The following is a 144,179-nucleotide window of genomic DNA, read 5'->3' on the forward strand; positions in this document are numbered from 1 at the left end:
GATTCTCATGCTCTTTCTTTAAATTTTATTTACAGCGTGGTAACAGGCCCTTCCGGCCCAACGAGTCCGCGCCGCCTGTTTTAAACCCAAATTAACCTACCCGCACATCTTTTGGAATGTGGGAGGAAACCGGAGCACCAGGAGGAAACCCACGCAGACACGGGAGAATGTACAAACTCCTTACAGACAGCGACGGGAATCGAACCCCGATCGCTGGCGCTGCAATAGCGCCGCTACCATGCCGCCCCTCTATTACTCAATGCCCTGTGTTATTTTTACGTCCACCTGAGGATGCAGTTTAATATCCCATCAGAAAGTTTATGCCACTGATAGTGCAGAGCACCCTGAATACTGCACTGAAGTGCTAGATTCAAGGGTCTGGAGTGATGCTTGTAAGCACAAACCTGTGGTTACTACTGAGTCAAAGTTATGATAAGCAGCAAATAAAGATATGGAGAATATTAAATATTTTGACAAATAATAAAACAAGCACAATCTGCAAAATCCACCAGGTGGGGACCAGACCACTCAAAATTCTTTTTGAACATCTTTTCAGGTATCATCTTGGTTTCTCCATGAGATAATTAACAAATTAACAAAAACAAATTGATGAAAAAATGTTAAAACTGATATGGGTATTTGAGCAGAGCTCCCACTGGAGGCTTGTGCTTCTCTGAGAAGGAAGTTGGAGTTCATGGGTTTCCTGGTCCTCCCACAACAACTAGAAGATAAATAGCCCTAACTACATCATGTAGAGTTTACTAAAAGTTGCCTCCTCCTCAGTAAACTACTGAGAACTGATTTCTCAAAACAACACTTTTGGGAGCACTGACAATAATTCAATTTTCTTGTATATAAGCATTAAAAACTTTCCTGAACTAACACTGTTAAGATGCATCTTCAGTGTCACATTTATTTAGCAAATGCAGCAGATAACTTGTAACAAATGGAAAAATTGACAAATGGTTGGAAGAATTTTATGCACACTTTCCAGTGCTCCAACTACCTGGAACAAAATAAATAAAATAAACTTGAGAATTTTGGAAGGCATGTACTGCTTTAAAACAGTTTTCTAAACAAAAGTTTTAATATCACAGTGTAATGAGTACAAACATTAGGTAATAAGTAAAAGGACCAGGGGACAGGATTACAGGAGACCAATGTTGCTTAATAGTATTGATTAGCACTGGTGCAATGGGTTAAATTGCCTCCATTATACTATAATTTCTAATTCAGAATGCAATTATAGAGGAATCTGTAAAGTTAATATTCAAATTAATTTCTTCAGGATTTTCTTTTACTTACCCAATAAAATCATCTTCCTAAGTTGAAGGACAACGAGAGTAAGAGACCCAGCGGTACAACTGAGATACTAGTCACTGTGGTATATTTGGTAAGCAAATATATTTATCCAGCTGCAGAGTGAAATATTTCTGTTTTTCCTGGAACAAATCAAGAACACTTAATTTAAGGAGTCTCTTTTAAATTTCTCTCCAAATCCTTTCAGAGTAACATGCTCTATCCTCAAGAACAGAGTATTTCCTGACACAATATGAGATTCACTCCTAATATACACAAATATAAAACATTTATTTTGCTTTTAATCACAAAGTCACAAATACAGTCTATTATCTGGCCAGAAGCAGTGTGAACATGTTTACCATTTTGCTTGAAAAATACTCGACAATACCCAGCATTCTAACAATTTGGATTGCATATTCACATTGGAGCTTAACTGTTACCACAAAACTTAATACAATACAATTCCCTTACCCTACTTTGCAAAAGAAAATCCAAAATGTGACTCATTTCACTTTGTTCTGTTTTACTCATTTATTACAGACATTCATAAGATTTTATTTGCTTAAGGTTCTGATTCCAATCTTTTAAACAATCAAAATGATAGTGACTGGAGGATTACTTTACATCTTGACCACATTTTTCATTTCTAAAGCAGCCTCTGGTACATAAATTTGAAAACACTTTGCATTTTATGACTGCATTGCTGTTGCTAGAAATATGGTTACTCTATTTACAAATTGTCACCCTAAACTACAGAAGTGATCTCTGAGCTTTATTGAGGTGAAAGGATGGTAGTTACAAGTCTATCCCATGTGGTATGAATTTGAGACAATGAATTTGAAGTATCGCAGTTTACCAAAATTTTGATATCAAGATATTAACACTATATATAAACCTTGTGGCATTATAGAGCGTGGTTTAAATGTTACTCATTTTACATAGTTTCATAATGTAACTCCCAATATGAGATCTGAAGGATTTTTAACCATCAACTTCAATGGACACATTCGACAATGGACGCATCAATTGCTGAATGATCTTTGTTAAGTCGAACTTAGTGCAAGAACAATGCAATTCAGGCACAAAACCTTGAAATAGTTCTAAATCATTAATTAAAAATAAATTCAATGTTACAAAATAAACTGTCCGACTACTTCTAAACATGTGCCACCATTAACTACATATTTAGAGTTGGAAGAGAAATGTAGAGTGTGTTTAGAAGTCCCCAAGTATCCACAGCAGATGCTTTCAAAGTGCAATTAAATGAATTGTCACAATAACAGAGAATTTCTTTTATTTTCCTCTGAAGAACACAATTGAATAACATATTTTATCATTAATTTCACGATCACACAGTGGTTGTGCAAATTGCTGTCCAGTGATCCTTCCTGAAATTCTGGCTGGCATTTAGAACTTTCCCTGGTGTTCAAAAGCACATGGTGGTAGTTTAACTTGTTACTGCCCTGTGCACATATTGAGAGTTTAAGGGATCTGTGCCATAGCGGGCATATTATACCAATGGACAGAACATAACATGATCAACACAAGAGGGAAATGCAGGACAAGCTTGACAGTTGAACTTTGAAGAAATTGTATAAACTTTGCTTATATTCCTTTGAATACAGTAAATTGAGGTGTTATCTGATCAAGGGATTTAAACAGTTAAAAAAGGTTTGATGGGGTAGATATAGTCAAACTATCTCATTGAATGGGCAAATGAAGAACAAAAGAACTAGGCTATTGAGGGAGGAAGTTGTGAAACATTTATTCCCCCCTCAAAGGGTAGTAGACATCTGGAATCCTCTTTCCCAAAAGGCTGTGAATATTGGGATAATTGGAGCTTTTAAGACCAAGATCAATAGACTTCTGCTCGTTAGGGGAGTTGAACGTCATAGGAATGGGCAGTGTAGTGGAGTTCAGGTCGAGAACAAACCATGATCTTACTGAATGATGGAGCACACATGAAGGGCCTTATATAGCCTATTCATGCTCTTATTTTATGGTCTCAGGAATATGGACATGGTAGTTTAAACAGAGCTGAGATGGAATTCCACCAAATTACAACTAAATGGTAAAGTGAGGCATGCTTGAATGGTGAAAAGCCTGATCCTATTCCTATGAAAATGAAGAAACTTGCTTGCATTTAACATTACAAGGTAACATATAGCAGTAATAAACTGTGAAACTTCCAGGAACAGAAATTAGACTATCCCACTTTATGGGACTATAGCAAAAACAGTAGCTACCTTCTGAAGATTTCTTAATAAAAATGAACATTAAACTTGCATTTCTGGTTTAACTTTGTGATGGACATTACTCTCACTTCCAACTACCGATTTCTTGCAGGTCAGCATGAGGAGTAATAACATTGGAAGATGCCAGAGGCTACAGAAGAAAAGTTTGCGAGCACTGCTGCGGCTGGAGTCCCTGTAAAACCGATAGCCGAGGTAGCTGATATACAAATTGATTGGGAGTGAAATGAGGGGGAAATTCCATGTAGTAACACCAAATACAGAACAGAGTGTTGATAGTCCAATGAGACCAAGGCAGTGGCGGAATGCCACCCGTTTACAGAGTGCCGGGTGTGTGACGGACATCATGCGGTAGCCACCTCGTGAGTAATCTTCCCTAAGGTTCCAGCTTAAAGCATTGAAATGTGGAAACTGCCAGGAGTACAGAATGCCACCCAATAACAAGGCACCTAAACAAAGAGAAAGGGAGATGTCTAAGATTTGAAACATGAAGTAAATCCATTTTTCTTTCCCCAAATTATTGAATTCCTAGAAAAATATCTTATACATTTCAAGATTTCAAGAGCTGATGTGAAACATTTTCCCATCAGTTCTTGGAGGTTCAAGACCTTCTAAATATGACAAAATCAGTTTTGGTTATTCTTTTGCACATTATAATCCCCAGTTACACATTGTTTTGCCACTAACAATGCATAACATCTACTTAAAATCAAGCAAAACAAAAGCTGAATTAAATGGAGCACTTAAAATAACTCTCAAGTGAATATAGAGTAAATGCTTAAACCTTTTGATTTACAACATTAAACATCGACTGTCCATTTTCCTCCACAGATGCTGCCTGACTTGCTGAATTCCTCCGATATCTTGTTTATTGCTAGGAACAACCGTACTAATTTATTGATACAACATTTTTGTCTACCTGACTCTCAAAGTTATATATCCTAGCCAAATGTATCATGCAGAAGGGCTACTGTAATATCTCCATGGATGCTGCCTGAGCTGCTGAGTTCCTCCAGCATCTTGTTGTTTTTTCATCTAGATCACAACATCTGCAGTCCTTTGTTTCTCTACTTGTACCCCTAGGTCTCTCTGGTCTACAACACTCTCCAGGACCTTGTCATTTACTGTGCAAGTCCTGCCCTGGTTTAATTTCCCAAAATGCATCTTATTACACTTGTCTGAGATAAATTCCCTCTATCATTCCTTTGCCCACTTTCCCAGTTGACCTAGATCCTATTGCATCCTCCTTCACTGTCCACCACACCACCAATTTTGGAATCATTCGCAAACTCTCAAATCATATTATTTACATTCTCATCCAAATCACTAATATATAAGTTTTCCCCCTATATATTGGTCTTCCCCTTTTCCTATCTTCAGTCCTGAAGAAGGGTCCTGACCCAAAACGTTGACCGCCTGCTTTTCTCTACAGATGCTGCCTGACCTGCTGAATTCCTCCAGTATCTTGTGGTTTTTTTCACCATAGGGGTACAAGCTCCCCTATAGTGATAGTTCCCCGAAAGTGGCAACACAGGTAGACAAAGTGGTGAAGAAGGTATATGGCACACTTGCCTTCATTGGACGGGGCACTGAGTACAAGAGTTGGAATGTCACATTACAACTGTGTAGGATGTTGGTGAGAGTGCTCCTGGAATATTCTGGTCACTAGCCTATAAGAAGGATGTAATTAAGCTAGAGAGGATGCTGAAAAGATTCATAAGAATATTGCTAGGACTGGAGGGCTTGAGTTATGAGGAGAGACTAGACAGGCTGGGACTGTTTCTCCTGGAGCAAAGGAGGCTGAGGGGTGACCTTACAGGAGGTTTATAAAATCATGAGGGGCCTAGATAAGGTGGATGGTCACAGTCTTTTGCCCAGGGTAGGGGAGTTGAAAACTAGATAGTATGGGTTTAAGGTTAGATTTTTTAAAAATCTGAAAAAAATCTAAAGAAAGATTTAAAGGGGACCTGAGGGGCAAGATTTTCCACACACAGGGTGTTAGGTATATGGAACAAGCTTCCAGAGGAAGTGGTAGAAGTGGGTGCAATTACAACATTTAAAAGACATTTGGACAGGTTCATGGATAGGAAAGGTTTAGAGGGATATGTGCCAAGTACAGGCAATTGAGACTAGCTCTGGAAGACATCTTGATCAGCATGGACGAGTTGTCCCTGTTTCCAGAGACCAATTTCACATTAGATCAATGTCATGTCAGATTTAATCTACTTAAGATGTCACAATTACTAATAAATGACTCAGAATGTGATTAAAAATGCGTACTGTTTCAATTTGTTTCTGAAATTCATTTTGCAAAAGCAAGATATTAACTATATTATTGATGCAAAAAAGAGAAAAGAGCCAAGGGCATTGTAAAGCACAGTTATATCAGTTACACACAGTGCACAAATTTGTACTCATGTCTACTTGGAGCAAGCTAAACATTGATTTGGGCCTTACAAAGTAATCCTGAAGTTAAGACATGGAATTGTTTTTATTTTAGTGAGGGGGAGAAAATCAAATGCAAATTTATTTTTGATTGAAAAGATCTTTGGGCAAGCACTGGGAGAAGACATAATTAACCTGTAGGCTAGGGACTTGTGAGCAATGTGGAATAGAAACTCCAGTTAAGACTGCCTTTACAAGCTCTGTCCTCACTCTGCCGTGACCAAGAACAGGTTTGGGAGGTGTCAAATTGACTGGCAACTGCCATATGTGGTCTTTTTCAAGTTTACAGAATCCTTTGACTCTATTAACCCAGAGGGACTGTCGAGAATCCTTTTCAAGTTTGGCTGATCCCAGAAGTTCATCTACATTCTATGTTTGCTACTTGTAAGCTGTGAGCCTGACCAAAAGACGCTCTGTAGACCCAAACCCATGCAGATTGTGACACTGTTCTAACTTTCCTTTCGATTTTCCTTGCCTCACTATTGCATCCGATCTCCAAAAGGCTTCCCATTGGAGTGAAGCTAATGTCCACTTCCACTCCAACCTCAGTCACTGAGCTGTAGTACATAGACATCACAAGTGTTTGTGCACACTTGGAGATGGAGCGCCATCATTGCTAATTAGCTCACTTAAGTGTATGAGAGAGTGGGCCTTAAACAAAACATGTAAAACAAAGATCCTTTATCAAACTGCCCCTGTGCACAACATTGCCCTTCCCCTGATAATAAAGGATAGGACTCCAAAAAACATGGATCACTCTCTATTTCTCAGGAGACACCTCTCATCAGAAGCAGACGATGATAAAATGCACCATTGCCTCTAGTGGGCAAGCACAGCCTTTGGCTGTCAGAGGAAAAGCATGTTCAAAGATCAGGACCTCAAACCCAGCACAACAGCTTATGGTCTACCAGGCAGCAGTGATCCCCGTCTTCCAGTACAAGAGGCAGCTCTGGAGAGGTACCTCAACCTTATTCACCCTCTGCATTTGAAGGATTTAGTGGGGACAAGTAAATCCCATGTCAACATCCCCAGCAGTGGGGCTCAGATCACATTCAATCAGATACATTGGTGGACCATACTGTTTGCATACGTGACCTAAGATTCCCCAAAAAAGGCATTCATCTCTGAACTTGGACCTGGCAAGAGATACCAGGTCAAAATGCTTCATGGATGTTCTCAAATCTTCCTTGCTAATGCGTAATATCTTCACCAAATCATGGGAAGTACTGGCCTTCAACTTCTCAAAATTATTGCCTATTCAGAAGACAGTGTGAAACTCGTTCCTTTGTCAGTACATGTGGAAGAAGAGCAAAAGTAGTGGAAGGCTTGTACTGCCTCCCTTACTAATCGCCCATCTGCCACGTCAAGCATCTCTGCCTCACTTGTGGCAGCATCTAAGGATTCCACACTGGCCTCATTAGCCACCACAGAACCCACAGTACTAGAATGGAAGCAAGTCATCTTTGACTCCAAGGGAGTACACAGAAAGAGAAGAGGGGTGGGGTGGTACAAATAAAGCGCAAAGCAGATCACCTGGCAAGGTTATTAAGCAAGAATGAACAGAAAATTTAATGATAAGTTTTTAAAAATATATATTTTACTTTGGTTTGTGTTACTTAAGAATACGAATGGGAGGTCCTCATAAGGCAGAAACATTGTCACAAACATTGGACATTCACAAAATAAGGGTACACATTTAAGAGATATAAACTGTTGGTTTGCACAATTTCAAAAATACTTTTATGCCAAACATATCCTCAGCATCAATAGTTTAATCATGTTTTGCAGACAATGTAAAGACATATAATAAAATAAATCTAATTTTTTTTAGCAAAATATAGGACTCCTCCTAACATACTGAAATGATCCAACTTTATAAAACCTTAGTCAAACCTCAGCTGTGTACAGTTCTGGTCACCAAGGTATCAGAAGGATATGATGGTGCTACAGAGGGTACAGAGGAGATTCACCAGGATGTTGCCTGGGATACAGCAGTTCAGTTATGAGGAGAGAATGGAGAAGCTGAGTCTTTTTTTCCCCTGGAGTGGAAGAGGGGACATGACTGAGGTATAACATTATGAGGGGTACAGACGGGACAGACTGTGGGAAACTTTTCCTCATATGAAAGGTAGATAAAACTAGAGGACATAGGTTTAGAGCAAGGGGGAAGAGATTTAGAGGTGACATGAGGGGGACGTTCTTCACCCAAAGAGTGGTAAGTACTTGGAATGCACTGCCTGAGAGAGTGGTTGAAGCTGAATTACTGACAGCATTTAATAAGGGTCTAGATGAACACTTGAATTAGTGGGTGATGTGGTTCATACGGAAGGGTGACCACTGGTTGGAGTGGACGAGTGGGCTGAATGGCCTGTTTCCATGCTGTACAATTCTATGATTCTATTAATAACAGTTGAAACAACTGACGGCAGAAAATACAATGAGCAATTACAGAGAACTCTGAACTGAGGAAGAATTTGTTATCATCATTGTGATGATAATTTTCCCCACAGGAAGATAAAAATGATAGTCTGTAATTACTCTTTGACTATCTTTTTTACGGTTCACAGCATGGAAGTGACAGAATGCACAAGAATCATTAGCCCTGTTTATATTAACAGATGGAATGAGTATCTGATCAATGAGGTTGACCAATCTTGAAACTGCCCTGTTTATATTCGTGTCTCAAAGCAGGGAAGCTCTGATGACAGATTACGAGTTACATATGCTAGGTTCGCTTGGAAGTATGTGAGAGACACAATATGTCAGCATTCAGCGAGCTTCACTCTTCCCAGGTAGCTCTAAGGCCATTATAGTGTGGCCACAAGTGGTAGCAGTTTATTTAACACTTATTCTGATGTCAAAATATGACAAAACGCAGGGAAGGAAAATGCTAATGGTTCCACAAATGCAATTATATGCTCTGTGCATAGTGTTGAATTGGGGTGGAATGAGCTGAAATTTAACCTTGATGTTAAACAATTTACATCTGCTGAAATAATTTTGATTTTACTTCATCACATTAATTGCATTCGATTACAAGTACCCATTCAAACATATTTTCTGAATGTTATCTTGGAGTCCATGTCCTTATATTGCATTTACTGTAATGTGTTGGTGGTTTGAATGGAATCACAATTTATTTACACTTGCTGCTGGGGAATCTTGCCTTGCTAAGATCTAGAGATACAAAAATAGACAATTCCACTCAAATCTGCCTTTGCCTTTTAAATAGCATTCTGGCAGAGATCACAATATGTGTAAGAAATTAATTTGTTTAAAACTCCGTTTTGAACTCACCTTCCAACAAATACTGAAGCTTGAATATGCCTGCCAGTAACTAACGGTATGACTGGGCAGAAGCTCCTTCATCAATCCACTTTAGGCAAAGCAATGTTGAAGTGGAAACTTTCAACGACTGAAAACTGCAGCAGCTTTGTGTATCATTACTATCTGGGATAAAACATTGGTCACTGGAATACTGGTGATCTGAGGCCACCAAGGATGCATCGTGTCAAGGGCTCTTCTACTGTGCCACCACCCACTATGAGAAAATCTCTTTATCTGATGAACAATTAATGATAAGAGCCATCATGTGTCCACTGGGACAGGGTTAGATCAGCTCTGGGTGGTTTGTGCATTTGTTATAAGCCTTTAAATTGTGCTTCTCTGGATTCAGTTTAGCAATAACGTAACATTTAACAACAGGCATGTCAAGTGTATTCTATGATTTGAATTTGCGCCAGGGAAATATTCATTCATCTGAATGGCTGCAGACATTGTTTATCTCCAATTAAACCTTTGTGCCGGAAAGAGTTAGGTTTAGAAATAATCATGGGATGAACATACACTGAACTATCACTTTGATCCTCACAGGAACAGAGGCCCAATGACATCCGGCATAAACAACCAAATGCAAACTAATTGGTTTAAATTATAAAACTGTCGGCTGTTTAACATACAGTAAACAACTGAACAGTACAGCAATGCTAATGTGAACAGTGATGGTGGTTCTGTTTCATGAGAGGCAGCTACTTTGGAAATATGGTTAAATCAGTTTGAACTAAGTGTTTAACAGAATATAGTTTATATTACTGAAATAAACATACATCCGCAAGAAGAAAGCCAGTCAGCTATTTGTTATTCACCTATCCAGAGTGATCCTACAAGAAGTTCCTCCGCCATATCATCTAATTTGATTCAATTCATCTTTCAATCAACTTGCAGGTGAAGAAAAACTTCCTGATACAAGATCTAGTTATTTAATACTAAATTATGCAACATTGTTAAGGTAGTTCTACCTGCTGTGAACTAATGAACAGTCATGTTAGGTTACGGGAGATTTTTTTTCCTCCAAACTGCTCATCTTAAGATCATGATTGATATTTACAATTGATATAGAAGATGAGTTTTTACAAAAATCAAACTTACTATATGGTCAATTATTCTTCCCTGAGAACTTTTGGAAGACAGGCTGTGAGAACCTACCTGCACTGATGCTGCCAGTTGCTGCCGTCCAGCCCATGACCGGAGGAATAGCACCCACCACAGAGCCTACCCAAGTATTCAGAATACTCAACCGTTTCATTGGCGTGTAGCAGCATGTGTAGAGGAAAATGTTAAAGGCACCCAATGCTCCAGTTAATGGGTTAACTCCAAGTGCCAATACTGCGATACCAGGCAGACTGCAGGCGAATGCGAAGGACACTGCGTGGAGAGGACTAGGGGTTTAAAAGAAAACACATGGATCAGCAAGCTGGATATGCAATACTCAGATATTCAGAAAAAAAAGACATTGCTATGCTACAACTTAATTGTTTAAGATTTCGGTGACGCACGACTGCTGGCAATACAGAATAAACCAGAAAAGTTGCCACGTTTCTTTATCTCCCTACCCATCCCTCTGCCATCCCATGCCACAAGACATTTGTGTCAGTTGCTGGTGTCTGGTCTGTGATTATGAATCTGCTACACTATTTAAATTCAAGCTATTTTTTAGGCAAGTATTAACTTCCTTGTTCAAGGGTGGGTATGACGGTAATGCAATGAATTAACAAATAAGTATTTCTTCTTCTGCAAACCGACTGCATTAAAACCAATTAATTGTAAGGAACTGTACAAGTTTTCCTTTCAATCTTCTGAAATTAAGTACAGCACTTATTTATCAGCTCAAATCTGCAAGAACTTCTGGAAAATAATGGGAGGATGTTTCACTAAGGCTATTAATGACCTGTCTAGACATGACAAACATTGCTCTTTGTGAGGCTGACTGAATACTCAACAATGATTAAATGAACTGTAGATTCCTCACAAATGGTGATAATCATTACACATCATGCTTGTTTGTTTATCCAACATTCAGTAATTTTCAGCAGGATATACTCAAATCATACTTACAACTCCAAGACAATAAACAGTTATATTGTCTTGTAGAAATATAATTTTAAATTCCACTGTTTATTTTTATTGAACTAAAACAAGCAACTGCAAGGAATCTGTGGCATCTTTCCTGATGTCTTGAGGTTTACTAAGCTGAGCCAAATAGACAAGATTAGTTCCGAAGTCAGCTGATTTCAGCTGCCCGATTTCAATCTTCTTCAATTCTCAAACCTGAACTACATGAGGTTCTGCTTCATTTGCAGTTTGTGCAAAACCAATAGGTGCCAGGGATTCATTCTGGTTTTGAATCTGCAGCCCAAAGAGACCCTGATCTGCTTTGTAGCAATACTAAAATTTATGACTTGATATACTTTTATTACTTTTCTGGATGATGGATCTTATAACACATGAAGTAATACCTAAAAAAATGTAAAAGTTGGAGTTATAGTATATACTCCAGTTCTGAGGAGTAGGTGATGCCTGTGTGTAATTTTTTTTAATGTTGGGTGGCTGTTGCATCCTGGCTACCAGCCAATCTTGAAAGTGTGAGGTCTTGGTCCAATGACAAGGAGGTCCAAGTAGACAGGAGGCCAGGTTCTGCTGCACATTGGTCTGTCTCCTAAGTATGGGGTAATGAACAAAATAAAATGGGATTTATGATCTAGCTTTTCGATATAAACTAGGCTGATTTGTACCTATCTTGTAACTACCCATTACATAATGAAGAAATTCATCTTTCACACAAAGGAAGGAAAACCCAATATTACCTCAACAGATAAAAAATATGACATATTATCTAGAAATGATCAGTTTCAAACTCAAAGTACCCTTCGGGGATTCTAAGCTTACATTCACATACTGTCCAAACTCAGCAGTACAAATCAGCACTATTCATTGCAAAACAGATTATATTGTTAATTGTTAAAAAACTTTCAGTTGTTCAATCTTACAATGAAGCTAGATGAAATGGAGTGTGGGATTATTTCAACAAAGAAACAAGGGAATGTAGACCTCTTTGAGGTAAAAATTGATGATGGTATTTTTTTACATAGGGTTCTTGGGGGCGGATGTTGTTGCTTCACAACTAGATAGCACAAACAGGTTCTGGTGCACAGCTAGGCGTCACGACCTATCCATTATCCTGAATCTAATCAGGAATACTCCGGAGTTTCACCAACCTGTCAAATGAGGATTGCAAGCAACTTAAAGCAAATGAAGAAAGGGTACAGAATGGTGCAATGATAGAGATGATGATTTAGGGCGGCCACTTATGCTTTATTATGGCTGGGGATGTGGCGGGGGGGGGGGGGGGGGGGTGGTGGTTATTAACTTTTAAGCCAGGAAATTGGAATTAAGTTACATTTCAACTCACTTAAAAAGTGATTTCTAGACCTGTAAGCTCTTTACAGCATGGCTTACTGCATTGCAGTCATTTTAAAGTCTGCTTTTTCAAAAGCTTTTGTACTTTAGTGTGAGGTTTGGATTCTAGATTATGTAATATTAAAACACTGTGAAAGATCTGCCTATAGCAAAATAAAACAATAACATTCAAACAGTTGTTTTTAGTGATGCTCTGAAAGAACGCCAGTGGGATGGAATAATAAATAGAAATTCAATCTCGGGTAAAATTTGCTAAGTACTCCCAAGAGGCTGCATGATCAGAGTTGGAGAACAGGGAACTTATTTACTCTTTTGTCTGGGGTCTGATGTGCAACACTGATGGATGGGGAATGGAAATGAAAGTTTAGAAGTTAAGCATTTTGAAAAGCTCACTGAATTTTAAATCACGTCTTTTATTTGTTAGACCTGAAGTCAAGGCAAATGCGAGGCTCAAGGTTAACTCTTGGAAAATAATTGTTCTGCCAAATCATTGAGGGAATTCTATTTTTGTATGTAACCTGAAAAATCAATTTCATACATTTATAGGACAGTTCAAAAAAATGGCCTTCTGAGTTTCAATTCTCAATCAACATTTATTGACAAATTCCAATGGTCTACCAAACTCCTATAAAATGCACATATTCCACCAAAGGGAATATGAACTGCTGTTACTGGAATAATTTGTTGAGTCCTGCTTGTGTAATTGACTCTCAAAGTAATGTGAAATTATATTTTTTAGCTAGTTCTCAAATGTCTATTTTTAAATGCCCTTCATTCCATCTGGGGTGATGGTCACTGAGAATGCCACCCATACATGGTGAGCACCAACAATATAGATTATGATATTAATGTACAAAAGTGGTTAACATTTTCTAAAAACAACAGCTGAGAGAAAAAGCGTAACAAAGCCAAGGACCAGAATGGTTAACTGAATGTTTCACTCCTCACAAATTCTATACCAAAGAACCTTCAGGACTCAGCAGTGCCATTTCCAAAGTGGAAACCAGATTGAACCATAGAACAATACAGCACAATACAGGCCCTTCGGCCCACCATGTTGTGCCGACCTTCAAACCACACCTAAGACTATCTAACCCCTTCCTCCCACATATCCCTCTACCTTAAATTCCTCCATATGCTTATCTAACAATCTGTTGAACTTGATCAACGTATCAGACTCCACCACCACCACCCCAGGCAGCGCAGTCCATGCACCAACCACTCTCTGGGTGAAAAACCTCCCTCTGATATCTCCTTTGAACTTCCCACCCATTACCTTAAAGCCATGCCCTCTTGTATTGAGCATTGGTGCCCTGGGAAAGAGGCGCTGCCTGTCCACTCTATCTATTCCTCTTAATATTTTGTATACCTTTATCATGTCTGTCTGTAAGGAGTTTGTACGTTCTCCCGTGTCTGTGTAGGTTTCCTCCAGGTGCTCCGGTTTCCTCCCACACTCGAAAGACGTACGGGTAGGTTAATTTGGGTTTAAAATGGGCAACTCGTTGGGCTGGAAGGGCCTGTTACCAGGCTGTAAATAAAAAAAAAGTCTCCCCTCATCCTCCTTCTCTCCAATGAGTAAAGCCCTAGCTCCTTTTGTCTCTCCTCATAATCCATACTCTCTAATCCAGGCAGCATCCTGGTAAATCTCCTCTGCACCCTCTCCAACGCCTCCACATCCTTCCTATAATGAGGCAACCAGAACTGGACACAGTACTCTAAGTGTGGTCTAACCAGAGTTTTGTAGAGCTGCATCATTACTTCGCGGCTCTTAAACTTGAACCCACGACTTATGAAAGCTAACATCCCATAAGCTTTCTTAACTACCCTATCCACCTGTGAGGTGACTTTCAGTGATCTGTGGATATGAACCCCAGATCCCTCTGCTCCTCCACACTGCCCAGAATCCTGCCATTTACCTTGTACTCCACCTTGGAGTTTGTCCTTCCAAAGTGTACCACCTCACACTTCTCCAGATTGAACTCCATCTACCACTCGTCAGCCCAGCTCTGCATCTTATCAATATCCCTCTATAAGCTTCGACAGCCCTCCACATTATCCACACCACCACTGATCTTTGTGTCATCTGCAAACTTGCTAACCCACTCTTCCACCCCCTCATCTAAGTCATTAATAAATATCACAAAAAATGGAGGTCCCAGAACTGATCCCTATGGGACACCACTAGTCACAGCCCTCCAATCCGAATGCACTCCCTCCACCACAGCCCTCTGCTTTCTACAGGCAAGCCAATTCTGAATCCACCCGGCCAAGCCTCCCTGGATCCCTTGGCCTCTGACCTTCTGAAGAAGCCTACCATGCGGAACCTTGTCAAACGCCTTACTAAAATCCATGTAGACCACATCTACTACACTACCCTCATCAATCTTCCTGGTCACCTCCTCAAAGAACCCCATCAGGCTTGTGAGGCATGATCTTCCCTTCACAAAGCCATGCTGGCTGTCCCTAATCAGTCCATGATTCTCTAAATGCTCATAGATCATATCCCCTAGAATCCTTTCTAACAGCTTACCCACCACAGACATAGGGCTCACTGGTCTGTAATTCCCTGGATTATCCCTACTACCTTTTTTGAATAAGGGGACAACATTTGCCACCCTCCAATCCTCCGGTACCATCCCCGTGGACAACGAGGCCTCAAAGATCCTAGCCAACGGTTCAGCAATCTCCTCCCTCGCCTCACGAAGCAGCCTGGGGAATATTCCGTCAGGCCCCGGGGATTTATCTGTCCTATATTTTCTAACAGCTCCAACACATCCTCTCTCTTGATATCTACATTCTCTAGAACATTACCCTTATCAACACTGTCCTCAGCGTCATCAAGGCCCCTCTCCTTGGTGAATACTGAAGAGAAGTATTCATTGAGAACCTCATCCACTTCCACAGCTTCCAGGTACATCTTCCCACCTTTGTCTTTAAATCATACCTAATTTTACTCTAGCCATCCTTCTGCTCTTCACGTATGAGAAAAAAGCCTTGGGATTCTACTTAACCCTACGCACCAAAGCCTTTTCATGTCCCCTTCTCGCTCTCCTCAGCCCTTTCTTAAGTTCCTTCCTTGCTACTCTATATTCCTCATGAGCCCTATCTGATCCTTGCTGCTTACATCTTATGTATGCTGCCTTCTTCTTCCTAACTAGTTGTTCCACCTCTCGTCACCCATGGTTCCTTCACCCTGCCATTCCCTCTCTGCCTCACTGGGACAAGTTTATCCCTAACATCCTGCAAGAGATCCCTGAACACCGACCACATCTCCATAGTACATTTCCCTTCAAAAATGTCATCCCAATTTACACTCTCAAGTTCTTGCCTTATAGCCTCATTATTTGCCTTTCCCCAATTAAATATCTTCCGGTCCTCTTTGCACTTATCCCTGTCCATGACAATTCTAAAGGTTATTGAGCAGTGGCTGCTGTCCCCCAAATGCTCACCCACCGAGAGATCTGTCACCTGACCCGGTTCATTACCTAAAATTAGATCTAATATGGCATCCCCTCTCGTCAGCCTGTCAACATATTGTGACAGGAATCCATCCTGGACACACTTAACCAACTCTGCCCTGTCTAAACCTTTGGCACTAAGCAGGTGCTAATCAATATTTGGGAAGTTGAAGTCTCCCACGATAATAACCCTGTTATTTTTGCATCTTTCCAAAATCTGCCTCCCAATCTGCTCCTCAGTATCCCTACTGCTACCGGGGCGCCTACAGAATACTCCCAGTAGAGTAACCGCTCCTTTCTTGTTCCTAACTTCTACCCGTATTGACTCTAGAGAGGATCCTTCTACATTATTCACCCTTTCTGAAGCTGTAATAGTGTCCCTGACCAGTATCATCACTCCTCCTCCTCTTCTCCCCTCCCCATCCCTTTTAAAACACTGAAAACCAGGAATATTCAATATCCATTCCTGCCCTGGTGTCAGCCATGTCTCTGTTATAGCCACAATATCGTAGTCCCATGTACTTATCCAAGCTCTCAGTTCATCTCCCTTATTCCTGATGCTTCTCGCATTTAAGTAAATGCACTTTAGCCCATCCACCTTACTACTTTTATAGCCTGTACTCTGCTTCTCCTTCCTCAAAGCCTCTCTACCTGTTAGATCTGACTTTTCCCCATACCCTTCTTCCTCTGACCTAATCCTCCGGTTCCCATCCTCCTCGCAAACTAGTTTAAACCCTCCCGAACCACCCTAGCAAACCTTGCTGCAAGGATATTGTCCCCCCTCAGGTTTGGGTGTAACCCGTCCTCTCTGGACAGGTCCCACCTTCCCCAGAAGAGATCCCAATGATCCAAAAATCTAAACCCTAAACTCTCCTCAGAAAAATCTCCTCAAAGAACTCTTGTAACAGGCATGAATGCTATTTTGGCTTTCTACTTAATACTTCATGCAAACATAATAGCAACTCATACAGAATCAAGGTGAAACTGACGTGTCAGAATAAACATTAATATGATGGACATATGAATAAAATGCCATAAAAAGGAATGTGCCATTTCACTACATTCAGTCTTCATGGCTGTGGAATAGGATTCAATTTGAAACTGGAGGAAGTGTTTGCAGAAAACAAGAATAAACATTACTTTTAACAGCTTCATAAATCATATTTTTTTAATTAATAAGGCTAAACTGTCCCCTTCAATAAATCATTCTCAAGCATCGAAACACTGGGTTTTGAAATGTTGCCTTATGGGAATAGATAATAAGCACATTTATAGAAGATTGTAAAATAATTTATTCATTTTGATTTTGCGATGACTATTTTCCAAGGTACTACACACGTTACCTAATAGGAAAATTAATTAAATGACATATTCTGCACTTCTGAGGCCTTCGTGTCATCCCTAAACTGTGCTGACCAGAAATGTACATGATGCTCAAGATATACTGAACCAGTATTTTATAGAGTCAACATAACTTCCTTGCTTCTGAACTTCACACTTTTAGTTGTAAAATCCCAACTCCCCTACTCCTTTATGACCAATTTTTCAATCTCCCCTGCCACCTTCAAGAAATGTAGACATACTCTAGTTCTCTCTGTTCATGCATTCACTTTAGAATTAAATCCTTTAAGATCATAATGCTTCTCCTTTTCCCCTTACTCCTACTAAAATGGATCATTTTTCTGCATCAAACTTGACCTGTCTCATATCCATCTATTGTACTTGCAGCAAAAACATTTATAGAATAGATGATACTGGAAACAAAATGAAACAATATACCTGGCATGTAATTAATTACATCCATCAATTCCACCAACCCGTTTCATCCCTTTGAATTCTACCATCCTCCGCATCAACGTTTACTAGATTTCCAAGTTTTGAAATTCTGCCCTGTACACTCAAGCCCAAGTCATTAATCTATGTTTTGAGAAAAACAGTAATCCAACTACTGATCTCTGGGGAGCACCATTGCAATGCTTTCTTCCATCTTGAAAAACAACCTTCAATCTAAGCAGTCTCATCCTCAGTCAAAGACAGTGCCAATAACTACGTACTGAATAATATACTAATGGCTGTTCTCCAAATAAGTCAGCAAACTTTAATTAAGTAAAAACTCTAGAAATGTGTGTTAATTTTTTGGACATTTTAAGATGTATTTATTCCAGAAATATAGCTCTGATGCAAAATGATTTTAATTTAAATTTATATCAATGCTCAAGTTCTATGATGCAAATTTGGAATTAGTGCCTGAATTGTCTCTCAGTGATCTCATCCTACTTCACTGTGGTGTCAAATGAAGGTTGTTATCAAAATAATGCAAAGGCACTCTTAAACTGAATTAGTTTTAGGATTTAACTTCTATCAAGTACTTAATGAGCTCTGCTGAAGAAAACACAGGATTAATATTAGGTTCTAGCAAACGTGTGGATAAAAATATGGATTCAGTCTTTTGCAATTGCTAAATTGAGCTGTGTTGAAAAGGCAATACAGAAACCTGAGGGACAGCAAAGGAGAGGAAAGGAGAGAAAAGGGAATTGTGAGCCAATTCCATCCCGCACTTGTATTTCCGTCTCAAGTAGTGCAACAAAAAAGTATTTCCAAAATTTCAGACACAGGAAATAAAACTTTCTTTTGCTGCCTTACAAATGGTGAACTGAAGTGCTGGGAGAAAGGGTTACATTATTTACAATATTTTAAGAAAAAGTAATCAACAAGAAGAGCTGATCTTCCGAAACATTAACCTAAATCAACAGTTTGGTTGAATTGTAATTGTTGCAAAAACATTTATAGAGTAAATGGTACTAGAAACAAAACCAAAAAAAATTTTTATCTTGCATAAAAACTACCGTCAATAAAGGCAAAGGCTATTTTTTAAAAATACAATTGCGAGAACTTTTAGGGTGTAATGCTAAAAAGAGATTAACGTGCTAGCCTCTGTGTATTTTTATAATGGTGTACAAGTGGAATTAACCTGACCTGTATTATGGTCTATATCCAATGGAACTAAAGTAGAAAGGATAAAACTGATGGCCACTAGTTTGGATATGATGGGTTCAGTAATGGTTTTGTTACTTAGTACTGTGCATGGAAAATGTAAGATAATGATGAGGATGAAAATGACATGTTTCAAGAGATTTATTAGTGTGTAATGGCAGGGTGAAACTGACAGTTTCAGATGTGTATTGAATCAGAAAGGAAGGACAATGCTGATAGGTTTAATTTGTATAGTAGTGGAGAGTCATTCATCTTCTTCAAGTGTGGGAAGCAAAGTGTTTGCCTTAACAAGTCAGCTAAGAAATTTGTTACTTTGGAGAAATTTAATGTCTATTTTTTTCCCTTTGGTTCCAGAGACCCACTGTTGCAAGCCCAATATGTACAAGATCTAATGCTCTATAAGAATATCTCTCCCAAGTGTTCAGAATCCTTACCTGTTGTGAATGCAACTTGAGAGCTTCAATTCCAGACTTAAGAATTTAACTAGTTTGATCCTGATCTTTTGTTAAGTACGTCGGGGTCTGAGACCTGAGGTAGGTGCCTCGTACCCACAATAACACAGGCCATTTCAGTTTCAGACATTTTAAGCAAACGTTTGATGAGAAAGGGCAATAGGGGGTGGCATTTAATCCTATTTTTTTAATATATTTTTACACAATACCTAAAACATGTATCCTCTGAAATAACTTTATCCTGTGTGTTCCTACATAACCACACATTAACCTCTGACACCAAAACGGCCTGAAAATTGTTATACTTCCAGATGTTTTCTGAGCACTCATTACTTGGTACTTCTTTACTTTTCCCAGTTAAGTAACTTAAAAAAAATAAACATTCAAAGAACTTCCTTGCGAAACTGAAGAACAAACACTTAATATGTTATTTTGACAGCCTGCAAGAAAATCAATAGGATGCTCACAAATAAGCTGAACACGTGTATGTATTCTATCAAAAGTGTAATTACTCATGTGACATTGGAAAGAAAATTGCAATGTTAAGCAAGATAGGAAGTACTTATTTTGACAGATATTGCAAAGGTGCAGTTAGAATCAAGACTATTGCATTTCAAGGATTAATGACTGTGTAAATCTTTAATTAAACATTTTAATGCACTGAACAAGTTTCAGTTGCCAAACATAAAACACACACAAACTTTTAAATATTGCATTTAGAAAATTAAGATTTGGAATTGCTGCCATGAATTATAACTGTCTGCCTGATTTTGGAATTTAACATAAGCATGTGTTGAATGGTATATTAGTAAGAAAAGCACAGTGGTATAGTTCCACAGAATTAACTCAGCATGACCTCTGAAAGAAGAAGAGTGCAGGACTAGAGACAGCTCCATTAGGAGTCCATCTTTCTTCTCAGCTCCTCAGCAAAAGCAGATGGAGCCTTCATTTAGCAAATTGCACCATGACTCCAAGTTTACAGATGAGCATCTGGGATGCTTCCTCACTCAGTGTGACGTATAACACAGTCAAATCTATCAAGTGTTCAAGCTTGCAATTAATGAATGGGAAATCTGCACTGTACACCTCTGGATGCATCTCTCCTCCCCCACCCCTCCAACAGCCTCAGGAAAAAGAAAATGAAAGAATGCCTTGAACTGTGAAGGGTCAATAGCATGCGTGCAAGATTAATATATAAGAATCCGAGGTCCTGAGCGCACTGGAATTTTACATCATGATGCTTTAAGTTTTATATCTTTGAGACAGAAGCACAATAGTAAGACATAGTAAAACATTACACAGTATTCTGTTCATTATTGAAATCAAAATCACAATGCACATTCAATGGATGTACAAGAAGAATCTGTACTTAATCATTTAATCCTTTCATCTGAATATCTACTGTCATTTCAGTGATTTTTAACAATATAGGCCAGTTTGTATTTTAACAGAAGAATGGCATTTCATAAACTATTTCATTGATTGTTTCTTCCCTTTAATGGCAGAGACTTGAAACTAATACTTTAAATGGCTCTGTGGGGAATAAGTAACTTTAGAAATACCATGTGCAGCACAATACGTGAATATACAGCAGGAGGTTTATGTTCCCATTAGTAGCATTTTTTCCAAATCTATTGCCAAAAAAAATCATCCTTGGCTAATAACATCAAAGCGCTGTATAGTATTGGAGGCATGTTATACTTTTGCCTCAAAAACTTAGGTCCATTGAAGTCAATATAAGTAAGTTTGGGAGGCACAATATAATACACCCCTGCTACAATATAGCAAGTTTAGCAATGTCAGTCAGAGATGAATTTCTGGGTAAATATCCTTTGATGACATTACCCAAGAAAGATCTTATCTAGTTTTTGAATGTTTTTCAGTACCCAAGCATTTTTGGGTGTGGAGGGAAAGAGTTCTAAATTTCTGCTATCACTTTGAAGGAAACAATTTCACCTTTACATGGTCCAGCAGTAATTTTATTATTTTCCCTTGTTCTGGAATCCTCACTATAGGATACAGTTTCTCTGGATTGATTCCACTGAATCAATTTAGTTTAAGCATCTCAGTTAGACCCCACCCTCTCACCTTTCTAAACTCAAGGGAATACAAGCCAAGTCCATATAATTTGTCTTCAAAATCAAATCCTTTAAACTTTGATATTATTGTGGTCAATCTCTGCATTATTAGTGTTTGCAATGTACAATGCCTTAATCTGAACAAAAATTATCCATAGGCAATCCAACCAAAACTCTGTACAAATGGAGAATAGCTTACTCTCTTTTGTATTCGACCACTTTCAGATATAGGCCAACTACTTTTCTGATTAGTTTTTGTGCCTGCAGGGTAGCATTTAGTGACCTGTGTTCACAGACAGCTAAATCTCTTTGCTCTTTTACAGCTCCTAATTTCTCATCACTCACAAAATATTTTGAACAGCTACTATTAGAGCAGAGAACTTTAACATCAGAAGATATTTCATTATGTAGAATTACATGGAATTGCTGAACCCAATGGTATGAGGAGGTTGTTCAGAGTTAGCTGAAGCAATCTTGTATTTTTCCACTTCCATGCTATTTGCCATAGTTGCAATGAATCAGCATGAAAGAGAGACCAAAGCTCCCGTCTTCCTAGTTTGCATTCCATATTATCACACTGTACAGTTGAGACATGGACCAACAGACATTTCCAAATCTATATATCCTGAAAAAAACTGCTGAAATTATTAAAAGTAACAAACACAGTGAAGAGAGACCAACCTAATCTGCCCTCTGACAAGGGGTCGATTTTTTGTCCTGTTCATGTTCGAGTCAAAGGGCACCTCAAAAAACTGCAAGAAATTACAAAACAGTGTTAGGTATTTAGGTCAGAGTATAATTCCTATGAAGTCATTTTGCATCTTATATAATAGATTAAAATGTCTGAAAACATCAATTTTCAAAGCATAGTAATTTAAACCTGAAACTATGCAGAATAATAGAATACAGAGTAACATCTTCATAACACAGAAAGTTTTTTCAGAAGTTAAGCCCCTGACAAACTATGGGAACTTTTCTATTGATTTTCAATTCGAAGACCACAAGAAATCCAAAATTCTTATTTGATTTTACACTTTTCAGCAATACATGAATATCATACCAAGGAAAATAATGTGACTTACACATTCCCTTCTCCATCAAACACCCCATAAGTTACCACTTGCTAGTGTTCCCAAGATGGACCAATAGAGGGTCTAGTGGATTTGAGTTGGATTCATGATGGCATAAAACATTACCCATTACCTTCAGTACAACTCAAGCAAGATATATAATAGCAAAGTTCCTCTAAGGAAAGAGAGCCACACAGAAACACAAGTCTGAAAAGACATTCTCCCTTGGTAAAGATCAAGACTGATGATATTTTGTCCATGGTGCTACACCTGTATGGATAGTTAGGGAAGAAATTCAATCTCATCACCCCCAACTTCTGCTGTACACTAATCCCCTCACCTCAGAAAATACTATATTGATGTAAAATCAATCAAACTTGATGGAAATAACTGTCTTTCATAAAATAAGTAAATGTCAGTTCACAATTGGGCAGGGAGACAAATAAACAGGACTACATCAAATTCTAAAAATGCATGAAGAAGACAACCTTTTGCAAGGTTGGTACAGTTATTTTGTAATTTGAACAGTCCAACTGAATCACTGCAACAGAAATTCCCATGACATAGTGAAATAGGACACAGTTGAGAGTTTCTGAATTAAATGAACACTTGGAGAAAAACTAGATTTCAGCATGGTTAAGGCTGGTTTTATAACATGAACCACCTATGACTGTACCATCTGGCCAACAAGTCCCATTCAATAAAATTATCAGTGCAAATGTAAAGCTTCTGAAATTTGCTAAGATTACTGACCATTCCAGCAAGATTACTCTCAGACTGAAGGCAGCTGTAAAAGACATGTGCATGGGTGCTGGTTCAATAGAAAGGTAAGTTCTCTTATTATGAATTCTTTCTAAGGACCAGCAGAGGTACAATGGACTGAAAGCCACCTTCAGCACTTTACATTCTATAAAATTCAGTATGCATTTTTTTGCCATCGTTCATTTTGATGAGCACAAGAAAATCCACCAAATACAATTTCTTAAATAGCGCAAGCAGACAAAAATGGAATAGATCTGCTTTCCAAACTGAAACCATATACTACTTGGCTTTGGCTGCACTTAACTTTCATACTGTCCTTTCAAGACCTCAGTGGGGTTTACAAAATGCATAGCTTACCACCAGTACTGTATAGGTTTTAAAGGAATCCGGAAAGGCAGGCTAAACTCTAGCTCCAGGCAAACCCAACTGGGTCATGGTAATTGTATATTTGATAATTTCATATTATTTATCTCTTATTGCTCTTAATGTTTAGTTGAAGTGAAGTGAGATGCTCATTAACCAATGTAATTTAATAGTGATTCCATGTGCATATTCAAGTTGGTTCTGGTCAAAGAGTATTTTCTGAATACCAGCTTTCTCGGAGGTTTTAGAAGTCTATTTTCTTGCTTGAATTAACATCTTGCAGTCACACTTGCACACTATTTGAAGGACACGTGGACATACATACAATATATCCAAACACTGCTTGAAACAGCTGGTTTACTACTTCAAAGTTCAAATATTAAAGGAAATTCCCCCACAAGAAAGGCACACATTTTGACAGCTGATCTAGTACAATGGCATAAAACAGACTTAAGAGCTGCTATGCTGTGTAGTTTTTTTGTAACTGACCCAGAACAGTGTACAATTGCTGATTGGGTTGCAGCTATTTGACTGATGCCAGGTGCAAATCTACAGAGCATTTGTTTTAGCCCATGGTACAAGTCACACGTCTGGCTTTCTTTGCCCTGTTTATGCCAGACAGCTAATGAATCAAAGTAGTTCCAGTGTAAACTGTTTTGGGTACAGCTAGAACAGAATTTTGTTTGTTTGAAGCCTCATTCACCGAGGAGGACTTTGAAGGTATCTTTCTAACTATGTAATCCTTCATGTTAGTATTACCAGCAGTTGTTTCTTCTTCCAATATCTCAATGTATTTTAAACTCATTCATTCTACATCTGAGTGTTCACTTCCACAAATAGCCAGGTATTGGTTGAGGGTGTGTATGATAAAGAACTGATCTCAATAAGGAAGGAAATGAGACCAAAAAGTTAACAAGGCACTCAAAAACTGACATTCCTTTGACATAAAAGATCAAAAATTAGAAGGAATTTTGCCCAAATAAATCCAGCAGGAAAGCCTCCACTGACAATAATTTCATAAGGACAAGAGTTTTCAGCATACAGTAATGCCATTGTGGCTAAATTACTGGATTAATAACCCAGAGGCTTGCACTAACATTTGGTGTACAGCAGAGTGTCAATGGAGAACAAAACGGTTTAAGTATTACAGTTTCTTTTGGATATCCTGCCAATTTATTTATACAAATGAAAGAATAAATGCAGAGGAAGGTCATCTTGAAATCTTTGCATATAAATAAATGTGATTATAAAAGATAAAATTTCTTCTAACATGTTGCTCTATTACATGTCAATATGCAGATATACTCAATGCCAATGAACCTTGATTTAATAGTTAACAACTGTTCTGCTCTATTTAAACAGGGAGAAGTGAAACATAAAAGCACTTTAGTGGAGAGCCTCAACAAAAACATACTAACATTTAAATGAAGAGAATAGGGCTATCATTAGATAATGAAGGGCATTTCACCTATTTTCCTGAAGAACAAATCTGATCATCTGCAGAAAAACACAATTTTAATTCTAAGGGTGTCAGAAAAACTTAACAAAATTTAATTTACAAAATTTAAATTACAAAATTTGATCAGTTCCCAAAATTATATAGCTGTACTTAATAATATTATTTTGAACGACTACAATGAGGATATATAGAGGAACAGGTGCATTGGGAGAGGGAAATTCAAGACATGAAGTGTGTGATAAGAAAACTGAAAACTTAAGTCAACAGAGAATTAATAAGCAGTGTCACCAAATGGGACCATGCAAGTTTTGTACTGTCTTCCTTATCTTCTAATCATCAGCTGCTTTTCCCTAATGTTAGACAACAGCAGAACAATATTAATAGTGCCTTGAAAGCCAGTTGTCTGCCCATACACTTTGCTGATGATAAGAACTCAGTATGAAATGATGATTTTGGTCTTTCAATATGAGCACGGAGCAAGAATTATGGTAATCATCCAGCTCTGATAAGACAAAATAAAGATTCTAATGAAAATAAAATCAAAGAATCAAGTGAAAATGGTCTCACTAAGGGCAAATCAAAAAGTTACAAACTGCATAAACAGGATTGATTTGGACTTGCAAAACACTTTTGGGTACATTTACATAATGAAAGCGCTACATGAATGAAAACTGTCTGTGGCACCATGCATACAAAAAGCAGTAACACTTTGTCACAAGCATCTGCTGCTTGGCAAATAAATTATAATTTCAGAATAGCACAAACTTGCAATTACCCTTCCGTCAAAATGTTTACTTTAAATAGTACATCCCATACTTGTGAAAACATCCTAACTTCTTTTGCCTTTAAGTACATTTCTCTTTAATCTTATACAAAAAAGTGTGCTGGACTTTAATTCACATTGTTGATTATTGATAGTTTGTACAGAGAAGTCACATAAATTGATAGTTTGTACAGATTAATTTTTCAAATGCCTACATTTAATATTCTAGATCTGACTGAATGGTAGGACTCATCTGAGTCAAAAAATCTGGAGTTTGGGCCAAATGGAGACATTTGGGTACCTAATCCAGGCTGACATTTCACAGCAGTGCTGAGGTGTGCTTTACTGTTTCAGATGCCGATAATGGTTTTTTGAAGAGATGTTAAATTGATTATTTACCCTCTCAAGTGGATGAAAAGTGGCAAAAAATTTTCATTAGCAGCAAGATGCCATTTAATGTTATGAAGTTGTTTAAGGTTCTATATAAATGTTTTCTGTCCTTACCAGGAGAAAAAGAGCTTTCTTTCAGGGGGAAGTAAAAGTACTATCTTGGGAGTACTAAACTAGTCTAAACAAATAGCAAGGAACTTTGTTGAATAGATAAAATATTACAAGTAGATGGACAACGTGTACAATTCAAAAACCAGTAAAAATAAATCTTCCCCTGCAGTATGTCTATAGCCTCGGTTTTATATATATAAAAAAAACTAATAAAAGTCCCTATGACTTTGTACCTGTGAGGTATGATTGCATGCACATTTCTCTGAATGATATCATGCACAGAAAATAATGCTTTGATTGAGCTGTGCACTACTGCACCACTATAAAACTTTACAATGCATTAGTAAATAATGAATCAAATTGATGACCAGATTGCTGGAGACAGTAGCTATTAATCTATTGTACAAACTGGCTTTCACATCAGAAGCCCTCTGTGATGTCATCTATATGAGAGACAACTTGGTTCCATTAACAGTAAATGTACAGCACTTAAGACTGTATTATGTGGGCAATAGAAGAGGAGTAAGATATTTGTAAGCAGTATCTTTTAATATGTTCCTAACCTTGGATAAATCAGTCATTACTTCTGCAATCAAATCTACTGTCTAATCCCTTATCTTGGTTGATAAATTGTGCCTCATGCATTTTCTGCATTATTTGGTTTCACTGCTTCAAACAATAAAAAAGTTCACCATGAATTTTTTCAAGATTAGGCAGTCTAAAGCAGAAGTAAGGCATTAAATCTCTGACTACAACTTCAGTGAAACACATGCTGGAAAGCTTAATGACAGATAATCATCTACTACATTTATTGAAAAGAAAATAAGGTAAAATATTGTATCTACTTCTGGCTGCTTGCTGACAAACTAATTTTAATGACTATTTAAAAATATCGCCAGTTGAAAATAAAATGCATGTAGATGCACTTCCAGCCAGTTGCAAAGATTTTGTTATGCAAGTAAATTATTTTGTCTCTTTGCTGTATTTCTTTCCATCTAGCTACCTCTACTATTCTGGGCACCTAGTTCCTCAAATTCACAGCGTCAAGAAGCATTAATCCAATTCATCTACTCACAATGAGATTGACTTTTGGCCTTGTCTAAAATGAGTGAAGTGTCAAACAATTTATTACAACTAAGTTTATCCATCTTCTGGTAAACCCAAGAGAGACCCTCGGTCCCAAAAGAAAACACTTCCATTTTCCTCAAGTATTTCCTGATGGATTAGGGTTTGAATCCTGATTTTCCACTGAAATGTGTTCATCTTAGTTTCTCCAAAACATTAGAGTCTGCACTGTTCAATGGGGACCTGAATAATGCACAAAACTTCACCTTGGGAGAAGCCAATACTCTGATAATTTTCCAAATTTTAGTTGATCACCACAAAGACCTACAAGGCTGTGAATGATTCCTTTAACCACTTGATTAAGTACCAAGTAGATTCTATGACACTCATGCACTCCAAATCTATGCATTACCCTTCATTTGTAATTTCCAATATTCTGTTTCCTTGTCCTTCCATGGAAATCCCATCTCTATTTTGGGAAGCTAGGTTTCTTCTGTGATACAAAAGAGTATTTTAAAGTATCTACACTCTCCTGGTCACTTGCTATCAGGTCAGGGATCTGCTTTATGATTTCCCTGAGCACTTCTAAAAGCCACTTGTCTATGCTTAGTACAGAATTTTAGCCTATTTTTAAAATACTAAGTTTTAAAATGTTATCAATGACATTAAGAATGGTCATTAATATACAATTATCAGATATGTAGTTGCAGAATTGACATTTTACTTTGATTGTGGTTCGTGAATGCATTAATGAAACCATTAATCTCTTGCACCTTGATTCTGCTGCTTCTCCAGTTTCACCAGATACAATAACACTGAACGTGGCATCAATGACATGCAAGGAAATAATTTTCTAGTCTATTCTGTCTATCCCACAGACTTGTAATACTTTGTGAACCTTAATATATACATTCCTCACCCTACTCTTGACCTCTGAGAGAAATAAAAAATTAGATTAAAAAACCCAGGCCACTTTGTGGGGTCAGAGGAGATATCCAGAAACTTCCACAGCTCAATTATTCCCTGCACAGCAGCTCTCTGTTCTTCTTTTATCCCAGGTCAACTGAGTGTGTTTCATGATCTGCACTCCAATCTTGCAGGTTACTCTGAAGTATGACCTGAGAGCAATACTCAACACTCTTCACTGTAATAGTCATCTTCCCAACCATTAGCCAAATGAATGTGGAATTCAGCTAACTGACTATTCCAGTTATCAATATAATCTAAGCTCATGGTCCCAGTTTTCTTAAACAATGCGGTGCAAACACTGGGTAATTAATCAAATGACAATAATGCATACTTTATTACAATATTTTTTTTGTTTTGATTTATGTTCTCTCTCAGAGTACTTCAACATCCTTTGCCAAAGTCACAAATTATATCTTTTAAGAATGCTGCAAATGGTTCATCATAGCTTTAGATAAGGCCAGCCCCCTTTAATGCCTCCACTATGCTGTTTAGATTAGTGGGACTGTCCTTGCTTGGTTCTGCTCTTACCAAACATACAACCTTTGATTAATGGGCATACTGTGTGCCAGCACAGTCTTTGGCTGCCTGAGGAAAAGAATGTTTGTAGATCAAGATCTCAAATCTGCCATAAAGCTTATGGGCCACCTCTGTCCACCTGGTAATCTCTTGCCATAACTGAGTTCAAAATAGACTATTCGTTTTGGGAGTCTGGTCTTGGGCATATGAATAATATGCCCTAACGGAGTTGACTGAGTGTAATTAGGACTTCAATGACGGGAACTGAGGTCTTAATTACACTCATTCTGTTCCATACTGATCCGTGGTTTGAATTCATTCATAACACAATCAAAAAATCTAACCAATAATAAATGGTCCCCAACTACCTATCATGTCTCATAAGAGGCTGTGACCAATTGCATCATCTCCACTTCCAAGTACAATCAGTTTGAAACTCTGAAACTTCTTGTTGTCCATAAGAAGCAAAATAAAGCAAAGTGCAGGATCTACAGGAAAAGTAAGTGGAGAATATGGAAGGATAAATGGAGAAAATAAATAAAGCAGAAAAAGTGAGTGTAGCTTACAGAGAAGAAAGTATAGAGTCACGCAGTTGTACAAAGAGAAACTGAAAAGGGATTGTAAAGAAAGATGCAAAACAAAGAGAAAGCAAAATGGGTGAAAATAAGAAAAAGAAAGAAAAACAAACAAGTGAAGAAAAAAATGGATTCAGAGTAGGAGCACCAACAGATTAGTTCCATGAAAAGACACACAATTTTTGGCTTAGAACAAAGCCATAGAAGAATGATGCACAAACCGGTGATACCTTTTTAAACATGAGGCCCAAAGGTTTTTTACAAGTCTAGACCTTGCAAAAATGGGCCTTGCCGACAGCAGTTAGAGCAAGTTTAGGCAGCTTTATATTTGGCTTGTAGCCATCTAGGCAAAGCACCAAGCAAATCTTCATATCATGCGTGTTTTTTCACTGGACTATGATGGGAAACAAGCCAAGAAACATGCATTACATAATGGATTTGTTTGTGCAATCAGCAGCAAATGAATAGTGCTCACCATTCATTCCGCTTACATTTGTCCAGAATTATTGTGCGCTTTGCCCTACTGCAGTAATTAGAAAGTAGAAGCTGAGCAGCACCCACTGTGTGGATATGGGCCCTGTGAATAGGGTAAATGACTGTATAATGCTTTAGCTAATCAGATTGAAGACCAAATGTGCAGAATCTAAGCCAGGAAATGGAAGCTTGAATACTTAACACATGAAAAATTATATAAACAACCCGAACTTATGAATTAAAGGATGGATTAAGAAAAACAAAAGAAACAGGAAAAAGTAAAAAAAATCAATATTAAAATATCAACACTTAAGATTCCAAACTTTTAAAAATTAACTTTAATGCCACAAATATTATTTGTCAGTGATTTAAGACTGACCATCATATTAAAAGATTCCATGAGATTTGAATGTATGAGCCTGAACATCTTATGACACATTTGATGGACATCCAGTGGGCTCACCTTCTTCATAACTTGTGTGAATCTGATCATGCATAGTTATTGAAAATCATTGATCTACTTACTCCTTAATAATGGTAAATGCTAACCACCTCACCTTCATTCCTAAATTCAATTCAAAGCAAATGCTTGTTCCTTATTGCTACTGAGAGATTCGAGTTGTTACAGCCGGTCTTTTAAAGCAATAATAAAAGAGAGAATAACCTTGGAAATATTTTTTTCAGGTTCAATTAATTTCCTTTTTTCACAGTAAGAAACTACAAAGAATGAATTAGTATTTGCTAGCCTGAAGTGTTCAGAAATTTGTTGAAATTTACAGGACACTATGAGAGGCAATAAAATGTTGACCTTATGTGCATTCCTACAACAGTAGCCATGTTACTTTTAAAATGAGAACCTTATTAAAGACTAGCAGACAACAGCTCTACATTGAAAGAAATATCAGTATACAAGTAAGTTAGTGTATGTTTACTGTAAACAGAAAGCAATCTATTCCCCATTCAGCTCCAAATACATTAGCTCAATGACACCTTTTCTGTTACACTGCCCACATCACACAGCTTTTATGCTCAGTGCACTGATGAAGGTGTTCTGACCAGAAACTCTTCAGCAAAGTTCTGCCAACTTTTTAAAATGAACTTGCTTTTTCAACTTATAATTCCATTTTAAATATTCAACTTTAGTAGCATTTTGTAATTCACTGCAATACAATAAATATACAAGGCTAATTCTACATGCTCGTACTGCAGCCACTAAATATAAATCCCTGTTTGATTACATATTATTTCTTTCAACCAATAAAGCTGCCTCTCACTGAATATCACATTTGCGATACCTCATAGTCTAACCAAGTAATATCCCCAAATACTAAATTAGTATTACCTCGTTTTTGCAAACAATTACCTGGTAACTTTATTTACTCATACAGATTCAAATTATCCATTTACTGCCTGTGAGAATAACATCAAAACCCTTTATTAGAAAATCCTCCTCAAAGATAACACACATTTATATTTATGCTGTGCATAATTTTGGGCTGGTTTTAAGTTCATCTGAAAAATTAAAGCAATTGCACACCACAACACATCAATTTACTCTCAAAAGACAACAAGGAGCATCACTCTTCCACCTGCTAAGTTAAAAACATCACATAATGACAATCTTTTCCAACTGTCCTTTTGAAAAATACACTTGAACACTGAAGGAAGGAACATTTTTATTTAATAAATTAATCTGAAAATCAGAATTTAATCAGCTTCTTCTAGTCAAGCCTGCCTAGTATTTAGAATTCAATATTGAGGTATTGGGAGATTTATTATTTATCCTAAGGTGGAAATAAAGGTGCATTTAGCATACAAAGATCTGCCAAATTCAATAAATTCAGATTTCATTTATTAGATGTTCAGATGAAAACAATTTATAACAATCAATCAACTAATTTAGCTTTCTTGGTCTTTTTCACCATTTTAAACAGTTCTGTCAATGTTGGCTGCTTGCATTTGGAGCATTTTTCACTGCTGAGCTGGAAGGTTGTGGGTTTGTGAGGCTTGACGCTTGAGTGCCAGTCTGGGTTTTTGTGCTCAAGTACAATAAATACTAAGGCAAATTATACTATCAGTAGACAGAGATGAGCTATTAACTCTCCCAGGCAGGTGCCAAAGACTCCAGGGGACTTTTTGCAAAGAAAAGCAGTGGTGTTACGCTAGTGGTATCACCTGTATTTATTCCTCAATGGACATTATTGAAAGAGCATGCTTTGCAGAAACTGGTTGTCACTTTTTCTACATTACACTAGTGACTACACTTCAAAAAGTGCCACATTAGCCATAGAAACTTTTGGAATGCTCTGGATCGTGAATAGAGTAAATCACTCAACAGACATTTGCAAAAGCTGCAGTAAAGAGAATGGAATAATGAGCATTTACCAGCTCTATCCTTGTGCCATAATGCCTCGTGGCTATAATAAAGATAGAACCCTGCCTCAACATACAGTTGAAACATGCAAAATTGAAAACCTATTTAGATGCATTGGGTCATCACTCTTAGCTGGTATTTGAAATTATGAATCCAGTTTTGCCTGCAAGTCTTGGAATTTAAATATCGCATCATTAATCTTAAACCAGGTTACATGGGAATTAAGGAAAAAGAGGTGAATTAAATAATCAGAATTTTATTTATTCTTTAACCCTTTAAGCTGATTGTTTTAAAATCAAATGACAATCTAGGACAGTTAGTATGGATTTTTAGAAATTTAGATCTAACACTGATGACTCAAACTGCAGTAAGGTTTTGCAATAAACATGTGGAATGTTACAAATGTCCAGCTGTAGAAATACAAAATTAGACAGGATAATGGAAGCATTCATGCTCTCTTTTTCTTTTCGTGAAAGAAGATTGATTACCAGAACATATCATCAAATGTACATTTAATTTCTATCTAATTATTCAATACAACAAATGGCCCAATTTTAAAAAAAAATGGTTCCCTGCCAGATATTCCTCATGAAGTTGAACTGTTGAGTTGCCAAAAAAATTAATCTAAAATAAATGGAAGGTGCTGTTCCATTCCACAACTTCAAGAGCACTTATGGGAAATTAATGAACAAATGCCTTCTAGGTATTTACCTTATTTGACAGGGGCCTGTTCAGGTTTAGGAAGTACATTATTTTTCTGCTGCAGGTCTCTTCATAAATATCTCTGCTTTACAGCAATGCCATAGTGCTCAGCTGCTCAATATTATTTGACCTAAAATAATAGACTTTTAATGCCCCATATTGTGAAAGACAAAGAAATCCTACTGACATGAAACTTTCTAGGCTGCACAGAATTCTCATTATGAATGTTCACCTGTTTCACCTAAATTAGTCGATAACTGTGCAGACTCAAAGGAATCTTTTTGATAAATAGTTGTATGTACAGTATGTACTAGGAAGTAGTAATTATATTTACATTGTAATGTGGAATGAACTGTTTCATTAAAATGCATATGAATAGAGACTCATGTGCAGCATAAACACCAGCAGAGGTTTGTACAGCCAAATTCTCTGTCTTTTTGATGCAGATATAAAACATTACTTCTTACCTTTTGTCTGCAATAGCAAAATATGCAGATATCACATGAATGAAAACAATAATGGTCTCCTGGCATTTAGGTACTCAGTGAATGTACTATTATAGTGATATATTATAACTGTTATTCTTTGTACTAATTTATGATTCAGTATTGGAAGATTAATTTAAAAAGATTCCTAAGGTCTTCAAATTCCAATAGACTCCGGAAAAAAAAAGTTTAACCTGAATTATGCAAACTGTTCAAAAATTTACGTTGTAACTGATAGCCAATTTGTAATCTGGTACTCAGAAGATCACGAGCTAATTTTGCTTTCAGATAAGATAAAATAAGATATCTTTATTAGTCACATGTACATCGAAACACACAGTAATAGCAAAATATGCAGATATCACATGAATGAAAACAATAATGCTCTCCTGGCATTTAGGTATTCAGTAAGAGCCAAGTTGAATGTGGATCAATGATGAGCCTTCACATTGAGATTTGTGATTTGTGTTTATCACTTCATTGGTCCATACATTTGAGAGTTTCCAAGGATAGAAACATAAAATCATAAATACAAAAATCTGGCAACTGTGCACGTGAAGATTTGTACACATGATATCAGTGCCAGGCTCTGAATATATTTCCAGCTCACACACAAATTTTGAATATTGGAAGATGCGGAATGATCCTTTTCTATTAGCAGGTGCAAGATAAATGGACATTAAAGGAACATTTAGTCAACAGTTGACATTTCCTCTGCATAATTTAACAGTTCAGTTGATACTTGGCTTTCTTTTATCTTTATCTAGGCTTCTAATTCAGAATCTGGGACACTGGGGCTATGCACCAGCTTCTAGTATTTGTGTGCAGGTAAAGAGCTGCAGGTCCTGATAAGGTCCGTTACGTACCAGCAACAAAAGAAACACACTGAGTCATGTATAAGTGTTAAAAACTATTTTATTAATAACTTACTTATGATAATAAGAAAAATAAAAGTAAAAATGTTAGAATGTAAGAAGTAAAAATGTTAGATCTTAAACATTAATCCCAAAAACTAAATTCGAAGTGTGTGTGTGTGGCAAATTCCCAAACTCCAAGTCCAGGAATAGTTCTCAAAGTTCAGTTCAGCAAGCGTAAGGTGAAACGTGAGCAAAGGCTTCTGCAAAGCCACCGTTGACTGAAGAGGAAATGTAGAGAGAAAATAGAGAGTAATTACGAAATCCAAATGTTCCACGATGGAACTCATATGACACCTCAATCACTGATGATCTCCATTCCTTTGTTCCGAAGCATCTGCCACCCCAAAAGGCACTCGAATCGTGGCCATCCACACAAATACCTGTTTCCCACTACGGGTTAACGACACAGTGGACTCCACTGCTTTGTTCTGAAGTATCTGCCACCCCGAAAAGCATTCGAATCGTGGCCATCCACACAAATACCTGTTTCCCACTACAGGTTAACGACAAAGTGGACTCCACTGGATTATTCCAAAAATCCATACATGGATTGTAGTGACAGACACAGTTACTGTTTTTCATCCATCGAGACAGAGACCAGCAGGCTGGTGTCTCTCTCTCTCTCTCTCTCTCTGACTGTCTGCTCCAAAAACGTCATTACATCCTTATCTTCTGTTGACGTAAGCATGCCACACACACACACCACTGTGCTATGTCTGAAAGGGACATTCCCCAATAGTAACCTAATCTGTAACAGGTCAATTGTCAATGGAAAGTTATTTTAATTGAATAAGCACAATGGCTGATTTCTGGTTAACAGATCTCAAAATTATGAATTAAATAACAAAGCAAGAAAACATTCTTAAACTTGTATTATTTTAGTTCAAATAATAAATAGGGAAATTGCCCTGGTATGTAGGTGAGTGATAGAATCTGGGACGGTTGATGAGAATGTGGGGAGAATAAAGTGGAATCGATGTAGGATTAGTGTAAATGATGGTTGATGGTCCGCAAAGACTCGGTGGGCTGAGGGGCCTGTTTCCATATTTTATCTATGACATTAATCCAGCGAAATCTCAGAAAAACTCTCAAATGCCAAAAATGGTCCCAAACTGTTATGAATGTAGAACATATCTCTTGAAGTTATTGAGTCATAGAATAGTTATACAGCACTACAGCACTACAGCACAGAAACAGGCCCTTCAGCCCATCTAGTCCATGCCAACCTGATCTTCTGCCTAGTCCCATCTACCTGCACCCGGACCATATCCCTCCAAATCCCTTCAATCCATGTACCTATCCAAATTTCTCTTAAATGTTGCATTAAACCCGCATACAGCACTTCCACTGGTAGCTCGTTCCACACTCACACCACCCTCTGAGTGAAGAAGTTTCCCCTCAAACTCCCCTTATATATTTCACCTTTCACCCTAAACCCATATCCTCTCGTTCTAGTCTCACCCAACCTTAGAGGAAAAAGCCTGCATGCAATCACTCTATTTATACCCCTCATAATTTTGTATACCTCTATAAGATCTCCCCTCATTCTCCTGCAATCCAGGGAATAAAGTCCTAACCTATTCAACTTTTCCCTATAAATCAGTTCCTCAAGTTCCAGCAACATCCTTGTAAATTTTCTCTGCACTCTTTCAAGCTAATTGATATCTTTCCTGTAGGTAGGTGACCAGAACTGCACACAAAACTCTAAATTTGGCCTCACCAATGTCTTGCACAACTTCAACGTAACATCCCAACTCCTGTACTCGATGCCCTGATTTATAAAGGCCAAAGTGCCAAAAGCTCTCTTTACCACCCTACCTACCTGTGATGCCACTTTCAAGGAACAATGGATCTGTATTCCCAGGTCCCTTTGTTCTAGTGCACACCTCAGAGCCCTACCATTCACTGTGTAAGTCTTACCCTCGTTTGTCCTCCCAAAGTGCAACAATTCACACTTGTCTGCATTAAATTCCATTAGCCATTTTTCAGCCCATTTTCCTAACTGGGTCAAGATCACTCTGCCAGCTTTGATAGACTTCCTCGCTGTCCACTAAGTCCCAATCTTGGAGCCATCTGCAAATTCACTGATCCAGTTTACCACATTATCATCTAAATCATTAATATAGATGATAAACAACAATGGACCCAACACCGATCCCTTCAGCACACCAGTAGTCACAGGCCTCCAGTCAGAGAGACTGGAGTTTTGTTTTGCAGTTAGTGGAACCGACATATTACATTTTCTGTTAATCTATTGTATCGTGTTCCAGTAAATTTGGCAGTACGTGGATCACAGGAAACTGCTTTTAATAGTGGTTTATAGATGGCAAAGCACACCTAATAATATAGAGAATCATTCTTTGCATTCCTCAATCAGCAACCATTTTAAGCCCTGGTGGTTACTTATCTCAGTCCACTTGTTCATCACACTAAGAAAAGCAAGTACAGAAAAAGCAGACAAGTTTTGCTCATTACTTGTCTTTGTTGGTTTGCTGTTATGCAGACTGGAATATGAATACAGGTAACAAATTGGTTTTGGTTCTGGATTTAAAGTATGTGGGCACAGATGTACAGGATTAATTTTAATATATATATTGCTCTCTTCTAATTAGATGTATAAAGATTTGCCTAACGTGACTGCTTCTCTACCTGGTTTTGGAAATAGCGAAATTTGTCGTTTTGCATTAAGTTCTTACTTGCTGGTATGTTAATATCAGAGATCTTTTCTACTATGAAAAGGAGGCACCAACAGTAGGTTGGTTTATGAGATCCTTTCTAACATTAAAAAATTTCAATGGATAAGTTGGATACTTCCAAACTTTGAATCAGACGCAATGGCTTTCCAAGACTGAAGCTACCTCTACAGGCAGATAGTTAAACAGGTCTTGTATCATTCATTGCTGCACAAATACAGTACGTCCTGCAACTCTTATGATGCACTGGTTTGCAACAATGCAAGTTAGTGTCACTAAAAAAGAAAAACTGAGCGTTTGTTCAAAATTGTGAGGTGTTGGGAAATGTTTATGTTCAAAGCAGCATGTAATAAAACATTGGAGGTGCAGCAGGCAATTAGGAAAGCACGTAGTATCCTCACCTTTATTGTAAGAGGATCCAATCGCAAGAGTTGGGATGCCTTACTACAGTCATATAGGGTCTTGGTATAACCACACTGGAAGTATAAAGTTGAATTTTAATCTCCTTGCCTAGAAAAGGACATATCTGCTGTAGACGGAGGGCAGCAAAGATGCACCAGATTGGTACCTGGGATGGAAGGCTTGTCCTGTAAGGAATGATTGAGTAGGTTGACTTTTTTTATTTCAGAAGAATGAGAAGTTAACTAATTGAAACATACAAAATTCTTTGAGGGTTCAATAGTGTAGATTTGGGGAGGATGTTTCCACAGGCAGAGGAATCTACTCACCAGTCTCAAAATGAGGAATTTAAAAATGAAGTGAGGAGAAATTTATTCACTTAAAGGTGGCAGCTTTGTAGAATTCTCTGTTCTGGAGGGCTGAAGAGGCTCAATCATTGATTGTATTCAGAACTGCAATTGATAACTTTCTGGTTGTTAGAAGAATCAAGGGGTATTAGGCTAGGGCCAGAAAGGTGTGTTGAGGATCAGTCAATGTGAATGGCAGAGCAGGCTTCAGGGGCCTGTGTTCTTAAACAAATCTAGTAAAGACCAAGTTAATCTTGTAGGAGTTCACTGAACTCCTATACTATATTTGTCTCCAGCCCCAAATACTTTTTGAATTTCATTTTGATTATAAAAGAAATTATTGTTCATTAAATATTCCCACTGCGTAGAAGCAGAGATAAGAAAATTAGAAGAGAATACTCAATACAAAAAGGCTTGTGGTGTTAATAATATCACGATTTCTAAAGACAAATTAATTAAATGCAAAACAATCCAGGATCTTTACTGAAATATGCTAAAAATCTTTAAAATTAGTTCATTCAGTTCAATTAACATAATCATTAAGTTGTTGACTAAGTTTTTGTATTTTTCCTAATTCTAGAATAGAGCATCAAAAATCTGCTAAACTTTGCAATATCATACTGTAGCCAAAAAAAAGTACTTCATTTCATAAATGAATGTTAATTGATTGAAATTTTGTGTTTGAAATCCTGCTTACTAATCATTTTGGGTTGTGTAATATAATTCAGACTTAACTGATAAACTACTTTAATAGGAGCAGACAGTTTGAATTAAAAACTTTCATAAAATCTTCAGAGGACTGATGGACAGCAGTTATTTCATATTAAAGAGATGTTGTTGACAACTTTGTCTGATCCAAAAAGCTGGCTACAATCTCATCCAACAGCAAGATCTGGCATGCAGTGAAGGAAGAGCCACGGTGGGCAGATAGGAATCTATATGTTGTCTACAACAGACAATATCAGAGTGGCAGATACAATTTCCACTGGAATCTTAATTCTACACAAGTGTTATGCTGAAGTTTGTGAAACATCAGAGAAGTGTTTTTTGTAGCATGAAGCAGAGAAAAAGTTTAGTGATGCAGATCTGTATTGGCAGAGTCTGTAAACTATAAAATAAGTGTGGTAAATGTAAATAAAGTGTGGCAAATGGAACAAAGTATTTGTGATTACATAAAAGTAGTTGGGGAATAAAAGAGACTGGAACATGTTAAAATGACAAAAATTATATGTGTGGGGGAAATTTATTAAAAAGGGAGAGGAGTATGGACATGTAAAATAGTCAGAGATCTGATTAAAACTCCTCAAACAAGCTGTCTACTCCAAGCTCACGCTATCATGGCAAGCAATTCCAGAATAGAGCAAACACTTTGAGGATTTTTAAAGCCTCCCTGAAAAAAAAATGCAACACTCTTATGGACTCATGGGAATCGGAAATAATAACAGAAAGTGCTGGAGGTACTCAGCAGATCAGGCAGTTTCTGTGGAGAGGAAAACTGAATTAATATTTCAGGTGAATGTCTTGTCAAAAGCTTTTTGACTCTCAAGAATCCCTGGCCTAAGACTGGTCAAATCTGAGAGACATCCAGGCAGGCAATCAGAACTTCAAGCTTCCAACAGGAGCACAAGAAGGTCAAGTGCAAACAGCGAAGGAGTATGTAATAGTCTGAGTAGCCCACCAGTTCAATCCCTCAAGCTGTCTTCTCCATCTAAGTCACAGACTGCAGATCCAACATTGGTCACCTTAAAACTCAGAGAACTGAAGTGGAAGCAAGACATCTTAACCCCAAGGGACTGTCGAAGAAGACCGTATGGTCTTTACAGGTTTTTTTTGCATTGCAAGTTAATATTCAGTGGAAATAATGAATCAAGACCTGTGTGAGGATATCTTGTGCACTGCACAGAAAGAAAGATAAGCAATACTTGAGTACAACATTTACAACCAGATTTTTTTTAAACATATAATTCTAAACAATAGTGAGGCTACTTGGTTTTGTAACAAAGGAAGTGTTTTATATTTCCTTCTCCTTTCTCTTCTTAGCAGCTCTCTGTACTTGAGTGGAAAAGCAATCCATGACTAAAACGTTGCAACAGTTAACCATGTAACTTGTTAGGCTGTATATAGATATACTCTGCACAACACTGCCCTATAATTTTTCAGCCTTTCTGTAGGGACGTGCTTCCCCTACCATTCAAAGCTTCATTATATCACAGCAGAAATTAGGAATTCAGTGCGACGGCAGTCACTGGCATGACTTGGAGCACATTGCATCGGAGTGTCAACACTCCATCAGCAGTTCCTCATATTTACTCAGTGCACATGCAGCATGGCCCTTTCTTTTAAGGGAAAAAATATAATAAACTACACAGCTTTCCCAGCTTCCAAGGTGTATTCTAAGCAGAGGCACTTTGTGAAAACTTTGCCCAGATTAGGTTGTATCGTCACTAAGGGTATGGGCAAGAGCTACATTGCCTATTTAGTTTATCACTCCAGCATGCAAGTTTCTCTAGTAAGCATAATAAGCATTCTCTTATAGCCTAATAAGTAAAGGAATCACCCAGTAAGCCAAATTATGAGCTTGTTACCCAAATTGTTCTCAATCAGATGGTCTCAGTGCCCTTTTTCTAGTGAATTCAGATAGTCAGCCATAGTTCCTATTCGCAAATGGAGCAGAAGTGGTTTCAAAGAGAGAGCTTGATGTCAATTCTGAATTCAAGGCAAGCATAGCAATAAGCAATTTAGTGGGGTTTCATTGCTCATGGTGACCTAAGTAGGCTGGCTGGAACAAATTAGGCTGGTCAATGCAACCAGAAGGCTCAGGGAAGGGCAGAGAGAAGGCTGATGCCCACAAGTATTCTCCTGTCTTCAGTGCCCTTTTAACAAGAGTGACAGGGTGGAGCTATTTTTGCACTGGTAGCTTAGTGCATCTTGACAAGAACCCGAGAGGAGAATGGGAGAAATCCCAATCCACGAATGGATAGTGCCAGGGTTCAGTCTGCGTTATTACGGTTGGTGAGCTGTCCATGCCAAATAGGTAGTCCCTGACTGCTCCACGGTGAAATCAAACAGGAGATTGGGCCATAGGCAGCCAGCAGAAAATCTCAAGAAAGATATTGAGGGAAACTGCAAACGGAAGGTGACCAGTTTGGGAGTGTTGAGGTGGCCAGAAGGGAGTGGGTTGTGTTGGTGATCAGGGTGTGAAGCTAACAGAGACTAAGATCAGGGAAACTGAGGTTGAGGTAAGTTTGCAAGTGAAAGCTGGTAGTGGCTGCATAATTTCAACGCGAGATTGACAGGAGAAATCCCAACCCCACATTCAGTGAGGTATAGTTTAAACACTCACTATTTTGTTTGGAGCATGCATTGTTTTTTTAAGCTACACTTGAACTCAGGCCACACATGGATTCTCCCGAGCATAGCCAGCATGGTACTGGCTGTGTTCAAAGCAATGCAGTTTGGCTGGTTATGCTTGGGATGTGGCTGAAGTTCAAGCGTAGCTTAAAAAAAATTGTATGTTCCAAACAAAATGGTGAGTGTTTAAACTATAATTTACTGAAGGTGGGGCTGGGCTTTCTCCTGTCAACCTTGCAGTACTTTTGGGCTCCACGTGCACATCCTGGGCTCTACATTGGAGGCTCAGGAGATGGTTTGGCATTGCATGATCAAATTTATTGCATGCAGAATGCAAGAACAAGAAGAACATTTATCCCTTTCCTATCGTAGAGTTGAAGTTTAAACAATATAGTTTACCTTTTTATTTTGTGAAACTATTCCAAACATTCAGAACTTGTGCATACGTGTTCAACTCCCCCAAAGTGTATGTTCTCAATTCACTCATCTCTAGTTTACATTTATCTCCTCTGATTCTTTCTCAAGTCCTTGTTCATAGTACACGTCCCTAACACCTTTGATCAATCTTGCTGCTGAAACAAATTAACATATGCTTTCCACAAAATCTTGGCTCAATCAACTCGAGGAAATTCAAAAACTACTCTCGTAGCAAACTTATGCAGCTATTACAACCTGATTGCGATTAAATTCAGTGGGTTGGTGCCATTAGATGTGACTTAGTTTGGAAGCATTCTGAAGGTCACATAAAAAGTGCTGGTAATAGAAATAATTTTTTGTTATCTAATTTTTATTACTGTTAAGAACAATTCCAAATCATTGTCTGCTTTCCCAGCAAATGAACACTGACATTAAGATGTCTGCTGAATAAAGTACACTCTGTATATTCATGGATCTCGCCACCACCATCCTCTCTCCATATTTCTGTTACTTTTTAATCTAGGCAGAACTCCAAGTCAAAATGTTTTCATTAACAACTTTTTGCTGGAGGTAGCAAATGTAGTCAAACCAGGGTTCACTTGCCAAATACTATTTATCTTTTTTTTCTAAGGCAGTAATAGTTACCACGTCAAGCTCTGCTCACAGTAGCTCTTTGGCAGTTACAGATTTATATATACACACACACAAAACAAAATGTAACCAGAAAATGTTAGAAGATAACAGTCAACAATGATGCTGAAAAATGATTGGAATAACTCAAGTTTCACACATAAAAAGAACTTAATTCGAGACTGGTTCAGTAAGTTCTTTTACATTCCCAATCGATACAAATTATGGTTAGTAGTACTCCAGCAACTAGTTACAGAAATTTGTTTGGACATTACTTATTTAATTTGCATACCACATGCACTCTTTTTTTGTGGAAATAGCAAGTAAACTAGCAAGAATTAATGCAGATTTGTTGTAAATCACTTCTTTTTTAAAAAAAAGTGTTATTCAATGCCAGAAGGTAAGGTGAGCAAAACAGGTAACTGCAAATGTTCAGTCCAGGCAAACAATTTGTGGTTCCCAAACTGAAAACCCAATGTTAATATGTTACAAGCTAAAGCAATTATCAAAATTAGTCACCAGCAGTCAAAGGCTTCAAAGCACATTTCAGAATCATACTCATCTGGGTGAGGGAAAGCTTTTAGCATTTTGAGGAACTTCAAAAACAGCAGTGTGATGAAGCCTTGGCCTGCAGATTCAAGGAAACAGCTCTAATCCTTTGGGCTTTCAAGTATGTATTCCGATTCAAATGGGTTGGCCCAGACCTTCATATTTTATTAGGGACTTGCCGAACACACACAAACATTTATAGGATCACACAATATACCCTCTGTGTGCCTCCAGGCAGACAGCCAATCAGCTTGGGGGTACCCAACGCCCAAGCACCTGCTGATTTTTATCGATAACAGATGCAATTCTGTTTTTCACATCAGATGCTGAGGAAACAATCTCTTCAAAAATGTAAAATGCTGTTAGAGTCAAGACTGAATAGAAAGTACAGGGAACTAAAAGTCTGCAAATTCTTGTATATTTATCTCCACCTTTCAGGAAAATATTTTCAGCGTGATCAGTCAACAGTATCTTTTTCATTGTATAATATGGGAACATTATTCAAATTGTAACAATGGGTGACATTTTCACAATACCTAACTTTAACAGTTCATTTTAACTTTCAGGTGAGAGCCATTAATATAGCTGTACAATACAAAATATATATATAAAAAAAGTCAGCTGTCATACTGGAGGTAATGGCATGCCGACTGAATTATTACTGGCAGAGAAGTATTGAAAATTTTAAACATCACGTCCCTTCACTGCCGGTTGTAAATAAGTATCTACCCCGAAGGCTACAAAACAAATGACTTGTTTCCAAAGCAAACCTCTGGCTAACTCCGTGTATCTGCATTACATCACTGATACTTAAGTTGAACTTTAAATATCTATAAAACTACTCATTTCCTGCAGTATTACACAGAATACTGTATTTTTCTGGGGTGGAGTGTGGTCCAGTGATCACTACTGTTATCAAAATATATGCCTCAATACCTCACCTCGGCAAATGCAAAATCATTCATCTGTTAAGATTGCACAGACTAGATTTTTACCTGTCACATTAACAGATCTATAAGAACATCTATCATTAATAATTCAGAATTCATTAATATATGTACACCTGAGATATTTTTTGTATTTCTCAACCATTTTCCTTACAAATGTATGATTGTTGCCATGTAAACACAATGAATTAAGACAGGTATGATTTATTAATTCATGCATTTTTTTTATACTTTGCCAGTGATACAAAGCTTTTAATGATATATTATCATTGATAAGTTGTCCGCCCCATACCACTAACCTTGAGGAATTCTGGCAATTCTAAACAACAAAAATGAGAATAAATGTGGAATAATCAATTTCATTAGCTGACATCATTAAAAATAAAAAAAATCAAATTCCACCAAGCCGAATGAAGTAGCACAGCTGGAAGCTGGATGGGCAGCACCACTGGCACTGGCTGAGGCCTACAGTTCCTTCATCAATTACCACCCTTCATCCCCACAAAAAAATAAGAACTTTCCTAATTCTCTTTGTCCCCTCAACAGAGTCTATGTCAGAAGCAAGATTTGGCACCCATTACAATGTTGGGGCAGGGAGTGATGACAGCTAAAGTACTTGGGTTGAACACAGTCAGAGTATTTAATGAAAGTCACAAACCTCTACACATGTCTGGAAGTGAAACAGCTAGGGCTGCTGTTGAGAACATGGATTAAACAATATGGCAGTAAGACAAGATGACAGTCCACAGACATTCATCTCACATTTGAAAGTACCATGAAGCTTGTGAAAATCTGGAACCAAAAAACTACTAGTTTATTTGCCTACAATATTTTAAAATTAAAAGCTGTTGTGCTCATTCATAAATGAGGCACCTTGATGATGGCATGTTGCCAGAATAACACAATTAAAAGAACTTAATTTCTCATCAAAAGTCCTTCAATTCTCTCTGTTCTCTCTGTGGAAAAGGTAACTTGATCTCTGGATTCTACAGCGATTTTGTTATAAGTTGTCATGCTCCCCATTTCCTAATTGTGCATAACAAACAGACAACAGAAGAATTATTTCCCCAGAAAAAAAACTACCTAACTTTACAAAATGAATAACTGAAAAATATTTCTTAATAAACATAGCTTTACTCTGCCAGAGATAATGAAATGGCAACCATGCACGTGTTGGTGGAATTGGGTAGAAGGTGGCATTACTGCCAAAATACAATTGCAATATTGTATGCAAATTAGTGGTTGAGAATTAAGCTTTCAACCAATTATTCCTTCTGTTGTTGATATGTTGTTGATATATTGTTTTAATTTAAAGGCTGCTAGAAAGTCTATCTACCTCTGCAGAAGCTGTCTGACTCTGTTAACAAAACCACAATAAGAAGTGCTGCTTTATATAAAGCAACTTTGACTTGATAGTTTAAATTACTGGCTAAACTCTGGTATATTAGAGAGATACTAAGACAGCAAAATGCACCAACATTGCTAAATTTTACTTTCTAGGTTCAAAATAGATTCATTATTAAAGAAGTTGAAAAGGAAAGTAATTACACCTGTTTCCCATCAAAACGGATGGCCACAGGCTCACTGAAGAAAATATGAGAGCCTCTGAACCATTCTCACATTGTAATTGGTCTAATTCTGCAACTGAGTAAAGCAGTAACATAAATTTACAGTAGGATATCCATATTGGTGCTTGTTAGCATTGCAAAGACATGCAGTTTAATTACAGAAGCAAACAATAACTTTTATGACAAGCATTGCTAAGTTTATTTAACAATGGTAACATCAAAGCCAAGAAAGGTTGATGCCTAAATTGTTGCAGGAAAAAATTTCTAAGATTACAATCCAAAGAAAACAAAATGTCCTTGCAAACCACTTCCTCTGGTCCCATTTATAGTTTGGATGGCTAAGCAAATTGGATTGCTCTAATCATCCACGTAATTTGGACGCAAAATACTCATTTGAATTAAACCCATCTTCCAAGATGAAAAATAATGCAAATTTTACAGGTACAAATTTAGTATCACCTGTTTATTGCACTGCATTTTCCAATAACACCTTATCACAGAATATTACCTAGTTAATACCAATGCATTGAGCAGACGTTCCTAAAATAAAATATTGCAAGCATTGGTCCAGCTGGATAATAGGAAAGACAAGGAGTACCCCCCGTTTAGTCCTATTTTATAATTTTGGGCCAGTTCCACATCAAGCCAGATAGTTTGCTATAAAATGCAAAAAGTAGGACAGATACCACCTGTCAGCAAAACCCAACATGTTGGAAGGGGCAACATCAATACTATTCGAGTACTATGGTGAATAGAACAACAAGCCTTACACTTGTTCTCCAATTTCCATAAAAGTCAAAATATATTCCTGTTCTTAAATTAATTGCAAAATAATTGGAGTATATCAAACACACATAAAAAGCACAGCCTATTCATCATCCAAAGGAGGAAAAGAAGCCAACAGGTGTTAGTACTAAAACACGAGACTAGTCCTTTTATTTTCTGTGATTTTCAGACATCTGAATATATGTCTTCAGTTGGACATTCTTATACAAGACTATAATAATAAATAATAATGGTTGTTGTTGGTACTCAAGTATGACTACTTTGACACGAGAAATCCATTTCCACCTTAAAGGTTCAGATAACATACAAGGACAAGTTGTTATCCATAATAACCTTCTACTGTCGACCAACATGTCATACTGATGTTTTGTTGTTTGCTGCTTCCTTCATTGCAAAGTGTCAAGTTTATCTATTACGGGTTATACTCTCATAGCTCATTGGCTATGTCCTTGTAGATTTGGGATGGGCAGCTTTCCTACTGACTTCTATGAAATCATTGTGTGGAACTCATGAAAGCAATCGATTGTTGTCCATTTGTATGATGTGGCTGGCCCAGGTCAGGTGTCTCTGTATTAGCATGTTCAGCAAATATGCATGAAGATGACTATGTAAAAATTGGCCTCATGAAATAATGAGCAGCATGCTCTAACCTGCTACCAAATATATGTCACAGGCCACCAAATACATGTTTCATTTTGATCAGGATTTGTTAAAGCAACAACACCGTGCACCCAATTTGCACCATAACCTGGTCTGATCTTGATTAAGCCAGTAACAGAACCTGATGACATTTGCAGGCATTACTTTTTATATATACATTAATGTTGTCCAGATCAGTAGGTACTTGCTGGCAATAGGTACAGTTCCTGCTTCCTGGCATATCATGTAAAGACTTTGCAGATAAATATATGCTTGAGTTTTGAATGCATCTGAAGATGCAACAAGGTTAATCTTGCTAGAATTTAAATCTTATGTTTTAATAATTTTGTCTGATAAAATCAATGCTTATTTTTGAACACTTATTTCAATTTTCATTGACTTGAATCTTTAGGATTACACAAAATCAGGTTGTGGGGCAGACAATCAATGAGAGTATACCAAAAAAAATCACTAATCAAAACATAAAAAGTAAATACACATTTATCAATAAATCATACTGGTTTTAATTATGTTCACTTGGCAGTAAAGTTATATTACTATGAAAATAATTGAAAAATAAAAATAAAATCAAGTCTTTTGTTACTGAAGTACAAACATTGCTAAATTCTGATTATTAATGTTGGAAATGTCTTTTTGTTGATCTGTAAGTATGGATTGAAATTGATATTTATCAATAAAAAACATGATGCATAATCTATGCAACAAATTAAGCTAAATGTGTAAATACATTCATTTGGATTATAGGCCTGTGGTGTTTTATTTAAAACTTGTTGAGTAACAGCAAAACTGGCATTCATATATTCTTTTGTTATATTTCTTTTTGAGTAGCATACATTTGTGCACTCAAATAGGCAAACTATCATTAAATAATTCTGCATTTTGGTGGAAGTAATTAATATTTTAAATATCTGCATCTACATTTCATATTTAAAAAGAAAATGAACATATTTCATTGTCTTTCATGTTCCAAATAATTAGTCTTGGGCAGATTAATGAGCATTGCAAACCAGCCTAGTGGCACACCTGCAAGACCAAAACAGACACTCAGCTGTGAAAGGGCATGACACGAGCAGCAAAAAGAGAAGGATGGATTAACTGCTTAAAAAACTAAAAGTTTTTTCATTGTTGGATATGACTCATTTACATTAGTTGACAGAAGGCACTACAGTCAAAAACAATTACAGCTGTGCACAATTAAGTCTTTTAATTTAACATTTTTGCCAATGCCTGCACACCAGGAATTCAAAATTAAGTGCATTTATTTAAATTTTTATGAACAAGAGGTACATAATTTAAATTGGGTATGGTGGAAACTTCCACTTAAAGATCTTGGCGCTCAAGGGCTTCATGATGAGTCAATTTTTACAGTGTGCAAACATGCAAGTCATTAAGATGGCCATTACATGTTAGTTCATGCATAAAATAGTAAAAAAAACATGCCATTTAAATTGCTGTCTGAGGTGGCAAGAAAGGAACTTGCAGCATCACTTCCCGCGTACAGATGAGGTGGATCTACAGAAAGAAAAGTGTAAGAAAATATTCAGAGAAATATGCTGGATGGAACAATGGACAATTTTTCAGACTGCACTGATTCTAATCACCACACCCTTTTACATCCCCCAGCCAGAGTATCGAGGAAGAAAGTGCACACCATTCACTTCTTCCAGTGCAAAACGCTACAAAATGGCTTCAAGTCTTTTTTGCATGCAGGGCTTCAACAATAGCTTCAACTAATAAAAACCTTGTGGCATTGCAGAATGATTTTAGCAGAAAAATTGCAGCTTTGATACCTATATCACTCCCTTGAGTAATAACCTGATTTTTTTTTGCAAACTAAAAAGATTAGTGTGCGGTGCCTCCAATGCTACCAAGTGTCACAATGGTATGAAGGAGCTCAATGGGACAATTTTCCAGTTTTTAGGACCAAACATAACCACTTAATGATTTTCTCTCCTGGACATTAACAAAACTCACCATTGCCAATTGTAATCGATACGCATGTAGCTCTTTCAAAGTTGTTCCCTTAAAAGGACGAACTGAATAAGACACTTAAATTTCCACAGGAGTCAACCATATCGGCATACAGTGAACAAACACTAACAGCTGTCCAGCTGGCTCAGATATCCATTTTGACAAGTGACCATTTTCCACTAGAGTTAATGTTAATTCATCCATACACCAAAGACTCAAATAGAATTTACGTGCAATTGGGCACTACAGTCGGATCCAAAGTAGGCATGTTAAGCAACATAATGAAAATAAAGACAGCATTTAGTAAATGCTCTTATGATATCTCCTACCACGTTTATGAAGTGGATGAAAGGCTCAGAGAGGGAAAATACCCAACCACCAACTTTCTCCTGCTATAGTTTTGTGATTTTTTTAAAATATATACAGAAGATTGAATAATTGCTTGGAAGGAGAATACTGGACTTAAACATGGGCATATTATCTTTTACATCTTTAATCAAACATTTGCAGTACATCACTTAAGTTGTCCTTGCTGTCATTCAAATTCCTCAAATAAACACAATACCACCTAAGGTGGCGTTTTTCTTTCACAGCTCTCCAGTTATGCAAGGACGTAAATTTGTAATTTTCCTCCCAGATTAAAAATTATATTTTGACTCAATTCACATACTTTCAAATCTGAAAGGCACAAACATACATATTTGTTGAAACATGCTGCTTCACTAATGCATGAAATCAATCATTTGTCTTTCTAATGGGCAATGTGGCTCAATGGTGTGGATTCCAGCCCTGAAGCAGTAGATGTGTTAATACCACAAACCACAAAGAGTCAGTCTCAACGGAGAAACATGTTTCTGTGATTTAAAATGTAATATACCAGCAGCCTATTATTCTGTGTTACTCAAGGCTCACTGTCAAACAGCAGATGATCATTATGTGAACCTTACCAGTCTGTGCCTCTGGTTTCGATACATATTATCAGTAATTGGTGAGATACTCCTCACACTGCATACCTAAGAAGAGTTGACACTGCCAAAGTGCCCGTGTCCTTGAAGACATTTTGCCTGGATTAGAATTTCAATTACAGATTTTGGAAAATACATCTGTTCTGTAGATCTCCTGTGATGATTAATCTTTCGTTCTGCAAATTCAGCCAAAATTTTAAAAATACTGTAAACAATATATTTACATTAAAATACTCATAATGCAAAACTACAAAATATTAGGTTATTGAAGAACCCGATGGGCTTTAAAGAATAATGATAAAAATGGATGCAGTGCCAAAGGACCGGCAGGAACTGCTCAATGCTACACAAAGTGATATGCTGGAGCATCATAAAATAGGCAGAGCAATTTCAGGGGAGAGGTCTGAAAGAGTGAAATCGAGGCAAACGGTTGGCCAAGAGAAAGACAGGGGCTGAAGAAAGATTAATAATGCTGTGGGAGTTTTGGGTATGGGGTGGTGGTGTAGGGCTGGAGGTTAGGGTGACTGTGGGCATGGTTTGTACAGAATATTTAAATTTATGGAACCAAAGACTGCAGGTTAGTGAAGACCAAGAGTGGTATTTGAGTGAAAGTGTGGATTGGAATGAAAGTGCTAAGGTTTTGGATACGATGGAACCAAAAGGCAGAAAATAGGTTGAGAAGGAAAGCACTGGGATAATCATAGAAGGCACTGATAAAAACTGTAGCTTTAACTGGAGGTGAGCTGAGGGAGGAGAAGTAGTACGAGAGGATCTGTTTCAGAGGCAATGTGCTGGAGTATTAAACTCAGCATTGAAAAAGAATGAAATACTTCCAAATATTTTTGTTTAATCTAAGACTGTTTAAGCAAGAGGATGGAGTTGGTTCAAGGACCTTAAGATAAATTATTTTGTCTTCCCAATGTTCAGCTGGGGAAAACTTGGACATTCAAGAATCATTGTCGGGCAAACTGCTGAGAGCAGAGAAATAGTGGATAGGGTTAAATGGACACCATCAACGTAGTTACACCTCAGTATCAGCAGACAATATTGCCAGTCAGGTAGCTTATAAATGAAAAAAGGGGCAGAAGATTAATCTGTATGAGTCCCTTACAGTAACACAAGGGCAAGGAGAGAAGCTATTGCTATAGGTACTTCTGCTATGACTAAATCGAGAAGAGAGAAATTGAGGGCCATTCTCTAGAGCTCATCAATAAAGGAAGGACTCGTAGGAGAATGGTGTGATTGTTCACATTAATAATCAAGATGAGGACGGTGGGAAAAATGCACCATGATCTGTTGCTGATAAAACTAAGACTACTTTGGTGCTATGATAAAGAAGGAAGTTGACTTGGAGATACCTAAACAGGATATTGTAAGAGAGATACTGGTTGGAAGATGCAGGTCAATGATGAGTGAAAATGTGAGGAAAAACTTTTTTTTTTAAAACCTAGAGAGAGTCATGATCTGGAACTGAAAACTCAGCAAATGTGATGAGACCACGTCAATCAGAGTTACTGAGGAAGTGCTTGATGGAAAACAACATGCAAGCCTATTGGGAAAGAGCAGAGGAATGGGACGAGATTGCTTTGCAAAAAGCCATTTTGGACTTGTTAGTCGAAATGGCCCCCTTCTCTGACACTGTGGCCCAGTGATTCCATTCTGGACAAGTAGAGTTGCAAAGCAACAACACCATTAAAGGATTTTTGGAAATAACGGAGTGTTTAGAAGCAGGCACATTGCTTGCCATAAGAAAGGGTCAAAGTGAATTTTGAGGAATGGATTGATGACAGATATTTTAAATGGGAGAAGATCTGAGGAAGGGAAAAGAAAGAGAAGGGAAATGCAGTGAAACAGTATACTTGAATTGAAAATAATGTTTGATCATGTTTGCCTGTATCTGCACTGGTTCATTTAAGGTTTTTCTGGGACTACAGTGCTATTCAGTGAAGCTATACTGAGCTCCACTTTAATGATGCAGTTAAAAAAAATTTAGGTCTTGTGAATGTTTGTCAAGCTGCAATGTTAAAGCGTTGCTTCCAACAGAGAAGTCTATTGTTTCATTTAATTGGCTAATCAAAGTTTGAAATCCATCAATTGGTTAACTACTTTTCAGCAGAGCTTTCCTGATGGAACATTATGTACCACTGAGATTTCCTAATTTATCCTGAAATTGTAAACTTTTCTCTTAAGGCAGTGTCTTGGCTGAATCATTTTGGGCTTGGGTCACAGGTTATCCAAGGATAAGAGTGCAGCTATGCTCCAAGATCCCAGATACATATATAATACCCCTGGCACAGCCATCAACTGACCACTATCACAATTCCACTGAGGACCTATTGCTCAAACCTGGCTTATACTATACTAGTATTCCTATTCTCTATTGCCATAAGAAAGGGTCTATTAACTCTATTAACTTCTCAAAACCTTTATTTTATTATTGTGATTAGTAAAACTCTCCATTAACAGAAATAAATATGTTTTTCAATTGCTTATTTCTGTATATTTAGTTATTGTAATCTCTCTCAAAATATCAAATTCTTTTGGATATTCCGCATTTAAAACCTTGACAGAATTAACTATGTAATGTTTATTTCCACAATGGTCTCATCTAAAATGCAGTCTAATGTTACCTACTTGATTACATTTTCAGTGAATAAAGTACAGTCAGAAAGAAAATCGCACATTTAGATATGAATGTCATAAATGCACTAATCCATACAGATAGTGCAGATTCACTTTATTTTTCCCCTGATGCTATATACTTCGATGAGAATCTCACATACAGATTAAACAGATTCCACAAGTCCAATCCATAACAAACTTTCTCCATCCTTCACCCTTAATTCTGAAGTAGTACCATAACAATCCCTTAAATTTAATACACCAATAGTCTAAAAGGGACAGGAAGCACCAAAATTAATGGATCTTAATATTGATCTAAGTGCCCACACACACATGTATTATACATCTGATCTAGCAAAACATGCCCCAATTTTCCTTTGTGCATCATCCTAAGATAGATAATGCTGCTAATTACAAGAACAGCACAATTTAAGAAGCATCACTTGTCAATGGAATTATTTTTTGTTAAAAAGTCTTGAGGCAATGGCATAATGAGTGCATTTTAAAAATGTTCAGTTTAAAATAACTGCATTTCATTGTCACAACATATTTTATTAATAGTAACCTAGCAGAGGATCTTATTGATTAGGTTTGAACAGAAGTGAAACCCAATTAGCAATTTGCATATAATTAACATACATTTAACATAATTATTGTCCTTCCCAACAAACACATTTATCTTGATTCCTGGATGGGTTTGCAAATATTGGAGGCGTGACAAATGTGATTTAGTAACTGGTGCACTCAATTGTTAAAAATGGTACAAGACACTGGTTGCAAGTCTCAAACATATGGCAAGTGATGCATGAAGAAATTGCCCTTGACCGATACATTAACATCACTCATACAACAGATTAATTATGTATTCAAAATGTGTTAGGGGAGTGCATTTAAAATGATTAGTGGGGTTGTCAGAATTACTTAAAGTTGACCTGTGCTTTCAAAATTGCTGCAAGTTGTCCATGTACAGGTTAACTCAATGGGATAGAGTCATTGTTTTCTAATACAAAAGCAACATAGAAAAATATTCAGGATGTGAACATTAAAACTAGTAATACAACATTTGATTTGAAAGCCCAGAGAGCAAAAGAAAACACATCTAAAGAGAAATTTCAGCCAATAATCAAAGGAATATTTTGACAGTCAATGCCTTTATCCGTTTGAATAGAAAGGTAGGAAATCAAAATATCATCTTTTGGACCAGCTCATGCAGTACTGCTTGTGTTTCTTTGAGCCAATGCACTTCCTGAGAATAGGATGAAGTACCTGTATGCACACAAAAAATCATAGGTCCATTCCAGGAAAATCATAACTGATGTCAATTCCTTGTGGAAAAGACAAATGGACATTGTTGAGATTTTATTTTGTAGATTGTTACTGAAAATAAACACACAGCAAAGCTCTTTGAAATTAACTTGGCACCATAAATACTCAATTTATTTCATGATGTTAAAGTTTATCAAAAAAAGAACATAATTTAATAACATTGTTAAATCAACAAATTCTGCATCAAATTAGTGCAAATCTGGGATTAGATTTTTGTTTTAATTTATACACTGACTTTTGCAATGCTGGTATGACTAACGTTTATTGATATCCCTCATTCCCCACCTGAACCCTTTAGCCCTGTAATGATGTCATGGTGGTGCCAGTAGGTGTTGAATGAAATCTGAAATAACTAGCAAAGAAGAGAGAGCCACAACAAATACTTTTCTTCCAGGAATACCTTTGCAATGTTCTGCAGTATCTTGCTTTTGCAGTACAGTGTACCATGCTGTGATGTAGTAAGTTCCAGGATTCTGAGCTGTTAATTATGAAAGATTTCCAAGTTAGGTTGGTTTATGACTTGGAAGGAAAGTTACATTTGCCTCCTGTCCTTATCCTTCTAGGTGGTACAGATTGTGGGTTTGGCAGATGCTGCTGAAGCAATCTGATCATAGTTGCTGCAGTGCATCTTGTAGATAACGCACATTCTGGCCCGGTTGTGCCAGTGTGGTGGGAGTGATGGACATAGCAACAGAAAAACTGGACCTAGAATAGTGTTTTAAGAAAATCCTTGCATTTTCCCGGGGGTCAAGGTGATCAACCTCCAATAACTAAATCCTACTTCCTTCATGTTAGGTTTGACTACCATATATCCTTGTGCTACCAAGTCTCTGTCAGCTCACAGAGCAATCTCATCCCCCAACTAACTTTCTCCGTAATCCATTCTCCTTACATTCCCATCAGCTCTCCCAGATTCTTCCACTTACTAATTTACTATTGGCAATTTAAAATGGCCAATTAACCTATCAACTCACACATCTTTGGGATGCAAGAGCAAAATGGAGTACCCAGAGAAAACCCACGTGGTTATAATGAGAAAGTGCAAACATCGTACAGACAGCACTGGAGGTCATAAATGAACCTGGATCACTGGTACGAGGTAGCAGGAACCCAGTGTAGAGAGATTCTCCTGCATGCCCAACGATTTCAGTTTTGCTCGGGCTCCACATTCAGCCAAATATTGTCTCAATGTCAACGGTAGCTACTCTCATCTCTATAATTCACTTGTTTCAATCCACATTTACTGCAAGGCTCTCAAGAAGTCTGCATTTAAGTGGCCTTGGTGGAACCTCAACTGAGAAAATTATTGGTTAAGTATTACTTATTAGCACTAACAACAACAACATTTTTCAACATTCTACAGCTCATTAAGAACAAATTGATGGGGTGGTAATTGGTCAGTTTGGATTGTTCCTGCTTAGCCAGGATATAGCTGGGCAATTATTCACATTGCTGATTGGTTGCCAGTGTTAGAACTGAACTGCAACTGTCTAGCCGTTGGATCATCCTGTTCTTCAGTCTTCAGCACGGAGTGGGGATGTTCTCGGGGCCTTCAGGCCTGCCTATGTCCAATGCTCTCAGTTATAACTTGCTATCACATAGAGTGAACTGAGCGAGCTTCTGGGAAGATGGGCCTGCAGGAGATCATGACAATCATCCTCTCCGTGGATTAAGGACAATTGCAAACACTTAGTCTTGTATTTTGCACACACCATTCAAACCACCGTGGTTGTTGCCTTGTACAGTTTTATCAGTCAATAATTTGCAAGTCAAAATTATGCTCAAAATCATTTGAGTTCCAATCTATTCATTGGAAATGCTACACTTGTGTATCACTGACCTTTTTTGATAAAGTTATTCTTTATAAATTTGGTATTAAATGGCATTTCTTAGATTTAAGGAAATATTGCCAATATTCAAGCAACCTTGCAAAATATCTTGATACACCCGGGAGATCGAAGCCATCTTCTTCATCCCACAGAACAAACATTTTAAACTCAACATCAACTTCAGTTCCCACAGGCTGAATTGAACTGCCTGCAACCTCCCAAGTCATGCTCTGCAGAATTCCAACCTCAATGTTATAACAGCAAACACACACCTCTGTATTGGCCCTGGCCCCACTTCAGCAAATATGGAATTGAAATCTTTCTTAACCATTTTGTCAGAGTCTATAATGCTGCACTGTCCAACCTGACAGTTCCTATAAAATATGCATTTTTTAATTAATCCTGCACCAATTCAGGCTCACTCATCAACACCTAATTGACATATATCTCAATTTCCAAATGTCTCATATTTTAAGGAGAAACAGGGTGTTGCAAAATCTGAACATGCCCGGCAGCAACCGTGGAGAAAGAAAGAGTTAACATTTCAGATTTATGATCTTTAGACTTTTCTAACACATAACAGGCTACCAAAATATTCTACCTCAAAACCCCTCCCATCTCTTTTTCCAAATGCCTCTTTTTTCTTTATTGAGATCGTTGACAGAAATGGGATCAGTGACTATACCTGCCTGTGGGTACTAATGTTGGCAAATGCAGTTTAATATAACTGCATTTATAACCGCAAAAGAGGTGAGTCTCTGTGCTTGTGAGTTTCGCCTTGCAGCATCGGGAGTTGGAGCGAGATTTGGAGTGGGAGCATTGAAAAGAGGTGAGTCTCTGTGCTTGTGCTTCACCTTGCAGGAGTCTAAAAGAGGCACATTTGCAAATTGTTATAAGGAAGGAGAATAGGCAGGTAGTGCAGAGTACCCCTGTGGCCGTTCCACTGAATAACAGGTACACCACTTTGAATACCGTTGTGGGGGATGATCTACTAGGGGAAAACTGCAGTGACCAGGTTTCTGGCACTGAGCCTGGTTGTACGGCGCAGAAGGGAAGGGGACAGCGGTAGTGATAAGGGATTCAGTAGTAAGGGGGGCAGAAAGGAGATTCTGTGGACGTGAAAGAGACTCCCAGATGGCATGTTGCCCCCTGGGTGCCAGGGTCTGGGACGTCTCGGATCGGGTCCACAGCATTCTGAAGGGGGAGGGTGAACAGCCAGAAGTTGTGGTACATATAGGTATCAATGACATAGGTAGGAAAACAGATGAGGTCCTGGAAAGGGAATATAGGCAGCTAGGTAGGAAGCTGAAAAGCAGGACCTCAAGGGTAGTAATCTCTGGATTGCTGCCTGTGCCATGTGCCAGTGAGGGTAAGAACAGGTTGATTTGACAGATGAAGGCGTGGCTGAGGAGTTGGTGCAGGGGGCAATGTTTCAGATTTGTGGATCATTAGGATCTCTTTTGGGGAAGGTAAGACCTGTACAAAAGGGACAGGTTACACCTGAACTGCAGGGGGACCAATATTCTTGTGGGCAGGTTTGCTCGAGCCGTTAGGGAGGGTTTAAACTAGTTTGGCAGGGTGGATGGGAACCAGAGTGATGGGTCAGAGGTTGGTGCATTTAGTGTCCGAGTAGAAAGGCTGTGAGGAAGGATAGGCAGGTGAAAGGGCAAAATTGCAGTCAGTTGGATGGGCTGAAATGTGTTTACTTTAATGTGAGAAGTATCTGGAACAAGGGTGATGAATTTAGAGCAAAGGTAAGTGCATGGAACTACAACATTGTGGCCATTACAGAGACTTGGCTGTCACAAGAGCAGGAATGGCTGCTGGATATTCCAGGGTTTAGATGTTCCAAAAGAGACAGTGACAGAGATAAGAGATGTGGGGAAGTGGCTTCGCTGATCAGGGACAGAGTCACTGTTGTAGAAAGGGGGACGTCTCGGAGGGATCGTCTACTGAGTCAGTGTGGGTGGAAGTCAGAAACAGGAAGGGAGCGATCACTCTATTAGGAGTATTCTACAGACCCTCCACCCCCCAGTCACAGCAGAAACACTAAGGAGCGGATCCGGAGGCAGATTTTGGAAAGATGCAAAAATAACAGGGTTGTTGTCATGGGTGATTTCAACTTCCCTAATATTGATTGGCTCCTCCTTAGTGTAAAGGGGATAGATGGTGCAGAGTTTGTTAGGAGTGTCCAGGAAGGATACCCGACACAGTATGTGGACAGGCCAACTAGAGGAGAGGCCATACTGGACCTGGTACTAGGCAATGAGCCTGATCAGGTTTCAGATCTCTTGGTGGGAGAGCATTTTGGACAAAGTGACCATAACTCTTTGACCTTTACCATAGCCTTGGAGAGGGATAGGAGCAGACAATATGGGAAAGTATTTAATTGGGGGAGAGGGACTTATGATGCTATTAGGCAGGAACTTGGGAGCGTAAATTAGGAACAGATGTTCTTGGGGAAGGCACAACAGAAATGTGGAGGTTGTTTAGGGAGTACTTACACGGGATTCTGGCTAGGTTTGTCCCACTGAGGCAGGGTAAGGATGGTAGAGTGAAGGAACCATAGTTGACAAGAGACATAGAATATCTTGTCAAGAGGAAGAAAGAAGCTTACATAAGGTTTAGAAAGCAAGGATCAGACAGGGCTCTGGAAAGTTAAAAGGTAGTCAGGAGGGAGCTTAAGAATAGACTTAGGAGAGCTAGAAGGGGGGCATGAGAAGGCCTTGGCACGTGAGATTAAAGAAAACCCCAAGGTGTTCTACATGCATGTGAAGAATAGGAGGATGACTAGAGTGAAGGTAGGATTGATCAGGGATAAAAGAGGAAACATGTGCCTGGAGTTGGAGGGGGTAGGGGAGGTCCTTAATGAATACTTTGCTTCAATATTCACCAGTAAGAGAGACGTTGACGTTTGTGAGGATGACGTACAACGGGCTGCTACGCTAGAGCATGTCAACGTAAAGAAAGACAATGTGCTGGAACTCTTGAAAAACATTGGGATAAAAATCACCAGGGCCAGATGGGATATATCTGAGGTTATTACAGGAAGCGAGGGAAGAGATTGTAGTGCCTTTGGCAATGATCTTTGCATCCTCACCAGCCACAGTGCCAGATGATTGGCAAATGTTGTTCCTTTGTTCAAGAAAGGGAGTAGGGATAACCCTGGCCAGTGAGTCTTACCTCAGTGGTGGGCAAATTACTGCAGAAGATTCTTAGGGACAGGACTTATGGGCATTTGGAGAAGCATAGGCTGATTAGGGACAGCCAGCATGGCTTTGTGAGGGGCAGGTTGTGCCTCACGAGCCTGACTGAATTCTTTGAGGACGTGACAAAGCACATTGATGAGGGAAGAGCAGTGGATGTGGTGTACATGGATTTCAGTAAGGCATTTGATAAGGTTTCTCATGGAAGGCTCATTCAGAAAGTCAGGAGGCATGGGATCCTGGGAAATTTGGCTGTCTGGATTCAGAATTGGCTCGCCATAGAAGACAGAGAATGGTTGTAGATGGAGAGTATTCTGCCTGGAGGTCGGTGACCAGTTGTGTTCCGAAGGGCTCTGTTCTGGGACCCCTGCTCTTTGTGATTTTTATCAACAACTTGGATAAGGATGTGGAAGGATGGGTTAGTAAGTTTGCAGATGACATGAAGGTTGGTGGTGTTGTGGATAGTGTAGAAGGTTGCTGTAGGTTACAACAGGATATTGATAGAATGAAGACCTGGGCTGAGAAGTGGCAGATGGAGCTCAATCCGGAAAAGTGTGAAGTGATACACTTTGAAAGATCAAATTTGAAGCAGAATACAAGGTTAATGGCAAGACTCTTAGCAGTGTAGAGGATCTTGGGGTCCACATCCATCGATCCCTCAAGGTTGCTGCGCAGGTTGATAGGATTGTTAAGGCAGCATATGGTGTGTTGGCCTTCATTAGTCGTGGTATTGAGTTCAAGAGTCACGAGGTAAAGTTGCAGCTCTATAAAACTCTGGTTGGACCACACTTGGAGTATTGTGTTCAGTTCTGGTCGCCTCATTATAGGAAGGATGTGGAAGCTTTAGAGAGGGTACAGAGGAGATTTACCAGGATGCTGCCTGGATTGGAGAGCATGTCGTATGAGGATAGTTTGAGCGAGCTAGGGCTGTTCACTTTGGAGCGAAGGAGGATGAGAGGTGACTTGATAGAAGTGTACAAGATGATAAGAGGCATAGATCGAGTGGACATTCAGAGATTTTTTCCCAGAGCGAAAATGACTAACATGAGGGGGCATAATTTTAAGGTGAATGGAGGAAGATATAAGGGGGATGTCGGTGGCAAGTTTTTTTTTTACACAGAGAGTGGTGGGTGCATGGAATGCACTGCCGGCAGAAGTGGTGGAGGCAGATACACTAGGGACATTTAAGTGACTCTTAGATAGGCACATAAATGATAGAAAAATGGAGGGCTATGTGGGAGGGAAGGGTTAGATAGATCTTAGAGTAGGAAAAAATGTCGGCACAACATCATGGGCCAAAGGGCCTATACTGTGCTGTAATGTTCTATGTTCTATATTATGATTATATAATCTCCTGGGCCACAAAATGGGTAGCTGCAGAAGCTTCACATTACAATCTATTAAAATATTTTCCATTTAGTACAACATTACTGCTACTTGACACTCGAATTTGTTTTCTAGATGGAAGAGAAACCAAAGTTGAAAGTTCTGTAAAAATAATGTTCTGTAAAATATTTACAGAACAGTCAAAACAATATCGTGCAATTGTTTAGGAAGAGCCAACAATCAAGAGAAATATTGCAAAATCAATTATTTTAAATTACATTCTGATACTCTAAAATGTACTGGAAGTGAACATGTACAAAATACACCTTTCAAACTGTTACAATGAAAGCTTTCAAAATTTAATCTTTAAAAGCAATATGAAATTATTTTTTTACTATTATTTCTGTACTTTTTGATTGACTTGATTTCAACAAAAATGATAAACCTTTGGGTCTAGTTTTATTCCACAGTTTTTGATTGGCATGTTAGAGAAACGTTAATTTACCGGCACCTTCAAATTCTTACAAGACGTAAAAAGTCTGCTCAATGCAGGTTGCAAATTGGTATTATAAAGTAAAGATGGCAGAATATTTTGCGTAAATAGGTAACTTGAAAGAGACAACATGAAAATACTTGTGTATAAAGGTTTGCTTTGCATACTTTTAATATTTAAATTGCCGTAGCTCTGTGCAGACTGAACTTGACAGCACCTGTGATGAATTAAGTAATGCTTGGTTTAATTCATTAAATAAACTACAGAACGTCATGCCAACTCCCTTATCTGTCTCTTTGTATTTACTCTTTTGATGCTTCATCATGAGACTCTAACCTGAAGTTCTTCATCAAACTGGTCTGAAAGGGACTGCACTCAATTCCAAGTAAAAACTTCCAGCAGATATATTGATATATTTATATCCTCGTTATTTGTCTTAGAAATTACACTTGATCTCCTTACAATGTACAGTATCACATTAATTGATATTGCTGACTTAAGAGCAAATGGCACTTAACAATGAAAATGTCAACTCAAATTACTTACATGACAAATTCATGGCCTAAATATTCTGCATAATAACCTATTCAAGAACAACATAATATATAAACCAAAATGTTTTCAACTACTGTAGTAACTCATTTCAAATCAAGCCACAAATAAGTGGATTAAATAAGTCACCTTAGATGTTCTGCTGAAATAATAAAAGCAAAGCAAATCACAATTTATTTTGAACCAATCCTGTATTCTAACCAGAATTTAGGCTTAAAGAAATAAATGTGGACAATAGAAAGCAAACTTGTTCCAAAATAATTAGAGCTGAAAAGATTAAGAGCTTTTCTTGGCACATATGAAGTTTAGGAAAGGAAGTTTCTGGACTCTTTTTCTGGTGTTTTAGAAGCTGATGAGAACCTTAGTTTGAATTATTTGATCTGGACTACTTCAGGATGGTTATGTATTACATCTGATCTCACGATTTGCCTTTTTATGCACTGAAGTTCAGTGAACACAAGTGGAGGACCACAGAACCATAAAATGTGGAGCAAAGTACATATCATTTGGTCAGTCACTTGCACCAAGATTAGTTTGGAAACAATAATAACAGAAGGAACCATCAGCACATTGCATTTACTAAGCATTGCATACCATCCTCAGAGATGAACATTTTCCACTTCATTTTTGTTCAAGCTTCACAATCTTTTCACATTAAGCAGACAGACTTCATGTATTACATATCTGAAAGGTAAACAATTTAACATGTCCAAAATACACCTTTCAAATTGTTCCAGTGGAGGACCCCGTCTTATTCAGGTCACTACTTTGAGATCGTGCAGCGCATTTTTAGTTGACATTTTTCATCACTGAATCTCATTTTTCCCCCCTTCAAAGCAGTGAATGCAAGACAGCAGCTGGAGATTCAATTGCATGGTACAATATTTTTGTGTGTTATGTAATTGAATTTTACCAAAAACCCATCCCATCCCTCGGGTATTTAACATGCCAGTAATTTGCTACAGGTCATCCATGTGTACAACACACTCTTGCATAGAGACCACTAGACATGTACAGTATTGCCAAATGCTGCACAATATTTTGACAGAACTTGTACAAAATTCTTACATGTAAACATGGGCCTTATATACCAAATAATTTTTTGCAAGTGATGTCAAAATGAGCAGGCTTTAACTAAATGGTTGAGAGAGGTCTGCTTCAGCACTCATTTCAGGAGCTCCCACACAACCTGGTCTGCTACTGTAGAATGCTAGGCATCCATCATTTTTCAGGTAGATCTTAGTGTTCACTCCCACCACCACCTCCTGCCTCCTCAGAACACTTGATCCTCTCTTCAGCTCTCTGCATTATCCCCAATCAATTCCCTACCCAACTCTCATCTCAGCTTCAGATTGCTCCCTCACCCACCCATCTCCATTTTTGGCCCCAATCAAAGACCCCACCCACCCGGGACATTCTCTCTTCTCTCCTCTTCCATCGGGTGGAAGATACAGGAGCCTGAAGGCATGTACCACCAGACTTAAGGACAGCTTCTACCCCACTGTGATAATAATGATCTATCTTGTTGTGACCTTGCACCTTATTGCACTGCACTTTCTCTGTAGCTGTGACACTTTACTCTGTACTGTTACTGTTTTTACCTGTACTACTTCAATGCACTCTGTGCTAACTCAATGTAACTGCACTGTGTAATGAATTGACCTGTACGATTGGTTTGTAAGACAAGCTTTTCACTGTACCTCAGTACAAGTGACAATAATAAACCACTATCAATACCAATCATCCCTCCACTGTCACAACCCAACATCTGTACCTTGCTGGACCCTCTATCAATCCACCACCTCCTCCCTAACCTAACTGAAACTAGCATTAACAGATTAAAAACCTTTTGTGTGCACGTGTCCAAGGGCTGCTCTGCTGTACATGGTGCCTTGGTGCTTGCACAGATTCAGGCAGGATAGAATTTCTAGCCAAATAACTGAGTATATACAAACTTTAAAACTTAAATTATCAAAGTTCATAAAATTTAAAATAAAAATAGAAATTGTTGGAAATACACAGCAGGTGAGAACAGTTTCAACAAAAGGCATTGACCCAAAACATTAACTCTATTTCTCCAAGATACTGACTGAACTGCTGAGTATTTCCAGCATTCTCTGGTTGTATTGCAGATTTCTAGCAAATACAATCTTTTGTTTTTGGTGCATACTATTCAAATGAAACTAAATCAATTCCTTTCTTCACCAGATTCTGAGCCAATCCTGGAAAAAGAGTGATCAAGACCAAAATGTTCCACTGTAAGTGCTTGAAAATAGTTGCAGCAAATCAGCCAATGATTATTGCACCCAAGATATAATTAAGAAAAACAGACCAAAAAATGATTTCAATGACCCAGTGAATAAATCCTGAGACACGAGCTACAGAGTCTCTCAAGGTTTATGCAAGGCCAAGAGGGAAGACAACACACAACATTGCAATTGAGGCTAAAGGCAAACATGGTGAGCTGGATTTAACTCAATATATTGAAATTATAAAAAAAAACAGATTTGAGTTTATTTGGTTGCAATGTTAATTATGATCAATTGACAACCTAGATATCGATGAATTTTACACAATTTTTCTGGTTTAAAAATTCCTTAAACAGCTACTTTTACCATTATGGGAATAAAACTTATGACAGTGCACCAGAATTCAGTTTTTAAACAAAAGTTCCAATGATTTTGAAAGTCAAATAGAAATGGATGTACTTACAAGTTTTATATTAATCTTCTTTCTTACATTATTAAAATGTAGAAGCTATTGGATTTAAAACAGAGGGACTAGATTGCAAATAGAAAAATCTTCCCCAACTTCACCACCACTACTGGCAGCTACACCTATAAGTCCTCTTTGGGCCATATTCTGAAATTTGTTTTTCTAAACCTCTGCCATAAAACTCATCTCTTAACTTAATATCTTGTGGCTTGATCCCCACATTTGTTCAATCACACGTCTGTGACTATTGTGATGACCAGAGTGTTCGAATTCTCTTATGTTCTTTAAGATAACAACTGTCCTTATCTATTGCCTGTCAAATTGCCACACGCAAAAACTCAAATATATGTTCAAAAAATGTTATCTTCGCTGCAAGTTAAAAATCCCAAATTGCAATTATTCACCACAGACATATTTCAACCTTTTTTTAAAAAATATATTGTTCAAACGGTGGAGTGTTGATGTTAAATCAAAAGTGTATGTGGAATGGTTATTGAAACAACATGTGACAGAGATCATTACATCTGCAGAGATAGCAAACAGTCATTAATCGACAGTACTTTAATAACCCTGTCACTGCAATTGTATGCAATTCCAATTGTGGTCTCACAATGCATCTTCTCTTAAGACACTGTCTGAATGATGTCATTGCTATTCATTGTTTGCAACAAATATATATTTTAAAATGGGGCAGGGGTTAAAAAATGAAGTAATTCTAAAGCAAATCATTTAAAAAAGATAAGACTCTCTCTCGTAGCAAAGATTGAGACACGTATTTTAAAAAGTAACTGAGAAGAGGTAGAATTCATAGTTCTATATTTTGTTTTTGAACAGCCACATAAGATGGTATTGGTATTGATTTATTATTGTCACTTGTACCAAGGTACAGTGAAAAACTTGTCTTGCATACCATTCTTACAGATCAATTCATTACACAGTGCATTGAGGTAGTACAGGGTAAAAACAGTAACAGAATACAGAGTAAAGTGTTACAGCTACAGGGAAGTGCATTGCAGGTAGACAATAAGGTGCAAGGTCATAACAAGGTAGATTGTGAGATCAAGAGTCCATCTCATCATAAGGGAACCGTTCAATAATCTTATCACAGTGGGATAGAAGCTGTCCTCGAGCCTGGTGGTATGTGCCCTCAGGCTCCTGGATCTTCTGCCTGATGGGAGAGGAGAGAAGAGAGAATGACCCGGGTGGGTGGGGTCTTTGATTATGTTGGCTGCTTCACCAAGGCAGCGAGAGGTATCGACAGAGTCCATGAAGGGGAGGCTGGTTTCCATGACATGCTGGGCTGTGTCCACAACTCTCTGAAGTTTCTTGCAGTCCCGGGCAGAGCAGCTGCCATACCAAACCACGATGCATCCAGATGGGATGCTTTCTGTGGTGCATCGATAAAAGTTGGTGAGTGTCAAAGGGCACATGCCAAATTTCTTTAGCTTCTGAAGAAGTAGAGGCACTGGTGACCTTTCTTGGCCATGGCGTCTATTTGCTTGGACCAAGACAGGCTATTGGTGATGTTCACTCCAAGGAACTTGAAACTCTCAACCCTCTCGACCTCAGCACCATTGATGTAGACAGATGCATGTACACTGCCCCCTTTCCTGAAGTCAATGACTAGCTCTATTGTTTTGCTGACATTGAGGGAAAGGTTGCTGTCATGACACCATGTCACTAAGCTCTCTATCTCCTTCCTGTGCTCTGACTCCTTGTTATTTGAGATACAGCCTACTACGGTGGTATCATTTGCAAACTTGTGGATGGAGTTAGAGCAGAATCTGGCCATGCAGTCATGAGTATATAGGGAGTAGAGTAGAGGGCTGAGGACACAGCCTTGTGGGGCACCTTGTTGAGAATAGTCGTGCTGGAGGTGCTGTTGCCTATCCCCACTGATTGCAGTCTGTTGGTCAGAAAGTCAAGGATCCAGTTGCAGAGAGAGGTGTTGAGTCCCAGGTGAAGAGCTCTGGTAACAATGGAAATTTGCATGTGTTGTAAGTACTTTATATTTCTGTCTACCCAAAGATAATCCAGTGACTTCTTCAATATGTTCCATTATCCATAACAGGAACTCTGGGATTTCTACATTATTAAACATCACAGAAGATGTCGGTGAAGCATGCAATCTGAGATGTTTAGGGCATTATGTGGTGTACCACTCCTTTGAGTGGCACACTATCCTGTACAGAAAAAGATTGCTGTCCTTTCATCGTCCCTGGATCTGAATCTCAAAACTCCAAACACAACAATGCAATTCAAGCACCCTCACCAGAAGGGACTTCAGTGTTTCAGGAAGGAATCTAAGAAATGTTTCTCAATGGCAATTAAGGATGACCTGAGCAAAGTCTAAATGACTCAAAAGAAACAAATCATAAATATAAGTAGTAGATTTGGTGAACAACACCGTTGCCAGCTTGGGGATGATTTCATTCTTAATATTCCTTTTTGATGGATGAAAATTTATTTTTGCATCATCTGTGTAGATTCATACTGGCAAAAACTCTAATCTGATGCCACTGAAATCAATAAATGATGTATGTTCAGCTTAATGTGAATGGGATAGGCATCCATGTAAAACTCATCTTCTGTATGGTTAGCATAAACAATTATATCTCCCAATAAGAATTGACTTAAAATTGGTTTGGCTTTCACATGGACACATTCAGACAAAAGTTCAAAGAATGCCTCAAGGGAGTCTTGCATTATTAAAACTCAATGCTAGTCAAAAAAGAAATGCTTGCTATGCATCTTGGAAACTTCTAAAAAAAATTAATTTCAATCTTTTAACCATGAGTTGAGAATGGACATGCAGGACTCTGCACAAATAAGTTCCCAGATAAGTCAGATTTCCTTGAGCACAATCACCACATTAAGTTGTGTCTACTGACATCACCTCCTTTGAAACAGGTACTATTTTAAAACAAAATAGACAATCATGCATTTTATCTCATTGCTCTGTATGAGACCCTGTCATATACTGGTTATCACATTCATCCATATTGTAATAGGGATTGCACTTCAGAAGTACCTCATGGTTGTGAAGTACAAGCAATGGTTTGTGGATGTGATGGTTGGTATGTAAGTGCAAGTTTGAGTATCTGTTCATTATCTACAACTTGTAATTCTTCACTATCCCTTGATTTGTTATCATTATTTATTTGATGTGTTCATTTTCTGGGGCTGCTTGGGATTCTTTAGGAAGTGCCATCAGACCTGAAGGTGCTTAGATCATAAGACAGGATCCAGTTATTAACCTGTAATCTTAAATGAGAGGAAAATGAACAGTATGTTCTCAATGACATTGATTGTGATTACAAGTAATATTAACAACTGAAAAGAAAAATATTATCTAAACTATTTCACTCTCTAAAATTTCTTCTACATTTCTTCTACAAACAATGCTGGTCACAATGAAATGTAAAGTTTAAGTTGTTCATTTTTTATATTTATTTTAAGTATATTCTCAAATCAGTCATTAATTATTGTTTAACCAGAATTTAAATGAAAAATGGTGAAAGCTGCATACAGATTATAGAATAGTACAAGTAAAATGCCTTTGCCTCCTCTAAACAATGAACTTTTGGAATGGGCTAAAAGCCAGGGTAGTTGAACTTCCAGTAACACAAATAATTAACCAACAGTAAGTGGCACTTGAAGGACAGAACAAATAAGAATTTAAGCTGCATTTTAAACACTGCAAATTCAAATGCAAAACTAATCTTAGAAATACTGGAAGCACTTGAATAGTCCACAGACTTTGTCCCACAGCACTCAAGATGCCAAAAATTTACATTCTCAATGGTCTATGTTCAATCTGCAGATCACTTTTTAATGTTTACACAGTTGTTAGAAGTGATAATTAGCATGTTCTGCCACAAAGGATTTTATTGCCTACTGCATTGTCACAAAAAATAACTTTTTTTGCCAAATAAACATGTGATGCCAAAATTGGATCCTTATTGATGTGAGACCAAAAGCCTAAGCCAAGATGATGAACATAGTTATCACTGGAACACACCTCTTGCCAGTAAGTAGTATTTATATTTCTGTAAGAAGTCTTTTGTTACACTACTAGCAGACTAGACCTCCTTATAGCACATTCACCCCTTAATTACTCTACACCAAACTAGAAATGATTGCACTATATATATGACACATTGTTTATTTCAATTTTTAGCACTGCAGTACATTTTTCAATTGATTTGGCAAATAAATTAGCAAATGCAACAACTAAAATACCTGAAATTGACCTTCACCTATAAAGGTCCTACTAAACTGTATTGCTCACCTCAAATGGCTGATCAGATTCTGAAGTTACTGCCTGGAATGTGTAGCTTGCAGTATATCCTTCTCCACAATAGCTTTTGTTTAATGGATATTTGTGATTCACTGATACAAAGGAGATGTAAATGTTTCTCAACCAAATATTAGTCTATCAATCTTTTGAAGCTGGAACTAATTTTCTTAAACCAAAATACTGCCAGTGCTGGAAATCTTACACAAAAACAGAAAATGCTATAAATACTCAATACAGTAGGCAGTATCTATGGTGAGAGAAACATAATTAATGTGTCAGGTCAATATGAAACATTAACTATTTCTGTCTTCACAGATGATGCCCGGACTATGAACTACTTTTATTATCCTTTTGTGGGAAGTGCGAGTTGCTGAAAGGGTCAGCATTTGTTGCCCATTCTTTATTCCCTGGAAAAAGCAATGACAAGCTACTTCTGCATACTGCTGCAGTCTAGATGTGGAAGATACTTCAACAATGCTATAAGGTCTGCAGCTTCAGGATTCTGACCTACAATGATGAAGGAATGGCAATGCACTTCAAGGTCAGAGTGACAAAGGACATGAAGGAAAACTTCTAAGTGGTTGCATTGCCAAGCGCTTACTATTGTTATTCTAGACAGTTGATGCCATGGGTTTGGGGCATCCTGTCGAAGAAACCTTGAGGAGTTGCAGTGGTGAATCTTGTTCATGGTGCACATTGAATTGCTGGTGCACTTGTGGTGCAGAGAGTGACATTCAAGAGTATTGTCGGATCGGTTATTTTCAAATCCGCAAGTTCTTTCAGGAGTCCAAGAAAGAGTTGAAAACAACTTGGTTCTTCAGAAAGCTTTATTGGAAAATTTTAAAACAAAAGAAACAGTCACAGAGCACATGGCACTAGCTTTACTACTAGGAGATGAGCCAAAACAAAGGAATTAAAAATGAGTTAGGGCTGGGTGGGGGGGGGGGGGGGGGGGGGGGGGGCGGGTAGGAGAGCAAGAGAGTGATTAACAAAAAATGACACCTTTTATACCTGAGATAAGAGGTACTCCTTAGCTAACAATAGTCCAATCAGGAAACCTATTAGATTCACCTGATGGACGAACCAATAAGCTAGGAAGCAGCCATTCCTTGTACAGCCAGTTGAAGTGTATTAAACATGTTAAAAAACTACTTAAAACAGTCGAATCCAATGTATTGACTGTGAACCAGTCTAGGGACAGCTTTATCCTGGATGATGCCGAGAGATAGAGCTTTGCCAAACCAAGGGTGCAAAGCATTAGAACACTCTCCTGATGAGACTTGTAGATGGTGGAAAAGCTTTAACAGTTTAGCATGTGTCACTTGTTGCAGGATACATGGGCTTTGACACATTGGTTTGGTTAAATTTCTGATCAACAACAAACAGCAGGATATTTATAAAGGGGATTAGATGAAGTTAATGTTATTAAGTATCAAGGAGAAATGGTTAGACTTTCTCTTGTTGAAGTCTTATTGGAACTTGGGTAGGACAAATGTTATGTGCCAATTGTCAATACAAATATGAACAATGGCCATTTCTTTCTGCATCTGGACATGGACTAATGATTCCTCATCTGAGATGCAGTAAATGAAAATCAATGATGGCACTGTGCACTTAATTACCTAGATCCCTCTGAACTTCACTCATTTCTGCAGATGAGTTAAGTTCAGAACAATCTAAGTGCTCTAATGCATGAATCATAAAAAAGTTAGCAGGCAGATCCAACGGTAGTTAAGGAGGCAAATGGCATTTTGGTCTTTATCGCAAAGGGGTTGGAGTTTAAGAATAGGGAGATTTTGTTACGGTTGTAGAGTGTTGGTGAAGCCACATCTGGAATACTGCGCACAGTTTTGATCCCCTTACATTAAAAGAAAAGGACATGGTGGCATTGGAGAATGTCCAAAGGAAATTCACCAAGCTAATTAGTGGGATGAGCAGGTTGTCCTCTAAAGAGAGGCTGGACAGTTTGGATCTGTATTCCTTGTAGTTTTGAAGAATGAGGAGTGATCTTATTCAAATATATAAGATCCTAAGGGAACTTGACAGGATGAGAACAAGGGACCATAGTTCCAAAATAAGGGACCAGTCATTTAAAACTGAGGTGCAGTGAAATTTCTTCTCTCAAAGGGTAGTGAATCTCTAGAAATCTTTGCACCTGCAAGTAATAGAGGTCAGATCATTAGAAATATTTAAGGATGAGATAGATACATATTTGAAAGATGAAGGAATTGAGAGTTATGGGGAACTGGCACAGAAGAGGAGTTGAGACCAGCATAGATCAGCCATGATTGTATTGAATGGTGGGCAGGCTTGAGGGGCCTGGTGACCTAATCCTGCTCCTATTTTCTTGCACCCTAGTGTTTATGTTGAACATTACAACTTTATCCTTTGACGAAGGATAGTAATTGTGAATTTTAAAAACAGAACATTGTTTTGAAGGATGCTTTTCATTACCCCAGGGTGGTCCCAGAACAGTTGCTAAATTATTTGTTAAGGTAGGTAACTGCAGCAAACTAACTTTTACAAGTAGTCAACACCAACTTGCATTTAAGGTTTATTTAAGAAATGTGAGCTGAGGGACACCAGGAAAATTTCAATTATTATAACCAAACACTTTACAGCTATCTGAAAGAGCAAATGGTGTCTCAGTTGAATGCCTCATTCTAAAGATGCCACTTGTCTCAGTGTAATAGTCCCTTAGGACTGTACTTGTGTCTGGAGTGGTCCTTGATCCCATGACCTTGATTAAGAAAGGAGAATGTTATCATTGAGCCACGATGCAAGTAAAAGGGGAAGAAAGTAAGTTTTGGCACTATCATGCGACAATACCCTGTTTGAAAGTTCCTAAGAACTTGGAATAACAACATAAACGATAAGGCTAAATTTAAAGCAAATAAAAGGGTTTCAGAAAGTTGCTGGATCAGTTCGTGAAAGCTAGTTTGACAAGTCAAAGACAACAATTCTACTTTTAAGTATAACTCACAGACAACCCAGAAAATGATGGCTTAAATGATAGTCTTTCCTTTGTTCTTTCCCTTAACTAGTTTTTCACATTTTGATCATCTGGAATGCTTTTGTTCCCAGTGCAATGGTTATTTGTGAAGCAAGACCTTGGCACAAGATCTATCATTTCTACATACAGCTGCTCAGATCAATCGCACAGGTATCAATGTAATCTTAAAATTATGATTCAATCAGAGAACTAGTCATTTATGTAGACCACTTGCATTGATTCAAACTTACCTGTATTTCTTCAAAACAAAATATCAGGAGAGAATTTAAGAATTTAGTCAAGATACCAAACTTTGATCTTGTGCTCTTCACACATTAATTCTAACAGACAAAAAAATATGGTGATGTGCTTGAGGTAATTCTACAAAAATGAATCAGTGAAGGTACTATCCTTATATTAATTATACATTCAATCTGAGGCAAACTGCCTGCATGACTCTGTCAAATAAATTTATACCAATCACTTGGAACTTTGCCAATTGGATTAAGAAACAAAACCTACTCCACCACCATCTTGTGACAGATGACAGTCCGTCTGCAGGCAGCCAAAGGAAATGCAATATTTTGTTTCTATCACAAAAAGGAGATAGTTTTGCCTGATTGTTCAGGGTAACAAGAAAATAACTAGCAGCTAGTTGTTCATCAAAAGGCTTGATCAACATTATAGACAAAAAATGAAGCAGTTCATGACTGTTAACCGAGCAGCGAACTTAAGTTGCTACCTAAAATTTAGAACTAAACATGGTTAAACTTTTAGTTTTAAATTCTTAGTTTCTGACTGTTACATTCTGGATAAAATGGAAATAAGGGGCACAGTAGCAGCACTCAATGCCAAAACAGGTCAAGATATGTAATGATGTCAAGTTAATGTGCCTTCAATTCCCATATTATGGGAAAAATTTATTTGGATTATGATAATTTCCAATAGGTTTTCGTATCTGTATATTGAACGTACAAATTGAACTTTTCAGATCACACTGCAGCCTCAACGTCAATATGGAATAAAGGAAATGTAAGTTATTTAAAATCACTGGCAATTAAGATACTGGTATACTAGAAGTTGTGCAAGTATGTTTTAAGATGTAACTTTTTATTTGTTTTGTTAACCAGGTAAAATATGTCACAGAACCAAAAGGATAATTGAAAATGCTTGAAAATTTTTAAAAAAAGTTGCAGCAAGTCTGAAATAGAACAGGAAATGCTTGAAATACTCAGCAGGTCAGACAGTATCTGTGGAAAGAGAAATAGAATTAATGTTTCAGATCAAAGACCCTTTGTCAGGACTGGGGAAGAGAGAAAACAAGCCAGTTTTAGGCTGCAGAGCGGATGGGGGAAGGTTTGGAAAAGGCAGATAGGCCTCTCCCTATCTGAAATATTCCCTTTGTCCTATCCACCCATCCCTCCCCCAGCCTCTCTGCAATGTAAAACCAACTTGTTTAAACCCTTCCCAAATGTTGACGAAGGGTCTCTTGACTTAAACATTAACTCTGTTTCTCTTTCTACAGATGCTGTCTGACCTGCTGAGAGTTTTCAGCATTTTCTGTTTTTAATTCAAAATGCTTGCTATGCCTCAACAAAAAGTATAAAAAGAGCTTAATTGATAGTCTGCAGTTAAACAAACCCTCTCTGATTTATGTGCTTTGTTTGTCTTAAAGAATTTTCTCTTTTCGTTTACATAATTTTGTAATTTATCAAATAAAACCTCAACTATTACTAATTAAAGACATGCGGTGCGCCATTTCACAAAATCTATTTTACACTAATACCTTCTGACAGAGTTTTTAAGACAACAGTATGAAACCACCAAGGAGTATTCTGATATGTCACTATCACAATCACTTCATCAACCCACAGATTAAAGGTAGCACTATTGCTTAAGGCAACCTGTCTGGCTAAAACCTTGCAGACTTCATTGAAGCCAATCACATATTTATACCCAACTTCTGTGAAATATTCTGAGCATAATCTGTCAAAATGCTTCCCCATGGCTTCGGAAACATAAATTTCTACTTGTAGCATTGCAGTCCTGCTGGTTACCATCATTTTTCCAACACATAAAAAGAAGCATGGTAATATCACTGGGAAGAAAACAAATTCCACCTTCATTAGTGATGCACACAATGCAGTTAGAGCAAAGAATTCACACAATCAATCGCAGATCTTGGCCCAGAGCATGTACAAAATGGAAACGCTGATTGCGTCAATACAGTACTAGAGATCATTACACTTGGTCAAATGGAGTTCATTCATCTTCAGTCACAAGTTATAAATTTTCACTGAAACTGCAAAATAAAGTGATGTAGAAGTCGCACTTCCAAGTTACAATGCAGACGACATTTAACTGACGCAATATTAATTCTCATATAACTGTTATATTGTGCCTCCAGAATAAACACCAAAGCTCTGGTTTGTTGTTTAACCTTTACGGAAAGCACAAATGCAGACTTCTCAAGTACCAGCCTAAGTTGGTTACTATGACAGGAGGTGTTACATGAGGAAATGGGTGGTAAACTCAATCTCCCAGATGCTAAGCAAGGAGTCCAGGAGATCTTTCCTTGCAGGTGCAAATGAAGAATGATAAAGCAGAGGCATTGGCATGGACAATCATTCTGGCTTTTTTTTAAATGAGACTGAATGGTTAGAAATGCTGAGAAATATTTTGTTGTTTGAATCAAGTAAGTTGTCAGTATTACATGAAATTTTTTTTGTGATTTTATATGACAACATATTGACTGAAATAATGTATTTGACAGGACAATAGTTCTATAAATTTACCTTTAAAATAAAGGAAGTCACATTCTTACTAAGCCTTATACCACCAGGTGTTTGCACAATTAGAGAGATTAAAAAAATATACATGCAAGGGATAAATACACAGTTCAGGTCACAAGGGATAATGTTATAACCAGGTTATCTCCTTGTACAAATATATGCAACTGGAGTCACCTCCAATAAAATTAATGTAGTACATACACATTAATTTTTGGTGTGACTTATTCTACTGTATTCAAGAAAGTAACGACACCGGCTACTAAACTTCTGCAAATCAGCTGGGTTTAGTTAGTAACATTTTACTTTGATTTAAGTCCTGACATGAAGGGCTTGAACAAAAAACAGTGAATTCAATATGGTACTCGGAGTATGTTGTTTTGTCAAACGTGTCATCTTTCTGGTGAATTGCTTTACAAAGTTCACGTCAGTCTATTCAGATGATCCCAAAACATTTTGTAATGCAATTCAAAGATGATTAGGAAGCTTGATGTCCTTCATCACTCTTTACTAAAGTAGGCAAAGTAGTCATTTATGTTGTCTGCTGCTGGTGGGGTTTTGCAGAGTACAAACTGTTACTGTTGACTACATAATCGCGACTACAGAAATCCCTCATTGGTTGTGAAGTATTTTGGGACAACTCAAGGGTACTGTAAAAACACAAGCTTCATGCCTTGCTAATATTTTTCTCTAACACCTATTAGCTGAGGATCAACAACTCTCATTACAATATAAAGGTAGGATTTGGCCCTATTAATCAAGGCCACAAACTTTTAACATCAGAAAATTCTGAACAAAAAAAACTGCTTCAAAGAGCATTCAGTTAAACTACGGAATGCAAATATGCAATGCTGATGCAACCAAAGTCTTCATGAATAGTATCCGGAGTAGTCTGTTCCTTACTTAAAATGACCAACCATATAAGGCTCATTGTACAAATAAAACATAAAAAAACAAAATACCCTTACACTCATGCTAATAGCATAATGTAAAGTACTTTCACATGTGATTATTTAAATTCTGTCAGAATTTCAAATGCAAAACTATTTCTTTTAAATAAACAACAAGGCTGTAAGATTACCTTTATCTTAAATGGTACAACATTGAAGATTATGTTTTATCAGTGGAAAAGGTCCATTCACTCAGCTTTCCCATACGGACATCAATATACTTCCTACCCAGGAAAGGTGTGAGCCTGTTAAAAAGAGCTCTGTTTTTTTGTCTGGTTTGTGTTAAAATGAATTACTCACCTGGTTAATGGAGTTGGCAGCACAGGAAGCGAGGCCTGTTCCAACAGTGGTGAGAAGGAAACAGCTCAGGTCGAAGGGTACAGGTGCCATGGCAAATCCAGCAGTCGCAGTTGTTACAACTAAAGCTGAAATAAACATGAAACAGAAAGACAGGAAATCACTTATAATTTCAGAAAATTTCATTAAGATTACAATTTTTGGTCACTTTTGTCTTCTATGATGGTTGGACAAATTAGTCAAAAAGTCCTTTCCAATATCTATTTAATTTATGTTGTATATTCACAGACTAATTATGAACTGGACAGGTTTTGAGACAATTTGGAGAAATTTTCCTTTTAAGATTAATCCACAATTGGTCCAGCTACCACCCCACTGATTCATGCTGATCAGTTCTCTTTTGTTTATGTGTTCACCAAATTTAAAAATAATAGATCACTTATATATTAAGTGCTAAAGTATCTTATGTACTTATAGAACAATTTAAAACATCAATACTCAACTATAAAGATCCAGTCCAAAAATTATATTCTAGGCAACTAAACACACTTCCAGAGCATGCACCATTTGTAAGCACTTTGAAAATGAATACGAATCCAAATGTCACCAGGGTAAATAGAATTAAGATAGTTTTATTAGTTTTGCTTAAATCCATTGATTAAGGGAGTTTTGTGTAATCTTCAATCTGCACCTTTTCAGTGTTTTATCTATTTTGTCATCAGCAATTCAAGCCATCCTCATTCTCAACAATATCTAGTCCAGAAGGTTGCAATACACCCTTACAGAATGTACCAGCCTTCCAGACAACATCAAATTCCACAAGTTCAGGTAACTTGCTGTCTCTGCCTAAATCAAAAATGACCATTTTTGCTACAAGTTATCCATCTATGATATTGGGTCAGTTTTTCCTTTCTCCATTAGCACAGCCTGACCTGCTGGCCAAATCCCAGCACTCCACAACATTTCACACTTCCTTATTTGAATCTTCATCCTCTAACTGCCCCCATGACCTAAAAACTGGAGAAACTCCACAATTTCATTTACTCACAACTGTGTATTTATCTCTTGCATGTATATTTTTTTAATCTCTCTAATTGTGCAAACACCTGGTGGTATAAGGCTTAGTAAGAATGTGACTTCCTTTATTTTAAAGGTGAATTTATAGAACTATTGTCCTGTCAAATACATTATTTCAGTCAATATGTTGTCATATAAAATCACAAAAAAAATTTCATGTAATACTGACAACTTACTTGATTCAAACTCCACAACAACCCTGGTCTCATCCTATCAAAAATATTATGTTTGTCTTATCCATCCTTCTCACACCTTCCCATAGAATCATATTGTACAGCACAGAAATGGGCCTTTGACCCACCACGCCCACGCCAACCTTTTAGCCCACCAAAACTATTCCCATGTGCCTGCATTAGGACCATATCCTTCCACGCCTTGCCTATTTAAGTGTCTGGCTAAATGCCTCTTAAATATAATAATTGTATCTGATTCTACCTCCTCTGGCAGCGCATTTCAGATATCAACCACTCTCTGTATATAAAAAAAAATACTCCTCAGATCTTCTTTCATTCTTAAAACCATGTCCTCTTATTTATGATACCCCTACATGGGAAAAAGATTCTGACTATCTACCCTTCTCATGATCGTATATATTTCTATCAGGTCACCCTGAAGTCTCCATTGCTCCAGGGAAAACAAGCCCAGTCTATCCAATCTCCCTCCATAATGGAGGTTCCCCAATCCAAGCAACATCCTGGTGAATGTCGTCTGCTCCCTCTCCAGTGCAATCACATCATTCCTTTAGTGTGCCGATCAGAATTGCACACAATACTCCAAGTGCAGCCCACACAGTGTTTTGTAAAATAAGATAATGTCCCATCTCTTATATTTTCTGCCCCAACATATGAAGGCAAGCATGACATTTGCCTTCTTCCCCACCCTTTCCACCTGTGTTGCCACTTATAGGGAACTATGGACTTGGTACCCTAGGTCCCTGCGTTCATCAACATTTCTTAGTGCCCTATCATTTATTTTATATCTATTACTTTGCAACTTAAAACTAACATATCCTTCTTGCTTTTCAATTTCTGACAAAGAATCTTTGATCTGAATTGTTAATGGTGTTTCTCTTTCCACAATTACTTCCCGAGCTGCTGCGTGTTTTCCGCATTTTGTTTTTATTTCAGATTTCCAGTATCTGCAGCTTTTCAATACTCATTTAGCTTTAATGACAGATAAGCTGTTCCTTAGATTATACCAATTAATTCCTATTCTAGATCTGGTCTGTTTATCATTGAAGGCTTGTAACATATCTGAACTGTTGCTGTGGTGCAGTCTGTGTTCCTTCAAAGCCACAGGCTGATTGTCAAGTCTCCATAGAATAAAAGCAGAATTTAATCTTCGATTCAATCAATTGATCTCCCACAATGTTAGTCGCAATGAGTCTGAATATGCACAACTTTATTTAGGTCTGGTCAGTCCCCAACAGCAACCAACTTAAGTAAAGTGGTATTGGTATTGGTTTATTATTGTCACTTGTATTGAGGTACAGTGAAAAGCTTGTCTTACAAACCGATCATACAGGTCAATTCATTACACAGTGCAGCTACATTGAGTTAATACAGAGTGCATTGAAGTAGTACAGGTAAAAACAATAACAGTACAGAGTAAAGTGTCACAGCTACAGAGAAAGTGCAGTGCAATAAGGTGCAAGGTCACAACAAGATAGATCGTGAGGTCATAGTCCATCTCATTATAAAAGGTCCCATCCTGCCATAGAACACCAATCTTTTTATTCAGTAGAAGGAGAGGTGGTAGAGATAATGAATAGGGTGCAAACTGATAGAGAGGAGATACTAGAAAAGCCAGATACATTTAAAGTAACCAAGTCAAAAGGGGAGCATCCAAAGTTGCTTTGGGGGGGTGAGGGTGTAAGTTGCAGAAGGGCTTGCTATATTCTTCCAACCTGCCCCAGGAGCAAGGAAGATGTCAAAGTAACTGGAAGATGATCAGAAAAGGAGTGCATGACATGCCAGATAATGCAGGCTAGTCAAGTTAATCTCAGATATCAGGAAGCTTTTTAAAATAATAATAAAAGAAAGCATTAAAAGGCATTTGGAAATGTTTCAGTTGATAAAGAAGAGACACAAATTTATTGAAGGTAAATTATGTTTGATTAACCTGATTGATTTTGTTTTGATGAAGGGAATACAGTGGATGAGATTTGAAATCTCACACAAAAGGCTGATGAGTAAAATTGAGGTACAAGGAATTAAAGGATCACTCGTGACATGGATTGGAAATAGGCTTCAAGAGAAAAAGCAAATGACTTACACATGGACGTGCAGGATAAAATTTCCAAATTTGCAGGGTGACACAAAACTTCAAAGTGAGTACAATAATGAAATGGATAGTAGCACACTGCAGGAAGGCAGGGATACATACAGTATGCTGTCAGAATGGGCAGATAAGTGCAGATAAAATTTAATGTAGAAGTGTGAAGTGATACATTTTAGCAGAGAGAAAAAAACAAGGAAAAACGATACAGACTAAATGGTATGGTTCTAAAGGGTGTTGAGTTACAGAGGGTGCTGGGCGTACATGTGCATAAATCATCGAAAGCCATTGCTCTTGCATTTACAATCCAGGGAGAAATAAATAGAGGCTGAGATGACAAAAGCAGGGAAGTTATGATTAACCTGCACAAAAACACTGCCAGGATGGACAACAAATGGACCATTGTGACTAATTCTGATTAGCACACTTTACAGGATCTTCGCATCCTTCCTTGAAATGATGCAGAAAAGATTTATTGGAATGGTTCTAGAGATGGGTATTTCAGCCTAAAATGGAGCTTAAAATAAAGAATTAGGGATTGTCTTCCTTGAAGTAAAAGCTGAGATTGAAGTGTATAAAACCATGACAGGATTGGATAGGGGGTAAATAGATGGAAGCTGTTCAAATTAGCAGATGGTTCAAGGACCGGGGGAAACAATTTAAAGTTTTGGCCAAAAGATACAAGGGAATAGTTGGGATCACAGCATGCAAAAGGTGGTGGAATTAGAATCAATTCATACTTTCAATTAGAATTTGGATAGGCAACTGACAGTGATCAATTTTCAAGGTTATGGGGGAAACCTGGGGAATCTTACTGATGGGATTACTCTACAAAGATAAGGTACAGACTCCCTGAGATGAATGACTCCTTCTTTGTTTAGGATTCAATTTTTTTCTCTCTTTTTAAAGATCTTGCCATACTTTCTGCAGCCCGTACAACAATTGTTCTGTACATTCTTCTCTCTAATTTGTGGTAGGAGGTTCTCTCAGTTTATGAAGAAGATAGTTGCATCAGTCATGTGCTGTTTGAATGTCACTTAACACAATCCATAATTTTCTGCACAAGTACAAGTCAGGTAATCATTGAGTTCCAGGTAATTATTTTCCATTAAGGGCCTGTTGGAGACATTGCAGACCAACTCGCATTAATACTACTGATCACTGACAACCTTATGGACCATTCAAACAGAAAGTTAACACTAAAGTGACAGCTGCAGTTATAACTTGTGTCTAACGGGTTACAAAACTAGATTTTTAATGCCTCCATCAACTGTTATCTTCTATTGATACATATACAAAAAAAGTAAAGCACACTGTCTACAGTTTCTAATTGCAATTACTTTCAAGAAAAGTAACACCTAACTTGCAGAAATTGGGTATCAAATGTTTGGGATTCAGCCGCATAAACCAGCCACCTTCTGTATTTCTTTGAGACCAGACTACTAGCATTTCGCTCAGAGTGTTTATAGACTCTCAACTTTCAGTTTTCGTATACTGCATAACCCAAGAACTTTCTCATAAATTTGCTTCTGTTTCTACAAATGGTTCATATCTCATCAAAGCAATTGGCTGCAATGATGAACAATATATATCAGCCCGGCAATGAAAGCAATGGAATGCCATAAACGAGGAATGGCTTCCTCCTGGTTCCACATCAAAAACAGCTGAAAAAGTACTGTGGAGCACTTAACAGTGGACCAGTTTAATGGCATGATGACTGAAAAACTTTTCTAACCCTGAAAAATTAACTTTATAAGTGTGCAGTCTTATTCCTTCAGAAATGAAGCTTTTTTTTTAGTGTTTTTCCAACCTTTTCTGTCTTTTTTTCCTCCTCTTTAAACTGAATTTCTCATTCTTTATTTCATTCTAATTTAGATTTCTTGCTTTAGGCTTCCTCATTTGGACTTTGCTGGTCACGGAAAGGATCCTTCAGTTTGATTATGTCGCGAACTTGTCGTTTCTGTGACGCTTCACCTGCTCACAGACCTTGTAAATCCCCTGAAGAGGAGGCTGGACTGGTTTAGTTGTGAAATGTTAATCTGCACTGTGATGCCCAAGAAAACTTTGTGGGTACTAATCAGCTAGATGAATCAAGTGCCACTCCCTTATCACTGATTAGAAAATCCAGCTCATTAAAATTTTGCCTGATTCCCTCTTTTAGTATTTGTTATGTCCTCATCACCAGGTATTACTTATGTATATCGGCAGGCTGGCAGTCTGCACCCAGATATTTGACCATGTCAGCTTTTAGACCAAGTACTAGAAAGCATGGAACAACGGAGAGTCATCGATCTCCCTGTAAATTATCGTCGTGCTTCTTCAAAGTACCTTCAATTCTAGTGTCTTTGTGGGGAATCACTAGGAACATTTCCACATCATGCCATTTAGTATGCACATTAATAATGAGCACCAGGCTACTGATACAAACTTCTCTTTTAAATAACTCAGTTATTTCCTTTCCTGGACTTTTGCCAATATCATATAAAAACAAATCTGGACTCTAAATATCTTGTTGCATTACAGTTTAATCATTTGATGAATTACTAAATTCCTTTCAACAGCTGCTATTCAGTCTTGTTTATGTTCACAATATGCAATTGTTGGCATCCTTTTACTGCCCAGCTAAAAGAATAAGGTATCAATTAGTTCATTGCAGGTTTCAGATGTCATCTGATACTATAATTTTTAGGAATAGCTATTCATTAGTTTTAGTCCATAATTCCTTTACGTAGTTTAGGTACAACTCGTCACGTGGGCACTGCTGTTCCAAGAGCACATGGCATTACATTCAAAGCCTTCTTTGTAACTGAGTAGTCAGTCCGGTTACAAATAAGCGTTTCGACTTCCATAATTCATGGAAAAACATACCAGTTTGCACAACAATCTCTAAATTGAACTATTTGTGTAGAATATGTTTGTAAAATATAGACCAAACATGTATGACGATGAAGCACTAACCTACCAATCAAGAGTGTTTAAACAGACTCAGGATAGAGATAAGAAACCACCATTCTTCTAGTATCCCCCTCCCCCTACAACTCCAAGTCTTATACTGTGCAAATTTATGAATTAAAACCACATATCTCAAGAAAGGAGGACAACCTGATTTAGATGTTTGCTAGATCTAAAGACAAGTCACCAGAAAATGTACAAGTACACCAGCATCATTCTCTTAATCACAACATTAGACACACCTATACTAATGCAGAACTTCCACCAACTAGAAGTTCATAGCTTTATTCAATGCAACACAATCACTCTAAATACCAACCCTGGATACAAGATCATGTGTTCTCAAAGACAGCCTTCAGATTGCAAACTCAGCAAAAGTTATTCCAAGTCTCAGAATACTCTCATCTACCACATATCAGTCCTCAGCATGTTGGACTGAGATTATCATAAGAGGTGCCTGTTGATAACCTGGAAGAAGATGGCATTGCTTTTACTTCATTCAGATCACTAATATTAGAATTTGAGGTTTCTGAGTAATCTTCCATTTTCAGTCATCCGCATTGTACTCTTCTGCACTTTTGGAATTTAGGATCCTCTAATTGTAAATACAGTTAGAAATGAGCACTTGATCTTGTGCCAATTTTGGGCTGTGTTTTCAAATTCATTTGCCAAAACAACTAAATTGTCAGTTAAGTAAAAGCAGAAAATTGACAGAAGTGCTGATTTTGGAGCAAACAAAAATGTAGTAAAAGTAAAAACTGTCACAATGAAACTGGCTTTTCCTATTAACATTCTGCAAACAGCGCGAAATTAATTTCCCAATGTAATTGAAGTGGCCAGTAACAGATGGGTAGATAATTAAATGTCAAACTTAGATTTGCTTTGTTCATTTGTTACAATAATTTTGCCTACACAACTGATCTGTATAAAAGGCAAGTGGAGAACAAATGAGTTGTTTAGTTGCTACTACTGACCTTGCAAGATGTATTTCATCCCATGAAGCAATTTCAACTGCAATTAAATTGTTTTAATGGATTCTTTTAGTTAATTATTATAAATTGTCAAATAACTGAAATAACATCCACTTCTTTTAACCCACTAGTGAGTGAAACCCAGAAAACTGTCTTCCTGTGCCACACAAATTAATTGTACGGCATTACTGGATTCAAACTCCAGCAGTGAATAATAAAATCCAAGGGAATAAAGATAACGGAGAATGAAATCCTTTTAAATGGCATTGCCATGATAAAAAAACAAATGTTCATTTATCCAGAAGTTGTGCACAAGCAAACGTTAGGGAATGTAGGGGAAAAGGATTGGTGCTTGGACAAATATTACCTTCAAATAAACATTTTCAAACCCAGGATATTCATCAACTCGACTGTGTAGTTTAAACTTGGCAAGCCAAAGAAATGGAATTGTTCTTAACAGATCAGTTTCTTCGCAGTTCACTAATAATGTAGAAATCTAAACTGAGCAAAAGCATATTAAAGTCAAAAGTATAGCCAGATTACTCTTTACTTCCTTCTCAATGATATCTAATGGCTTAGTGTGCTTTGATGAGATCAAGGTTTTACCATGTTTCTATACTGGCAATACTATACAGACACTACACTTCAAAAAGGCCATATTGGCTTTTCAGCTGTTTTGGAACATTTCAAGACTATGAGAGATCATATAAATGAACACCTTTTCCTTTTGATACTGTACATTAATCATTTGACTTCCAGTAAAATCATCTGACAAATTAGTAAAATCAGTCTTGGACCAGAAACGTTAGCTCTGTTTCTCTTTCCACAGATGCTATCTAACCTGCTGAGTGTTTCCAGGATTTTCAGTTTGTTTCAGACAAATTTGTGCATAGCAATAGACACCTCTTATTTATTACAAGCCCCAAGGTTCACAATCTAACCCCTAAAGGAAAATGCAGCAATATTTTTATATTGTACAGATCACAAACAAAAAATCTTTGCTGAAAACATTCTCTTGAATACAGTATAGGAGAGTGTTGGCTGTCAGAGGTACTGGTATTTGCTAAACTGGAATCCCATCTGTATGTTTGGGCAGAACTAAAAGATGCCATGAAGCACAGGAAAAGCAGGGAGTTCTGTGGTATTCTCTCCAATATATGACTCTCAACTAACACCTCAAAGAAACAAAATGGCTTATGGGACATTGCAAAGCAGAAATTTATTGTTCTCTTTCAAAACCAAACAATCAAATGGTTGGCTGTGAATTGCTTTGTTGTATTCTGGACATCAGAAAGGCTCTATAAATACCAGTTAATCCATTCCTTTTAAAAATGTCTTTTTTCAGATGACTATTATCTCTGCCATCCATGCCATAAATTACCTTTGTCCAGTTGCAAGATTGAGTGACAAAAAAAATCGAAAGCAATGAAAAAAGGAACCACCTTTTCTCAAAACAACTTTGGAGACATTTGTGTTAGAATATTGGTAAAAATATGGAAATACTGACAGTTTCAGTCAAAATCTTTCTCATAGCACATTCCTAGCAATTAGTTATGCTGTGCATAAGCTTGTTTCATGGGTTTCTGCATTTAGTTCCTAAAGCCTGATGTAGCATTTACTATAAAAAATTACAGGATTTTTGAATGAGTAACAATTTAATCTTTGGCTTAATAAGAATTGAGTATTTTAATATTGTGAGCTCTGAACTCTTAAGTTACACTGAGACATCAACATTCATGAGGTGGAGCAGAATCATTTTTCTGCAAGATGACTAACGTTTTAATGATAAACATCACATAATGAAAGATTTCTGCAGTTGTGAAAGACAACTTTGAAAGCCAATAGGTCAAACTGGTTTTTGTTCAGGAAGCGCTCCAGAATTCTAAAAGAAAGCACCTCAGAAAAATCAAAATGCACAATAAAACTGGATTCTAGAAGGCTCAGGTGGACGACAGTAAACAGATAAAATTCAGTTGACTTGTTTCAGAGTTCAAGTCAGAGCTCAAATATAATCTAAAAAATAAGTTGATTATATTGTCCTTTCACTTTGTGAAATATTCACTGGGCATTTTCTAAGGGAGGTTATTGGATATGGTCCCATCTGGCAGATAATAAAGCTTTAACTTTGCATTCTGCTGAAAAGATTATCCAATATTTTTACATTGTACTGTCTTTCACAAGATCACAAGACAAAGGAGCAGAAGTAGGCCATTCAGCCCATCAAGTCTGCTCCATGAGCTAAACTAAACTATTCCTATCTAGCCCCAATTTCCGGCCTTTTCCCCATATCCCTTGATACCTTGGCTAATTAGATACCTATCAATCTCCTCCTTAAACACCCCCAATGATCAGGCCTCCACAGCTGTATGTGGCAAAGAATTCCATAAATCCACGACCCTCTGTCCAAAGAGATTTCTCCTCATTTCTGTTCTAAACGGGTACCCTCCAATTCTAAGACTGTGCCCTCTTGTCCTGGACTCACCCACCAAGGGAAACAGCTTAGCCACATCTACTCTGTCCAGTCCTTTCAACATTCGAAATGTTTCTATGAGGTCCCTTCTCATTCTTCTGTACTCCAGTGAGTACATTCCAAGAGCCGACAAATGCTCATCGTATGTAAGCCCTTTCATTCCAGGAATCATCCTCGTAAATCTTCTCTGAACCCTCTCCAACATCAGTACATCCTTCCTAAGATAAGGGGCCCAAAACTGCACACAGTATTCCAAATGAGGTCTCACCAGTACCCTAAGGAGCATCATCAACACTTCCTTACTTTTATACGTTATACCTCTCAAAATGAATGCCAACATAGCATTCATTTTTTTTTTAACTGCCGATCCAACCTGGTGGTTAACCTTCAGGGTATCCTGTACGAGGACCCCCAAGTCCCTTTGCACTTCTGTACTTTGAATTTTCTCCCCATCTAGATAATAATCTGCCCGTTTATTTCTTCTACCAAAGTGTACAACCGCACATTTCTCAACTTTGAATCTCATCTGCCACTTCTTTGCCCATGCTCCTAAACTATCTAAGTCTCTCTGCAACCTTCCTGTTTCTTCAATACTCCCTACTCCTCCACCTATCTTGGTGTCATCTGCAAACTTAGCCACAAAACCAGTTACTCCATAATCTAAATCATTGATGTACAATGTAAAAAGAAGCGGCCCCAACACCAACCCTTGCGGAATACCACTGGTAACCGGCAGCCAACCAGAACAGGATCCCTTTATTCCCACCCTTTGCTTTCTGCCTATCAGCCAATGCTCCACCCATTCTAATATCCTTCCTGTAATTCCATGAGCTCTCATCTTATTAATCAGCCTCTTGTGCGGCACCTTGTCGAAGGCCTTTTGAAAATCTAAATACACAACATCCACAGCCTCTCCCTTATCCACCCTACCTGAGATATCCTCAAAAAACTCCAATAAGTTGGTCAGGCAGGATCTTCCCTTCATGAAATCATGCTGGCTTGGACCTATCTTGTCTTGTACCTCTAGGTATTCCATAACCTCATCCTTGAGGATCGATTCCAATAACTTTCCAACCACCGATGTCAGACTAATAGGTCTGTAATTTCCTTTATGCTGCCTCCCACCTTTCTTATACAGTGGAACTACATTTGCGACCTTCCAGTCCTCTGGAACCATGCCAGGGTCTATTGATGCCTGGAAGATTATCACCAATGCCTCCACAATCTCTAAAGCCACCTCCTTCAGAACCGGAGGGTGCACTTCATCCGGTCCGGGAGACTTATCTGTCCTTAGTCCATTTAGCTTCCCGAGCACCTTCTCTCTAGTAATCTTGACTGAACTCAGTTCTATCCCCTGAGACCCCTGACTATCAGGTATATTGCTGATGTCCTCCACAGTGAAGACCGATGCAAAATACTCATTTAGTTGCTCTGCCATCTCTTTGTTATCCATTATAATCTCTCCCGCACCGTTTTCAATCAGTCCTATATCTACCCGTGTCTCTCTTTTACTCTTCATATATTTAAAAAAACTCTTAGTATCCTTTTGTATATTATCTGTCAACTTCCTTTCATAATTCATCTTTTCTTTCCTAATGACCTTCTTAGTTTCTTTTTGTAAGTTTTTAAAAGTTTCCCAGTCTTCTGTTTTCCCACTAATTTTTGCTTCCTTGTATGCCCTCCCTTTTGCTTTTATTTTAGCTTTAACTTCTCTCGTTATCCACATTTGTGCCATTTTTCTATTCATAACCTCCTTTTTTCTTGGAATATATCTATCCCGCACTTTCCTTAATTCTTGTTGAAATTTCATCCATTTCTGCTCTGCCGTCCCTCCAACTAGCTTACATTTCCAATCAATTTGGGCCAGTTCCTCTCTCATGTCACTGTAATTTCCTTTGCTCCACTGAAATAATGATACACCTGATTTCAGCTTCTCCTTTTCAAATTTGAAACTGAACTCAATCATATTGTGATTACTATTTCCTAATGGTTCCTTTACCTTTAGTTCCCTAATCAACTCGGGGTCGTTACACAGCACCCAATCCAAAACAGCCGATCCCCTGGTGGGCTCATCAACAAGTTGCTCCAAAAAGCCATCCCACAAACTCTCTCTCCCGAAATCCACTACCTTCCTGGTTTTCCCAATCCACCTTCATGTTAGAATCCCCCATAATTATCTTGACATTGTCTCTCTGACACACTTCTTCTATTTCCAACTGTAACTTATAGTCCACATCCCGGCTGCTGTTAGGGAGCCTGTATATAACTGCTACTATTGTCCTTTAACTCTTGCCATTTCTTAGCTCCACCCATGTGGATTCCACTTCTTCTGACCCTATGTCCCTTCTTTCTATTGATTTCATATCATTGCTCACCATCAGAGCCACACCACCCCCTCTGCCTACCCGCCCATCTTTCCTATACACGGTGTACCCTTGGACATTCACTTTCCAATCACATCCGTCATTAAGCCATGACTTGGTAATTGCCACAATGTCATTTTTTTTAATCTGTAGCTGTGCTACAAGGTCATCTACTTTATTTCTAATGCTACGTGCATTTAAATACAGTACATTTAGACCAGTATCTACTACAGATTTTGCTGTATTTCTATTGTTCAGCAAATTATCCTGTCTTTTCACCTGCCTGTCCCTCTTACCATCTTTGCTGCACATTGTCTTGGACTTGTTTCTATATACTTCTTCCTCTATCCTAACATCCTGGCTTCCTGTCCCCTGCCAAATTAGTTTAAACCCTCCCTTTATCGAGATTGTTTTTTTTTTAAAATAATTATAAAGCTCTTTTTGTCAGAATGTTTTTGTATGGGGAAAGAGAAGTGCAATATTTAGTTACTCACAGTGTAGGTTTGGGCTTCAATATCTCAAAATAAGTAGCCTTTTGTTGAAAATCAGGTCAAAGGAGAGATGATTGTTAAGTGAGTGAGTGGGCTGGGAGCTGTTGTCAGTTTAAACTAGCTTGGCAGGAGTATGAGAACTTGACAACTTTTAAGAAAGCCAGAGGCAAAATTGAATGTGGAAGGTAGTAGTTAGTAAACAAGTCTGAAAGGCAGAAAAGTAGAAACTAACATGAAACCTGATGTATGATATCATAGCTATGACTAATAGGGTGAAATGAGGAACAAGAAAATAGTTATCAGATTTCTTGGAGTGTACTCCAAATAGCAACAGCGAAATAGAAGAGCAAATATGTTGCCGAGGTTCTGATACATTTTTTTAAAAAATTTGTTTTTCATATACGAAGCTGTTGCAAGGTCAGCATTTATTGCTCATTCCTAATTGCTTCAAGAATGTGGTGAGCCTCCTTCTTGAACTCTACAGTCCTTTTAGTAAAAGTACTCCCACATACTGTTGGATAAGCACTTCCAGAGCAGAGGTGCTGTTGGAGAAGCCTAAACGCAGTATATTTTCCAGATGTCAACCACTGAGTACAAGTGGTGGTAGAAATGAATGTTTAGGGTGCTGGATGGTCACCAATCAATATGGTTGCTTTGTCCTTGATGGTGTCAAACATCTTGAGTGTTTTTGGAGCTGCATTCATCCAGGCAAATTGAGAGTACACCATCACATTCTTGACATGTCCTGAAGATAGTATTCAGCAGTATGATGGTGTACAGTATGATGATTTTCAGGGGTGTTAGATGGTGAGTCTCTCACAGCAGGATACCCACAGAATGGCAATGGTAATAATATTGAATGTGAAGGGTAGATGGTTAGACTTTCTCATGCTGGAGATAGTCATTATCCGGCACTTTTTGGCATGAATGTTACTGGTCACTTATCAGTAAATGCCAGGATTTTATCTAGGTCTTGTTCCAAGCAGGCATGGACTGTTTCAGGTATTGATGAGTTGCAAATTGAACTGAATATTGTGCAATCAACAGCAAACACCCACCAACACAAGAAGGTTGTTCATTGATGAAGGAGCTGATGAAGACACAACTCTGAGAGACTCCTGCAGTGATCTTGGGGCTGGAAGTGATTGGCCTGCAGCAAGTAGAACCACCTTCCTTTGTGTGAGGGATGACTCCAGCTACTGGAGTGATTCCCCTTGATACCCACTGACTTCAGTTTTACCAAGGCACCTCTCAATGCCACATTCAGTCAAATGTTGTCATGGTCAGTCACTCTCATATCACCTCTGGAAATCAGTTTTGGACCAAGACTGTGATAAGGTCTAGAACTTAGTGGCCTTAGCAAAACCTAAACAGGACCCCCATGACCATGCTTTTTGAGACTAAGTGCTACTGGATAGAACTGTTAATGACATGTTCCATCAATCTGATTGGGCATTAATTAGATGGATTTATGTGAAAAAGACATACTTGAGTAATTTTCCATATTGTCAGGTGGATGACTCTGTTGTAACTTAACTGCAACAGCTTGGCTGAAAATGTGGTTAATTCTGAAGGTCTTCAGTATTATGGTAAGGATGTTGTCTGGCCCCATTGCCTTTGCTGTATCCAGTGCTATCAGCTACTTCTTATTATCTCATGGAGTGAATTAAATTGACTGAAGACTGGCTTCTGTGAAGGCGGTGATCCAAGGAGGAAGCAAAGATGGAGTACCTTTGCAAATGCTTCAACTATACAGATATTAGGCCCGCCAGTGCTGAGGATAGGGATGTTCTTGGAGCCTCGTCCTCCTTCAGTTTGTTGTTTGTCCATTATGATTCACTGGATGTGACAGGACTGCAGAACCTCGATATGAAACACTGGTCAAGATCACTTCGCTCTGTCTAATGCATGCTACTTTTGCTATCTAGCACACTGCGTTGCAGCTTCACCAGCTTGGTATCTCATTTTTAGCCAAATGTGATGCTGAACTACAGCACTTTGTGGATACCAGATTTGAACTGCCAGATCTGTTCTGAGCCCACCCCATTCAGCCTGAATATGGTGCCACACAACAGAATGGAGGACGTCCCCATTGTGAAGACAGGACTTTATCTCCACAAGGGATATGCAATGGTCAATTTGGTATGTTTGCCTTTAGTCAGCCAATGGCTTGAGAATAGGAGTTGGGATGCTGTGCTACAGTTGCACTAATCGTTGGTTGAGCTGCGTTTGGAGTATTGTATGCAGCTCTGGTTACCACACTATAGGAAGAATGTGATTAAGCTACAGAAGGTGCAGAAAAGTTGCCTAGACTGAAGGGATTAAGTCATAAAGGAGAGATTGAATAGACTGGAACTGTTTTCCCTGGAAGTGAAGGAGGCTGAGGACTGACCTTATCAAAGTTCATAAAATTTTGAGAGCCATACCCAAGATAGATAATTACAAGATTTGGTCAGGAAGTACTCAAAATTTACCTTTTTATAGGTAAGAGGCTTTCAGACTGGAGTACCTTTGCAAAATGTCTACTCTAAACATTTTGATTCAATGAGTATGCTGTAGTGTCGGAAGCATCACCTCATAGATGAGGTGCTGAAATAAACTGAAAATCAGCTCTGATGAAGGATCTTTGACCTGAAATATTAACATGGTTTCTCTTTCAACAGATGCTACCTGATCTGCTGAACGTTTCAGCATTTCATCTTTTTATTTCAGATGTTAAATAACTCCTGCCTGGTTCGTTAGTTAGCATGGGGGTCCCAATCATACCAAAGATGATTTTCTCTTGGTCATCACCTCCTGCTTCAACCACCTCCTTTACACTTTTCTGACGTGAATCTTGTAAAAGGCTGAAGATAGCTTCAAATACCCTCGGACCTTTTCTGAAGTCCATAATTGTTATTTGTTTTTCTGTAATCACATCTATAAATTTCACCTACCATATCTAATAAACAACCCATTAAGATGGCTCCATACACAAGACCAACACTACACAGCAAACTCTAAACAATTAATGAACTGAATGGACTCAGGGAAACTTAAAAAAAATCAAACTTCTGGCTAGAAATATACTGGATTGAACTTTGATGTGAATTAAAAATGTACTCATAATTCAGTATTCATCAGTGAGAGAAACCTTGACATTTGTGAGGATGGCGTACAACAGGCTGATATGCTAGGGCATGTTGACGTGAGGAAAGAGGATCTGCTGGAACTTTTGAAAAACATTAGAATACATAAGTCACCGGGGCCAGGCGGGGATATATCCAAGGTTATTACGGGAAGCAAGGGAAGAGATTGCTGCGCCTTTGGCGATAATCTTTGCATCCTCACTGGCGACAGGAGTAGTGCCAGATGATTGGAGGGTGGCAAATGTTGTTCCTTTGTTTAAGAAAGGGAGTAGGGATAACCCTGAGAATTACAGGCCAGTGAGTCTTACTTCAGTGGTAGGCAAATTACTGGAGAAGATTCATAAAGACAGGATTAATAAGCATTTGGAGAAGCATAGGCTGATTAGGGGCAGTCAGCATGGCTTTGTGAGGGGCAGGTCATACCTCACGAGCCTGATTGAATTCTTTGAGGACGTGACAAAGCACATTGATGAAGGTAGACCATTGGATGTGGTGTACATGGATTTTAGTAAGGCATTTGATAAGTTTCCTCATGGAAGGTTCATTCAGAAAGTCAGGAGGCATGAGGTCCAGGGAAATTTGGCTGTGTGGAATCAGAATTGGCTCGCCCATGAAGACAGAGGGTGGTGGTAGCAGGTGCGTATTCTGCCTGGAGGTCGGTGACCAGTTAACCAGTTAATGGCAGGGCTCTTAGCAGTGTGGAGGAACAGAGGGAACTTAGGGTCTACGTCCATAGATCCCTCAAGTTTGCCGTGCAGGTTGATAGGGTTGTTAAGAAGGCGTATGGTGTGTTGGCCTTCATTAGTCGGGGTATTGAGTTCAAGAGCCGCGAGGTAATGTTGCAGCTCTACAGAACTCTGGTTAGACCACACTTGGAGTACCGTGTTCAGTTCTGGTCACCTCATTATAGGAAAGATGTGGAAGCTTTAGAGAGGGTGCATAGGAGATTTACCAGAATGCTGCCTAGATTAGAGAGCATGTCTTATGAGGATAGGTTGAGTGAGCTACAGCTTTTCTCTTTGGAGAGGAGAATGAGAGGTGAATTGATTGATGTGTGCAAGATGATAAGAGGCATTGATTGAGGGGACAGCCAGAGACTTTTTCCCAGGGCTAAAACGACTAACATGAGGGGGCATAATTATAAGGTGATTGGAGGAAGTATAAGGGGGATGTCAGAGGTAAGTTTTTTTTTACACAGAGAGTGGTGGGTGCGTGGAATGGACTGCTGGCAGAGGTTGTGGGGGCAGATACATTAGGGACATTTAAAAGACTCTTAGAATACCATATGAATGATAGAAATATGGGGAGCTACGTGGGAGGGAAGGGTTAGATAGATATTAGAGCAGGATAAAATGTCGGCACAACATTGTGGGCAGAAGGGCCTGTACTGTGCTGTAACATTCCATGTTCTATAATGTTTATATCCAGGAAATGCCCTGAAATAATGCTCTTTTTGGTTTGGACTTCAAGTTGAGATATCATTTGGCTTTTTTTTTTGCCCTTGGCAAATCTATTTTAAATAAACAAACATTGCAAGAGTGACATTCTCCCTCAGAAAAATTAAATCAGCTTCAAAACACATTGTTCTCTCTATATTAAAGGGGATAGATGATATCATCATACAGTACCTGTGAGTTTTATTTTAGATAGTTTTGCATAGATCCCTGGTAGATCTGATAGTTGCACTTTCACCTCCTTCCATTGTTTGCCTTTACTAATATCTTGAGAAGTTCCTTTATCCTCAGATACCTCTTCCATTGCTGTTTTCCCTGGCACGTGTTCTTCATCCTCGTGAAGACTGGACGGATATGGTGTAATTGTAGGAACTTGTTGAACAGATCGAGCAACAACATCATTGATCAGAGGTGGCTTCTCTGAAAAGGATGATGTTGGTGGTTCAGCCTTGGGTTTTACACGTTGGTGCAGGCCTTTGTCAACTTTGGTTACATACTGCAGAAGAAAGGAATAATGAAGTGTTTTAATTTAGGTACAAAACATTGTTTAATATTTTATGCTTTATATCAGACCACATACAAGCAAATTAAATTTAGAGTGGATTGCTTTCAAAAGCAATGTGGAAAAAAAACAATGTAAATTGCTGTCTAGTATTTAGCTTTCATTTGTTCTAATTTGAAACCAAATTAGAAAGTTTAAGTTACCCTTACCTTTAAATAAGCAACACATAAAATTGTTGGGATAATTATTAGTGATTATGTTCCACAGTATAATTATTCATCCCATGGACCTCTGTTATGTTTCATTTTTGAAAGAAAATCCACTATTTTTAAACACATCACACATTTATTTCATGTGAAGAGCTGCTTGAAGCTCCTGAGTCCTGTAAGGAAACCTATAACTGAGGAGAATTTCAGAGACAAAGTGGCCAATTTTACCTCTTGCATACTGATATCAAGCTAACAAAAACAATTGTTTGATGTATATTGGGAAGCAAAAGTATGAAGGAAAATGTTACCAGGACTTTATGAAAATTTTGATTTTTGTTCAGGTATACCCTTTGGATCCATTCAATTAAAAGCATTTTCATCACTATTGTTGTCTTAACCCATAAACCAGAATACAATAAATCTCAATCATCTTACAGCTAGTATAATATACTAGTCATCTGACTAAGCTACAATTTAAAATTAATGGACCTGGCAAAATCATCAAGACACTCCATTAATTAAACGTTTTGGAGAAAATTAATAAAGACTATGTGGATAAAACAATCTTTCTAATAAACATTTCTAATAAGCATTCAAATAAACAATATGAATCTGAGGCCTACTTTTATGTACCGAGTTGTAAATGGAAATAAAACAATGTCACTTGTGTTACAGTTTGGCAAAAATTATCTATTGTTAAGATCAGTGTACAAAGTTTGAATGTGAATATGACTTCAGTGAAATCGTCCCATTAAAATTTCACTGATCCACCCATCCAGTCCAAAAATTGGTATATGCTTCGGTATCTATAGCAGATGCTTACATTCGGAATGATTTCAAGGAGCTGGTGCAGGGGGAAGGCTTCAGATACATGGATCATTGGGTTCTCTTCCAGGGCAGGTGGAATCCGTACAAGAAAGGCACATTGTACCTAAACTGGAGGGGCACAAATATCCTCACAGAGAGATTTGTTAGTACCACTTGGAGGGTTTAAACTAGCGAGGCACGGGAGTGGGAACTAGAGCAGTAGATCAGCAAGTGGAGGGATGAGGGGAATGTAGAGGTTAGGTCAAGTAAGTCTGAAAGGAAGGACAGGCAGGGCTAGGTTAATGAACATGGTGGGGCTGATGGGCTGAAGTATATTTATTTCAATGCAAGGAGTATTAAGGGTAAAGTAGATGAACTTAGAGCCTGTATTAGTATATGGAACTACAATATTGTAGCCATTACAGAAATTTGGTTGAGAGAAAGCCAGGACTGGCAGCTCAACCATTCCAGGATTCAGATGCGATCCAGGGTGGAAATGTCAAATACTAGAGGACAAAGTTTTAAGGTGAGAGGGGGAAAATTTAAAGGAGATTTACGAGGCAAGTTTTTTTGTACCGAGAGTGGTAGGTTCCTAGAACATGCTGCTAGGGAAATGATAGAAGCAGATAGGATAGAGACATTTAAGAAGCATTTAATCAGACACATGAACAGGCATGGAATGGAGGGATATTGGCCGTGTGCAGCCAGATGTGCAGATTAAATTGGCATCATGCTCAGCACAGACATTGTGGGCTAAAGGGCCTGTTCCTGTGCTGTACCGTTCTATGTTCTGATGAGTTGAAATATATACATCAATGTACTACAAAGTGTGGAATTTGGCCTGTTCACATCAGGCAGATTGAAGTTACTAGCAATTTCACAACAGCACCCAGCAAAAATTCAAACAAAAAACAACACTGAAGGCACGGTGCCTCCAGAAAGCATATTATGCACTGGAGATGCCTTGGGAGTCGTGATCCCAAGAAAGAATCCCCTCTTAGCAAAAATGCTTTGAAGACTTGCTGGGATCTAAAGTTAACTGCATCAAAATATGTTGTTTATTTAAGCTTTGTGATCACAAAAGTTAGTGATATCAGTGATGACAAATGCAATACTATTTCACCTTTAGCACCATGAATCAGTTTTAAGCAATTCCTAAATAAGCTAACAGCACAAGGAAAATGTAGAGTCAATCTCCATCCATGTATGGTAATTCTATAGTGTATTATTTTCTCTGCTCTCCATATCAGTTATGCTTCTGGCCTCTTTCAACAAGGCTGGCAATTTAATGATAGTAATAAGTTCTGAAATATGGGCAATTTCATTCACTGTGAACCTGATTACAAATACCCATTTGTTCCACTTAGAACCCCTTGCATTTGGCAGACAGGAAGCTTTCTTGCATCCATCTATATTGGAATTTAAAACTGGGATTCAATTGGTAAGTATACCATATGCTAACTCACTGAGACACCATGCAAAGCATCATTTCTGAAATGACAGCACAGTGTTGAGCACACTGAGCAGAATAATGGACTGTGGGCTATCATATTCCAGATCAAAACATAAGTTCTTAAAACAATTTGCATCACTGGACATCCAAGTGTCATATTCCTCAATTATTTATCTACTTAAAACTATAATCTTCTTTCAATTATGCAAGGAACAAAAACAGAGATAATACAAAGGTAATGCAATCAATCATTGGTACATAGGTTGAATTACAGAATCTGCATTTCAATGGTGGTAAAAATTTGACTCAAAAGTTCCATCTTCTGATACGAGAAGACATGCATGATGATGAGAATGGAAAATCATGACCAACAAGACAGCCAAGGCCTTCGATTGCTGGTGCATTTAGACATGGGATGCAATTGCTTCCACCTAACATTTCCATGCAAAAATGCAGTGCTGATTTCTGGCCAAAATAATCGACTGGTTTCTTCTTTTAATTTTTTGCTCAGCTAATCAGAGGCTGAGTTTATGTGAGCCAGTTATATTTGCATTACACATCTGCATTAGCCCCTCCATACTGCACATGGCCCAGAGTATATTTTTGGCCTCAAATGCCAAGGGTCTTTGTCAGTTAATATTTCTAATCAAGTTCAGTTTGTAAGAATTGTAAATTTGTTAGGTACAATCCTTTCTCAAAGTCCGTTTTGAATTCCTTGGCTGACTTGTCTTCTCTTTATGTCTCACCGTGAATGCAGTTCTGGCTAATGCCATGTCACTTTTTCAAACTGAGTTAGCAATCCAGATGATCCATTTTCAGAGCAGCAAAAGAAAACTTGGCCTGTTTACCACAAAGAAATTCAGACATAGACAGACTCAAACCTCTGTTGATTGAACATTCCCAGCACTGCTTTGTCCAAATGTCATATGTCCCCTTCAGTTATTTTCTATTTGACACAGCACCCAAAGAAGAGCTAATGGCATAAAAAAGTCAGTGTCACCTTTCCTATTCCAATTCATGACCAGTCTGTTCATGGACTCAAAATTCCTCAGTTGTTTGACAGTTTTACCTACTTCCAGGTTTTCAATTTCTCATTTCTTTTCAATTGTCATAACCACGTTTCCACTTACAGGGTTTTGCAACCACATTCATAGGGCAATACGACTCATTAGAATACAGTACCACTATGCAAATACATATCAAAAGTTTAATCTTTACAGTACTGTAGTCAGTGTATTCTCTGTCTATAGTTACTATACCCTCCTGAAGACCAGCAATTTGAATCTGTAAGTGCAGGCTTTTTACAAAGATGCCACAATTAACCCACAAATCAGACACAGGTTGATTTAATGAAATAATGCATTTAAATTATTTAAAAACATCACATGATGGCTTTGGTGCACAAAGATCAAATATTATGCAAAACTGTATACTTTTGCTAATTGCTTCATGTTTAGGTTGAATTCATTGCTGCACACCAACCACAACTGCTTTCAGGTTCACAAATTGCCTATTTTTGTGTGTAGTTAAACAAATTTATGAAACCAAACATTAACTTTCCTGGCAAAGTAGTTGTGTTCTTGTTAGCACTGGACTTAAAATAGCTTTTCTATGTTTCCAATTGTAAAATATTACTGGCAAATTAAACACGCAATGCATCAGACTGAAATCATATAATGGAATTATAAACCATATGAGGCACAGTAACTTATACCCAATCACTTAACACAAAGTGAAAGAAAACAATGGACTATTCAAGCCCTCTGAGCAATAGCACTGAAAGCAGTAACATACCTGCAGAATTAGGCAAGATAAAGATACAGCATAAATAGAAAATTCATAGAAGTTATTGTTTCTCATAAGTAGGATCATCAATAAATTGCAGTTAATGCTTATATTTAACATTTAGGTGCTTTAACACATTCAGCTTTTTAATACATTAATAAATTCTAAAGATTGGCTTTCATCTTCGCCATCAGCAGCAAGTTACCAGTGCTCACCAGTGGCCAATTTACCATCATCCCTAGTCTTCAGTAGCCTTCTGTATCATCTGGCTGAGCCAACCGTCAAAAGCACAATACTTCTGAATATCAATGGTACTCAGATACTTTCAAAAATATTCAAATGCTAAATTAAAAGTTGAGGCAATTTAAAATTAAAGATATACTTTAAATATTTTCTGAATTTAGTTCAGTTATAAATTATTGGTATTCTATTGTTTAACAGTGCAAATAATTTGTGATTGATTTTAATAACAAGTATTTGTAGCTGTGTAAATGTTGAAAGTGAAATAACGTTTCTAAAAGGCCAAATGTTCGTTTACAAAGGATTTACAGTTGATTCCTTCTCAAGGAGACACAGAGTCACATGGCACAGCAACAGGCCCTCATGCCCACCCAGTCCACACCAATCATCACACATCCACAGAATCTTGCCTGGAAAGTTGGAAAGAAAGATTACACTAAACATTAGTTTATTTAATCGGACATATTATATCAGTATGAAAACAGAAGACCACTGTCACCTTGCTGACATGGCACTGAACGATCTCCAGCATCTGCAGTTTTTGCAAGTTAGGTTTTTTGCTAAATAATTAATCTCCAGGAAATTATGATGCCTGTGTTTAAAGTATTGTATCTTCACCTGGAGTGGTAAGCTCTATCTAAGAATAAATAGCTATCAGACCCAGATAACATCTCCATTATTAAAGGGGCAGTTGTAGGAAACAACTAGCATTTGGAGTGAAAAGAAACTGCAGATGCTGGAGATCCAAATTCAGCAGGTTAAACAACATCCACGGGTACTGAAAGAAAGTTGATGTTTCAGGTTAAGGATCCTTTACCAGAACTGGAAAAGTGAGAAAACAAGTGTGTTTTGTGTTGTAAAGGACAGACGGAATCTCTGAGACAGGGTGAAGATCAGAGTTGTCATGATAACATTTACATTGAAAACTGGCAGTTGAAGTCAGAAGGGGAAAAAAAGAAATTGAAACTGAAAGGTATCACCACATTCTTGAACAGAGAAGAAAAGGTGAAATTATTAACTGAGTCCTGAGGGCACTAGTGTGGCCAGATTGAAAATGATATGCTCTGCCTTAGCTTGGGTTGGCCATTACTGGAGCATTGCAGGACACTGAAGGCAGAGAGGTTAGAGTGGGAATGGAATGGAGAATTAAAGTGACAGGTAGCTGGGAGCTCAGGGTTGTTCTTGCAGACTGAAGGGAGGTGCCCTGCAAAGCAGTCACCCATTTCAATTTGGTTTCTCCAAATGTAAAGAGGACCATATTGTGATCACCAGCTGCAATACACTATGTTGGAAAAAGTACAAGAACATCATCTCTTCACCTGGAAGAACTGATTCATTCCTGGAAGGTTGGTGGGGAAAAGATAAAGTACAGGTATTGCATTGGCTGTGGCTGCATGGGAAAGCATTGTGACATGGAGGCAAGTTGGTGGAGATGAAAGTGTCGACCAGGGAGTTATGAAAAGAAAGATCTCTTTGCAATGTTGATGAAGGAGAGCAAGATGTGTCTGGTGGTAGAATCCTGCGGCAGATAGCCAAAGTTATGAAGAATCATCTATTGAGTGTGGAGGTTAGTGGGGTGGAAGGTGGGAGGGACCTTATCGGTGTTCTGACTGCGAGACTTCACGACTCCCTGGTGCACTCTCCCTTCTCCATGAACTATTTGACAACTTTGTTTTTCACCATATTGCAGACATTACATCTCATTGCTCCCCTCTCTGCTACTTAAAACAAGATTATTTTCTCACTTTTTCCAGTCCTGATAAAAGCTCCTTGACTGAAAATGTTAATTCTTGTTTCTCTGCCTATGGTTGACTGCTTGACCTGCTGAGTGCCTTCTGTTTCCACAAAGGGACCAGGTTCTCTGAAATAAGCTTGTCAAAAGAGCTTCATAATAAAAGCAGATTGGAATGCCTAGAGGATCTGATTTATTTCCTACTGGACTACCAGTCTGCTGGTTGTGTAGTTATCAAAAATTTCTCCAATCTGTTGCCAAGGTGCTATCTTTCCTGACACTTGACAAACTTTCATTTCTGTTTTAAAATTAGAGACACTAGAGTTAAAGAGAGGTATTAAAAGTCTGTAAAAGAAAATAGGGCAGAAACATAGTGAGAAATCAAGTATTCAAATGGAGCATTGCAGAGAGGAATTCACTGACTGAAATAAGCAGCAAAGAAAAAATGTTTCTGGATGTCAATCTGAAAAATGATTTCACTAAATGCTGACCACTTCTACAAGATTTCCTGCATTAACTTTAATGTGTTTGTGAGGTCATTTTATTGGTTGGCCACCCAAGTGGGAACATCAGGTTTATTGTAATGTTAAAGATAAAAATTACACTAATCTGTCACTAAATTGTTAAAAGTAATCTTTGCAAAAAGCTATTTGTCTTGAATAGATGAAATTATAAAAATGACCACGATATTTCTTGGTCTATTTTCCATTTTCCAGCAAGAACAACATTTAAACTTTTGTCCATACCACTACAAATTCAGAAGTTTCTATAATTACAGCATCCCAGAAAATATCTGTTGAACAGCAACTCCCCACCATTAGTCTGCTAAATTGCCAAGTACCAGCTCTTGTTGAAATTTTCTAAACACAAATAAAAGCAAAGTCTTAAAATCGGTTAAACATGATACCAAAGTATATTTATTTTTAATGAAAGACTACAATAGATTCTTCAGTCCTTGAAGAATTTGAGATCCCCCCCAAATACAAACATGTTAAGCAATCAAAATAATAATTAAAAATAATTACTTGCATAACAGCATAAACTAAAATATAGGTTACAGAGTGTAGGTGCCTTTCTTCACTTCAAGTCTAAATATAGTCTTGTTGTGGTAAAACATAAGCTTCATAATAATAATGCACAACTCAAAGAATATGCTTAAAAGCCATAGGCAAAAAAACAAAATCGTTATGGGGCAGCCCATTTTCTAACAACATACAGGCCAGGACAAGAGCACATGCTTTGAAAAGCAGTCTCTTAATGCCCTTAAATTTTCTAAATATTTTGCCCCTTTTCTGGACTTATCCCCCACTGATCTGATGACACCAGAGCCAATATCTTGACTTACAAGTATCAGAAATAATTTTCATATTTGCTTGTATGCCCACTGAATTATTTTATTACAGAATATTCCTTTAAGGGCAAGTTGAAAATATCAGGTTTCCAAAAACATTTTTTTGACAGGGAAGACGTTATTCAGGCCAAACAAACCATGAATATGTTTGGTCTTTTTCCTCCCTCCAAAGTTCTTGAACATCTTGTCAATGCCAAAATGTATGTTCTCTTTCCCCTCAACTCTACTGGAATCATCGATCAGGTTTCCCCAGCAAACCAAAGACACAAATAAAATTCTCTCTAAGACTTTGGTGTATCAAGTTCCCCTGAACTGTCTGCATTGTCCCACCACCATCTCCCATTGTTCTCCACTTGCTCAGATTAACATCACCAAGATACCACTCAAAACTGCAGCCAAAGCATCTTCTACAATGACTTTTCTTCCCATTCATGCACAATTACTACTTGAGCTCTGTTAGAATCCTTCATTATTCTGCTCTCCACCATCATCCTTGCTCTGTTCCATGGCAATATCATACAAAAGCAAGAGATTCAATGTGGAAGCTAAAATCACTGAATTCCACCACTTCCCTTGATCTCTCCATTGCTTTTGCATTGTTAAACTGTTTACCGATCACCCAAACTTCAATAAATCATGCCTTCTTTCTTTAAAACTTGGGAAGATCAAAGCCAAAATCTTCAGTCTCTGCCGCAAATATAAACAACATCTTCCTTCTCCTCCCCGGACCCCAAGTTTGACTAAACCAGAACTTTCTTAATGAAGGTGTCCCATGCAAACCTAAAGTATGCAAACACCTGAGTATCATCTCCAGCACAAAATAATGTCCATATTGTCAGCCCCTGTCCTTCCGCAATACATTGGTCCTTTTAATCATCATCTGTACCTTATCACTTTTCGTTCACATTTCAATTGTAAACCAGCCACCTTCCTTTCCTCCACTTTCTAAGTGTTAGTTCATCCAAAGCACTGTAAGCATATCTTATCCCAGACCAAATATCAGTGCTGTCCAATGTCTGATTAAATTTATTTTTTTCAATCTCATTTTTCAATCCCAATCTCTGCAACATCCCCAAGGTCCACATGTGTTACAACAGCAATTACTCTTCCTCGCCCATATCCCTACCCCATCAACATCCAACTCCAAAAACTGATTCTGACCTGTTGTGCAGTTGTGCCTTATGTTACCTTCACCCCATATTGTAGAATTTCCCCACAAAATCTTAACATTTCTCCATCTCCCTTTTCTCCCAATACCCACTTCTTCAACCAAAATTTTGGTCATACCTACCAATGTTTCCCTCTTTACTTAGCATCCATTTTTCAATTATATTTCCATGAAATTATTTTAAATGTTCTGAATGTTAAATGCATTCACAATATACTTTGTAACTTGAGTGATTCAAGTTTTTACATCAAATCAAAATATTCCAAAATATTCAGTCATCAAAGAAACATTTTATATGAAAAACATCATAACTTTGGTCAGTTTTAGATGTTACATTAGCATCACATGTAAACAAATTGTGGCAAATCAGAAATATTGTGGTAGAAAAACATGAAAGTGATGGATGCAAATGTTATATTACCATTGAAAGAATCAATTAACTGCCCAGTTAGGATTTATAGCAAGGGCAGTCCAATCAGCATTTTATCAGCTGTGACTGAAGTACAATTCTTTGAATACTTCACACTGTGTCTGTTCACATAATCAATCACAACATGAAAGAAGTAGAACAATGCAAGAATGCAACCATATAATACAACGGTCAGTGTTACTTCTCTTCTGATCTAGCTAGTCAATATTTTAAATCAATCACAATATAAACTAAATCATTTAAGCTCAAAGTGGGGCACCGGATGAACAACTCAGAGATTAAACAATATACTCCTAGATTCTCATGAAATAAATAGTAAGTCTGGTGAAATAAATAGTAAATCCTCCCGATAAACGAACAAAGGAGGCAGAAATATACAGTGCAATTCAGACTTTGCGTGATTAAATGTGGTACTCACATTTATTAAAAAAAGCACTATCAATAACTGCGTATGTAAAAAAATAAAAGAGAGGGAGAAGCAAAAGAGGATAAATACAAGTGAGAAAGTAAGTATAATAAAGGAAAAAGCTAATTGTGTAATACAGAACTATTAAAAAAAACATGGTAAAGTCCTCAAAACTTCTTATACTTGCACTCGCTGCTACTACTTCTTCACAACCACCTGAAACAATGGGTCTACTACAACAGTCCTGTTTGTGAATCTTGGGAAAGATTTAGAATGCTCAAGACATACAACCCACTTCTACCTTCTTCTCAAGATCCACAACAAGTCTGTCCTGGTAAACGCATTGTTTCCACCTGTTCTTGTCCCACAGAACTTATTTCTTCCTACCTTTATTCTTTCTTTCCTTGTCCAGTCTCTTCCCACTTGCATCCATGACATCTCCATCAATCCCTATCACTTAGAAGTTTCCAGTTTTCTGGTCTGAACTGGTTCATTTTCATCATGGGCATCCAATCTTTCTATATTTCCATTCCACACTGGGATCATCTTCACTTTTCTTTCCTTGAACAGAAGTTCAACTAACCTTCCTTTAACATCACCTGCCCTCATTTTCATGTTGAACTCATTTCCCCCAAATCAGATGCACTGCTATGGAAACCCACCAAGGTCTTATCCTTGTCTCTGTAGAAAATGTGAAACAGTTCCTGTTAAGATAATCCACCTGAAATGTTACATTTTTCTCCTTCTTCACAGATACTGCCTGACCTGCTGAGCACTTCTAGCATTTTCTGTTTTACTTCAGATTTCTGGCATCTGCAGATTTTTGCTTTTTATTCCTGATCTAAATATATCCTTAAGTGACTAAAATCAATGATTTTTCAATTTGAAATATCTCATATTGTGTATAACACTAACAAGCAAAGACAAGGGATAGTGTACAAATTTACACTCAGGGAAGTGCTTTTCTCATTTCTTCTGAAAACTTCTGACTTTGGTCACATTTTTTCCAAGCTTTAAGAGATATATTTTCTGAGAAAGAGCTTAAGATATTTGTCAAGCACATCATCATCCAGTATTGTAGGAATCCTGTAGAATTAAAATTTATAAAAAGTTTCCTCTTCCTCTTTTATTTTTCTTCCATTTGTTTTATCCCCACACTCAACCACGATTCCTACATTGACAAACTATGTTCAAGAAACACACACTCACTACGGTCTATCCAATACTCAAATATACATACTAACCTGGCATTTAGGAAGGTAAAAATTCCGAAACTGGAGCCATTCCCCATTTCCTGGTCTGTAATGATGGACCTTAACCTTTGGAAGTTGTTTTATGATGGTTATTTCTTGAAGAGGCTCGAAAACACACAAACCCAACCGACCTAAGAAGTGGGAGAAAGTAAGCAAACTATTACACCTACAGGAAATAATGCTTTAAGCAATAATGTATGCTATCCTTTTAGCTGCATGGACTTTATTCAATTATGAATTATTTTTCATATGTCATATTTCACAAATCATCATGATTTCCTTTCGTCAGACACACTTTGGATAATCAAGTACTGTAGATGGTTGAGAATTTTTAACAGCTGCTTTCATATTTGGTTAAGTGGAGTTCTCGGATGGTGGTTTCTGATGTGCAGGTTCCACACAGCCAGCAATAACCTTCATGTTAATATGACATAATCATTGATGCCAACAAACAGGCCTTCCTGGACAGTGGACTGAACAAATATGACAAGTGTAGGTGAGAAGGAGCAGCAGCCCAATAAAGCTAACATTAAATCAGATACATCTCCACTCCCTCTTAATGTATGTTGATCATCCAAGGTTTGTTTCCTGGTAAGTTTGATGCAGCTTTCCATATAATTAATGTAACCTCTGGGCAATCACAATTAATAACAGCTCTTTCAGAATCCATGATTAATCTCTTTCATCTATCCCATGCATTAAACACGCAGTCATTAGCCCTTAGCCAATGTATTCATTAACACACAGTAGTCATTACTAAACCTTTTTATTTACAATAATTTATTCATGAGAATAAGGAGTTAAATGGTTGTTGGTGAAAACACACCTTAAGATTCAAGATTTTCAGGGTTGAACCATGAAAGTCGCACATTAAGTACATTTGATTTCTCTCTTAATTTTCTGTGTTGTAATATATCTGCTGAGCCGATGTTATTTATTGAAGTAGTAAGAAATGTACTGTTTCTTGTGGAATCTCATCAGTTTAACGTAGATCATCATTTGTCAATTATTTGCGTCTTTATATGCAGCAGATCCTCATTCACTCAAACTCGCTTAACTGATTGATAGGGCATTGAGTTAAAACAAATATATAGCTTTCATTAGCTGTTTTATCACAGACATTACTTTGCCTATTCTACTCAAATGAATGTGGAACCTGTTATAAAATAATTAAACACAGATGCTTGACCCAAAACTTATGATATTATGCAAAATCAACACTAAATATATTTCTTCCAACAAAAAAAAACAAGATTCATGTTGCCATATACACTGTTTCCTGGAGCCAATTCCAAATTCTGCATTAAAAACAAAATTCTGCATCAGAGGTTGCCAAACATTTTTTGCAGTGCCTCTCTTGAAAGAGATATTTTCTCATTTTTGAAGGGAAATGTACTATGGAGGTGTGGTCGATGTTCAGGGATCTTTTGCAGGATGTTAGGGATAAATTTGTCCCGGTGAGGCAGAGAAGGAATGGTAGGGTGAAGGAACCGTGGGTGACAAGAGAGGTGGAACAACTAGTTAGGAAGAAGAAGGCAGCATACATAAGGTGTAAGCAGCAAGGATCAGACAGGGCTCGTGAGGAATATAGAGTAGCAAGGAAGGAGCTTAAGAAAGGGCTGAGGAGAGCGAGAAGGGGACATGAAAAGGCTTTAGCGAGTAGGGTTAAGGAGAATCCCAAGGCTTTTTTCTCGTATGTAAAGAGCAGAAGGATGGCTAGGGTAAAGGTAGGTCCGATTGAAGACAAAGGTGGGAGGATGTGCCTGGAAGCTGTGGAAGCGGTTGAGATTTTCAATGAATACTTCTCTTCGGTATTCACCAAGGAGAGGGGTCTTGATGCTGAGAACAGTGTAGGTGAGGGTAATGTTCTGGAGTATGTAGATAGTAAGAGAGAGGAGGTTTTGGAGTTGTTAGAAAATATTAGGACAGATAAGTCCCCAGGGCCTGACGGAATATTCCCCAGGCTGCTTCGTGAGGAGATTGCTGAACCGTTGGTTAGGATCTTTGAGTCCTTGTTGTCAACGGGGAAGGTACCGGAGGATTGGAGGGTGGCGAATGTTGTCCCCTTATTCAAAAAAGGTAGTAGGGATAGTCCAGGGAATTACAGACCAGTGAGCCTTACGTCTGTGGTGGGTAAGCTGTTAGAAAGGATTCTAAGAGATGGGATCTATGAGCATTTGGAGAAACATGGACTGATTAGGGACAGCCAGCATGGCTTTGTGAAGGAAAGATCTTGCCTCAGAAGCCTGATAGGGTCCTTTGAGGAGGTGACCAGGAAGATTGATGAGGGTAGTGCAGTAGATGTGGTCTACATGGATTTTAGTAAGGCGTTTGACAAGGTTCCGCATGGTAGGCTTCTTCAGAAGGTCAGAGGTCAAGGGATCCACGGAAGCTTGGCCAGGTGGATTCAGAATTGGCTTGCCTGTAGAAAGCAGAGGGCTGTGGTGGAGGGAGTGCATTCGGATTGGAGGGCTGTGACTAGTGGTGTCCCACAGGGATCAGTTCTGGGACCTCTGCTTTTTGTGATATTTATTAACGACTTAGATGAGGGGCTGGAAGGCTAGGTTAGCAAGTTTGCAGATGACACAAAGATCGGTGGTGTTGTGGATAGTGTGGAAGCTTGCAGAGGGATATTGATAGGATGCAGAGCTGGGCTGACAAGTGGCAGATGGAGTTCAATCCAGAGAAGTGTGAGGTAGTACACTTTGGAAGGACAAACTCCAAGGCAGAGTACAAGGTAAATGGCAGGATTCTAGGCAGTGTAGAGGAGCAGAGGAATCTGGGGGTTCATATCCACAGATCACTGAAAGTTGCCTCGCAGGTGGATAGGGTAGATAAGAAAGCTGATGGGATGTGAGCTTTCATAAATCGGGGGTATCGAGTTTAAGAGCTGCAAAGTGATGATGCAGCTTTACAAAACTCTGGTTAGGCCACACAGAGTGTCCAGTTCTGGTTGCCTCATTATAGGAAGGACGTGGAGGCGTTGGAGAGGGTGCAGAGGAGATTTACCAGGATGCTGCCTGGATTAGAGAGTATGGATTATGAGGAAAGACTAAAGGAGCTAGGGCTGTTCTCATTGGAGAGGAGGAGGAGGATGAGGAGAGACATGATAGAGGTATACAAGATATTGAGAGGAATAGATAGAGTGGACAGCCAGCGCCTCTTTCCTAGGGCGCCAATGCTCAAAACAAGAGGACGTGGCTTGAAGGTATTGGGTGGGAAGTTCAAGGGTGATGTCAGACGGAGGTTTTTCACCCAGACAGTGGTTGGCGCATGGAATGCGCTGCCTGGGGTGGTGGTGGAGGCTGATACATTGGACAAGTTCCAGAGATTGTTAGATAAGCATATGGAGGAATTTAAGTTAGAAGGATATGTGGGAGGAAGGGGTTAGATAGTTTTAGGTGTGGTTTGAAGGGCGGCACAACATGGTGGGCTGAAGGGCCTGTATTGTGCCGTATTGTTCTATGGTTCAAAGCCCCCAATTCTCTACTCTAAACATAACATTGAATAAAAAGCTGCCTTGAAATTTCTGCCCCTTCTCTAACTTTATCACATATTCCTAACACCCATCCTAACCCAATTTGAAAATCTAGGAATTAGCAGATTTGCTCATATTTTGCAGACGAATAACATTAGGATTATCTTCCAACATCCATGTATTTGTGTTTACATGTGATATCCAGAAGCTGCTTGTCAATTTGTCTTCCTACAAACTTTATCAAAACTGCACCTGGAGATTCAGCATTAAAGCACATTAAAGATGTGAAGTTGCAGCACTTACCCAGCAGTTACCCACCAAACAAGCCAGAAAAGTTATGCCTGATGCATCTGGTGTAAATGGATTTTTAAACATCATGGTAAATCTAGTCAACCTCACTGGGCCAGAAAATTTCATTCTACACGTGTAGAACTTATGTTCTTCAGCATTCAGTTGCAGTTGATTTAAAAAGTTGAAACTTTTTGTTCTGTATATTATCACATTTAATCCCATTTTGCTTCCCCACCCCATATCAATTTCTGCTCATGATTTTATATTGAATTTAACATTACAATTTAGACTTCCTATTTTAGAATCTGCCTGTCACAATGAGGATTCTTTCATCTGAATGGTTGTAAAGACATTTAATGTTTTTACCTTCACAAGCCCCAGATCCCTTATAGAAGGTGAAGCACTGATCTTTCATAATTGTAAACTGCTGCTCAAAAACCCACAAAATATATTTAATTAAATATATTTAACAAAATCAGATGGTCTTACAAAAAGTTGCTTTTAAATAAAGCATTTCATGAACTTCTGACATCTGTCCAAAAGCACTTTACAGTCCAAAAGTTGTTCATTGGTCTTAATGTTAAGAAGATTACAGCCAATTTATTTACTGTAGGCTCACATAAATGCCAACACAGGAGATTTTGTTTAAAGAAATGGAGGGATGTAGTTCATTTTATAGCTTTTATTAATTATTCAATACGACTAATTGTCTTTTATCATTGTTGTTTCAGACACAGATCATGTATTGTAACTTTTCTTCTTCAGTTGACTCAGCTAAATCATGCAATGGAATTATCCATACAGGCTACTTCAAAACAAATTGAAAAGGAAGACCAGAATGTTCATTTTTTTTCCCGGTCCAAATGGCCAAATTAACTAAAAGCTGGGTTTTTATCTGCAAAAAGTAATCATTTCAAAACTTCTCATTCACACTGCCACATCAAAGAAGATAAGTGTCAAGTAGCAAGAATTATGTTCCAAAATGTAAAAACTAAGATGTAACTGTACGTTTCTGCCTTGATTTCAATATTCCCTTAGACACAGATGCTAATCATTTACAAGTTAGCCTAAAGTACCGTGTATATGAAAATGTATTATCCAATATTTAATCAGGTATTAGTTTAGGTACAGGTCAAATTTGTGTTATTCCACATGACTACATATGAAACTTGGTTAAAATGTAAAAAATCCTGCATTTGTAAATGCTGATGAACTGAGAAGTGGGAGAGATTGCAAGCTAGGTATCATGTTTCCAGTCCAGGAGCAGAAGTGACAGGATACGACAATAATTCTTCCTTATGATCTTTCATTTGTACAAATTCAAACTTTGCAATAGAAAATTAAGCATTTGATACGGTAGGTCCAGATATGAATTGTTAAGTTGCCTTTTTTTTACACTAAGTAAAAATAGGAAGGAACAAGTTATAATCAATGTATAACCTATCCTCATCTAATAATATAAAATACTGAGATGCTGCCCTTCCCTATATCATTATGTCATTCTAGACAACATAAAATAGCAGCTACTTGCCACAATTCCAAATCACTCTTGGTAGATTTGGGCAGCACAGATCCAGGTTCAATCCTGACCTTGGATGCTGCCTGTGCGGAGTTTGCACATTCTCCCCATGACCGCATGACTTTCCTCCAGGTGCTTTGATTTCTTCCAACATCCCAAAGATGTGCAAGTTGGTACTTAATTTGGATGCTATAAATTGCCTTGGGTGTGTAGGTCAGTGATAGAATTTGGGCGGTGGAGGAGGGGGGGAGCTGATGAGAACATGGAGTGTATAAAAAATGGGATTAATGAAGGATTAGTGTAAATGGATGGTTGATGATCGGCAAAGACTTGGTGGGCCAAAGGGTCTGTTTCTGTGCTGTATCTCTCTATGACTCTGAAGCCATGCCCTCACACTTCTCACACAAAACAAAATCATTAAATATTTCAGGCTCTGTTTTTCCTTGGCTGTGTTTAGAATCCAAAGCCAGACATTCTTCACGAAGTGCTTGGGAACAAAGGCCAGAAGAAGTATTTGTTTACCAGGATAGATACTTATTTTCTATTTGTTAAGACGCAGACAATGTTACAAGCCAGTAATTATCACTAGTTGCTGTAAAATCATCAAGAGACAATTACATATGACTGAGTCATATGGAGGCCAGATTAGAAAGGGTGACAAATAACAACGAAACATAATAATTTATAGTCAAAAATGGACCAAGGTTTACCTCATCTGCCTACAATCTTCCCAGTTGTTATCTTGTACAATGAAAGTAGAGTTACTATCAAGATAATTAAATTCCATCAGATAGTTTAGAAAAGAGATGGACTTCCTGCAAGGACATTGAAAACCATAGCTCCAAAGCCATGCATCTTTTACAATAAAATAACATATCGTGTTTTAAATTACTTGAACATTTTAAGATAAAATGCTACTTTTTGAAAGAGATTTATCCAATTTAAAATGAAACAACACCAATTGCTACCACCATAGTCTCCAATGATTTTGTTTCAAACTTGCCTCACTTCAGACCTAGCTCCAAATCTCTGCTGTTCAGATGAGGTAGTAGCTTGCTATTATCAACATTATTTAATCTATTCAGAATGCTAAAAACAGAACTATCATTGCATAAGCTTTTCTTTACCAGACAATCATTCCTTCCCACAATCATTCTTGTTACTCATTTGCCCTCTTTCTATGAAAGATATTGTGAACTCTGGGTTTTCATTATAATCTACAGCTTTCAGAGTTAATTCCTTGTGCCAACCCATAAATTACCAGACTTGCTGAACTGATTTTCATAAATTGTTGTGATGGGATTGTTAATTTGGAGTTATAACCACAAGGATATCATGCATTTGTATGCAGTCCTTTCAAAAACAACTCCAAAGCATAGTCCTTCATCATTTTAACAACCATCATCTCAAAGCTATCAAAAAACTTCCACTTTAAAAATCCAGTGTTCAAAATGATTTTCTTTTTAATTCTTCCCCAAGTCAAAAACCCTAAAATGTTGTAACATTTAATTCCTAAAAAATGGAAAATTGCTAATCATACTTTATTGTTCACAGCAGTAATGACAAACAAAATCATACCAAGTGCTGCATAACAACATTGTACCTTCATTGTTATGCATAATCTACCGAACTGAGATGAGCATAAATGAATCTTAAAAGAAAATTTAAGGCATAATGGGCAATAACAAATCGGCAGCAATTGTTAGACACTGACATACACTCAAGATTCTGCTAATGTTCAAGACACATTCTCTCTGGTGCATGAAATTATCAAATGCCAGGTAAATAGATTAGAGCCTTGCAACTCACTGCCACCTACTGAATCTTCTTTAATACATACAATGAGCAGCAAACAAATTCATTTATAACAAACTATCCAGTACCAGTTATGTCTATGAATAGTCATTATAGAATTATGATTTTACAAATCACATATGATTGATACCAAGATGGGTGGTGTGATTTTAAATTAATCTCAATAAAACAATAACAACAAACGTGCATTACTTGAAAACCTATCCAATACCTGATCAATAGGATTACCAGAAAGAAACTATTTGTTAATTGGATGTTAAACAGTACTCTATTAAAATGTAAGAAACACAATTTCACAAAAATTACTATATAATTGTAGCGGTTCAAACAACAATAAAAAGGTAAAATAATGCAATTAATTCCACGCTGGTAAGAACTCATCAGAAAATACATGATTATAATTTGGTTTTTGTCCCTTGCAAAACTAAAGTCTATGACCAGTAGAAAATGTGCTATTTTAGTAATGTCAATTTAATTCAGTGTGTGACAAGATAATCTGTCTTCCATATCAAAAGTTTCCCTTACATTCGAAAACATTAATTCAAGCAACCAATTAAGATATTTACACCTAATTTCACCTAACAGAAAACACACAAATCATTAGACCATTCATGCATTACTTTAATGTCCTGTACATTTATCATGTCAAAAAAAATCACTTAAACAACAATTTACTCAATTTTCCAGAACAGTGATGCAGTTGCTTTAATGCAAACACATTGTAAGGATGTCATTTGGGATTTATCTTGAATCTGACAAATCCAGGTCAATTTTGTTATTATTCATGCTCCACACAAATATTTAGTTGAAGCTCTCTACAAATACATTACTTAATTCTTACAGTTATAAAGCCCTTTGGTACCAATTACGTAGAGATGCTAAAAAAACCTGGCATTCCAAAGAAACAGGTGGAATAAAAGAACTGGGCTTCCACAACTTACTTAATAGTGGTAACATAGTTAACACAGCCACTCTGTATTAAATCTCCAATCCAGCAGCTTTGGAAAAACTTTGGCTTAAGAAAAGAAAATCAGTGCTTTTTGTACATCATTGTGAGATCCGGGAGTTATGCCAGTAGAGAAAGCTGAAATTGCATGTTCCCATTTTGCTTTTGTCTAACCCCATTTCCCTGACAGCACATTACACTGATACAGGACAATATGTTAACCTACTTCCTTTACCTGACTGCAAAAAAGAACATACATTTGCAGAGTGTTGTTATATTCTCAGGATGCCTCAAAGCGAATGAATTTTTGAAGTGTAGTCACTTTGTCCAAATGGTAATGTCTCACAAGCAACAAAGGAGATAAATGGTATGTTGATCTTTCTGGTGGTGATATTGAGGAATGAATGTTGGCCAAAATACCCTATTCTTCTTCAAATACTGCCACCTGAAACTCAGGTAGGATATCAGTTTATTATTTCATCCAAAAGATAACAGGAGAGGAAGCAATGCCATTTCAAGCTGTACCACTGGCAGTTTCAGGAAGTCATGCAATTCAAACAAAAAAGCAGCAGCAGAAGAATAGACTAATCAGTAAAAGAAGTAATGCAGATTAATAAGGACATTAAAATAGAAATGAAAGCTCTGGGGCTGATCTCTAGGGGGATCGACTGAAAAGAAGTAACATTGCACTTGTACAGAGGTTTGAACAGTTCTGATCTCCATATTACAAACAGAATATAGAGCCACTGGAGAAGAAAACTCTGATGATAACATAACCAATAGATGTATCCATCTGTAAAGACTAAAGCTGGGAGCAGAATATTGAATGGTAATCTGAATAAGGCCCTTATGAAAAAGCTTTGCTGGGATAAACATAGGTCAAATACGAGCAGTTTCATTTTCAAACCATCCTGTGATAAAGAAGCTTCTCTTGAACTCCTTATTGGATTTATTGATAACCAGAAACATAATATAGTCACCAATACATCCAATCAGGAATTCAGGAAAAACTCTTTAATCCAGGCAATAAGAACATGAAACGCCATACCTCAAGGAATCAGGCAACTGGTGTAGCTGCACTTAAGGGGAGATACAAGGGCGGAAGGGAGAGAGAGGATAAATTGATCAGGTTCGATAGAGAAGTGTGGAAGGAGGCTTGTGACCTACAAATACAAAACAATGGATTCCTTTGCTACAAAAAAAAGTTATTTAAAAATGTGCCATGGTTTAGCATACCTTTATTAAACTTATTCCCTTATCTTTTTGCAATAGTGAGGCAAATCTTGGCCCTCACACCTTTATACAAGGCAGACGCACAGATTTAGCACCAAGGTTTATATCTGAAATATTTTGGGACAAGGCAGAAATAATGCTGGATTTCATGCTCTCAAACACATCTGACCAACTTTGCTCTCTAAAATCCTCTTCACCAACTTGAATACTTTCATTTCTGCTGCAATATTTCCCCCTCTTCAACTCACCCCACTGGTTAAAGTGATTATTTAATCTACTCCCTCATTTTCACATAAAATAATGTGGCAAAAATAAAGATAGATTGCCTGTAATCCACTTTAAATTTCGGGCCCCAAGGCAGCACTTTTATTTTAAGTCATAAATTAGATCAAAATATCCAAACTAATACATTTGCTTGTCACGTCAAAACCAAGTTACAACAACCAGCTGCTTCTGAGATAATCTCACACAAAAACTGTGGGATCATTTACACTTTTCGACAGTCAGTGTAGATAGCATATCTCAAATTGCTTTAGCCAGATTGTTTTTGTCTATTCTAGCCTGAAAGTTTTCAGTCTTTATTTTTTTGTGATATACTTAACTGCAAAGAAAATCTAATGGTAAATTAATCATTTGGCAGCTGGACATCACAAAGTGAGTCACTACAACAGCAGCAAACTATTACGTGAACATTGACTGACAAAAGTTATCTTCAACCATCGTCTAGACATCCAGTAGTTTAGAGGCTATTAGAAGTGCCAAAACAGCTGCACTTTTCAGAAGCAAGAATGTAAGAAGTTGCTAACATCCTTCCAAAATTATAGGTTCCCTACAGTGTACCAAAGTAACAGAATGCCCAGGTAAAGCATGCATAACAAGTATGACATAATATGCCAACTAGAACTCACTCAACACACTCTTGCAACTTTATTGCTTTTGCATTTTTTTGTATTTGGGTTTCCTGAAATACATTGTGCTGGAAAGAGTGAGCAGACAGTCAACACTCAAACATGGCCAATGAACTGGCAGCTGAGACATATATAAGAAATGATTCATTGTCCAAATTGTTCTTCTTTTCAATGTCTGGTTTCTAATTTCCATACCGCAAGATGGGAGAAAGGATGGGGGTTGGGGTTGGAGATTTAAATTTGCTATTGTTCCAAAAACCCCACAGTCTTGTTTCTTGATTCAAGTCAGATCTTGGAAACCTTTTCTGGTCAAAGAGTCTGGCTGCATTTCCCCCCCCACATGTTCATTCACCCTCATCCAGCACATCATTCTTCTAAATTTCCACTAGCAACAACATGATCCCACCACCAGCCACATCTTCCCCTCCCCACAACTTACTGCTTTACACGAGTCCATGGTTCACTCATCCTTCCCCAGGCATTTTCCCTGCAACCTCAGGAATTGTAACACCTGTCCCTGCACCTCCTCCCTCACCACTAAACAGGAACCTAAACAGTCCTTCCAGGTGAGGCAGAGATTCACATGCACGTCATCCAACCTTGTCTATTGCATTTGGTGCTCTCAATGTGGCCTCTGCATCGGTGAAACCAAGCACAGACTAGCCGACTGCTTTTCCAAGCACCTGTGCTCCATCTGCCATGGACTTCTGGAACTCCAGTTGCGATCCATTTTAATTCCCACACTGACCAGTCTGCCCTCGGCCTCCTCCACCACCAGATGAAAACTAGAGGATCAGCACCTTATATTCCACCTGAATAGCCTCAAGCCGACAGCATGAACACTAAATTCTCCAATTTCAGGTAACCTGCTCCCTTCTGTTTCTTTCCCTCTCCCAGTGTACCCAGTTTCTTCTACACACACCCAACCCCTTCCCCACAGCCCCCTATTACCTCAATTCTTTCCCCTCCACCGAGTCCATCTGCCCATCACCCACCTCCCACTGGGTGCCCATCTGCCCACCCCACCTCCCTTACTTGGCTCCATGCTCCACCTTCATTTCCTATCAGATTCCATCATCCGCAGCCCCTTGTTGCCTCCACCTATCACCTCCCAGCCTCTGTCACTATTTGCACTCTTGCCTCCTCCATTTGCTAATCACCCCTCCTCACCTGGATCCACTGAGTGCTTGCCAGCTCTTGCCCCACCCCTTCCCGTCACCTCTCTATACTGGCTACTGGTGCAATTGTCAGGAACAACATTCTCATCCCAGGGCATTACTACAGGAGTTTCTCAGGGGCGGGGTGAGAACTTTAAGCAAACCATTTTTCACATATTTTATCAATGTTCCTTCCTCCATCGTAAGATAAGAAAAGGGGATTATTCATCAAAGACTGTGTAGAGTTCATTTCATATGAATATCTAGCAATGGTCATCTCTAACAGGAGAGAATATAACCACCTCTGTTTGATTTACATTGCCATTACTGTTCCCTTGTCCCACTGGCCCTGACACCATGCAAACAACCAGGGAGTGACTGTTAACCAGAAACTTATGTGGAGGTGCCACATAGATTGCATCTATAAGACCAATCAGAGGCTGGTTTCAGTATTCTGCAATGAGTGACTTACCTCCTAACTCACAAAGCTATCCACAGAGCACAAGTCAGGAGTGCAAAGAGAATATTGCACACTTGTCTGTTTTAATGCAGCTCCAAAAATACTCAAGAAGCTTGACACCATCAAAGACAGAACAGCTCGTAAGACTGGTGTTCCCTCCACAACCTGCACACCATAGATACAGCTTCACTATCTACATGACACAAAGTAGGAATTCACTGAGGTTTCCTGAATCGCTCCTTCAAAATCACTGACCACTATCACCTAGAAGACAAGGACAAGGAATGCAAAGGAATATCACCATCTGCAAGTTTCCCAAGTTGTATACCATCCTGAGTTGGAAATCTATTGCTCTTTTGCTGTTCCTTGATTAAGACTGGGTCAAAATACTGGGATTTCCTCACTAACAGCACAGTATGAGAACATGGAGCAATTCATAGTAGTTCATCTCCTTCTTCTCCAAATAAAAGTAGACAATAAAATATTAAAATGCCTTACAACATCAGAACATTTGTTCCTGTTTTGTCAATGCTCTGTATTTAGATAGTGAATAGTCCAGTCCCTCTAGTTGCTAATGTTAAGCAGAATGCAGGAATCATCACAAATTTTGACACTGCTCTGCTGTGTTCATAGAGTCATAAACGTAAAACAGGTCATTCGGCTAAACTTGTCTATGCCAACTAAGGTGCTTACCTGAGCTGGTCCCATTTGCCTGCATTTGGCCCATTTCCCTCTAAACCTTTCCCATCGATGTAACTGTCCAAATGTCTTTTAAATATTGTAATTGTTCCTGCCTTTACCACTTCATCTGGGAGCACATTCCATAATACCCACCACCCTCTGTGTGAAAAACTTGCCCCTTGGGTTCCCTCCTTTGCCCCAGGGGAAAAAAACCCCAACCTATCCCTACAACTCAATCCCTCCAGACCTGGCAACATCCTCGTGAATCTTTTCTGCACCCTCTCTAGCTTAATCACATCCTCCTTATGGCGACCAGAACTGCACACAACACTCCAAGTACAGTCTCACCAACGTCTTGTACAGCTGTAACATGACATCCCAACTCTTGTTCTCAATGGCTCGACCAATGAAGGCAAGCATACCATATGCCTTCTTCACCACCTAGTCTAACTGTGTCAACGCTTTCAGGGAACTATGTACTTACACTTCCAGGTCTCTCTGTCCTACAGCACTCCCCAGGGCCCTGCCATTCACTGTGTACGTCCTGCCCTGGGTTAATGTCCCAAAATGCATCATTTCACACTTGTCTGAGTTAAGTTCCACCTGCGATTCTTTTGCCCACTTTCCCAGTTGATCTAAATCCTGTTGTAACCTTAGACAACTTTCTACACTGTTCACTACACCACCAATTTTGGTATCATCTGCAAACTCACTAACGATGCCATCTGCATTCTCATCCAATTCGTTCATATGACAGACAACAGGGTAGCCAGCACTGATCTCTAAGGCACACCACTGGTCACAGACCTCCAATCTGAAAACAACCCTCCACTACCACCCTTTGACTCCTTCCATCAAGCTAATTTTGTATCCAGTTGGCTAGCTAACCCTGGATCCCATGTGATCCAACCTGCTGAACCAGTCTACCACAAGACCTTGCGTCCATGTAGTCCACGTAGACAACATCTACAGCCCTGCCCTCATCAATTCTCTTGGACAGCTCTTCAAAAAACTGCAGAATGTCTCCTCACTGGTCACAGTAGTGGATGCAGAAACAGAGTAGGAGTGTTTCCAGTTTTTGTGGCAGCCTGGCTTTGCATGTGTGTGAGAGAATTGCATACCAAAGTCATCAGCCAGATAATTAACAGCTAGACATTGCTGCCTGATAGCCACACTTCAGCTTGCCATGATGGCTCAAATACAAACAGCACAGCACTTTCCACAATGAAGGCATCTTTATAAATTTGGTGCCTCAGCTCACACAGAAGCTCGATGCGAGTGAATGGAATCCCATTCCAACCACTATACACTAGAATCAACATTTGTAAGCAAACCTCAAGATAGTCAAGTATCGAGCCAGGAGGAGCCAGAAACATAAAGTTCCTTCCTATGCTCACTTCATGCTGGACGGTTTCACTAAAAATGCCCTTGGTAAAGATGTTTTAAACAGGTCAGAGAACTGCTCCCTGAGCACTCCAGATAGACGCGGTTGCCTGCTAAGACCCCTTCTACCCCTCCCCATCTTCTTCTAGTAAGAAATCCAGCACTCTAGACCACTACTGATTGTACCAGTTGTGCAAAGCTGCAAGAAGACCATCTTTGAACTGATCTAAATTGGGAGCAACTGCTTTGTACTGAAGCCTGAAGTCAGCAAAATGTCTAACAACATTTGCCCCACAACTAAGAAAGCAATAAACATGCAAAAGTATAGTAATTGACAGAAAAAAAACTTCAAAGAACTTAACCTGTAATCTGTAGATAATCACTTTAAGTATTAATGGCGAACTGTTGTTCCTACTGCTTAACACCTTTACAGCCTTGTCAGATTAAGATTTATTGTATTCACACTAATGTTCTCATCAATATGGTATCTGCTACAATTTACCCCACGTGACCATGAATACCAGGGCATTCATATCACACAAAAAGAACAATCCTTTTTTTGCAGCAACTTAATTCTCAGTGCAATATTAGCTCCTTCAGTTCATAGGTCTCATCAGATTTCAAAGAAATTGTAAAAAGTTCACTTTTCTGTACTATTCTTAAAGAACTGACTTTCAAGATATCAGAGCATTCAAAAACACTTGCAAATGTGGCAAATGAAGTATTATTAATATACAGTCACTGTTTTAACATCAACAAAAGTAACAATGACATTCTATCAGCAACATAAAATGAACAATTAAGTCTTTTGGTTTTTAGGGAAGAAATAAATGTTGGCCAGAACACCAGAATATTTCGTCCCTTTTTACAGTAGTGTCACATTTTGAAAGACAGGATATCAGTTTAACACCTTAACCAAAAATGAAATTTGAGTAGTTTAAATACTTCTGTTTCAGATATGCCTTGGGAAACATCACACTCTTCAAAGAGGGAAGTAAAAACAATATTTAAAAAAAACAAAAATCAAAAACTGCAGACGCTGATAATCTGAAATAAAAACAGAAAATGCCGGAAGCATTCCGCAGGTCAGGCAGCATCTGTGGAAAGAGAAACAGAGTTAATGTCAGATTAGAGATCCTAGCCAGAAAAAAATTCTTTAGCTACCCACCAGATATAACAAAAAGTGAGTGCTTCTAATTTTAAGTATTAGTAACTATTAAATGCTACAGAAAATGTCTGGAATTTTCCCATCATCTCAAAATTACTGTTAGAACATTGTTTGAAAGAGAAGTACTCTATTAAATCCCATCTATCACTACTGTTATCAACACGTCAGTCACGTTTTGATACATCTTAAAGCTGTTAGAATCAGTACCCAAGAACACACATTTTATGTGCAATGGCCCCATTTGTGATCTCATGAAGCCTGTTCCAATAACTATGAATATGATGTAAAGCAGAAATATTACTTCATTCAGGTTATAAGAATCCTAACACAGGATTGCTTATGTATGATACAAATTGATTTACATAAATACAAGTTAAAATATTGTGAATGTTAGAATGTACATTGCTGTTATGCTGTCAATCTCTACCTGTAATCTCTAGTTAACTGTAGCATTTTTGATTATCGTGAAAGGCATAAGCAGTTGAACAGATTTGGATTTAAATCTTTCCCCCTCCCCCAAGATTACTGCAAAGCACTGTGCAATACATTTAACTGTCAGGAACTTTAAAGGAAAATATATTTAAGTTGTTATATCAGATTCTCATTATACACCAGCAACAAAAAAAAAGTGGAGAAATATAAGGGGGATCTGAGTTGTTTCACACACAGGGTACTGAATGTGATACAAGCTGCCAGAGAAGTAGTGGAGGAAGATACAACTGCAACGTTTTAAAGGCGTTTGGACAAGTACTTAACAAGGGCGCAAAGGGATACGGGCCAAATGCAAATAAATGGTCTTGGCATTGATAGGCATCAGGGTCAGCATGGACGAAGTGAACCAAAAGGGCCCGTTTTTGTGCTGTATGTTTATTAAATGTTGACCACAATTTAATCCCCTTTACAGAGAAAATGTGCAGAGGGTAGTGAGACCCTGAGTTTGAAAATAACACTTTGGAAGAAGCGTCGCAATGGGTTATTTTTATGATACATTCAATGGGAAGACCAGATCACCTTCAGTTCAATCCACAGGAGTCCTGAGTGGTATTTATCTCGGCCTCAGGAGATGGTTTAAGTGTAAATTCGGCGCTGAGGAACCCCAGGCCCAGCCTGAAGCAACGTTTCTGGACGCCCGAAGGGCGCTCAATCCAAGTTGACAAGGTCAACCGAAGTTAAGGGAATACATGATTGCTCTAATATCCACCACTCTTGCCTCCACAGTCAACCTGCAACGATTTTCCGACTCCGTTAAGCAGCCACGTACCTGGCCAGAGCCGACATGACGCACTGTACATGATCTGTTTACAACGGAGAAGCCCCTGTGTCGGCTCTGCTCTCCTCATGCACTGCGCGCCGCCATCTTGTACCACGTCCTGACCCCGGCCCGCCATGACTTCCGGGTCTCCGCTTCCGGTCGCGGACCAAGCGGCGGGAATGGTTGCCCACGGCAACGGGGCCGGGTCCTCTGCGGTTGCAGGTGAGAGGGTCGGGCCGCTGGCACCAGCGTTACCTGTTGACTCAGTGATAAAAACAAGATCGCCCCACCCACTGGGTCTGGCATCTTGCTAGATCGAAGCCTCGAATCTAACAACGTTCTCCTTGATGTCAGGTTCCTCCTTCCCGGCGTCTCGACCCTAAACGTCAGGTCATTCCTCCCCTTCCATGGACGCTGCTCCGACCCGCTGTGTCCCTCCCGCAGATCGTTCATTGCCTCTCTCTTCCAGCCCTAAGTCATGATTTTTCCTTTTGTACTACCTTGATGTACCGATGTATGGAATGATCTGCCTGGATGGCATGAAAACCAAAGCTTTTCACTGTATCTTGGTGCATTTAACAATAATAAACCTAAGTCGAGTTTATTGTCAGGTGCACAAGTACATGTGTGCACAGGTGCAATGAAAAACTTGCTTGCAGCAGCATCACAGGCACAACTTTACTGTTATTGTTTTTACTTATACTACCTCAATGCTCTCTGTACTAATTGCACTGTGTAATGAATCTGACCTGTACGATCGGTATGCAAGACAAGTTTTGCACTGTACCTCGGTACAAGTAACAATAATAAACCAATACCAATTACAGTGATATCTGTGCTCCCTACTGTCCCCAGCGTGGGGCAGCTCTTCTGCCCCTTATTCCACACTTGACTGGAAGTTCAGGTTTTGCCTTGAGCCTGGTGTATTGCTGAAGGCCGTAGTCATGTCCTGGTTGTCAACGTGAAGGGTCTGTTGGTCCAGTGGGGTAGCACAGCCATCCTGGCTCTTTCCCTGTATAATCTTTTTGCTGAACCTGCATCAGTTTGGACCTGGTGCAAGTACAGATGCCCCATTGTAATCAATGGGAAGAGAAATGGCTGTGCACAGAATGCTGAAAAGATGTTCTTTGTGTGACTTATTTCATTCAGTTAAAATTATTTAATTGTTTTTGAATATGTGTGTGTGTGTTTTTAAATGATACAACTTGTGAAATAATTTTATCATAATATTTTTAATGTCTTTGCCATTCACTACCATTTATTAGTGAATCTGGGATACTGTTTCGACTACTGTTACCAGCACTTGGATAGGCTCAGCACTGGGAAAAGGCCTCTCAATCGAAGACTGCACCTGGGGCATACTGGAAGAAGCAGTAGTCCTAGGGCAAGCATCTAGTGAGCTTACATGGCTTGCTGGTCAATGGAAGATCTGTCCTGTCATTTTTCAAAAATAAGGGACATGTTGTGAGCAGGGCTTGTTTACTTCCCCTCCACCCAACAATACAGACATTCCGACTGAGAGGATTGCCACTGAGAGGTCAGGTGCGAGCAGACAGTGCTCACTCCTTACCCCAAAATCTTAGCCAGGATACATTCTGTCAACTCAGGACTGTCCTGGGAACTCAAACTTTGTTGTTTGGGTGTTCAGGCTGAGAAAAATGTATCAGAATTTGAGAATCTTGTACTGATATCAATATTGCATATTCCTCCATAAATTCTGAGACCTGTTCCTAGCAACCCTAACACTCCTCTAATTCTGTCCTGACTGTGTACAATTTAAATCACTCCAGCACTGGCAGCTGCAATTAACAGCCGAAGCACTAAGCTTGGGTAGAGGTAATTCCACCCAAACCCTCTATACCTCTACATCTCTTTCCTCCTTTGAGAGACTGCTTATAACCTTTAAACAAGCATTGGATCATATGTCAAATTTTGTTTGGTAATGCCTTTGTCAGCAGGGTTGGGTGCAGTAAACATATAATTTTAGGTTGTAGCTCTCATTTAGTAAATTGTACTATGCTTGGATTTGTCAATTTTATGTGTTATATAATAAAAGAAAAATTCCTAAAATTTAACAGTAGCAGTTTATAAAGAACAACCAACAACCAAATTAAAGTTTTCAGAAACAGTTTGATACTGGTTAACATCCGCACATGTTTCAGCAATCTACATTTTTTTAAAAAAATGCATCAATATTAAATACACTAATATCAAAATTGAACATAAATATCAATGTTTTTGCATTAGGAATATTGATCTTCCTAATGTCCAGAATATTTATTTATACTAACTAAACCATCAATTAGCAATACTTCAGTTTCCTTTCCTTATACATTATTTGAACATAATGGGATCATACTATCATTCAAGGTTAGAATATCTCAGTCACAATTATCATCAAGCCTAAAACACAGACTGTTATGATCATTTGCAAGCCAAGGTAATAAGAAAACAAATTTATTAAGGACATGTGTCAGTATATTAGTGCTAACAGAAATACAAACTTTATATGAAAATCAAAAAAAAATCTGCTGATGCAGGAGATCTGAAATAAAGTCTGATGAATGGTCTTTGACCTGGAATGCTAACTGTTACTCTTTCCACAGATGTTGCCTGATCTGTTGAGGTTTCTCAGCATTCTCTGTCTTAATTACAAACTTTTATATAGTGCTTATAACATAGAAAAGCATCTCAAGGTGGTTGACGGGAGCATCGTTGCTACTAAAAAAATGATGCAGAGCAATTGTTAGGGCAGGTGGTTAAAGGCTTGGTCAAGGAATTGGGTTTTAAAGTAATCTTAAAAGTAGAAAGATTGCTAGAGAGTTGCAGGTTTAGGGAGGAAATTCCATTTCTTTTGCCTTTGGAAACTGAAGTCATAACTGCTAAAGATAATTTCCAAGCGTTCATTCTCCCTTTCACATTTTAACCTGAATCTTAAGTAGTTTATTTTCCTGATTTTTGAATCAATACTATTCTGAACAATACCCCTCCTTTTTGTTGTTTTTGCAGTTGATATCTATGGCACCACAGAGTGGCTAAAATATTCTTGATACAAAGTAAGTGTATGATATCACATGGAGGTCTTGATAGTTAAGGCACATCTATCACTACATAGTGGCTTAAACGTCCAAGATAAATGCAGTAAATTGATAATTCCTATTAAACACAAAACTTATAACTTCTCTACTTTCTCATATGATGAACACCACAGCGTGATTAAGACTTTTCCTGCTAGAATTTCATTTCCATTTCCTAACCCTCTCTAAATAGGAAGTCCTGGAGCATGATACAGCAAAGATTGCTATTGCTTGGACATGTAAGATGCTTGGTTGAGATTTTAAATTGTAGGGTGGTGATCAAATGGGCTAAAGTTAGGAAAAAAATCACCCAGGAGACCACTGTTGGGATTGTGCACACTGAGAAGTAGCCATTGGAACTATAGCAATTTATTTGAATCTTCCTTTTTTGTGGACAGTGGTTCCAAAGCCATTCCAAAATTATGTACTAGACTTAATGTACACCTGCTGCAAGTCCGAGACTTGCTGATTAACTGATGGCTCTCAGGTGGGGAATTGGTTTTCTGATCCTCTGCCAGGCCTGATTTCAAATAAATTACAGGCTCTGACAGAAGCCAAAGCTCAGCTCCAGCCTTGCCTTCTGTCAGAATTAGTCTGGAGATGGGGTTACCTGAAGATTCATTGCTGCTATGCTCTCAGTGCCTGACTTGTGTATGTAGGGCCAGCTAGACAGCATTCCTATTTCAGGAATGTGAGCTGTGACTGAAAGCACCAAGCTTGGCTCAAAAACATCTGGTGAATTATCTTTCCTAATTTGGGACAGAGGTCTCTTGGAGTGTGTCAAATTTTGGAATTAGAATTGGTTTATTATTGTCACATGTACCTAGATACAGTGAAAACCTTGTCTTGCATACTGTTCGTACAGATCAATTCATTACAACAATGAACTGGGGTAGTACAAGGTAAAGCAATAACAGAATGCAGAATGAAGCATTACGGTTTGCAAGCAGGAAAGTCACAGTTATCAACCTCTTTCAAAATTTAGCCTTAAGTAGGAAAAAGGTATCATTCAGATCACACAAACATAAGATGGGGTGAAATCAAATGTTATTGCATTAAAAGAATTTCGGAAATCAACAATTACTACAAATGAATATAATATTTTTTCAAGAAAGTAAAAAAATCCAGTTAATTGACGGAGATGATCCCAAATAAACCATAAGAGTTAAGTGAAAGTGGTTTATGGTTGCCCTGTGAATCCTAAGAAATATTACAGTAATAATACCATCATTCTTTTATTTGTTTCCACTACTTTTTACATCTTCTGTAGACAGTGACTAATTTCTGTATGGATGGTTTGGTGGCACAACAGCTAGTACTGCTGCTTCACAGCTCTAGGGACCTTAGTTTGACCCTGTCCTTGGGTTTGTCAGGGTTGTCCCTGTCATTACTGGGTTCCACCTGGGTGCTTTACTTTCTTCCCCACAACGTGTGTGCTGGTAGGTTAATCGGCTACTGGAAGAGGCTTAAACAAGGGACAGAGTTAAGAGCATAGTCATTTAAGACTGAACTGCATAGGAATTTCTTCTTGTAGAGTGTGGTGAGTCTCTTGAACTCCATACCCCGAAGCTTTGGGAAGGGTAAATAAGAGGTATTCAAAGAAGGTTTAGATACATTTTTGAAAGATTGGGGAACGTGGGACTCTGCATATGGCTCAGAAGAGGAAGCTGGGGCAGATCTGCCAATAATCATATTGAATGCCATGGCAGACTTGAGCAGCCAGGTGACCTGGTATTTTCTTGTGTTCTTGTACTCTCAACTACCCTTAATGCAGTTAATGGCAAAACGAATCAAAAGTCAAATTGATAAGCTAATGTGAGAGAGAATAGGTTGCAGGGGTATAGGGAAGTGAGAGGAGAAATGGGACCAATGGGATTGCCTCACTAGGAGCCAACATGGACCTCAAGAGCTGAATTGCTTCCTGATGTGTTGTTATAAAAGTATTGCTGGTGACAATAGAAGATTACCTGGATTAGAATAGTTATCAAGAATGAACATAAGTAAGACTTGAATATTTTTGTTTTTATTTTTGGTTCAGCTCAAATGATATTTTTAGTCATTATTGCAGTTTGGAAAAAAAAATGGGTATTTTTGATTATTTGAAAAAAATATTTTGGCAAGTATGTTAACTTTAGGTTTCTGTGATTTTTTTGCAACTGAATTGACAATAACAATAAGTAATACCTGAACACTCAAAGCCATCTGATGTTGCCCATGTTTTTACTCAGCCAGGGTTTTTTTTCCCCCAGTGAGCCCATTTTATTACATGTTCACAAACATATACAATCAAATACAATTGTTTGGTTATATTTTCCCAATATCCACAGTTTGAAAACACATTCTTTATGTGCATAGCTGACATCATAAAATATATTGCCCACAAAGAGTTTGTAAATAAATAAAATACAAGTTACCTTAAGTTGCATTTCAGGATGCTTTTCAGGTTATCATCAGCAAAAAGTGAAAAATTCAGGTCCTAAACATGTAAAAGGCCAAAACAAACATCATTTGAAGTAGGGTCAGCAACAGTGCCTTTAGGCCGCTTGAATGAATAGCTTCCTTATTGCCAAAACATATCAATAAACAAGCAATGGCATCCATCATATGACTGGTAGAAGCGTAACTCAAGGTTGTATTTTTAGTGGTCACTAAATTATTCAGCTTATTGTGTATTTATTACATCAAAAATATTAAAACATTAACCCTTCAAACCATTTGTTGAGCTCATTACTAATATCCAGGGAAGAATTTAATTTCTGAAAATAATTTTTTTTTGCTTATGGTACAGCAGAAGTATGACTGTATCCTATAGACTATAACTACAAGTATGTATGGATTACAGCTCAGCATTCAACACCATCATCCCCTCAGTATTAATCAACAAGCTTCAAAACCTGGGCCTCTACCTCCCTCTGCAACTGGATCCTTGGCTTCCTTATCGGGAAACCACAGTCAGCACGGGTCAGCAGTAACATCTCCTCCTCACTGACAACACAAGCACACCTCAAGGATACATTCTTATCCCACAGCTCTGTATACCTCACATTTGACTTTAAACCATTCTTATTTACAAGTGAAAGTGAAAGCCATAATAGCCTCTAGATGTCTACTCAGGCCACAGATAATCCTAATGGTTACAATATCAGAACATTCATATTCTGAGGTTGAGTACTTGCTTTAAGTACAAGAGCAGAAACATTTGAATAAAATCTAATGAGTAAATTCCAGACGTAATTGCAAAACAAAACTGACAAACTTCCAAAGTCCGTTTCGTTATCACAACCTTCCAGCATTTTTAATTATAAATGATTGAAGTTGTATCTGTTCTCTAGAGAAATGAATGCAAGATTAATGGCTGAAGGTGATAAAATCTGTTGGATTTTAAGTCTGTGATAAAGCCAAATTGTCATCACATGATCTAACAATTCTCACATACAGAGGCATAAAGAAAGCTTGAACATTGTTCGGGGCTACCTTAAAGTTCAGCAGTCATATATTTTCATTTACTTTGAGAGGAGTAATACACTGTTCAAAGAGCTTTATATTGTTTAGTTAATAGCCTTAGATTATTCAAAAAAATGCCATTGTAATTGTCAGCTTGTATCAGGGACAGCTGCTATTTCCTTCCACTTTTTTACTGGCACATTACCTGACAACAGGCTGGCTTGAATCCATTCACCTGTCTTTGTTCCCACCCAGACCTATCAGCCGTTATTAATGGAACTTCATTTTTGTCTGCTTGAAATGAATGTTGATGATGCATGGTGCAATGGCAAGGTACTGTGCATATATTTTTCCATATATTGTAAAGGTGATATAATGCTGATTAAAGCAAAGAACACTGTGGCCTAAAATTCAAATTTTTAACACAGTTTAAACCTTGTGTGATTGAATTGCAATGTAAAGTCAATTCTTCAAAGCAATTGGTACCTTGGGGTGCATCAACTGTAGTAAATCTTTCAATAATGTTTAATGTCCTTTTCAGCACACATGTCCGCAGCACGCAGAGCACCCTGAGGTGATGTTAGTACTTGTGCAGTGCACAATTAATGCTGCCACATGCAATTGTTCCATGTTTATGCAATTACCACAGTGTGCAGAATATTCACAAGATTTTGGGGCCTGATCAGGAGTTAAAATCCCTGCTCCTGCATGGTCTCATTCTTCATCACAGAGGGTCAGCTGTGTGCAGCACAATTGCATCTTGATAAAAGCACAGTCCGCAACAGGCTGTGGCAAAGAAGTGTGCTCTCAAGGTATGTCATATGGTTCTGTGATTCAGATGAGGGCCACATTCCCACAGGTTATGCTTGAATGCAACAAGATTTTCCCACAATTTGGACTTGAAACAATATAGAACATAGAACAATTACAGCACGATTCGGGTCCTTCGGCCCACAAAGCTGTGCCGAACATGTCCCTACCCTAGAAATTACTAGGCTTCCCCATAACCCTCTATTTTACTCAGCTCCATATATCTATCTAACAGTCTCTTGAAAGACCCTATCGTATCAGCCTCCACCACCGTTTCCGGCAGCCCATTCCACGCACTCATCACTCTCTGAGTAAAAAACTTACCCCTGACATCTCTATATCTACTCCCCAGCACCTTAAACCTATGTCCTCTTGTGGCCACCAATTCAGCCCTGGGAAAAAGCCTCTGACTATCTACCCTATCAATACCTCTCATCATCTTATACACCTCTATCAGGTCCCCCTCATCCTCCGTCTCTCCAAGGAGAAAAGGCTGAGTTCCCTCAACCTGCTTTCATAAGGCATGCTCCGCATTCCAGGCAGCATCCTTGTAAATCTCCTCTGCACCCTCTCTATGGTTTCCACATCTTTCCTGTAGTGAGGCAACCAGAACTGAGCACAATACCAGAACTGAGCACAATATATGGCAAGTTACATCAAGAGACTGCCCAAGAAGAGAACAGGATGGGTTCAGGCTCTACATAAAGCCATCTGCAACATCAGAGCTGGATTTCCCCCAAGTACCTTGACATCTCATGATGGTTTCAGACAGTCTGGACAATCCACGAGCATCTCCACACGCGTGTGTATCAGCCTTTGTTGACAGGCTACTGCATTGTAGTCATCTTCTCGGTTATCAGGAGCAGAACTGATGCAAGGCCTGGCTGTCTAGGAAGTTGACACATGAGCTATGCCTGCAGTATACCTGGCTCAATGATTCATTATGAGCAGATTCTGCCTCTTAATCTCAGAGTAATGTTTAGCTACAACAGTGACCTGGTGTCTTCTTCTTCTTGTACATGGAGCAGTTCAGCTGTTTGGGCTTAATTATTGTGTATCACTTGATATCTGAAGGAACAAAGACCTCATTAGTATGGTTATGGTGAGGGGCACTCTGAACCATCTAGACTTTATAGCACAGAAATGTTTGCGCATGCAGAGGAAGTGGGATCTGAGAAGGAAGATTTAGATCAATGCTCTGATTCTCTGCTGGTCACTGATTCCCTGATGGCTGGGCCACAAAGCATCCTCCTCCAGGGCCACTACAGCCACCACCAGTCAGCTGCTTCGGGCAGTGCAGGACTTTTTTTTCTACCAGCTATCTCTTTCACTGGGATATGTAGGTTAATGTCCATGATACTGGATGTCCACTCCTAGTGTAGTACTGCCATTCTCCTTTTCATTGTTTTCGAGCTGCATGTTGACCTCTAGGAGCGGATGGGTTTGGTGCTTCCCTCCCCCTTGAAGGGAAGGACATGGATGGCGTGAGTTATCGCTGGTTAATCTCAGTTGGTGTGTGCACAAGTGAGGACAACATTATGCACCCAAAGGCTGATGCAACTGTGACTGTAACAGTCGTCTACAAACCCACATCTATTTCTAGGTATGATGCCATTGCAGTGAGCAAAAGGGCCACACTTCTCACCGCTACCTCACGCAGCTTCTCCTCCTCAGCATCAGCTGTGTAGTAGGGAGATAGGCAGCTCTGGCACATGAGTTCGGTCTCCATTGTGCATTTCCATGCTGATTTTCCTTTTACTTTTTATTGTCTCTTTTTTTTCTGTCTCCTTCATCAATATTAGTAAAACCTGTTAATGAGCTGAAATGCCCCTGGAGCATTTCCAAAGACCTTCTCTTATGTCACTAATAATTAGTCTGTATTTTCTTAAATTTCAGAGAACATATTATTTTTAGCTCCCTCATTTAACACACTGATTAATTTATGCTAATGAAGTAACCATAGAAATTATACCCAATCACCTCTTATAGCCACATTTGTTTTTAGCAAGACAAATGGCATTTTCCAAAATATAAGCAAAAAGTCCAGCTTTAGCAAAAAAATACACCATCCATCAAACAGTATTTTAAGCCTTTTGAAGAGCTTTTTGTAAATGTGTTCAGTTTTTGATCCTCCACTGACCACTAATCACAACCCACCACAACCACCCCCCAGTTCATTCTCTCTCAAACCCGCCTTCCATTCTCTTCTGGAATTCTGGTTGAAGAACAAAATGTTTGAGGAAAGTAATCTACATGTTTGGACCTCTCTTCCCTAAGTTCCTCTTGGGCCAAGCCCTGGACTTCTGTATTTTCCTTTGCACATAGAGTACTAAGGCTAATGCTTTGGGCAATGCTGAATTTGCAAGTAGCAAGTTCATGATCAAAATGGCTGTTGGCAAGTTTTGCATCAACTGATGTCAATATCATTTATAGTTTCGGTTGCTCAATAATTCTGTTTTTCCATTCAACAGGATAATAAACTACCTTCATGTAAAGCTTCCATGCAAGTTATGAACAGAGGTTGGTAGCTTTAGTTTTAATTATTTTCCTGTCATTGAGAACCATTGTTAAAAGAATACCAAAATGGGTCAGGCAGATGGGGATTGCTTTTAGTTTCAACATAAAAAGATTAAATTTAATTTACAATTATAACTGTGCTCTCAGTTATTATTTAACAACAGCAACTGTTTAATAGTAGACTGCATAGAGATACTAAAAAGAACTTTTTTTTGTGATTTGGCAATCAGCCAGACCTTGCAGGGAACAGTATTTGCAACCTAGTGCAATAATTCATCATTTTCCAATATTTCATGTTCTTGCTGATCCAATACAGCCTCAAACACATTTATAGTTCACTCAGGCAATTAATATAGCTTTGCTTGGCTGGAAGCAGTGGAAAGTAATGCAAGGCATCAAACCTCAATTGAATTACTTGTTTGAATGGTAGAGGAGTGTGTTTTCTTCCTGCTTTGTCACACTATAATTTAGCATTATTTTATATTTGCTGTCAGTCATAAAGCACTCTGGGGTGTTAGTAATTTCTTTGAAAAATATAAAAGAAATAATACCATTATTAGAAGCTCTGAAAGTGTCCAAGAATTTTGTTTATAAATTTATATATTGAGGAACAGCAGCATTGATGAATGAAATTTTTTTTTTGATGAACAGCGCCAACAATAAGAGCTTTTGTTCCCCATTTTCTATTTCCTTCCTTAAAGTATCATAAAAATGTATAACATTTATAAATCATCCAAATCATGTTGATGGGAGCACAATAACGGTTGCTTTTAACACTGTTTGTTCTTCATACAACTATTATCATGGAAAGATTCTGGTGATTGGTGTTCACTGCCTGATAACAGTCATGTCCACCTACAGTCTCATTAAATTCATTACACGCTGCTTAGGTCAATACATAACATGTTGATTGGGCAGATACAATGTTGGAGAATTCCTAACGCAACCTCCAAGAAAGTGAACATAAAGGGCTGGAAGACAGAAGAGACAGCAGGTGCTGGAATCTGGAGCAACAAACAATCACTGGGTGAACTCAGCAGGTCGAGCAGCATCTGTGGGAGGAAAGGAATTGTCGACGCTTTGGGTCAAGATTGATGCAGGGTTTCAACCTGAAACATCAACAGTTCCTTTCCTCCCACAAATGCTACTCGACCTGCTGTGTTCCTCCAGCAGATTGTTTGTTGCTAAGGGGCTAGAAGGTGGTCTACATTGTTCTGATTTTACTTCTTGGCAAAAATAAGATGAAAAATTATTAACAATAATGAAATCACTAACAAGAGCCCTGAAATTTATTCGATGCCATATTTGCATGAAACAATTTTCCAGTTTATTGGGCTGCCTCAGATAGAAGTCAATAAGGCCTTTAAGTTCATTAATGGTGGTCCTAACTCACATTAGGACATAGTTGTGAAAATATCAGTCCTGCATGGTGCCTGAGCATAGTTAAGAATACTTAAAATTTACCTTTTACATGAAGGCAGATTTTTTTTCAGGGAGGTTGGGGGGAGTGGGAGCTGGGAGTGGGGCATAGACCAGGAGTGTGTATCTTCACTCCAGAACATTGCTGCCAATACTTGCTGGCTCAATTATCCAGTCTCTCATGTCTTCATCCCTACTTCCCAACAACAAACAGCAGCAGAGTATAAAAGCAGGGAGGTTTTACTACACCAGGAGTATTGCAGACAATTTTGGTCTTTTTATTTAAGGAAAGATAGACTTGCCTGTAGAGAAGGTTCAGTAGATTGATACCTTGGTTGAAAGGGTTGCCTCATGAGGAAAGATTGAATAGATTGAGCTTGTACCCTTTTGAGCTTAGAATGATAGAAGATGATCTTGTCAAATTTCTATGATGTTGTTAGCTTCAGGAGTAGATGTTGAGAGGCATTTCTCCTAAAAGAAAAATATAAACTTAGTGGACAAGTCTCAAGATAAAAGCAAATTCATCTGAGACTGAGATGAGATGGAATATCTTCTCTTGGGTGGTTGTGAAGCATTGGAATTCTCCACCCAAGAGATCTGAGGAGGCTGATTCATGAATACATTTCGAGGTTGAGGTAGATAGGTACATTTTTCAACTGTTAGGGAGTCAAAGATACATGGATTAGCAGGAAAATGCTGATGAAGGCAACATCAGATCGACCATGTTCTAATTGTTTAGCAGAGCAGGTCAGGGAGCTGTATGGCATACTTTCATTTCAAAAATTCTTATCTTCCTACTTGATGATAATTCCTAAGGAGGCAACTAATCCACTGTGGCCTTTATGCCTGGTTAATATTTGCAGTAAAATGCGATGAAGCCAAGTTTAGGGTGACTTTCGGCCTTCCGATCTCTGATCCCCATTCCCAATGAACTGCCTACATCAAGCTGAAATGAATTTCTAGCTGAAGAAGACCTACATTACAATGACACTTCATCACATCTCTCATACCAAAACAGTTCAAGTTGAATGAGCTGCTTTCAAGTGTACCAACTGTTAACATATATGGAAAGTAGTAGCTACTTCTATGTAAGTAAGGTTCCACAAATTCAATTAAATATTAATTAAATCAATAGTTATAGTAGTAATTTTATTAATCACATTAGAAGGTGCTACTCTCCCACAATGAAATTTTTTGTACCCACCTGAGCCACATGTATTTGAGAAGTGGCATTTTCAATAATGGAATGCAGTTTTGATGATTATTTGGAATATTAATACAAATGATATGCTCAATACCTGAAGAAATTGTTGACCCTGACGCTTAAGATGGTTAGGGAAAACTGATCTCCAACCTTCCCGTTCTTCTGAAACCTCTTGAGATCTGTAATAACCATCAAGAGATTTGAATTCATAGGGTCAAGTATTACCCACTGAACCATACAAATCTATAAATTAATATATATGGACAGTGTGAAAAACATTTTTTATGTATACTTATTCACAGAATGTTGCTGACCATTTATCGTCCAATCCTAATTGCCCTCAACCTGAGAAGACAGACAATATCAGTGGTTCTGGAGTGGATAATGGTGACAGATTTCTTTCCCTAGTGACAATCTGGTAGCACCTTTACTCGTGCTAGCTTTTCATTGCAGAATTATAACATTACTTTAATCTAAATTCCACTGCTAAAACTGAAACTCTAGGTCACATATCCAGGCCCCTGTTCAGGTAATAATCGGGTAATTGAAGAATTATGTTACCACAACATTTTAGTATGAGTGGAATAGAAACTTCATGCATTCACTACAAACATTTTTGGAAGTAAATTTAATCAGTAATGTACAGCGTTGTAGTCTCAATAATCTACTTGATGAGGCAACGCCTGCTGGAAAATGTAAGTGGCTGAGAGATCATGTGTCAGGGGTGCTGATGATCTGGTCCATCCACCAGAGCTAATGATCAGAGCCTTGCTGCTGGGAATGTTTTCCTGGGCGAGGTCACTGACATTGATTCTTCTTTCCTGCCAATGGATTAGAAGGTTTTACAAAATTATCAGAGCTGGAAGAGTGGGAAGATAAGCATGTTTAAATTTCAGAGAGGGGTACAGATGGAAGGAACAGGGGAAACCTCTGTGAGGTTCTTTGCTTGCAGGATGACGTGATCAGTATGTTCTAGTTCTTGGATCACCAACCCCATGAAGACAGCATTCTTCTTCTGATTTGTATTTTCAGAAGGAGGTGCCTTGTCCCCATACTTATTAAACTGGCTTTCTCCAACCAGTCATGTGTATCAGGGCATTTATGCTGATGTGTAAAAAATACTTTGGCAAAACTTGTGTCAGAGTACACCATCCACTCACAGCCCACCAGGTGGTCATAGCCATTGAGACCAGGTGGCATTGGATGGAAACTTATGCAAGGCTTTTCTGGGAAATAACATTTTGAGAGGTGGGGGTGTCCAGGTGAGGTTGGAAGGCAACTGGCAGCCGGAGAGTTGCCCTGGTGTGATCAAGCAGTGGTGGAAGAGTATAGATTGCTTAACTGTGGGAGACAGCTTCCAGCCCGTGGGTGGAGGGCAGGAGTTGGAAGGGGTGCAAGAATGGTTGGGATGGTGGGGTGAGGTTAGTAAGAGATACAGCGGGAGACCGATATTTGGGGAAGATCATATCTCACAAATCATTTAAGGAGCTGTCAAGGAGGGTCATTGAGGGCACTGTATGTGACGTAGTCCGTATGGATTTTAATAAGGCTTTTGACAAAGTCGCAACATGGCTGACTGTCACTAAAGTTCACGGAGAGAGTGGCAAATTGGATGCACTATCAGTTCAAAGGCAGGAAGCAAAGGTTAATTGTCGAAAGGTGTTTTTGTGACTGGAAGTTTATTCTCAGTTCTGTAGGGCTCAGCACTTGATCCCTTGTTTTTGTTGCATATGTTAATGATTAAGGTTTCAATACAGGGAGCAAGATAAAGAAGTTGAAGATGGTACAATAATTGATAGGGAAAAATGAAGTATAGGGCAGGAAATTATAGATGGTCTGCCAAGTTGGATAGAAAAGTGACAAAATGGAATTCCAAAGAGGTATGAAATAATACATTTGGGGACACGAGGGAATATATAATCAATGGGAATTGAGAGGTATGGAAGAACAATGGATGTCCACAGATTCTTTAAGGTAGCATTCAGGTTAACGAGAGGGTTAAAAAGGTATACACAGGATGCTTTTTTTAATTAGCCAATATATAGTATGTATGAGCATGGAGGTTGTGCTAGAATTGTACACAATAACAGACCACAGCTAAAGTATTGCATCTCATTCTTGTCACATTACAAGAAAGATGTGATTGCACTGCAGAGAGTACAGGGGAGGTTAATGAGGATATTACCAAGAATGGGAAATCTTGGAGTTGAGAAACTATTGGCTAAGCAACGGTTGTTTTCTTTGGTTAGAGGAAACTGTTAGGAGACCTAATGGAGGGGTATAAAATGGTGAGAGACCGCGACAAATAGGAAGGATGTGTTTCCCTTAGCAGAGGAGTCAAAAGCCAGTGGGTAAAAGCATTAAAGGAGAGATGAAGAAACATTGTTTTGCACCAAGATGGAGTGATGGAGGCAGAAATCCTGATCATGCATAAAAATACTTAAATGTGTATTTGAAGAATGGAGACCTGTGGAGCTATGAACTTGATGCTATAAGGTGAGTTTAGGCTGATAGCTATTTGTCAAACAGTGCAGGCACACTGGTCTGTATCATAAATCGTTTAAGATTCTAAGAACTATAAAGTAAGATTAGGCCACCACTGGCATAATTGGCACAGAAAGAGACAATTACGTATATATGTGTGGTTATAATTTCTGTGTTAGTGTGATCCAGGAGATTTGGAGCTAGGATGTTTTGGCACTTGGAAGAAGGGTCTATAAGTGTAAGAGCTGCAATCTTTGTAGATGCTGCCAGACTGTTTAGCATTTTCAGCATTTATTTTTTTTGGTTTGTGCTGCTTTTGCACAGTAAAAACAAACTAAACCTGCCACAGAAAGTTAAACCTTGTCATTTCAAGTTTGAGCAGTCTTTTCATCATGTAATAAGTGTCAATAATTACCAATAAACTTGTTGGACCTGTTAACTATGTGTGGTATCTTATTCCGTTGGGTATGATTTGGTTGAATTTTTATAAAATGTGAAAAATCAAAACATTAGAGGAATATTTTTCTTTCTCTTTCTTTCATCCAGACTATCTATCCTCTCTATTTCATTTTCTGTGCTGATTTGGCATTAAATTTGTCAATTCTAATTTACACATGCTTCTCACTCCTTGGATTACTTACTTCACAATATTCAGTCAGAGTGGTTCAGGGCTTTCCTGACTCCTCAGGTCCCAGAAGCTTGTTCACGACAGCAACGATATCATTTTGCACTCCTAGCAACAAACCTTAAACGTAAGAGCAAGTCTAACTAACAGCAGGTGCTACAAAAAAATGGCAAATTTTTAAATTTTGAACGATGTTTTGCTTTCAGTAGTCTTCTCTTTGAAGAAATGCCCATCACAAATAATTATTAGTTGAAGAAGATAAACAGACTTAAATTCCACTGTAACTTTTTAAAATTCATGAAACTGAAGGTGTAAAGCAAACCTACTATTAGCTTTTTATATCCTTTACTGGCAAGCATATACACCACAGGCTAAATACACAAGTGTTTATGTAATAGAGGGCTTCTTATCCTTACGAAAATATTTTGGAGCAATGTCCATGGATATGAATGGGTGAATTCTGGTGTAATCTGAAATACTGGTGACCTCTTACTTCATTTAACAGTTTAAATATTTATTTAAACATTCATAGTTTGTTCTAATTTCTCCAAACAACTTGCAATGAGCACTTTGTTTAACTGACAGAAATATTTCTTTTTCAAAACCCGGATAGGAAAACATTTAGTAAGCCTGCCTTTTCTAGAGGTAAATGGTTTAACCCGCTTAGCATATGCCTATTAATTGGCCCCTGTTTAGGTGAGAAAGTTTCTCAAAATGTGTAGTTTACAACCTGCTGCATTGTTCAGCTTCAGAAGTAACAATGTGATATTAATAATGCTAGTTTCATTCTGTACATAAGTATTACAGAACAAACATTTCACTCCCTTACAACATTTTGTGAAAAGCAGCAGGCATTCCTCTTGTGATCTAGTATATCATAGGAAGAGACCAATAAAATGAAAATAATCAATGCTTAAAATAATAAAGTTGCACATAGTGACATTGCCATACAAATTGGGAATATCAGGTAACTCCATCATCTGTCAAGCCCAGTAATGTAAACATGGCACCAGTTTCTATGTCCATGCCCCACAAAATCTTGAAACTCATCTCCTGACTCCGCAAACCTTTTCCATCATCTGGATGTCAAGAACATTGATGGAATACTCACCATTTTTTTTGGATGAGTCCAACAATGCTCAGGAAGCTTAACTGTATCCAAGACAAAGCATCCCATTTGTGTTGTACCTCATCCACCACCTAACTACTTACTTCTCCACCACTAATGCAGTGTGTCCAGTGTGTCCCATGTACACTAATTTGCCAAGGTATGTTCAATAGCATTCCCAGATACCTGTGATTTCAACAATGCAGGACAAAGGGAGTGGGTAGCAGGTACCTGGGAATGAATCACCTCTCCAAATCACAATCCACTCTAAGCTGGAAATGCATTGCAGTTCCTTCATCTTACTAAATCAAATTGTAGAACTTGCGAGTTAAAAACACTGTTTAGAGTACCTCATTATCAGGACTGCTGCAATTCAAGTAATACAGCATTCCACAGTCTTCTCAAGAAAAGTACAGTGAATAGAGCAGCTGCCTCACATCTCCAGCAAGCCAGGTTCAATTCTGACCTCTGGTGCTGCCTATATAGAATGTGCATCTTCTACCTATGACTACTTGGGTTTCCTCAAGATGCTCCGGTTTCTTCCCACTTCCCAAATGCGTCAGGTTTGGTGAGTTAATTGGCCACTTTAGATTGTCAAAGTGTGTAAGTGAGTGGCAGAATCTGAGGAGAGTTTATGGGAACATTGGGGAGAATAATAAAACAGGATTAATGTAGGATTTATGTAACTGGATGCTTGGTGGCACTGGACCAAAGAGTTAGTTTCCATGCTGTTCAACTTTGACTCAGTGAAAGTTGGGAAAAGACCACAAATGTTGGCTTTGCCAAAAAATCTCGCATCTCATGAATTAATTTGAAGAGGAATTCTAAATTTTATCAAAATATTTCTCTCGGGCTGTATGCCAAAAAAATTCTTGCAATTGTGCTTTTGTTCCCTGAAAAAGAGTGCATTATAGAGATGACGGAGTATGCATATATATGGAATTTTATCAGAAAATATAGCATTATCTAAGAGTGAATATAACCCTTTACTGCCTTGGCTGCTTCTGAAGGCACAAGTCTTACTTCATGCAATTTTCAGGTGAGTCGGTTAGCAAATTGAATCCAAAATTAACCTGGTTAATAGGCAGCAGAGGGGATTGTGGAGGGCTGTTTGTGATTGGAAGGCCATGACCAGTGGTGTACCATGAGGATTGGTGCTGGAACCCTAATCCCTGTTAAATACGTTAACAATTTGGGCATAAATGTAGGAGTAAGTTTACATGATTAGTGAGTTATGAAAATTGGTGTGTTGTGGATGGTGAGGAAGGTTGTCTTTGGCTACAGTATGGTATTGATCAGTTGGTGGACAGACCAATGGTAGATTGAATTTATCCTGATAAGTGATGCATTTTGGGAAGACTAGTAAAGCTAGAACATACACAATGAATGGTGGGGGCCCTAGGAAGTACTGAGGAACAGAGGGACATTGGTGTACAAATCCAAGGATTACTGAAGGTTGCAGCACAGGTGGATAAGGTGCTGAAGAGGTGCTGGGGTACTTGCCCTTCATTAGCCAGGGCATAGATTACAAGAGCAGGGTGGTTATAATAAGCTGGTACATTGGTTAGGTTACAGCTGGAGTATTGTGAGCAGTACTGCTTGCCACAATATAGGAAGGGTGGACTGTACTGGTGAGGATACAGAGAAAATTCATCAGTGCATCACCCTGAGTTATAACCTTTCAGTTGTGAGGAGGACACTGGATATGCTGGGTTTGTTTTCCTTGGAGTGGAAGAGGCTAAGGGGGAACCTGATAAAGGTATATTAAAATCTTGAAAGGCATAGGTAGGATAGATAGTAGAAAACTTTTCTCCTTTGCAGTGATGTATAAATTGAGAAGGCATGGCTTCAGGATGACGGATAGGGGGTTTGGTGAGGAATTGATGAAGATTTTTTTCACCCAGAGGGTGGTTGGAATCTGGAATGAACTGGTTAAGGGGCTGGTGCTGGCAGATACTCTAATAACACCTAAGAAGTATCTAGATGAGCACTTGAGTTGCCAGGGTTGTAACAAGGCTATGAGCCCAGTGCTAGAAAATGGGATTAGTGTAGATGGTACACAATAGTCAGTATGGACATTGTGGGCTGAAAAGCCGGTTTCTGTGCTATAGGACTCTTAAGACTCTATGAGTGAACAGAATTGTCCATGAGTATGTCAGCCAGTCCTTTTGTAAAGTTGAGGGCCAAATGCCAATTCCTCTTTCCAGTACACTAATTCTACGCCACTGGGCTCGATGATAATCTCAGCAGTGGAGAAGATGGTCAGATGCATCGGCATCTGATCTTGAGGCCACTTCAGACTTCTGTTCTATGTTTGGCTGAGCATGTGCGGAATTCCAAAATAAGCTAAGATATGAACGGCTGACAGCCAGCTGTTGCCTATGGCACTGCCAGATGTCAGTGAGCTGGATTCAGCCTGTCAGCAAAGGTGTAGGAAAATAATTTCAAAATGTAAATTCTTGTCCAATGATGCAGCTTTGTTCAGGAAATGCAAAATGCATTTCTTGCCATGTTTTTAAAGTAGTAACTTTCTATATTCCAAACTATATTCTCTGTCATAACAGTCATACGGGCCACTTAGAATATGACAGTAAAATTCAAGGAATACAAAGGATCATATAAAATTTCAGTACTTGCATTATGTCACATAATTACGAACAATATTTTAAATGTTTGCAAATATTAAAATGATGCTATGGTTCTAGAGAGTTAATTTTAAGCAGCTCATAACATGCTGTGTGTAAGTTTGATCGTACACCAATTTAACTTTCCTGAAAAGTCCCATTCACCACACCACACAATTTGAGTTCTGAAAGGAAAGTCTCTTGGGTAAATAAAATGGAGGCTGGTTTCTTTAAACACCTGTCATCTGAGGTTTATGTTTAGTACCATAAATATTATGCCAAACCTGGGATATGTGGAGAATGGTGTGAGAAACATTTGTGCTGACAGATGGAAAATCAATGGCAGCAAAATTGAAAAATGTCTTGTTTTGAAAACTATCTTCAACCAAATTGTATTTGGATAACTTGTTTTTTCTTCAGTACGTTTTTCAGTAATTAAAGCAAATGACAATAGTGCTGTGAAACAAACTTTTGTTGATTTTTTGTTTTTTGCGCTAATGTGCCTGTGTCATGATTTTGCATAAGGGCCAGATCCAATTCATACTTCTCCTGTATTAACATTATAATGGCCCCTAATCATTCCAGTCAGAAATCATCTTTAACTGTACCAGTTTAATATTGTACTTATCTCTATTTACACAATTGCCCCACCAGTATTTAATTAAGAGCTAATGTGTTGCTAATGTATTTCTGTGACCTCATGTCCACTCAGAACTTCATTTGGTCTTCCCACACTAATTTTCACTTCACACACATAACAGTCATTTCATGGCTTTTCATTCCATCTGTGAGGAGACGGCACAAAATAGCCTCTGAATTTACGCACAAAATCAGTGTTTTAGTTCACAAAGCTTGTAACCAAATGTGACAAAAATCAAACCTAACCAAGTAATTAAACTGGGTTAAGATTTATTCATAATGATTTCAGCTGATGACATAAAAATCAATATGAGAAATAAAAAATTCATCTCAATTGTCTAGATCAGTGATTTGAAGGGAACCCAGTTATGGCAAATTCTTATTCAGTCAGGGACTGGAACTGACAAGGAACTGAATTCCAAAAAGTTGCTGTGGCAAGGTGGATTTTAAACAACTGAAGCTGCAAAATAAGCGTTGAAGCCAAGTTGAATTTGTCTTGAAAGCCAATTGGCCCAATCAGTAACCAGCGTTATAATGGAGATGTCAGTATACCTAGCTTTCCTTAAATTAGACAAGGCAATTATGTATTGTTTTGTGAGGATTCATTGTGTATAAAACTGTGGTTGCTTGTCTTCAAATTACATTGACAAGCTTGAAGCACTTTGAAACATTGCTTAGCAATGGCTTTTTATGTATTAACAGATTGTTGCATTACTGGCAAGGCACTTCTTTGTCAAGCCCCAACTTAAACTGAATGGCTTAATTAGGGCATTTCAGAGGGTAGGCAATTCTCTGGCCAGACTGGTTAGAGTTGGCAAGTTTTCTTCCCTAAGGGCCAAGTGGGTTTTTAGACAATATAATAGATTCACAGTCAATGTTATTGGCACAAGCCTTTTAATTTTCAGATGAAGGCACACTGCCATTTGTACACTTGGGTAGGGTGCTTTTGTGGTGGTGCCACTGGGTGTACTGCACAAGCTGGAGTGCAGGACAGGTCACGGAACTGGAGCAGACTCCAGGAGAGTAAGGGAAGAAGGGCTCATCCGATACCCTGGAAGTGTTCAGAGAGCCATGGTCCTTAACCTTGCTCTCCAAAAGGCAATCCCTAAGTTAAGGTTTCTATGTCAATGGAGACAGTAATTTGTGAAATTCTGCAGACAGAGCTATAAGCATGGATCTGTACCTGGACTGCTCAGCCCAAGAGATCAAAGTTACTCTCACCAAGAACATACCAGCTTCTGAGATATTCTCTGCCAGATTTGACACAATTTGCTGCTCATCATATTTAGGAAAACTGATGTTTTCTTCTCAAGCTAAAGCGACTTTATCTACCTTTTCTTCAGCAGAGAGCCATCAAGCTGAGTGGGCACATGGAGCCGTGAATCTTGCAGGCTAAAGATTTAAGTTGTGACAGCCAGCTCTCTTGGCTCTTTCGACTACCCTTCAGATCCTGGAGCTCTTCACAAATCACTAGGGCTATCAATCCTGAATGTATAAGTCATCTGCAGCCTTAAGGAGCATGTCCTCTTTGTCTGTGGAGTTTGTGTGACTCTTTAATTTCAGCAAAACTTAAGCTACAGCCACCTAAGGGCTGAATGCTATCCACCCCTTTTAATTCTCATTCTCTCTTTATGCTCCAGCAAGTATGGCTGAGCACCATTAGAACAAAAGCCACAGATTCAGCAATGGTAATCAAGAGCATGACCTTCTCTTCTAGCTTGGTTAAACTCTGAACAGAGAAGGGCCCATCTTTTTCCATTGGGTAAAGCACCCATTTCTTTTGACTTTGGCCTGGAAATATAATTGCAAGTTGCCAGAATGATATGATTGTCCTACTTGATTATTCTGTGTCTCCGTCTGCCTGTCTGTAAGCGTGTTGCAGCTGAACCAGTTTCTTGAGATCTGATTGCAAGTGTCAGAGCTCTCAACCTGCCTATCTTGTGAGGTGACAGAATCTCTTTTGGCACTGCTTTGTGTTGCGAGTATGTCACAAAAGTAGACAATTCTGTGACCAGCTCCAGCCAGCTCCTCCTAGCCCCATGCAACAGAGGATGTCCTCCTTATCTCCATCTCATCTGCACGGATGACAGTGTCACAGTTGGTGAAGGGTGGGACATGATCTAACTCTTTTGAGCTTCTCTGTGTGCCATCTTTTTTGCAGTAAATTACAGCACAGAACAATTCCAGAAGCGCTGCAGCTAATTAAGAGAACCCAATAAGGGTCAGATCCCTGACAGGACTTTTGTACTTGAAACTGCTAGCATGTGTACTAAGTTCAACTAATTATTAAGATTGACAACCTACGACATTGCATTTTCACAACCTAAACTATGTCCAGTCTGCATTGAAATGAAAAGTCACAGTTTAACCATGCAGATTCAGGATTTTTTATGAAAGCAATCCTTTTCTTGATAATAGAAGTTTTGTTTTCATAATTTGATTTTACAAGACACCTCTTTAAACTCATACTGGGCTGGGGTGCCCTTTATTCAGTTTCAGTCAAAAAATTCAGGGCTTTTGGTTACTCATTTTGAAATGATGATCTTTCCCACAAATGCTCTATATCAACAGTTGGTAATCCACATAAGTCCTATTCAATACAGATCTCTTTTATTAGAGGTGGAACCACATCAATGTAAATTATGGTAGAGATGGAGTGGAATAAGGAGGTTAATGATTGATGGATGGCACAGTGACACTAAGGGTAATGTAGCTACATCACAGCCCCAGCAATCCCAGTTCGATTGTGACCTCCAGTGCTGTCTGTGTGGAGTTGGCACGTTCTCCATGTGACCCTGTGGGTTTCCTCTAGTTGCTCTGGTTTCCTTCTATATGCCAAACCAAAGATGAATGACCACTGTAAATTCCTCTTAATGTGAGTGGGTGGTAGGAGAATTGGGAGAAGTTGATGTGCATGCAGGAGAGAATGGGTTACTGGGAAATAGGTGGGTGATTAGGATTGATGGGATTGTTCTGAGAGCTGGCATTGACTCAGTGGGTTGAACAGCCTCCTTCTGCCATTATTTACTTTGACCTGATCTTGCATGCAGAGATTGTTCAGACCTGCACTGAGTTGTAGATTAAAATTGTTATCAGATCAATTCATCGTAATCTTAAACAGTTTCCCGGGAAGTATGTGTCAATCTTTTCTGAGACCTGGATCTTTCAGACTAGATTACATTGTACAGTCCAAACACAATACATCAAGCATTAATTAGTTGGAGATGGACAAAAACTATCGATATCAACGGGGACTGTACAAGTTATGGTCATGTATAGAAATGCATTTCACGTTGGTTTGCCCATTAGTCACTGAAGAATGTATTAATTTGGAGTCAGAGTGTTGAGAAACAGCCACTAAATGAGTAATTACTTCTCTTAATACTACATACTGCAGACCAGTGACACAGATTTATATATCACCTGCAGACCTGTTTATTAAAGGTGAGATGAATAAATGAGTATGTATAAATGTTATTTTTTAGTATGATCATCAATTCTAATTCTGACCTTACCACTTTTATTGGATGAGATATCTGATATATTCCTTTAAGGGTCTTAAGGTTCATTACATAATGGCTGAGAGTCCTCAGTCGTGATGAGATTCGACTTCAAATTATAATTTTGATTAACAATGCCACCAACTAAATTTGCAGAAAGGTTCGGCACCAGAACAAAATCCAGTGACAAGGGAGTCAATGACTCCAACATCAGCAAATGGTCTGGAAAGTACTAATTCAGTCCTTTGTTTTAATTCAGATTACATGATTTCAGAGCTGATTAATAGAAATGAAAATGAAAATCAACAAGAACTTTTATAAATTGTTTCAGTTTCTACAGTTGCCACCCAGAGAAAGAAAGCACAGCAGTAATTTGTGAATTATACACTGATTTTACTGTGAGTGGGACATTTCCCCATCATGTTCTACATATTGTAAATTTTGCACTTCATAACAGTTGGACTTTCTCTTTCACAGTAAGTATACATGGTATATATTTATATACA

The 144,179-nt window shown here is 38.3% G+C and overlaps 1 protein-coding gene across 1 annotated transcript; it reads right to left on the reverse strand.

Annotated features, from left to right (window-relative positions):
- Positions 1-2,579: 2,579 nt before the first annotated feature.
- On the reverse strand, positions 2,580-120,358 carry LOC127580123 (protoheme IX farnesyltransferase, mitochondrial). The gene is made up of 7 exons (XM_052033336.1): positions 120,232-120,358; positions 103,923-104,062; positions 92,770-93,091; positions 75,416-75,540; positions 22,419-22,489; positions 10,485-10,717; positions 2,580-4,003 (listed from the first exon to the last, which is right to left on the reverse strand). Exons 1-7 carry the CDS (start codon positions 120,356-120,358, stop codon positions 3,579-3,581), a joined length of 1,443 nt encoding a protein of 480 aa, XP_051889296.1. The 3' UTR covers positions 2,580-3,578.
- Positions 120,359-144,179: the final 23,821 nt, after the last annotated feature.

Source organism: Pristis pectinata, chromosome 18, assembly GCF_009764475.1.
Source record: "Pristis pectinata isolate sPriPec2 chromosome 18, sPriPec2.1.pri, whole genome shotgun sequence".
Taxonomy (NCBI): Eukaryota; Metazoa; Chordata; class Chondrichthyes; order Rhinopristiformes; family Pristidae; genus Pristis; species Pristis pectinata.

What these genes read in the sequence shown, in the direction of transcription:
- LOC127580123 (XM_052033336.1), bottom strand. Translation starts at nt 120,358, where the DNA reads ATGGCGGGCCGGGGTCAGGACGTGGTACAAGATGGCGGCGCGCAGTGC. An exon ending in TTTACCTTCCTAAATGCCAG is followed by an intron (nt 93,092 to 103,922) that starts GTTAGTATGTAT and finishes TTTCTTCTGCAG; the next exon opens with TATGTAACCAAAGTTGACAA. An exon ending in CTGCCAACTCCATTAACCAG is followed by an intron (nt 22,490 to 75,415) that starts GTGAGTAATTCA and finishes AATTTCTTGCAG; the next exon opens with TTTTTTGAGGTGCCCTTTGA.